This window comes from Phoca vitulina, unplaced genomic scaffold, assembly GCF_004348235.1.
Source record: "Phoca vitulina isolate PV1807 unplaced genomic scaffold, GSC_HSeal_1.0 scaffold101, whole genome shotgun sequence".
Taxonomy (NCBI): Eukaryota; Metazoa; Chordata; class Mammalia; order Carnivora; family Phocidae; genus Phoca; species Phoca vitulina.
The window spans coordinates 1-122,921 of record NW_022589804.1 but is presented as its reverse complement, the minus strand read 5'-3'; the positions used below and the strand labels follow the sequence as shown (position 1 = coordinate 122,921).

The window sequence follows — 122,921 nt, the reverse complement described above, 5'->3', positions numbered from 1 at the left end:
TCTTCTTCTTCTTCTTCTTCTTCTTCTTCTTCTTCTTCTTCTTCTTCCTTCTTCTTCTTCTCCTCCTCTTTCTTCTTTCTTCTTTCTTCTTCTTCTTTTTTAAACATATAATGTATTCTTTGCTTCAGAGGTACAGGTCTGTGATTCAAGTCCTGCACACTTCACAGCGCTCACCATAGCACATACCCTCCCCATTGTCTATCACCCAGCTGCCCCATCCCTCCCACCCCCCACCACTCCAGCAACCCTCAGTTTGTTTCCTGAGATTAAGAATTCCTCATATCAGTGAGGAATGTCTTTCTCTGATTGACTTATTTGGCTCAGCATAACACTCTCCAGTTCCATCCACGTCATTGCAAATGGCAAGATTTCATTCTTTTTGATGGCTGCATAATATTCCAGTGTGTGTGTGTGTGTGTGTGTGTGTGTGTGTGTGTGTGTGTGTGTGTATACCAATTCTTCTTTATCCATTCATCTGTCGATGGACATCTTGGCTCTTTGACAGTTTGGCTATTGTGGACATTGCTGCTATAAACATCGGGGTGCATGTACCCCTTCGGATCCCTACATTTGTATCTTTGGGGTAAATACCCAGTAGTGCAATTGCTGGGTCATAGGGTAGCTCTATTTCCAGCTTTTTGAAGAACCTCAATACTGTTTTCCAGAGTGGCTGCACCAGCTTGCATTCCCACCACCAGTGTAGGAGGGTTGCCCTTTCTCCCCATCCCCACCAACATCTGTCATTTCCTGACTTGTTAATTTTAGCCATTCTGACTGGTGTGAGGTGATATCTCATTGAGGTTTTGATTTGGATTTCCCTGATGCCGAGCGATGTTGAGCACTTTTTCATATGTCTGTTGGCCGTTTGGATGTCTTCTTTGGAAAAATGTCTGTTCACGTCTTCTGCCCATTTCTTGATTGGATCATTTGTTCTTTGGGTGTTGAGTTTCAGAAGTTCTTTATAGATTTTGGATACTAGCCCTTTATCTGATATGTCATTTGCAAATATCTTCTCCCATTCTGTCGCTTGTCTTTTGGTTTTGTTGACTGTTTCTTTTGCTGTGCAAAAGCTTTTAACTTGATGAAGTCCCAATAGTTCATTTTTGCCCTTGCTTCCCTTGCCTTTGGCAATGTTTCTAGGAAGAAGTTGCTGCAGCTGAGGTCAAAGAGGTTGCTGCCTGTGTTCTCCTTTAGGATTTTGATGGATTTCTGTCTCACACTGAGGTCTTTCAACCATTTTGAGTCTATTTTTGTGTGTGGTGTAAGGAAACGGTCCAGTTTCATTCTTCTGCATGTGGCTGTCCAATTTTCCCAACACCATTTGTTGAAGAGATTGTCTTTTTGCCATTGGACATTCTTTCCTGCTTTGTCGAAGATGAGTTGACCATAGAGTTGAGGGTCCAATTCTGGACTCTCTATTCTGTTCTATTGATCTATGTGTCTGTTTTTGTGCCAGTACCATACTGCCTTGATGATGACAGCTTTGTAATAGAGCTTGAAGTCCGGAATTGTGATGCCACCAGCTTTGCTTTTCTTTTTCAACATTCCTCTGGCTCTTCGGGGTCTTTTCTGGTTCCATACAAATTTTAGGATTATTTCTTCCATTTCTTTGAAAAAAAGTGGATGGTATTTTGATGGGGATTGCATTGAATGTGGAGATTGCTCTAGGTAGCATTGACATCTTCACAGTATTTTTTCTTCCAATCCATGAGCATGGAACGTTTTTTCCATTTCTTTGTGTCTTCCTCAATTACTTTCATGAGTATTTCCTAGTTTTCTGAGTACAGATTCTTTGCCTCTTTGGTTAGATTTTTTTCCTAGGTATCTTATGGTTTGCCTGCAATTGTAAATGGGATCGACTCCTTAATTTCTCTTTCTTCTGTCTTGTTGTTGGTATATAGGAATGCCACCGATTTCTGTGCATTCATTTTATATCCTGCCACTTTACTGAATTCCTGTATGAGTTCTAGCAGTGTTGGGGTGGAGTCTTTTGGGTTTTCCACATAAAGTATCATATCATCTGCAAAGAGTGAGAGTTTGACTTCTTCTTTGCGATTTGGATGCCTTTTATTTCTTTTTGTTGTCAAATTGCTGTGGCTAGGACTTCTAATACTATGTTGAATAGCAGTGGTGATAGTGGACATCCCTGCCGCGTTCCTGACCTTAGGGGGAAAGCTCTCAGTTTTTCCCCATTGAGAATGATATTCGCTGTGGATTTTTCATAGATGGCTTTTATGATATTGAGGTATGTACCCTCTATCCCTATACTCTGAAGAGTTTTGATCAAGAAAGGATGCTGTACTTTGTCAAATGCTGTTTCTGCATCTATTGAGAGGATCATATGGTTCTTGTTCTTTCTTTTATTAATGTATTGTATCACATTGATTTGAGGATGTTGAACCAACCTTGCAGCCCAGGGATAAATCCCACTTGGTCGTGGTGAATAATCCTTTTATTGTACTGTTGGATGCTATTGGCTAGTATTTTGGTGAGAATTTTTGCATCCATGTTCATCAGGGATATTGGTCTGTAATTCTCCTTTTTGATGGGGTCTTTGTCTGGTTTGGGGATCAAGGTAATGGTGGCCTCATAAAACGAGTTTGGAAGTTTTCCTTCCATTTCTATTTTTTGGAACGGTTTCAGAAGAATAGGTATGAATTCTTCTTGAAATGTTTGGTAGAATTCCCCTGGGAAGACATCTGGCCCTGGGCTTTTGTTTGTTGGGAGATAATTGATGACTGCTTCAATTTCCTTAGTGGTTATAGGTCTGTTCAGGTTTTCCATTTCTTCCTGGTTCAGTTTTGGTAGTTGATACATCTCTAGGAATGCATCCATTTCTTCCAGGTTATCTAATTTGCTGGCACAGAGTTGCTCATAATATGTTCTTATAATTGTTTGTATTTCTTTGGTGTTGGTTGTGATCTCTCCTCTTTCATTCATGATTTTATTGATTTGGGTCATTTCTCTTTTCTTTTTGATAAGTCTGGCCAGGGGTTTATCAATCTTGTTAATTCTTTCAAAGAACCAGCTCCTAGTTTCGTTGATCTGTTCTACTGTTCTTTTGGTTTCTATTTCATTGATTTCTGCTCTCATCTTTATTACTTTTCTTCTCCTGTTGGGTTTAGGCTTCATTTGCTGTTCTTTCTCCAGCTCCTTTAGGTGGAGGGTTAGGTTGTGTATCTGAGACCTTTCTTGTTTCTTGAGAAAGGCTTGTATTGCTATATATTTTCCTCTTAGGACTGCCTTTGCTGTATCCTAAAGATTTTGAACAGTTGTGCTTTCATCTTCATTTGTTTCCATGAATTTTTTTAATTCTTCTTTAATTTCCTGGTTGACCCATTCATTCTTTAGTAGGATGCTCTTTAGCCTCCATGTATTTGAGTTCTTTCCGACTTTCCTCTTGTGATTGAGTTCTAGTTTCAAAGCATTGTGGTCTGAAAATAGGCAGGGAATGATCCCAATCTTTTGGTACTGGTTGAGACCTGATTTGTGATGTAGGATGTGATCTATTCTGGAGAATGTTCCATGGGCACCAGAGAAAAATGTGTATTCCATTGCTTTGTGATGGAATGTTCTGAATATATCTGTGAAGTCCATTTGGTCTAGTGTGTCATTTAAAGTCCTTATATCATTGTTGATCTTTTGCTTAGATGATCTTTCCATTTCAGTGAGGGGGGTGTTAAAGTCCCCCACTATTATTGTATTGTTGTCGATGTGTTTCTTTGCTTTTGTTATTAAGTGGCTTCTATAATTGGCTGCTCCCATGTTAGGGGCATAGATATTTACAATTGTTAGATTTTCTTGTTGGATAGACCCTTTAAGTAGGATATAGTGTCCTTCCTCATCTCTTATTACAGTATTTGTTTTAAAATCTAATTTGTTTGATATAAGGATTGCCACCCCAGCTTTCTTTTGGTGTCCATTAGCATTGTAAATGGTTTTCCACCCCTTCACTTTCAATCTGGGGGTGTCTTTGGCTCTAAAATGAGTCTCTTGCAGACAGCATATTGATGGGTCTTTTTTTTTTAATCCAATCTAATAGCCTGTGTCTTTTGATTGTGGCATTTAGCCCATTTGCATTCAGGGTAACTAATCAAAGATATGAATTTAGTGCCATTGTATTGCCTGTAAGGTGACTGTTATTGTATATTGTCTGTGTTCCTTTCTGGTCTATGTTGCTTTTAGGCTCTCTCTTTGCTTAGAGGACCCCTTTCAATATTTCTTGTAGGGCTGGTTTTGTGTTTGCAAATTCCTTTAGTTTTTGTTTGTCCTGGAAGCTTTTGATCTCTCCTTCTCTTTTCAATGACAGCCTAGCTGGATATAGTATTCTTGGCTGCATATTTTTCTCATTTAGTGCTCTGAATCTATCCTGCCAGTCCTTTCTGGCCTGCCAGGTCTCTGTGGATAGGTCTGTTGCCAATCTAATGTTTCTAGCATTGTAGTGTACAGATCTCTTCTCCCGAGCTGCTTTCAGGATTTTCTCTTTGTCTCTGAGCCTCATAAGTTTTACTATTAGATGTCGTGGTGTTGACCTATTTTTATTGATTTTGAGAGGGGTTCTGTGTGCCTCCTGGATTTTGATGCCTTTTTCCTTCCCCAAATTAGGGAAGTTCTCTGCTATAATTTGCTCCGATATACCTTCTGCCCCTCTCCCTCTTTCTTCTTCTTCTGGGATCCCAATTATTCTAATGTTGTTTCGTCGTACGGTATCTCTTATCTCTCAAATTCTGCCCTCGTGATCCAGTAGTTGTTTATCTCTCTTTTTCTCAGCTTCTTTATTTTCCATCATTTGGTCTTCAATATTATTAATTCTCTCTTCTGCCTCATTTATCCTAGCAGTTAGAGCCTCCATTTTTTATTGCATCTCATTAATAGCCTTTTTTATTTCAACTTGGTTAGATTTTAATTCTTTTATTTCTCCAGAAAGCATTTCTCTAATAACTTCCATGCTTTTTTCAAGCCCAGCTAGTATCTTTAAAATCATCATTCTGAACTCTACTTCCAACATCATACTAATGTCCATATTGCTTAGGTCCCTGGCAGTCAGTACTGCCCCTTGTTCTTTTTGTTGAGGTGATTTTTTCTGTCTTGTCATTTTGTCCAGAGGATAATAGATGAATGAAAGAACAAAATGCTAACAGGGTAACAACGTCCCCAGAAAATAAACACTAAACAAATCAGAAAAGACTTGAAACTGGGGGAAAAGAAAGGGAAAGAAAGAAAAAAGAAAAAGAAAAAGAAAAAGGAAAAGATAAAAACAAACAAAAATGGAACAAAACAAAAAAAACAGAATATGATTAAATATGAACAGGCTGGTGCATAGATCAGTGCCACACACTAGATTTGGGGCATATTTTCTTCTGTTAGAAGAAAGTGCTTCCCAAAATATTAAAGAAAGAAAAACTTATATATGTACAATAAAAGGGTTAATACAATGAAAGGATGGAATATGACCATAAAGATGAAAATTATAAAAGATTTCATAAAAGGAATTGATCAGATAAGAACTTGGTTGAAAAAAGAAAGAAGAGGATTTAAAAAAAAGGGGGGTAGAGAATGTGATCAGGCAGGAGACTAGAACAAAGCCATACACTAGAGATTTAGGGTATATTTTGATTTGTTAGAAGAAACTATATCTCAAAATTTTAAAGAGAGATCAACTTATATATATATATATACCAAAAATAAGGGTAACTACTATGAAGGGATAGAATATGACTCTAAAAATGAAAAATAAAAAATATTTTTTAAAAAAGGGATTGATACGATGTTGGTTGAAAAAGGGAAAAAGAAAAATTCAAAAGAAAAAAAGAAAAAAGAAAAGACAGTTAAAAAAAATTAACTTTGAAAAAGTAAAGAATCATGGGGAAAAAGCCATGAATTCTATGTGCAGTATTCCCCTAGCACTGGAGTTCTGTCGTTCTCATTGATTGGTAAACTTGGTCTTGGCCGGCTGTTCTTGCTGATCTTCTGGGGGAGGGGCCTGTTGCCATGGTTCCCAAATGTCTTTGCTGGAGGCGGAGTTGCCCCGCCCTTGCCCGGTCCGGGCTAAGTAATCTGCTCGGGTTTGCTCTCGGGAGCTTTTCTTCCCTGCAAGCTTTCCATACAGCTTTGGAGGACAAGAGTGAAAATGGCGGCCTCCCAGTCTACACCCCGGAGGAGCGGAGAATCGGGGCCCCACTCCTCAGTGAGCCCACAGAGAAAAGCAGTCAATCACTCCCATCTCCCCGGTCTCTGGCCGCACTCCGTGCTCACCCGGCCTGTGACCGAGCATTTCTATCTCTGGCACCCGACCCCGTGTGGAGTCTCCAAACCCAGCAGATCCCTGCAGTGCACTCCCGCGCCTCTCCTCCCGGGGGAGGAAGGTGAGTCTCCCCGGATCTGCTGCTTGTTGGGTCCCTGCTGGAAGAACAGTGGCCCGACTGTGCCGCGGATCACAGTTTATGGCAACCCCGAGCTGAGTGCCCATTCCTCGTCTCTGTCTCTGCAGCCGGCTTTCCCACTCCGATACCTGGGAGCTCTGCTGCACTCAGGCACCCCTGGTCTTTCTGTGACCCCAAGGGTCCTGAGACCACACTGTCCCACGAGGGTTCCACCCCCTGCTTAGCCACTGGAGCTATGTCCCTCAGAGGAGCTGACTTCTAAAAGTTCCGATTTTGTGCTCCGCGGCTCTATCACTTGCCAGAAGTGGCCGACAGAGGCCCCCTCCCCCACCGTCTATCCTCCCGAATATCACCTCGGGTTCACTTCTCCGCACGTCATACCTTACAGAAAGTGGTCGCTTTTCTGTTCAGAGAGTTGTTGCTATTCTTTTCTTCGATCTCCTGTTGAGTTCGTAGGTGTTCAGAATGGTTTGATCCCTATCCAGCTGAATTCCTGGGACCAGATAAAATCCAGGTCTCCTATACCTCTGCCATCTTGCTCTGCCCCTGACTCCATTTCTGATACTATCTCTGCTCCTCTCTGGACACTTGCTTCCTTCCACTTTGTATTTAATCCCGCTTTCTCTGTATTGTATCCGTGTGGTAGGCAGAAGCTTATTGGCCACCTATGTAACACTTCCAGCCACTTCAAACTGCAATTCAACACCTCAGCAAAAAAAGACTTTCCTCAAAGCTGAATCAAGTGTGTATTCTTCATTTAATTAAATGTGCCCAGGGGCACGAGGTTTTCAAAGTTGATGTCCACTACAAGAATGGATTTGAGTAAGGATTTGGAAAAATGTTCAGATCTCGATGAAGAATTTAAACTTTATTTTGTAAGGGAAAAAATAAAGGCGAAGATTTTTAAACAGAAGATTGAGATGATGGTATTTATTTTTTAGGAGACACTGGGGGTCGGTAGTTGGGTAGGAGTAGAAGAGATAACAGGAACCATGTCTACTTTTTTATGACTGTGTCTGCTGCACCTGGCAGAGTTCCTAGCGCATAGGAAACACTAAACAAATATTTCATAAGTGAATAGATAAAGAATGACTTAAGATTTCATCCTGAACAGCAATGGAGAATGGCGTCTTTTACTCAGGGCAGACATGGAAGTCTAGCAGGAGGTGGGAGTGGTGTTGGGACGTGCTATTATCATTAATTTTATGTCAACATGACTGTGCTAAGGGACACTCAGATAGCTGGTAAACATTATTTCTGAGTGTGTCTGTGAGGGTGTCTCTGGAAGAGATTAGCATTTATTCAGTAGACTGAGTAAAAACGATCTTCCCTCACCAATGTGATTGGGGTCCTAAGAGAACAAAAAGATTTGAAAAAGGTAAATTCCTTTTCTTTCTTCTTGAACAGGGAGTACATCATTTCCTGCCCTCTGACTTCAGAGCAACTGATTCTTGGGCCTTCAGACTTAGGGACTTAACCCAGAGCTATCCCTCCCCACTCAACACCCCTTCTCAGGCCTTTGGACTTGGACTGAATCATACCACTGGCTTTCCTGGGTCTCTAGCTTGCAGACAGCAGATTAAGGGACTTTCTCAGCCTCCATAAGTTTCTGAGCCAATTCCTATAATAAATCTTCTCTTATATATAGTCATGTGTATCCTATTGGTTCTGCTTTTCTTTTGAGCCTCGACTAATACAGCTGGGTAGTAGACCAACTTCCATTTGATCATGTGAACTTTGAGTGGCCTAATAGACTTCTAGGTAGAGATCTCAATTCAGCAATTAGATATTTAATTCTGGATCTCAGGGGTGTGAAGCCTAGGCTGGCAATAAACATGAAAAAAAAAAAGGAGGATTCCATCAAGATCAGTAATATTTAGTGATACCAGCTATTATAACAATGAAATCCATTGGATTAAAAAAATAGAAGTTTATTTTTCACTTCTTTGAAGTCCAATTAGACATTCTTGATTACTGGTCACTCCTCCAAGAAATGATTTAGGAATGGATGTTCTTTCCATCTTGAGGCTATACCATCCCCTAGGGCCTTGATTCCTCTCTTAAGATTGTGTGCATTCAGCCAAATGGTTGATGTGGAAGATTGTATAGGAGGTTTTTAAGGGCCAGGCTTGGCAGTGCCAGACATTACTTTCTCCTGTATTTTAGTAGCCCTTACACAGGAAAGTGGCCTACCCAGTTTTAAAGGATATGGAGACTTGTAGTCTAGCCGTGTGCCTAGGAAACAGGGCAATGTTTGGTGAACCTCTAGTCAGTTTCTGCCAGAGTATAGAGGGTACTTGGAATTTGAATCACCTCAAGGGATACTATAGAAAGAAGAGAACACAGGGCCAGAGGCAGACCTTTGAGACACTGCCACATTTAAAGGACTGGCAAAGGAGGACCTGGCAAAGGAAACTAAGCATTGACAGTATGATTGAGAGTGCCATCTAGTCTAGAAGAGAAAATATTAATTGGGGAACTAGTAATTAATTTTGCTAGACACCGTGACACTTTTTTTTTTTTTAATGTTCTTGAGGGCAGGTTTTATATAGAAAAAAATATTCAGAGTTTCCCTTTGATTTTTATAACCAGTATTTGGTTGATTGAAGTTAGAAATTTTTAAAAACATTGTTCTTCCTTAGCAGCTTTTAATTTAAATGTATCTCATTCTATTTATAAATCTAATAAATTTTAACAATGAGACATTTTTTCATTTTAGTCTTACTTTACACACTTGATTAAATACTGTTAAACATTTTAAATAGCATTTAGTCATTTAATGGATTCTATTAATTTTTAGGTATTTCAATCATTTAACAAAGATTTTCAAGTTCTTAAAAGTAATTCTTATAAGTTTAATAAATTTAATTTATAATTATGGGGAATCTTAATTTCTTTTACATATTCCAGTAAAACTGCATATAAATATACTAAGTAATTTCAATTTAAAACCCAAAAGATGAACTTAATTACTTGATTATACAGCTTAAATTTAGAATTAAGTCTAATTGAATAGTCCAAATTCTCTCAAATATCACATATTACATTTTTGAAATAGTAAATATGCCTAAATTTTTTATAATTACCCATACATTTCTGTGTTTAAATATAAATATTCTGGAGGTAAAAATAAGCTTTTTCTCCAAGGAAACGTTGGTGTCATCACAGTCTTCAAGGATACTCCCTTAGATATTTGGGATGTGCATAGTTATCTGAGATACTGAACAGAGATACTCACATCTGTGCCTGTGATGCCCTATTGTAGTCCCTACATCAGCCTACTAAATGGTCATGTAGATTTCAAAATCCATGTAGATTACATGCTTGGATCTGGATTTAACCTAACTCTTCTTCTCATAAGACTCTGCAACCCCATTCAGGTGGTTATATCACTAGAACTAATTTTCTTTGGTTCTTATGTTATTTAAAATGTCTTCTTATGTAAGTCTAGATATCTGTGATCTTGATGGAAACCTACACTTTTGTCATGTTTTTCCTATTTGGTTGGAACAGATGCCTGTATGGGTCTAGATAACTCTCATAGCTCTACAGTGCCCCAAGGTTCAGTCATTCGGCTGCCAGAGAGAGGGCAGAGTGGGAGGAGGGAGAGAAAAAGATGAGATAAGCTGGGGTTGGGGTAGACAGAGAAAAAGAATTGACTACCGCCTTGGTAATTCTGAGAAGACCGAACAATTTACCTCTAATTGTGTATGTGAGTAATTGAGATAGATTTAAAATCAAGTATGTATGATTTTATTTTTTTTTAATTTTATTTATTTGACAGAGACAGTGAGAGAGAGAACAGAAGCAGGGGGAGTGGGAGAGGGAGAAGCAGGCTTCCTGCTGAGCAGGGAGCCCGATGCGGGGCTCAATCCTAGGACCCTGGGATCGTGACCTGAGCCGAAGGCAGACTCTTAACGACTGAGCCACCCAGACGGCCCAAGTATGTATGATTTTAAAGCCGTGACTTTGAGGAGATGTACTTGGCATATTTGTACGTGGGAATGTTTGTGTCTTTTCAATAATATTTATTGTTGTTGTTTATTTTTTTTATTAGGTGAATACCCTAAATAAATCTAAGATTCAGCATCTTGGAAGCCAAATCTTTATTAATTTGTTGTTTGGGTTATAATTTGGGCCTTTTAGTATCCTTTAGTTTTTAGCGTTGTCATCTAGTTTGTTTCTTAAATTGTGGTGAGAACATTTAATATGAGATCTACCCCTTTAACAGATTACTTATTTATTTATTTTGCTTTTTGTTTTTGTTTTTGTTTTATTTTTTAATTCCAGTATAATTAACATACAGTGTTATATTAACTTCTAGTCTACAATATCTGATGCAACAACTCCATACATCACCCAATACTCTTAATCTCCTTCACCTACTTCACCCATGCTCCCTACCCCTCTCCCCTCTGGTAACCACCAGTTTGTTCTCTATAGTTAGGAGTTTGGGTTTTTTTAATGTTTGTTTCTTTTTTTCTTTGTTCTTTTGTTTTTTTTCTTAAATTCCCCATGTGAGTGTGAGCATTCTCGGACTTATTTCACTTAGCATTATACCCTGTAGATCCATCCATGTTGTTGCAAATGGCAGATTTCATTCTTTTTATGGCTGAGTAGTATTCCATTATATATCTATACCACTACTTCTTTATCCAGTCATCTCTCGCTGGACATTTATATTGTCTCCATATCTTGGCTCTCTTTAAACAGATTTCTAAGTGTGTAAAACAGTATTGGTATCTATACTGCACAACGTTATCTATAGGTACAATGTTGTGCACCATGTATGTAGATCTTTTTCATCTTGCACAACTGAAATTTTATAGCCCTTGATTAGCAACTCCCTGGCAACCACTATTCTGTTCTTTGCTTCTTCGAGTTTGAGTCTTTTAGATATATAAGTGGAAGCCTGCAGTATTTTCCCTTTTGTGACTGGCTATTTCACTTAACAGAATGGCCTCAAGGTTCATTGATGTTGTTGCATATTGCAGGATTTCCTTCTTTTTCAAGGCTGAATAATATCCCACTCTATGTATATACCATATTTTTTTTAAATCCATTCATTGATTGGTGGACATTTAGGTTGTTTCCACATCCTGGCTATTGTGAATAGGGCTGCGATAAACAGGGCAGTGCTAATATCTCTTCGTGATCCTGCTTTCAATTCTTCTGGATGAGTACCCAGAACTGGGATTGCTGGTAGCTCTTTTTAAAATTTTTGAGGTATCTCCATACTGTTTTTCGTAGTGGCTGCACCATTCTGCATTCCCACCAACAGTGTTCAAGAGTTCCAATTATTTAAAACAAAACAAAAAAGAACAAAAACAGAGATTCTAGCTTTTAGTTTCTAGTTTGATATAAACAATGTAGTATCCCTTCATTCCGTGTTCCTCCCATTTCCCAATAAAATTGCATTTTAATTGAATTTCAGTTTCCTCTCACCCATATTCTTTTTTTTTTTTTTAAGATTTTATTTATTTATTGAGGGAGAGAGAGAGAACGAGCAGGAGGGAGGGGTAGAGGGAGAGGGAGAAGCAGACTCCTCGCTGAGCAGGGAGCCTGATGCCGGGTTGGATCCCAGGACCCCGACATCAGGACCTGAACCGAAGGCAGATGCTTAACGGACTAAGCCACCCAGGCACCCCATTTTTTCCTCCATATTCTGTCAAGAGTTTTGAAGGAGATCTTCTTCAGCCACATGCTAACTCAATTCCCTTTGGTTTTGGTCTTAATATATTTTTCTCAAAATTCCCATTATAGACCTTCAAAACTGTGACCTTTAGGGGTGCCTGGGTGGCTCAGTTGGTTTTGTCTGACTCTTGATTTTGGCTCAGATCATGATCTTCTGGGTCATGAGATCTAGCGCCTCGTCAGGCTCTGCCCTCAGCTGGAGTAAGCTTGAGGATTCTCTCTCTCCTCTCCCTCTGCCCCCCCCCAACTCCCCACCCCTGCAGCCCTGCTCACACATACTTTCTCTCTAGAATAAATAAATAAATCTTAAAACAAAAACAAAAACAACTGCGACCTTTGCCAATATTTATTCCCAATCAGCTTCTGGCTGCATTCTTACTTTTATATTCCAAACAAATCTCAATAAGTTTTCACTTTGCTCTGTACAAATCACACTCATCTTGCTTCTTATCACACTGAAATTGCTAACGTTCTCTGATTATTCTGCTGTGTGTGGAATATGTCTACTTCATCTGTCTGGAGAATGCCTTCTCATATTTCAAGTTCTTTAAGGGCCACTCTTTCTTTTTAAATGTTTATTCATGACAAAATTTGTGGTGTAACTTTTCAGAACAGCTTTTAGCTTTAATTCAATATATTAAATTCTTATATGAATCAGCTACACATAGAAATTTTTGTTATGCTTAGAATAAAAATTGCATTCATATCTATTCTTGAAAATATTATAAAGTTACTAAAAACAATATAGGAAATAATTTACATATTGATATGAAAATCTTCATTATTGAGTAAAAGATAAATTTAAAATTATAGGCATATATATAAGTTCTTACAAAACAAAAAGAAAAAAGCAGAATACTCAATAGAAAATAACTTCTTACTTTTGAAGAAAAACCACATTTGTCATATTTAAGTAAAATGCAGTATTTTTCTGTTATTTTTTATTACTAAGTAAAACTTGCTTATTATTTTAAGAAATATATATAGAAGTATAGGAAGTAAGAAGCTCAAGTAAATCTTTTACACCCCTCTCTCCCTGCCCTCACCATACCACCCTCCAGAGGTAAATACTGTAAACATTTCGGCTACCCAGACATTTTTCTATGCACACACACAAAATACTTTCAAGAAATACGAAATGAGATCATGCTATGCCTTTATTTTTTTAAGACACGTTTTAATTGCTGTACATCGACATACAGAAAAGTACACAAGTCACAATTGTACAGCTTCAGGATGCTGAATTACCAGCGTTTGCATTTTGTAAGAACTCCGGAAGCTGATTGGTTCAGAGTTAGCTAGAACTACTTTAGGGCGGAGAAACTAGAGTCCGGGGCGGGGGGCGCTTTCTAGCCCGCAGTAGCTGAAAAGCGCGGCGCTGGTGGGGGGAAGCGTCGGTTCCGTTGCCACGCTGCTGCGGGGCCACAGCAGAGGCGCAGGTCCCAGGAGGCCCCGCCGGCCGCGCCGAGATGTGGAATCCCCTGCACGAAGCCGACTCGACCTTTGTCGCTTGGCGCCGCCCGCGCTGGCTGTGCGTTGGGGCGCTGGTGCTGGTCGCAGGCCTCTTGATCGTCGGCTTCCTCTTCGGTAGGGGCGCGCTGGACTCGCGCACTCTGGAGGCTACCCCGCGGCCCTGCGGTTCCCGGGACTCGCGGGTCGCTGCCGAGTGCGATCCTGTTGCGTGTTTCCCCGGGGACGGTGGTTTGGGTTGCGGGAAGGTGGGGAAAGGGGCCCCGCGGGTTAGCTGGGGGTCGCTGGGGACGGGGCACAGTGGGGCTCTGGATAGACTATGGTAGGACAGTCACCCAGGGTAAGGAGTGGAACGCAGAGACCCTGAAACTGGACTTCCGCAGGTGCCACACGCTCGAGCCCTTTGAGAAACTGGTACGTTTTTAGGAAGAGCTGGGCAGTTGAACCAGGTTGTCCAGGGAGCTTTGCAGGGAAGGACTCTCACCTGTTTGGGGTCTTTAGTTGTCTTGTGCCTGGGCTGCCTCATGTATGCAGTAGGTAGACGTCAAGGCATTGTTGCACAGGGCCTCTTTTCTCTCCTCATTCTTTCGTCCTTGGGAGTTAAATAATTAGAGGAACATTTGGAAACTGGCTATTGTCAGCGCTCTGAACAGATCTTTACCAGTTGCTCTTTGTACTGATTCGCACACTTAACCCAACTTCCTAAAAAACCAGGGGCAGCACAGACAAACTCAGACTCTAAATTTTAATTTTGACTCTGCTACTTCTTTGTGGCTTTGAACAATTTACTGAGACTCTCCTGGCCTCAGTTTTTCAGTCTTTATGATGAGGAGAATATCTGTAATTTATTAGGAATGGTAAATGAAATAGCACCTAAAGCTCCTAGCACAGTGTTTGGGTGTTGGCACTTTTCTTTATTCCTTTTTGATGAGGAGATGCTTCTAACTGGATGTTGGTGCACAGGACTAGTTTAAGGTAGTTCACTCCTGCTCTGAATTCACCACCCAGTGGATGACACGGAATAAGTTCTTTATTAATTGTTAATTTTTTCCTAGGATTCTCTGCTCTCCTCTCCCGCACAGGCCTCCCACCTCTTCATTTTGTTCATTTTTCAGCTCTCAGTTCAGTGTGTCCTTCCCTGATCCCAGTTGAATCCAAGTCCTTTTGTTTTATGTACCAATGGAATTGTATTTCCATTTGCTGCCACCCATTTATTTCAATATGCGTGTGTGTATGCATGTATATGATTAATAACTGGAAAGTTCCATGAAAGCTGGATGGGCAGTTTTGGTAACTATTTTATGCCCAGATTGTATCATTTCTCTAAATAAAGCCTGTAAAGATGCTTCATTTCCCCCAGATTAAAAGCCAGCTACAAGAGCTAACTGCTCCACATGATCTGGCTACCCATTCCCTCTGGTCTCTGTGTGCACTGGGCATCTTGCAGAGCCACTGGGTAAATTGTAGTTTCTTGTAGCTTTCTAAAGTTCAAAGTCTCAAGCCTGCTTCAACTGGAAACACAGAATCTCAGCACATTTTGTTTTAGTTTCTGAAACAGAACAAATTACAAGTCTGAGATTCCTTCAACTCTGAAATAATTTATGTACTTGAAATAGATTCATCATTAATTCATTATAAACATTTACTAAATGCTTATTCTGAGTCAGCAGAGGAGAAGTCGCTGTGGATAGAAGCTTTCAGGAGAAAATAGGTATATCTCCTTTTTGCCTTAACCTTTAAGAGATCTTGTTTATCCGCATTAGTTGAAGCATTTTTAATTTTAGTGGTCCTTTTCTTATAAAACATTTTGTTTTTTTAGAATAACAGCAACACCTGTCATTGAAATTGAATTAAAAAATATGTTGTGACTAATCTGTATTTAAAAAGTGTTTCCATGATTTTTTTTTTCCAGTGGAAGTGGGCAAGAGAAATTAAATGGAAGAGAATCTCAGTTAATACTGGAGGTCATTGATACTTTGTGTTTCATGCATGAATAGATACAAAAATAAGGAAAAATAGGTCCTGTTTGTGAGCTCATGTCTCATTCCTATCTTTGTATATATTTTACAGGATGGTTTATAAAATCCTCCAATGAACCTACTAACATTGTTCCACAGCATAATGTGAAGAAGGCATTTTTGGATGAATTGAAAGCTGAGAACATCAAGAGGTTCTTATAGTAAGCATATACTGATGGCTTATATGGGTAATTTGTTATTCTGTTCAGAAAGTTTTGATTCAATATTTCGTATACAGGAACTGACTTTTTTAAAAAGTCTTATTTGTTGAAAACTTTGTATCATATTTCATCTAGACAGGATTATACTTTAAGCTAAACTGTATCACTAGAGACAATTCTGGGCAGGAGTCAGCAAACTGTCTGTATAGGACCAGCCCCTGTAGGCCAGCTGATCTCTGTCACAACTACTCAGCTCTGCTATTGTAGCACAGAAGAGGCCGGAGAAAGTACATAAGCACATGAGAGTGGCAGTTTCAGTAAAACTTTATTTATGGGTACTGAAATTTGAATGTCATATATGTCACAAAATATTCTTTTTTTTTAAGCTATTTAAAATGTAATAACCATTTTCAGCTTGTGGACTGTACAAAAAGAAGGAAGTGGGTGGACTCCTGTTTTAGAAGACAACATTGTATTTTAGTCAAAAGAATAAACTTGGACTTTGGACTCAGATATACTTGAATTTAAATTCCATCTTTGCCCATTGACAGTAAAATCACTTGGAGTGAAAACCTTCCTGAGCTCTCATTTCCACATCTATAAAATGGTGACCATGATATCATTGTGACAAGGATGAATTAGCGTATATGTGACATGGTGTGAAAACTAGCTCCCTGTTTCCTGAAATAGCTATCTGTAGTGTAGAGCAAAATATATAAATGAGTAAATTTAAAGAGTATTTGCAAAGCAGCTAAAAGTAAAACACTTGTGTAGAATGATTGTATGTAACTGATTAGAATACTAGCTTTTTCATTTTTTTTTAAAGATTTTATTTATTTATTTGACAGAGAGACAAGCGAGAGAGGGAACACAAGCAGGGGGAGTGGGAGAGGGAGAAGCAGGCTTCCTGCGGAGCAGGGAGCCCGATGCAGGGCTCGATCCCAGGAGCTGGGATCATGACCTGAGCCGAAGGGAGACGCTTAATGATTGAGCCACCCAGGCGCCCCTAGAATACTAGCTTTTTCAAAGCAAAATACTTGGAGTTCCTGATAGTGATTGAAGGATTTCTTTGTGAATACAAATTATAATTTTATATAAAAGATAGTTATATATATATATATATATACACACACACACTCACACATATGCATAGATGTACACACACATGATCATACAAACACATATGTCTGATTTATTTAATTATTTATTTATTTTAAAGATTTTATTTATTTATTTGTCAGAGAGAGAGAGCACAGGCAGGGGAAGCGGCAGGCAGGAGAGGGAGAAGCAGGCTCCCCGGTAAGCAGGGAGCCCAATGTGGGGCTCGATCCCAGGATCATGACCTAAGCCAATGGCAGACGCTTAACCGACTGAGCCACCCAAGTGCTTCCTATTTAAATTACAATAGAATTAAAACTATGAATAAAAATTTGCTAGGCACCTTCCAGGTCTTTGGAAGGGCCATTTCCCAAGTGAGAGACCCGGAAGCTTAAATTTTGTGGAAACCCCTCCTCTGCCTCTTGGACTTCTTTCGCTTTAATTATGTATAATAGATAAAATAATAGTGGAGTTCTGGCAAGATATAATGTTCACTCCTAGACAGAGCTGCTGTCCCTGCTTCCTTTCCTAACCTGTGACATGGACTGACTGACTGGCAAAGAAGAAAAATGAATGCCTTCATTTCTCTTTTTAGACCCTGAATGAAATGGAAGCAGTCAGTTTCTTGCTTATTCTCCATGACCCCGACCAAGCTCCTCTAACTGTTTAGAACTCAAGGATTTTCACCATTAGCACAAAAGAAAGAAATTATGAGAACCCAACTCATCCCTCTAAGGACCACAGAATCACCAGAAACCTCCTGGACTCTCCAGATTTCCCATTTGCCATTCGGCCATCAAAGAGCTTTCAATCTAATTCTGCCCATAGGCCAGGGGTCGGTTAAGCCTCAGATCTTCCATCTTACCCTCCTTCGCTCTGCTACAAAAAATCCTCTCTACTTCCAAGTTGTCTGCCTCTCCATAGTGGCTGGCTGGAAGGATCAAAGTAGGGTCTGTTTTTTCTGCCTCCCTTGGGATACAGGGTTGTCCTGTTTCCCTTCTGTTTTGTCAACACCTGGTTGAATTCTCAGCTCTGTTCACTACTTTGCATCTCTTTAGGGAAACTTTCCTTCTCTTCCTGGTTCGGAAAGACAAGATTATTTTAGAAAACTCTTAGACCTCTGGGCTCAGAATTTCCCTGATATGCCTTTGAGTACCACTTCTGCTTCGACTAGCTGTCTTCCAGGCATCTAGCTCCTGGAAGCACTGTTCCATCATTTGTAAATCAGATGCAATGTATTAAAACAGGAGTACTAACAGCTCTCTTTATTAATTGAGATGATGTAATGATATGTGGAACTTTTCTAGCCCGACAGAAATATGTGAGCCCATTTTTGAATACAAGTTGTTGGCTATTGGGGATGATCTGTAAATTATTACTTTTTAAGAAAACTTGATATTTTAGTAGGATTGACAAATTACTTGCAACACACTTCGTAATTGATTAAAACAAGAAAAATTAAGAGCTGCAGTTTGAGTTACCGAATTGAGCTACAGATCTTTGGAAAATAGTGAGGTAGCAATATTCTCTGTGGGTGCAGATGAGAAACTGAAGATTTAGCCAGGGTTATACAGGTTAGTGGCAAAACTTCTACTATATCACTTATAGGATTTTATCCAGTTAATTTATTTATCATTGGAAATGGGTTTTTTTCCTACTCTTCATTAGGATCAGCTTTGCTCCAAATGAGTGGGTTCCAGCCCTGATTGTAGCACAGTGTTATATCCTCATTGGTAATGACAACACTGTTACAAGGAATTTCACTTATAATAGCCAGGTCTGATAATAATCAGTTCCTTCCTTCCTTCCTTCCTTCCTTCCTTCCTTCCTTCCTTCCTTCCTTCCTTCCTTCCTTCCTTCCTTTTGTGGTGGGGAGAGCAGGTTCAGGACTCCCTATTGGCAATTGTTCTTTTTTTAATTTTTTTCTTTAATTTTTCAAAAATTTTTAAACTTTTTAATTTTAAATCTTTAATTTAATTTTTTTTCTTTAAGATACTCTACCCCGTAACATGGGGCTCCAACTCATGACCCCAAGATCAAGAGGCACATGCTCCACCAACTGAGCCAGCCAGGTGCCCTATTTCTACATGTAGGGACAGAGTTATCACTGTGACTTAAGGAAACATGTATAATCTGCATCCACTTCGGTTATGTTACAGTTTGTGATCTGTGTAATATAGAAAAAAAGATAGCACCCTGTTGTCTCTTTTTCCGGTATCTCTGCAGGTAATATAAACACCTCAGCTGCCTCTTAAAATTGTGTTATTTTGTTACTATGTTTTGCAAATACACATTAGAAATTTTGTGTAAGTTGCTGTAAGGGAGCAAGAATGTCCTATCCCCTTCAAGGTACTTCTAGCACCCTGACACAAGACAGATTCATAGGAGAAAATCAAACTTAGTAGTGTATGTGTGGGGAATCCATATAGACATGGAAATTCCAAAGACAGGCAAAATGAGGTATATGAAAGGAACACACTTCACAAGGTGGTAAGAAAAGCAGCTGTTTGATAATTAGATATTTGCCCTGCTGTACAGGTGGATCAGTCAGATAAAATTTATCTCTGCTAATAACCCTTATTTTGAGAACAACCATCAATTTAGATTCTATGTTGTTAAGGGAGCAGCAAAAGTTTCTTTTGAGCCTGTAGAGTTTTGATTGCCTTCAGGTCAGAATAACGTTCATGCCAATGTGGCCCATCTTGGCACAGCCCACATTCAGCCCCTATAGTGTTTAGCCCTTAAACATTTTTTGAATAAGGATTTTGATACTATCTTTGTAAATACAATTTAAATTATTTTAATAGAATTATAAAAAATTATCACAAGAACTCCATTTTTTAAAAATTGAGAGTTATTCTTCTTGGCAGTTGATTTGCCAAGTCAAAAATTAAGATAAATTTACAGTAAAAGTAAACATTTGAAAATGGAATCATCATAGCCATGTTGCCTATTTGTTTTTTTAAAAAACCCTATAAGGATGAACATGTGTTGGTTTTAGAAAAACCTACATATTCAGAAGCAGAAGTTTGTGAAGATCTAGAAATAAATGTCTTTTTATGATACATAATGCTTTGGCATGTGGATTTTTTTCTTTAAGTGGGTTAGGATGAAAATACCAATGAGCTGAATCTTCAGGGAAACAAAACATTTCCAGGAGAGAAAGAGAAATTTAAACAAACAAAAGCACCAGTATCCAGACATATTAATGAGAAAGTAGTAAACTCGTGAAAGTATTTTTGGTAGCTGAAATTCTGCCCACATAGCTTATTCATTAGAGATATTACTGGTCAGGCTAATTATCATCATTGATTTTTTAGTGTATTACTATGCATGATGAATGGAGTACAAGAGATTTAGTGTGAGCTTCTCAAAATATGTTTAGATTATTCCTTAATCAAGATACTTTATAAAGGCTGCTAATCAAAAAGTTTCTTGGTTGGCCATAACTTGAAGTATTTAAAAATAAATGTAATTAACAGTTATTCTTGGCACGTCACAGCTTGGTATTTTGTATGAAAATCTTTTTACCTTCTAAATCTATTTCACACAGTGAAATAAATAATTCCACGAAAGTTCTGACGCATGAGTCTTAAGGAAAGAAGAGGACACTTCCTCATCTACTATATAGGGAAACACCCAGTGGATTGCATGTAACAATTTTCTACAAAGATCAGTTTCTCCAATTTTTCTCTTGAATGAGTACAAATTAGAGCAGGAAAACTTCAAAATATGCTTTGAAAATCTATTTGTTGCGATAATAGCACCACTTTCCTTTTTTAACGTATCACATTTCAAAGCACGTTTTAAATGTCAATCTGCCTTCCTTGGTTGTTCATTTGGGATAAAGGCTGACTAAACATTAATTTCTAACCACTTTCAATTTTTGTTCACCAGTAATTTTACACGGCTGCCACATTTAGCAGGAACAGAACAAAACTTTCAGCTTGCAAAGCAAATTCAATCCCAGTGGAAAGAATTTGGCCTGGATTCTGTTGAGTTAGCCCATTATGATGTCCTGTTGTCCTATCCAAATAAGACTCATCCCAACTACATCTCAATAATTGATGAAGACGGAAATGAGGTAAAACAAAGAGATAAGAAACTACCCTCATCTCTATTCTTTTCAAACACCTTTTATGAAAGAATGCCCTACACCATCTCTAATTATTGATGGAAATCAATATTGAAACTTGTCAATGATGTCTTTAATATCTCATTACCGGTGTCAACTCCTTTCCTATGATGTTTGAATTTAATGTGATGTTGGAAAAAGTCTGAGAAATTAATGCTTGATGACAGTTGTATGTTCTGTTTTTTAGTATTGTGTGCTAATATAAAATATGATATATTAGTAATTCCAGGCAAGTAAAGTAGACATATTTTTGATAGATTCAGACTATAAAAGATACTGTATAAGTTTGGGGGTGTGAGGAAACCCAAGACACCTGGTATGTAGTTTGAGTCCGCAGCTTTTTATTGGTGCTTAATGATATGACTCATATGATCATGTATTCAGCTCTGTGCCCAGAACTTAGATGTGGACATTTGAAGGGGGAAGAGAATTGGGAGAGAATGTCTATAGAATGATTATCTAAAGAATTTATAATCTTGTTTGCAAGTTAGGGTACATACTTGAGTAAGAAAAGTTAATACAAGTGATTGAGGTATTTCTTGTCATGATATGTATTCAATATGAAAGCTTGTAAAGTAAAACTCATTCGCTTAACCCTATTTAGCATACCTTAGTTTTAGAGCTACTGTATCTTAACTGAAATAGCCCCTTTCAATCCAGATAGTCTCCCTCAGTCCTTTTGTCAGTGGGGCCTTTTCAATTGTATATAGCTTCAAATATGTCCAGCTTGATCAGTGAACTGAAAATGTCATGTGATTTAAATATATATAAATTTAAAAATTTTTTCCTAATATGTCAATCACCTTCTATCAACTAATGAATCAGTCTTTTAATGGCAAATATGTTGTTATGTTTTGCTGTCAATGATGTAATTCCATGCTAAATTTCCTAATATGATTTGAAACTTTCCATATTAACTACTATTTTAAATTATTGTAGTTAGTTGTTTATCTTTTTAAAATATTAACCTATCTCAAAATTTAAAAAGTATTTTTTAAAAAAAGTTATGTGGAATATCCATATAGTGCATATGGTCCCATAACATTTGTTAAATAAGTGGGGGCATATCTATATAATTAAGTACTAAGCAGTCTATAAAAGTATGCTTAGGAAAGTTATTTAATGATGAAATAAGATATAGATTATGTTAAATATATATATATATTTATATATATATATATAAAACCTCTGTCTTGATCTGTCTGATTTGGGGATGATCTATATACAATGAGGAAAATAGAAAACTTGCACTTCTTTTTTCCTTCTTCTTTCACCTCCTAATTTTGACTGTGACTTTGCTTTTATTATTCCATTTCATTGTTTGTTTTGCCATTATAAGCATTTATTAAATTCTTCAAGCCTGTCACATAATATAAAAGTATCATGTAGAAACATCATTCTGGAGATTTTCTGGAATGGTGCTAGCTGTCTCTTTTGGCTTCCTAGACCAATTTCTGTTGGGATGGGGAGTGTTTTCCCCACACATCCAACAAGCAATTCTCAGACACCAGTTGGGTGTCCTATAATTCGACTCAATTCTGACACTATTTACCTGGAGATAGCATCAGATTCCAAAGGTAAGAGTTCAGTCTCATAAGACTGCCCCCTCCCCCACCCACTCAAATGCCAGTTGCAAGCCCAGGTTGTTAACCTGTTTCTGACCTACGAGCTGTAGACCGCAGGTTCCAATAACCCCCCTTCAACTCAGGACGCCCGTTGAAAGCCCAGGTTGTTAACTGTATTTCTGACAGACGGGCAGAAATCAGAGGTTCCTATGATTCCCTCCTCAGGTTTGACTAATGTGCTAGAGCAAATTAACATTTGCAAAAAACATTTTACATTCCAGATTACTGATTTATTAAAAGGATGATAAATGATATGGATCAGTAGCCAGATGAAGGATGCATAGGGAAAAGTATGTGGGAAAGAGCGGAGAGTTTCCACGCCCTCTCTAGGAGCCCCAATCCCCTCCCATTTCCATGTGTTCACCAACCCAGAAGCTCTCTGAACCCTGTCCTTTGGGTTTTTATGGAGGCTTCATTACATAGGTGTGATGATTAAATCTTGGCTATTGATGATTGATTCAACTTCCAGCTCCTCTCTCCTGGTTGAGAGGTTGGCAGTGGGACTGAAAGTTCCAACCCTCTAATCACTAAGTTGGTTCTCCTGCAACCTGCGCCCATCCTTAAGTGGGGTCCAAAAGTTACCTCGTTAACATAACAATAGACACATTTGTTGCTCTCATCAGGAAATTCCTTTTAGGAGGTTTTAGGAGCTCAGTGCCAGAAACGGGATGAATATCAAATATATATTTATTATAAATCACAATATCACACTGCCTAAATCTTCCTAATTTTTTAAAAGCTATATCATTAATTCATTTCCTTTTTTATTTTCATCCAAAGTACATCTGAACATAGTCACATACTTCTCCGAAGTGCCTTGCTTCCTCCCTATTTCTCCCTTTCCTGAAGCAAGCAATATTCAACTGTTGACACAGAATGAACAAACCTTTTAAGTTTTATTTTTTTTAAAGATTTTATTTATTTGATAGAGAGCGAGCACAAATAGGGGGAGCAGGCAGAGGGAGAGGGAGAAGCAGGCTCCTCGCTGAGCAGATCCCAGGACCCTGGGATCATGATCTGAGCCGAAGGCAGACACTTAACGACTGACACCCAGGCACCTCAAACCTTATAAATTTTATTTTATTTTATTTTATTTTTTTAAAGATTTTATTTATTTATTTGACAGAGAGAGACAGCGAGAGCAGGAACACAAGCAGGGGGAGTGGGAGAGGGAGAAGCGGGCTTCCTGCCGAGCAGGGAGCCCGATGTGGGACTCGATCCCAGGACCCTGGGATCATGACCTGAGCCGAAGGCAGACGCTTAACGACTGAGCCACCCAGGCGCCCAAACCTTATAAATTTTAAAGGAAAAGGAAAAGAGTTTTATTTGAATCCAAGTTAAGGCAGCTGCCCAGGATACACGATTTTCACAAAAGAAAAATGGAGCATTCGGGAGGAAAAGGAAGAGTAAAAATCACGTAATAGGAAAACAAAAGTGACTTAAATGCTGTGTATCAGTAATTAGAAAAAATTTAAAGGAAAAAACTGTCTGATTAAAAACAGCATATCAGACTAAGTAAAATCAGCTGTGTACTATTTTATAAGGAGTGACTTGAACACAACATCACAAGTCTGAAAGTAACAAAACTGAAAAAGAAATACCAAGTAAATATTGACTTACAAAATGGTTTTATCTTATAAAGTAAATTTTAAAGCAAAGTCAAAAACCTTATTAAGAGATAAAGAGGGTCACTACCTAAGTGTTTCTATTCACCAACAATTCTAAAATTGTTTTTATCTGTTAAAGGAAAAGTTACAACAGGCCCAAAATTGAATTATTTGTACTGAGACCCACTCAGAAAACCAAGATTTAATACCTAACCTAATGCAGTTTCAGCCTCTCCCAGGAATGTGACCTTTAACTAGTCAATCTGGAATTACCTGGTCAGCACTGATGAGGTAATCCACCCAAATGACCCCCTCTGTCCCCTAAAGGACAAAAATTAATAAGGAAAAAATACAAGGAAAGCATAAATAAATAAGGAGTTAAGAAAAAAAAAGGCATATCTATAGATGCTGCACAGATAAGAAAGATAGGAAAAGATAAAATACTAGGAAGAAGTATGCCAATAATTCACAGCTGAGATGAAATGGAAAAAACTTGAAATTTGACACAAGAATGCAAAATCCAAATAGTTCTATAATATTGAAGAAATTAAATCAGTACTTCAAAAACTCCCACAACACAGAGCATCAAGACCAACTGGTTTTCCTTTAAGTTTGAAAGATTAAAGTAAAAGATCATTTAAATATAACACAAGCTATTTCAAAGAATATTAAAAACTCAACTCATTTTTTAAGGCAAGTATAATCTAGAAACGATAACCCAACAAGCAAATTGCAAAAAGACAGGCCAAATGTGTAATGTATGTATATGGATAATATAATTATCATTATGAAAAAGAAAAATTGCATACTCATCTCAAAAAATATCCCCCCCCAAAAAAATTGAACAAATGAAACATAAATTCACGATAAAAACTCTTAGTAAACTTGGAAAGGAAATTCATTAACATCACCTGATAAAGGTCACAGCAACTATCAAAATTAATGGTGAGACATTAAAATCATTCCCCTGGAATTTGGATATCTATCACTACTTTGTGACATTGTACATGGCCCTGGTCCTGGGCAGGGGTACAAACAGTGATGGGAGACCGGGAGTGAACCTAACGTTATGTTATCCCAACTAGAGCACCAAATATCTACCTTTTCTTTTTTTTTTTTTTTTTTTTTTTAAGATTTTATTTATTTGACAGAGAGAGAGACAGTGAGAGAGGGAACACAAGCAGGGGGAGTGGGAGAGGGAGAAGCAGGCCTCCCACCAAGCAGGAGCCTGATGCGAGGCTCTATCCCAGGACCCTGGGACCACGACCCGAGCTGAAGGCAGCGTCTAACCGCCTGAGCCACCCAGGTGCCCCCAAATATCTACCTTTTCTGAGGCACACAGAACCTACCATGAAACTGTATCAATTACTACCCTTTAAAAATCCCCACATCCTCCATTTAGCCCATAATTTTTCTGTGACACACATAGGGTAGGAAACTCATCTGAATCATTGGGAAAGATTATAAAAGAAATTGTAGTAAAGTGCAGTACAAAACCATCTAGAAACAAAGTCCTTGCATCAGCACATCTTTCAGCCAAGGGAGTATTCAAGTTGATCTCACTCAATTTGCCTATATGGTAATCTTCACTTTTACAGCCTCTCTGAACAAGTGGATTTTAGAGCAAGTTTATGAGTTATTCCTACATGTGGGAGAAATTTGTAAGGTCAGGGAAACAACTATTTTGGGTGACTTTATCAAAGGTAGACTATATACCAGAGAGCATTGCTCACTTTCCAGAATTCACTAATATAGTCTCAAATTATGTATTCTCAGTATAACCAAAACAGTTTAGTTTAGAAATTTCTATTCACCTTTTGTGACATAAAAAAAGGCAGTATATAGTTCAATCTATATCATATGTTATCTCTATGTGAACAAAGATAAGATAATGTGTCTATATATATTTAAAATATTTCTGGTAGAATCTATAGAACACTAGTCATATTGGTTGCCTGTGGAAGGAGGAACTTGTGTGTGTTGTGCAGGAGAGTAAAAGTTTACAGTTTACCACAGAACGTAGGTCTGAAGAGTCACAATAATTAAATTTCACTTGGAGATGGTAATGGTACAAAACCATTAATAGGTGTGACAGAGGGACAAAAACAGTTGAACTGTCACAATGTTCATAGATAACGCCTAAATCTGAAACACTGCATGTTATTTAAAGAAATAGAGGTAAATATCCCCCAAATCAACTCCTGGTTGTGATAAAAGAAAGGGAATTTTAGGGGCACCTGGGTGGCTCAGTCATTAAGTGCCTGCCTTTGGCTCAGGTCATGATCCCAGGGTCCTGGGATCGAGCCCCACATGGGACTCTCTGCTCAGCGGGAGCCTGCTTCTCCTTCTCCCCCTGCTTATGTTCTCTCTCTCACTGACTCTCTCTCTCTCTGTCAAATAAATAAATAAATCTAAAAAAAAAAAGAAAGGGAATTTTCAACTTTTCATGTTTGTGGGCCCTGCTTCTGGGCTCCCAGAGAAGCTATACTTGAACCTTTACCAAGGTCAAAATGACTCGGCAAAACCTTAAAGTATATATGGGCTCAATCAATATCTCTACAAGGCAAACATCTTAGAATACTTTCACTTTGGTCATACCCTACCACTTTATGCCCATAATTCTAATTCAATCTTGTTCTTGTCAACTTGAATAATACTTGCTTTTCTTATTACATACAGTACATATTTATTCATTTTTTCCACGTATTCAGGATACCTTGCTTACCAGTCTTTCTTGAATCATCTTAGAGCTTCTTTTAGAGGCTTTATTTGTTTTGTTGAATGATATCCTTTAGAGATTTTCTTTAAGTGAATATCTGTTGGCTCCAAACTATTAATTTTTGGTAGAAAATGTGGCTTTCATTTAATTTCCTTTTTTAAATTTTTTTGGAGTAGGAAGCGGGGGGTGCATAAGGGTCCACACCCAGCTCGCAGCCCAACTCGGAGCTCAGTCGCACCACCCTGAGATCATGACCCGAGCTGAAATCAAGAGTCAGATGCTTAATCGACTGAGCCACCCAGGCACCCCCATTTCATTTTCAAAAGGAAGGATGTTTTTGTGGGACCTAGATTTGTAGTTTGGCAGTTACTGTCCCTTCACACATGGAGAGAATATTTGACAGCATTATGGCTTCCGTTATTGTTGTTGAGAAGTCAGCTGCCAATCTGTTATTCTGTTTGGGTTTCTTGTATAATCTCTCTTCTGTAACTTTTAACATTAAGTAGTATATTGAATATCATAATTTTACTGTGATGGGTCTGAAGGTAGATTATTTTTTCGTTAGTTTGGTCAGGATTCATTGGACGATCTGAATCTTAAGAGTTCATAATTTTTATCAGTTTGGAAAATTCTTAGTCATTATATTTTCAAATTTAGCTCCTCCACAGTCTTTTTATTCCTGTCTCTCTCTTTTTTTTAAAGATAGATTTATTTATTTATTTATTTATTTATTTATTTATTTATTTAGAGAGCGAGAGCGCAGATGTAGGGCAGAGGGAGGGCAGAGGAAGAGAGAATCCCACGTAGACTCCATGCTGAGCACGGAGCCCAACTTGGGGCCCGATCCCACAAACCTGAGACCAAGACCTGAGCTGAAACTAATAGTCAGATGCCCAACTGCGCCACCCAGGTGCCCCTCTTTTCTCTTTTACAAATCCTCATATATATATCCAATGGGTTTGTCTCTAGTGCATCCTTAACCCTGAAGGATGTTGTTCTTTGGCAACCCAGCGTTATGCATGACCATCTCAGAATTTCTTTAAACTCCTGTGCCTCTTGTTTGGGCTCTGATGGATCCAACTAAGGCAAAGGCAGACTTTAGTGCAATCTCTCAGGATTCCTGCTTTCACGCCACTTTTTTGGCTTCTGAGTATTCCTTACTTTTTTTTTTTTTCCAATTTGATGATACACTTAAAAAGATAATATTTTATATTTAGTTCAGCATCTTTAGTTCTTTTCAGTGTGAATGTTGTTCAGTGTATCTAGATACTGTTAGATATGGATCCCCCCAATGTAATTTTTTTATTGAAGTGAATTTGGTATTTAATTTGTTGCTAAATAATTATCTTAGCAATGTTATAAGGCATTGAGATTACAATACAATGATACTTTTTATTTGGGTGTTAAAATTTTCCTCCTAAATCAAAGCCTGGTGCTTTATAGATCTTCCCTGGGTCTGTGGCTTATTCTTCTAGCACAGTGCTGGGTATTTGATATGTATTTTCAAAATACAAAATACAAAACCCTCTACTGACAAAAACGATAATGTACATTTTTCCTTGTTTGCTTGTAGTTATCAAACTTTACCTAACTTAGTTTTGACTTATATTTTGCTTTTCCAGATTTTCAACTCATCGTTATTTGAACCACCTCCTCCAGGATATGAAAATGTTTCAGATGTTGTGCCACCTTTTAATGCCTTCTCTCCCCAGGGGATGCCAGAGGTAAATATGCAATGTAATAATATACAAATAACAAACAGAACCCCCTCATACATGCAGGCAACAATTGAACAGCTATAAGGAGATTTTTTATATAATCCAAATTTACCCCCTTTTCACAGTTAGGACAGTAGAATTTCTTAATAAGAAAAAGCACTATTTATTGTTTTGTTGACAGTTTTTAAAGATAAAATTTACTGCAGTGAGATGCAGAAATCCAAAATGTACATTTATTGACTTTTGACAAATGTATATACCTGTGTAATCCAAACCCCTTAACACACAAAATATTACCATCATTTCAGAAAGTACCTCTATGCCTTTTCTCAATCAGTACCACACCCCTTGCCCCCTGCCAGTCAATCATTCTAATTGTTTTTGCTACCATTGATTAGTTTTGCCTATTTTAAAAATTCATATTGATAGAATTGTACAGCATGTAATCATTTGTGTCCAGTTTCTTTCACTAAGTGTAGTCTATGAGATTCATGTGTTTTAGCTTTTAATTTGTTCTTTTTTATTGCTAAGTAATTTCCATTGTATGAAAATACAGCATTAATTACTACTGTTGCATAGCACTGATTAGTTTTCAAAGAATTTGAATAAGAGTATTGTTGCCATTTTCAAATGAAGAGCATGAATGTCCATTCTAGAAAATTTTGTGTGGTCTACTCAATAAAGCAGTGTGCATAACTATCATCTGAAATTCTATAGTCAATCCCCAGATTAGTGTGAGGTACTTTGTTTTTTATAAGAAAGCTAAATTTGAAAGAGTTGAATATAATTACTAACATCTTTTTAAAAGTTGTCTCTCCTATTATAATACTTGACAGTAAGTAAATTCAATTTTGGATGTATTGGGTTGAAGTGCCTGGGATATATTCACAAGAAGTTGCTAATTGACAGTTGGGTATATTGGATTGTCACTCAATAGAAGGCTCTTATTGGAAACATCCTAGGTAAAAAATTTGCTTAATCAATTAGGATTTATTGCAAGAACATAAGGATGATTTAATATCAGGAAGTGCCATATCTTTTAATAAGTAAGAGAGAAAATACTATTTTTATTTTCAAATGTATTGGATTTATTAACTTATAATTTAAAAACTCTTGCAAACTTAGAATGAAAGAGTATTATCCATTGGTTGTATGAAGTTCACTTCAAATGAATAGTTTACATCTTAATGGTATAATATTAGAAAAATTCTAATATTTAGCACATAAATAGAATGCCGGCAATCATAATTATTCCATAATTGATATGAGATAGGAATGAGGCATATAACAATTGGAAGTGAAGAGATAGTATATTTTAGATCTTAGGTGTACTGCGGTCACTTAGACTTAATCCAAGGTTAAGGTACCTCTCATCTTTGTTCTCAGTCTCATTCCTCTTCCCCTGCCCAATGTATTTATGTCCTTTGCAATGCATATATTCTTTTTTTTTGTTTGTTTTTCTTTAGAGAAGGAGAAAGCAGGGGAGGGGTAGAGGAAGAGGGAGAGAGAGAATCTTAGGCAAGCTCCATGCCCAGTGGGACTCAGTCTCACAACCCTGAGATCATGACCTGAGCCGAAACCAAGAGTCGGACCCTTAACCGATGGAGCCACCCTGATGCCCCAGCAATGTACATATTCTTGAAAACATATGGCTTTATTTTGTGTTTGATGTATTTTAAATTTATGTAAATAGCATTAAACTTTAGGTCTTACTTGTTCTCTTACTCTTTCCAGTCAATGGCCTTTAAAAACTCTATCCACGTTGCTTTATGTCAGGGCAGTTCGTTACTTTTTACTTGTTGCCTATCATCCCATGCTATGTGCACACCACATGTAACTTACCCATTCTCTGGGCCTCGAGCGCTGCTTTACTCCTAAATCCTCATCACCACAGTGTTGCAGCGAATGTCCTCATATGTGTCCCCATCTGGGCTTGCAAGGGTTTCTCTGTTTACAGTAAACCAAGTGTGGGATTGCTGTTTTGTAGGAATATTTAATTTCACAATGTCCAGACTGTAGCAGTTGGTTGCTTCCGCTGACACTAGATGAGCGTTCCTTTTTCCTCATATATTTTCATCAACACTTGAAATTATATAACTTTATGATTTTTGCTTTTTGTTTATATGACTTTATTATTTTATTTTAATTCACGTTTCTCTGATTACAACTGAGGTTGCTCATCTGTAAACATATTTATTTATTAGCTGTTCTGGTTTTTATTCTGTGCAATGACTAAGGATAGTCTTCTCCCTGTTGAATTTCCAGTCTTTTTCTTACTGATTTTAAGGGTTTCTTAAATATTTTAATTATTTATTCCATATTGGTTTAAATATTATAAACCTTTTTCTAATTTTTTACCCATTTGTTCATGTTATCTAAGTTCCCCTTTTCTTATTTTTTTAAGGATTTTTTTTTTTTTTTAATTTGAGAGAGAACAAGAGAGAGCACGAACAGGGGGAAGGGCAGAGGGAGAGGGAGAGGCAGACTCCTGGCTGAGCAGGGAGCTCAGACCCAGGACCCTGGGATAATGACCTGAGCCAAAGGCAGACACTTACCCGACTGAGCCACCCAGGCACCCCAAGTTGTCCTTTATTGAAAAGATATCTTTAATTTTAATATTGCTCAACTATTCTCTTTATGTTTTTATACTTTGGGTCTTCTTTATTAATTCTTTTCATTATTTACAGTGATATATCTGTATAATCAGAATATACAAAAAATACTAATATATCATTATTTAAAAATAACAATATTATCAGATTGAAGATAAGTATATATGGACATAGTGTATAATAACAGGAAATATAACAAAAAATTTAGTTTAAAATAGCCATAAAATATAAAATACAAGTCTTCAAGGAGCGTGAAGTAGTTGAAGACCACTGTGAAATTTATTGAGCAGTGAAAATATTACATATAAAGAAACTTTATGTTTCTAGATAAGAAGACAGAATGCTATAGGGAGAAAATTATTCCCACATTAGTTTGTGGGTTTAATGTATAATCAATTGACATCCCCAAGTAATTTTTGGACTTTGACAGAATTATTCTACTCATAAGAGTCATAGAGATTATTAACTCATTTCTTTCAAGTAGACCTAAACTCTTCTTGATTAATGGGAAGATAGAGTCTGTGATCCCGCATGAGATTCTTGTTTCTGTTCAAATATTAGATGAGTTTGCTGGCTGATGTGCTTCACTGGATCACCTGTAACTCAGCCAGTGCAATGCTAATTCTTTTTAAAGTTCTGTGTGTCTGTGCTTAAGATATTTCGCTGTAGGGGCGCCTGGTTGGCTCCGTCAGTGAAGCGTCTGCCTTCGGCTCAGGTCATGATCTCAGGGTCCTGGGATCAAGTTCTGCATCGGGCTCCTTGCTCAGCAGAAATCCTGCTTCTCCCTCTACCTGCTATTCCCCCTACTTGTGCTCCCTCTCTCTGATAAATAAATAAATAAAATCTTTAAAAAATAAAAATAAGATAAAATAAAAATATAATCTAATCTAGCGGTTCTCAAACGGTGGTCAACATGTACCGTGATAATCCAGAAGGCTTGTAAAACACCAGTTCTAGCTCCCACCCCCTTGAGTTTGGGTAGGTCTTCATAGTTCATTTCCAACAAGACCCTAGGTGACACTGATTCTGAGGGCTTAAGAACCATGCTTTGGGAGCCACTGGCCTTGTCTCCTGGTTCTGTTTCAATTAACAAGAGCGGGAAGATGGAAGCTTGCAAGAAATGGAAAATTCTAGGCTAACAGTGCAAGATTGTATTTATTCCCAGTCATAGAACAATGGTACAGTGTAAACTTTACAAGAAAGTCATTGTCTGAAAACAAAGCTTTTTTCTAACTGATGGTGGTGACAACTTGCATTTGTGAAGTGCCCAGAGGACATATTTATCACATTTGTTTTCATTTTCAAAGTGTACTGTCATTTTTTTTTTTACTTTTATTTATTATTATGTTATGTTAATCACCATACATTACATCATTAGTTTTTGATGTAGTGTTCCATGATTCATTGTTTGCATATAACACCCAGTGCTCCATGCAGAACGTGCCCTCTTTAATAAAAGTGTACTGTCATTTTTAAACTAATGTCTCCTTCAATCCCTCATTTGTTTTGTGCGGATTGCAGATTTATCAAAAGATAGCCACAATTTACAGACATTTAAGGAAGTAGTCTCCCCAAAGTTAGTGATATTAAATAGGGATAAATTTCAAGTAGGACACCGACACTAAGACAAAATTCACTGAAATTAAATTGATTAATAACTCTATATTCACAGAATAAGAGCGAGCTCCAGGGAGGGCTAACAATTATAAATGAGACATACAGTACGGTTATTAATAGTGCATTAATATTGCATTGTCTGAGGAAGAAGTATAAGAGCTAAAAGTAATCCCTTTACTGAAGCAAAGATTCAAATATCACTTCTCAGTCGACTTTTTTCGTTTAAATTGCATGCACCTAAGTACTAGTTTACTATTTGCCTATTCTGTTTAAACTTTGAAACAATTTTCTACAGTACTTATCACTTTTTAATATACTATGTAATTTGCTTATTAGTTATTATTTTTATTATTATCTTTCTGCATTTCACATGAATGTAAGTTCCTCCAAGGACAGGGATGTGCTGTATCCCTAGTTCGTAGAACACTGCCGGGTTCATAATGATACATTTTCAACAAATTTGTCAAATGAATCCTGGAATTAGTTTGGAAACAATTTTATTTTAGTATCTGTTGTACATTTGTTGTGCACATGCTAGGAGAAATGTAGCCTAAGAGGGAAACGATAAAAATAAAATTATAGGATATGAGAAGTTGTCCAGCCCAGGGACTTCAAACTAGGACGTGTGAAGACTTCCGAAGGCAGACATGAGATTGTTTTAAAGAAATCCATTTCCACCACCAATTTCTCAGGGTGCAGTTACGTTGGATTGAGAACTAGCCCATGGTCAGGTCCTGCTGGTACTTCCTTATTTATAATCATTTTTCTCTTATTTTTACAAATGAAAGACATCTCTCACCCATCCTAAAACAATATGAAGCATATCTCTGAGTTGTAACTATCTCTGAGGTTCTGGACAAAGAGACAATAGTGAAAGATTCTCATAACTGGGTAACAAGAGATTTGGCAAATCAGATGGTTTGCAACTGAACAAAATTAGATGAGCCTAGTTGAGCGTCTAGCTGACATCATTAGAATTAACTCAGATAATAGATCAGTGTCTGTGATTTGGGCGTTGTAACTTGGAAGGAATTTAAATAACTTAGTGAAAATTCTGCAACAAAACTTCTTTCACTCCCATCTCAAAGTTTCTCAGAAATTAGGTCTAAAAACAAGAAATGTGAATAGAACTAATGTGGAGTCCTGTCTCATTCTAGCAACAATTTATTCATCCAGTGACCTGATGTTTTAACATCTAATAGCATTAAGAAATATATTTCAAGTAAAATTTTGTGCTTGGGTATCATTTACACAAATTTGTAATATTGTTAGACTCAATCTGATACTACTAATAATTAGCTTACTCCTAAAGAATTTTCTTAGCGCATACGTCCTGTCACAAGACATTTTAAAAAATTCAATAGACACACACACACACACATACACACATATATACACACATACACACACATATATGTATAATCTTAATCAAAGGAAGTTTGGCAGTGATCAAGAAAAGACTTCCAAGCATTCCCAAATCCTAGGTGACAGACACTGAAATGGAATGTAGCATGCTAATTAATTAAGAAGTGTTCTCTTGGGATCAATAGTTGTGTCAGGGGAGGGAAGGGAAGCTGGATTGAGCAGAGGAAGCAATGACCCTCAATGGCAGCTCAGGGACAGGCTTGGCTGACCTGAAGGGCATTTCTGGAGTCAGCAGAGCTCTTCAGAACTGTCCTGGGTTGGACTAAAATGTCCAAGGCTTTATACTCTCCACTGATCAGTCATGCACTGTGTGACATCCCAGGAAGGGGCATGACTTTGAGCAGAGTGGTTGTCTGTAGCTGAGGCAATTCCTAAAGAGGCTTGAGAACTGAAGGCTGTCTGCAGAGAACCTTCCTTGCAGCTGGAACAAGAATGTCTTCAGTGAAGGGAAATCTGGACAGCACATCCCAGTGTCCAGCACAAATATATTTTACTTTAGAGTAAAATTCTTTGGTGAAGGGGGGACAAGATAGAAGTTCGAGGAGAAAATGGGTGATAAAATTCTTTTTTTTTTTTTTTTTAAATTTTATTTATTTGAGAGAGAGAGAATGAGAGACAGAGAGCATGAGAGGGAGGAGGGTCAGAGGGAGAAGCAGACTCCCTGCTGAGCAGGGAGCCTGATGTGGGACTCGATCCCGGGACTCCAGGATCATGACCTGAGCCGAAGGCAGTCGCTTAACCAACTGAGCCACCCAGGCACACTTGGGTGATAAAATTCTGACTGAAGAGTGTCTTCCTGTATTTTTTAAATGAATGATGTGGAATAGTAAATCAGTATAGTGTGTATATTCCTTTGGATGATATAAAAAGTGATGTAAAATTGCTTCTCAAAATATTAATAGTTATAATATGCTGGAAATTGCATTTTTTATAGCTACTTAAAGTTATGATAAGCAATTTTAGATGTCAAGTAAATATATGAGGGGCTGATGTTGAGGGAGTTTCAAAATTAATTTAGGGAGTAGGTGAGAAAAAAATGAAGAATCCTGGTCTCATCTAACAGGTCATTTTGCAAACGAGAATCCTGAGACTCAGAGATGTTATTAAGATTTGCACACGGTCATACTAGTAATGTGAAACCAGACCCGTAAAGCAGCTATACTACTTGACCTTTCTTCCTTACCTGGTGGTAGTGGAGACCCATTAGGCTACTAGTGTGAAGGAACTTCTAAGAATGAAGCTGTCCTCAAGGGTTTCTTAACCTAGGGTGCCTGGACCCCTTCAAACTGCATGCGGCAATATATATATTCATGTACATTTTGGGGGGAACACTTCTATAGCATTATAGCCACTCTAGAGGAGACATATATAAACAAAGCTTACTGTTAAATTCATACATCTCTAACTCAGCCAATTGTCCTAATTCAAGTTCATTTCTCCCTTGAATCTCTTATAGGAGGCTTGTGCTTTTCTGACTCTCTTGCATGCTCTTGCCTCTTCCCTCATTCAAAGATGTGAAACCGTCCTAATGCAGAGAAACCTCCTTGTATTAAATCGTGCTTGTCCTAAACCATTCCTGGTCTCAACAGGGTGATCTCGTGTATGTTAACTATGCGCAGACTGAAGACTTCCATAAACTAGAGAGGGACATGAAAATCAATTGCTCTGGGAAGATTGTGATTGCCAGATACGGGAAAATTTTCAGAGGAAATAAGGTAAAAATCATTTCTTTTTTCCTTTCCCCCAATATAAAAAAATATCTTACATGTGTAGAAACTTATCCCTAAACCTTTCTGAGGACCATGACCCTTTCATATTCTGTAACACGGCCACCTTATGGGGAGGACACATTTACTAGCTTATAGACAGGGGTTTTAAATTGGGTCATTGGAGTTTGAACCAGTGTAGAAGTTCAAGGAGAACAAAGCATATTTTTTCATACCTGTAAATTATGCCTGTGGTCTACGTAGAAGCATTCATTGGATTTGTTGTTGCCATCAGTATCTTCGTTTTTAAATATTATCTTTGAAAATACTAAATTCAATTTTAATGTGAATTGTTAATATAGGTAATCAGAGAAACCAAATTCTACATGACAGTTTTAAAAATTACTATCACTTGATCTGTTCATTTTTTTCCTCTTTTGTGAGAAATTAAATTTCAAAAATATTCCCTCCCAGTCATAAAAGATCTGGCCTATGGAGTCTGCTTACTTCTTGTACTCCTAGACCAGTGGAAGAAACAGCAAGTACTTGCTATCACTATTGTGGACATTTCCTAAAGCTACAGCTCTGAGGGATGATCCATCCCTAGAAACCCATTTTTATTTTATTATTATATTTTTTCTTAGAAGCCCATTTTTAGAACCTGAAGTAGGAAAACGCAAAAGCCAGTTCTCTGTGAGATGTCCTTTGTTGTAGGTCTAATGATAAAAGATTGAAAATAAAGTTTGGCTATTCATTTAAGTGTAATTTCAAAAAAAAATTGATATTATCAAATCTGGAACAACCAACCTGAAATAAGAGAGACATTGTTCTTTCCAGGTTAAAAACGCCCAGGTGGCAGGGGCCAAAGGAGTCATTCTGTACTCAGATCCTGCTGATTACTTTGCTCCTGGGGTGGAGTCCTATCCAGATGGTTGGAATCTTCCTGGACACGGTGTCCAGCGTGGAAATATCTTAAATCTTAATGGTGCAGGAGACCCTCTCACACCTGGTTACCCAGCAAATGGTGAGTGATAGGACCTTAATCATCATGGGAAACTAAAAAAAACCTTTTTAAGTGATTTTATTAAAGGATTTTGAGATCAAGTATGTCTTTTCAAAATTCTCTTTGCATCTAAGAAGTAAGTTAAAGAGTTTCAAACTCTGGAAATTATTAGTTTATGTCCCTTATCTCTTATTTGGAACCCTTGGGCCTGATGGGTTTTAGAACTCTGATATTTTCAGATATTTAAAAGTAATATGGGGCATATTCTGTATATTGCCTAACACTCAGGAGGCTGGGCTAGGATACAGGAAGCAGGCATATAAATATTTTTGCAACAAAATGTATGAATAATCATACTGAGCAAAGGTAAATAATAAATGATAAATAATATGAATAACCACATGTCTGCTCAAACTAGATTTTGCTGTCAAATGAGTTTGCATCAAATCAGGTTTTGATGCTAAGCAAATTCCCTCCAAATTTATGGTTTTTAAGTTTTTGGATTTCCTAGTTATGGATAAGGGATAGCAGAAAAGAAGTTCTATAAACCTCCTAAATGGCACATTTAAAATATAGAGTCCTGGGGCACCTGGGTGGCTCAGTTAAGCCTCCAACTCTTGATTTTGGCTTAGGTCATGATTTTGTGGTCGTGAGATCGAGTCCCACATTCGGCTGCACGCTCAGTGTGGAGTCTACTTGAGGATTCTCTGTCTCCCTCTCCTTTAGCCCCTCTCCCTGCCCACACTCTGTCTCTCTCAATAAATAAAATCTTTTTAAAAAACACAAAAAATAAAGTATAGAGTCCAGAAAATGCTTATTGCATCTTTGCTATATAAATACCATAGTGATAACTTTCTAGGACTGTTTCCTGAATGACAGCTGTTACACGTATTAACAGACCTATTAGCCTTGTAGTATTACTGCCTCTGCTTGACAGGAGGAAAGGGAGACAAGCGGGCTGTCTGCCCAGATCACCACCCCGCTAAGTGAGGGCTTCCAGCCGCCTGGCTCCAGATGCACATGCTTGTGTAAGGCTGAAATGCTTCCCTGTAAAAGTGTAGATCATTAACAAAGGGAGCCACTTTATTTTGAATGTCCTCAGCTATTTGATAAGGTTTACAAAAATCTGTGATCATTAAGTTTGTGTGGTTTATTTTTTTTTAAAGATTTTATTTATTTATTTGAAGGAGAGAGATAGCAAGAGAGAGCATGAGCAGGGGCAGAGGGAGAAGCAAGCTCCCCACTGAGCAGAGAACCCAAAGTGGGGCTGGATCCCAGGACCCTGGGATTATGACCGGAGCTGAAAGCAGATACTTAACCCACTGAGCCACCCAGATGCCCCTGAATTTGTGTTGTTATAAGGTGTATATCTTGGATATAATAGGTCACCAAATCAGGGAAATACAAATCAAAACCACAATGAGATACCACCTCACACCAGTCAGAATGGCTAAAATTAAAAAGTCAGGAAATGACAGATGTTGGCGAGGATGTGGAGAAAGGGGAACCCTCCTACACTGTTGGTGGGAATGCAAGCTGGTGCAGCCACTCTGGAAAACAGTATGGAGGTTCTTCAAAAAGTTGAAAATAGAGCTACCCTATGACCCAGCAATTACACTACTGGGTATTTACCCCAAAGATACAAATGTAGAGATCCAAAGGGGCACCTGCACCTCAATGTTTATCGCAACAATGTCCACAATAGCCAAACTGTGGAAAGAGCCCAGATGTCCATCAACAGATGAATGGATAAAAAAGAAATGGTACACACACACACACACACACACACACACACACGCACAAGAATATTATTCAGCCATCAAAAAGAATGAAATCTTGCCATTTGCAATGATGTGAATGAAACTAGAGGGTGTTATGCTAAGTGAAATAAGTCAATCAGAGAAAGACAATTATCATATGATCTCACTGATATGTGGAATTTAAGAAACATAGCAGAGGATCATAGGGGAAGAGAGGAAAAAATGAAACAAGATGAAACCAGAGAGGGAGACAAACCATAAGAGACTCTTAATCTTAGGAAACAAACTGAGGGTAGCTGGAGGGGAGAGGGGTGGGGGAATGAGGTAACTGGGTGATGGACAGTGGGGGAGGTATGTATTGTGGTGAGCGCTGGGTTAACACAATGTAAGACTAATGAATCACAGACCTATACCCCTAAATACCTATACCCCTGAAACAAATAATACATTATATGTTAATAATAGAATAAAATAAAATCTGTTATGCCACACAGTAAAAAATAAAAAAAATAAAAAAAATAGGTCGCCAAAGTATTTGTGGCATTTTCATATTTATTCTTCATCTGGTTTTTCTGTCAAATTGTAAACTCCTTTAAAGCTTATGTATTTTGGCTTTGTAAATCTTGGAACTGTCATGATTTTTTTTTAAACAACACATATTCTTCTATAATAAAATCAGATAAATATACCTGAACTTCACTTCTTTTTATTCCCAAGTTAAAAAATTATATATAATTTCTCTTAATCTCTGTTTTATAAAACTATGATTATGAACATAAAATGAACTTAACTGGAATATTTCTGTTGATTATCCTCAAATTTAAATGATAGTATTTGGAGGAGGAAAATGGTATCCCTGGTATCCCTATGGGACTTACATTTATTGAATTCCCTTTTGTGCCCTATTCTTTTTTTTTTTTTTCTTTTCTTTTCCTTTTAGTTTTACTTTTTATTATGGAATAGTTCTAACATACACAAAAATAGAGGTAATTATCAACATATTTTATCAATTTTGTTTCATCTCTTTATACTCCCTTTTTTGTTGTTACTTAGGAAATATTTTAAATAAAGCCCACATCGCATATCATTATGTCATTTTACCCATAAAAAGGATACACTTTTGCAATCACCTGAAGTTATTAGGTAATTTAAAATTTGAAGGAAAAGTGGAAAAATAACTCATATTTTTTAAATCTGAAGAAATGACAATATGTTTTTATTTTGAAGTAGAGTTTACATATAATAAAATACACAGACCTTAAGAATTCAGTTCAATAAAATTTTTTTTTAATTTTTAATTGCATATATCTGTGTCACTCAAAATAAGATACAGAACATTTTCATGACTCCAGAAAGTTCTCTTGTGCTCCGTTTTCTGAACAACCACCTGCTGGTATCTCTCACCATTGATTACTTTGCCTGGTTTTGAACTTCATATACATGGAATCAATGTATACTCTCTCTCTTTCTTTTTTAAATTATTATGTTATGTTAAATCACCATACATTGCATCATTAGTTTTTGATGTAGTGTTCCATGATTCATTATTTGCATATAACACCCAGTGCTCCATGCAGAACGTGCCCTCTTTAATACCCATCACCAGGCTAATGCATCCTCCCACCCCCCTCCCGACTACAACCCTCAGTTTGTTTTTCAGAGTCCATCATCTCTCATGGTTCATCTCCCCCTCCGATTTCCCCCCTTTCATTCTTCCCGTCCTGCTATCTTCTTCTTCTTCTTTTTTTTTTTTTAACATATAATGTATTATTTGTTTCAGAGGTACATATCTGTGATTCAAGTCTTGCACAGTTCACAGCACTCACCATAGCACATACCGTCCCCAATGTCTATTATCCAGCCACCCCATCCCTCCCACCCCCCACCACTCCAGCAACCTTCAGTTTGTTTCCTGAGATTAAGAATTCCTCATAGGAGTGAGGTCATATGATACATGTCTTTCTCTGATTGACTTATTTTGCTCAGCATAACACTCTCCAGTTCTATCCACGTCGTTGCAAATGGCAAGATCTCATTCCTTTTGATGGCGGCATAATGTTCCATTGTATATATATACCACTAGTTCTTTATCCATTCATCTGTCAATGGACATCTTGGCTCTTTCCACAGTTTGGCTATTGTGGACATTGCTGCTATAAACATTGGGGTGCTCGTACCCCTTCAGATCCCTACATTTGTATCTTTGGGGTAAATACCCAGTAGTGAAATTGCTGGATCATATGTAGCTCTATTTTCAACTTTTTGAAGAACCTCCATACTGTTTTCCAGAGTGGCTGCACCAGCTTGCATTCCCACCAGCACTGTAAGAGGGTTCCCTTTCTCTGCATCCCTGCCAACATCTGTCATTTCGTGACTTGTTAATTTTAGCCATTCTGACTGGTGTGAGGTGGTTATCTCATTGAGGTTTTGATTTGGATTTCCCTGATGCCAAGCGATGTTGAGCACTTTTTCATGTGTCTGTTGGCCATTTGGATGTCTTCTTTGGAAAAATGTCTGTTCACGTCTTCTGCCCATTTCTTGATTGGATCATTTGTTCTTTGGTTGTTGGGTTTGATAAGTTCTTTATAGATTTTGGATACTAGCCCTTTATCTGTTATGTCATTTGCAAATATCTTCTCCCATTCTGTCGGTTGTCTTTTGGTTTTGTTGACTGTTTCTTTTGCTGTGCAAAAGCTTTTTATCTTAATGAGGTCCCAATAGTTCATTTTTGCCCTTGCTTCCCTTGCCTTTGGCGATGTTTCCAGGAAGAAGTTGCTGTGGTTGAGGTCGAAGAGGTTGCTGCCTGTGTTCTCCTTTAGGATTTTGATGGATTTCTGTCTCACACTGAGGTCTTTCAACCATTTTGAGTCTATTTTTGTGTGTGGTGTAAGGAAATGGTCCAGTTTCATTCTTCTGCATGTGGCTGTCCCAGTTTTCCCAAAACCATTTGTTGAAGAGACTGTCTTTTTTGCACAGGACATTCTTTCCTGCTTTGTCGAAGATGAGTTGACCATAGAGTTGAGGGTCCATTTCTGGGCTCTCTATTCTGTTCCATTGATGTAGGTGTCTGTTTTTGTGCCAGTACCATACTGTCTTGATGATGACAGCTTTGTAATAGAGCTTGAAGTCCGGAATTGTGATGCCACCAGCTTTGCTTTTCTTTTTCCACATTCCTCTGGCTCTTTGGGGACTTTTCTGGTTTCATACAAATCTTAGGATTATTTGTTCCATTTCTTTGAAAAAAGTGGATGGTATTTTGATGGGGATTGCATTGAATGTGTAGATTGCTCTAGGTAGCATTGACATCTTCACAGTATTTGTTCTTCCAATCCATGAGCATGGAACGTTTTTCCATTTCTTTGTGTCTTCCTCAATTTCTTTCATGAGTATTTTATAGTTTTCTGAGTACAGGTTCTTTGCCTCTTTGGTTAGATTTATTCCTAGGTATCTTATGGTTTTGGGTGCAACTGTAAATGCGATTGACTCCTTAATTTCTCTTTCTTCTGTCTTGTTGTTGGTATATAGGAATGCCACTGATTTCTGTGCATTGATTTTATATCCTGCCACTTTACTGAATTCCTGTATGAGTTCTAGCAGTGTTGGGGTGGAGTCTTTTGGGTTTTCCACATAAAGTATCATATCATCTGCAAAGAGTGAGAGTTTGACTTCTTCTTTGCCAATTCGGATGCCTTTTATTTCTTTTTGTTGTCTGATTGCTGTCGCTAGGACTTCTAATATATGTTGAATAGCTGTGGTGATAGTGGACATCCCTGCCGTGTTCCTGACCTTAGGGGGAAAGCTCTCAGTTTTTCCCCATTTAGAATGATATTGGCTGTGGGTTTTTCATAGATGGCTTTTATGATATGGAGGTATGTACCCTCTCTCCCTATACTCTGAAGAGTTTTGATCAAGAAGGATGCTGTACTTTGTCAAATGCTTTTTCTGCATCTATTGAGAGGATCATATGGTTCTTGTTCTTTCTTTTATTAATCTATGGTATCACATTGTTTGATTTGCGGATGTTGAACCAACCTTGCAGCCCAAGGATAAATCCCACTTGGTCGTGGTGAATAATCCTTTTAATGTACTGTTGGATCCTATTGGCTAGTATTTTGGTGAGAATTTTTGCATCCATGTTCATCAAGGATATTGGTCTGTAATTCTCCTTTTTGATGAGGTCTTTGTCTGGTTTGGGGATCAAGGTAATGGAGGCCTCATAAAACGAGTTTGGAAATTTTCCTTCCACTTCTATTTTTTGGAACAGTTTCAGAAGAATAGGTATGAATTCTTCTTTAAATGTTTGGTAGAATTCCCCTGGGAAGACATCTGGCCCTGGGCTTTTGTTTGTTGGGAGATAATTGATGACTGCTTCAATTTCCTTAGTGGTTATAGGTCTGTTCAGGTTTTCCATTTCTTCCTGGTTCAGTTTTGGTAGTTGATACATCTCTAAGAATGCATCCATTTCTTCCAGGTTATCTAATCTGCTGGCACAGAGTTGCTCATAATATGTTCTTATAATTGTTTGTATTTCTTTGGTGTTGGTTGTGATCTCTCCTCTTTCATTCATGATTTTGTTGATTTGGGTCATTTCTCTTTTCTTTTTGATAAGTCTGGCCAGGGGTTTATCAATCTTGTTAATTCTTTCAAAGAACCAGCTCCTGGTTTCGTTGATCTGTTCTACTGTTCTTTTGGTTTCTATTTCATTGATTTCTGCTCTGATCTTTATTACTTCTCTTCTCCTGTTGGGTTTAGGCTTCATTTGCTGTTCTTTCTCCAGCTCCTTTAGGTATAGGGTTAGGTTGTGTATTTGAGACCTTTCTTGTTTCTTGAGAAAGGCTTGTATTGCTATATACTTTCCTCTTAGGACTGCCTTTGCTGTATCCTAAAGATTTTGAACAGTTGTGTTTTCATTTTCATTTGTTTCCATGAATTTTTTAAATTCTTCTTCAATTTCCTGGTTGACCCATTCATTCTTTAGTAGGATACTCTTTAGCCTCCATGTATTTGAGTTCTTTCTGACTTTCCTCCTGTGATTGAGTTCTAGTTTCAAAGCATTGTGGTCTGAAAATATGCAGGGAATGATCCCAATCTTTTGGTATCGTTTGAGAACTGATTTTTGACCTAGGATGTGATCTATTCTGGAGAATGTTCGATGGGCACTAGAGAAGAATGTGTATTCTGTTGCTTTGGGATGGAATGTTCTGAATATATCTGTGAAGTCCATTTGGTCCAGTGTGTCATTTAAAGTCCTTATTTCCTTGTTGATCTTTTGCTTAGATGATCTGTCCATTTCAGTGAGGGGAGGTGTTAAAATCCCCCACTATTATTGTATTGTTGTCGATGTGTTTCTTTGCTTTTGTTATTAAGTGGCTTCTATAATTGGCTGCTCCCATGTTAGGGGCATAGATATTTACAATTGTTAGATATTCCTGTTGGATAGACCCTTTAAGTAGTGTATAGTGTCCTTCGTCATCTCTAATTACAGTCTGGTTTACAATCTAATTTGTCTGATATAAGGATTGCCACCCCAGCTTTCTTTTGGTGTCCATTAGCATGGTAAATGGTTTTCCACCCCTTCACTTTCAATCTGGGGGTGTCTTTGGGTCTAAAATGAGTCTCTTGCAGACAGCATATCAATGGGTCTTGTTTTTTTATCCAATCTGATAGCCTGTGTCTTTTGATTGGGGCATTTAGCCCATTTACATTCAGGGTAACTAATCAAAGATATGAATTTAGTGCCATTTTATTGCCTGTAAAGTGACTGTTACTGTATATTGTCTGTGTTCCTTTCTGGTCCAGGTTGCTTTTAGGCTCTCTCTTTACTTAGAGGACCCCTTTCAATATTTCTTGTAGGGCTAGTTTCGTGTTTGCAAATTCCTTTAGTTTTTGTTTGTCCTGGAAGCTTTTGATCTCTCCTTCAATTTTCAATGACAGCCTAGCTGGATATAGTATTCTTGGCTGCATATTTTTCTTATTTAGTGCTCTGAGGATATCGTGCCAGTCCTTTCTTGCCTGCCAGGTCTCTGTGGATAGGTCTGTTGCCAATCTAATGTTTCTACCATTGTAGGTTACAGATCTCTTCTCCCGAGCTGCTCTCAGGATTTTCTCTTTGTCTCTGAGACTGGTAAGTTTTACTCTTAGATATCAGGGTGTTGACATATTTTTATTGATTTTGAGAGGGGTTCTCTGTGCTTCCTGAATTTTGATGCCTGTTTCCTTCTCCAAATTAGGGAAATTCTCTGCTATAATTTGCTCCAATATACCTTCTGCCTCTCTCCCTCTTTCTTCTTCTTCTGGGATCCCAATTATTCTAATGTTGTTTCGTCTTATGGTATCACTTATCTCTTGAATTCTGCCCTCGTGATCCAGTAGTTGTTTATCTCTTTTTCTCAGCTTCTTTATTTTCCATCATTTGGTCTTCTATATCTCTAATTCTCTCTTCTGCCTCATTTATCCTAGTAGTTAGGGGATCCGTTTTTGATTGCACCTCATTAATAGCCTTTTTGATTTCGACTTGGTTAGATTTTAGTCTTTTATTTCTCCAGAAAGCGTTTCTCTCATAACTTCCATGCTTTTTTCAAGCCCAGCTAGTATCTTTAAAATCATATTTCTGAACTCTAGTTCCGACATCATACTAATGTCCATATTGATTAGGTCCCTGGCAGTCGGTACTGCCTCTTGTTCTTTTTGTTGAGGTGATATTTTCCATCTTGTCATTTTGTCCAGAGGTGAATAGATGAATGAGAGAACAAAATGCTGACAGGGTAGCAACGTCCCCAGAAAATATACACTAAACAAATCAGAAAACATCTGAAACCGGGGGAAAAGAAAGGGAAAGAAAGAAAAAAGAGAAAAAGAAAAAGAAAAAGATAAAGACAAACAAAAACAGAACAAAACAAAAAAAACAGAATATGATCAAATATGATCAGGCTGGTGCATAGATCAGTGCCACACACTAGATTTTGGTCTTATTTTGGTCTGTTAGAAGAAAGTGCCTCCCAAAATTTTAAAGAAAGAAAAACTTATATATGTACAAAAAAAGGGTTAATACGATGAAGGCATGGAATATGACTATAAAGATGAAAGTTATAAAAGATTTTATAAAAGGAATTGATAAGAAGTTGGTTGAAAAAAGAAAAGAGGTTTAAAAAAAAAAAGGGAGAGAATGTGATCAGGCAGGAGACTAGAACAAAACCATACACTAGAGATTTAGGGTATATTTTGATCTGTTAGAAGAAACTGTATCTCTAATTTTAAAGAGAGAACAACTTATATATATATACCAAAAATAAGGGCAACTAATATGAAGGGATAGAATATTACTCTAAAAATGAAAAACAAAAAATGTTTTTTAAAAAAGGGATTGATACAATGTTGGTTGAAAATGGAAAAAGAAAAATTCAAAAAGAAAAAAGAAAAAAGAAAAGACAGTTAAAAAAAAATTAACTTTTAAAGAGTAAAGAATCATGGGGAAAAAGCCATGAATTCTATGTGCAGTATTCCTCTAGCACTGGAGTTCTGCCGTTCTCATTGATCGGTAAACGTGGTCTTGGCTGGCTGTTCTTGCTGATCTTCTGGGGGAGGGGCCTGTTGCCGTGGTTTCCAAATGTGTTTGCTGAGGCGGAATTGCCCCGCCCTTGCTGGTCCGGGCTAAGTAATCTGCTCGGGTTTGCTCTCGGGAGCTTTTGTTCCCTGCAAGCTTTCCGTACACCTTTGGAGGACGAGGGTGAAAATGGCGGCTTCCCAATCTCCGACATGGAGGAGCCGAGAACTCGGGGCCCCGCTCCTCAGTGTGCCCCCAGAGAAAAGCAGTCAGTCACTCCTGTTTCCCCGGTCTCTGGCCGCACTGCGTGCTCACCCGGCCTGTCACTGAGCATTTCTATCTCTGGTACCCGAACCCGTGTGGAGTCTCCAAACCCCGCAGATCCCTGTGGTGCACTCCTGTGCCGGTCCTCCCAGGGGAGGAAGGGGAGTCTCCCCGGATCTGCTGCCTGTTGGGTCCCTGCTGGAGGAGCAGTGGCCCTATTGCACCGAGGATCACGGTTTATGGCAACCCCAAGCTGAGAGCCCACTCCTCGGCTCCATCTCTGCAGCCGGCTTCCCCGCTCCGATACCTGGGAGCTCTGCCACACTCAGGCACCCCCGGTCTTTCCTCGACCCTGAGGGTCCTGAGACCACACAGTCCTGTGAGGGTTCCACCCCCCGCTTAGCCACTGGAGCGACGTCTCTCAGCGGAGCTGACTTCTAAAAGTTCCGATTTTGTGCTCTGCTGATCTTTCACTTGCAAGAAGCGGCCGACGGAGGCCCCCTCCCCTGCCGTCTATCCTCTCGAAGATTGCCTGGGATTCCCTTCTCCACACGTCCTAGCTTCCAGAAAGTGGTCGCTTTTCTGTTTAGAGAGTTGTTGCTATTCTTTTCCTTGATCTCCTGTTGAGTTCGTAGGTGTTCAGAATGGTTTGATCCCTATCCAGCTGAATTCCTGGGACCAGATGAAAGCTAGGTCTCTTACTCCTCCACTATCTTGCCAATATTTTCTAATTTTCCTTCGTCTCTCTCTTTTTTAAGATATTATTTATTTGAGAGAGAGAGAGAGCACAAGGTGGGGGAAGGGTAGAGGGGAAAGGGAGAAGCGGACTCCCTGCTGAGCAGGGAGCCCTAAGTGGGGCTCGATCCCAGGACCCTGAGAACATGACCTGAGCCAAAGGCAGATGCTTAAAGACTGAGCCACCCAGGCACCCCCAGTGTCTATTCTTTTGTACCTTGCTGCTTTTGTTCAGTATAATGATTTAAGATTTATCCGTGTTATTGTGTGTACTAATTGTTTGTTCCTTTTAATTGCTGAGTAGAATTCTACTGTGTGATTATACTACAGATTGTTTTTATTTTTTTTAATGGATCACTTCACGAATTTACATGTCATCCTTGCACAGCAGACATGCTAATCTTCTCTGTATTGTTCCAAGTTTAGTATATGTGCTGCACCAGATTGTTTATTCCTGCTCCTTTTGACAGACATCTGTACCGTGTCCTGTATTTGGCTGCCCGAATACATCTGCTATGAACAATTTTGTACAATTTTGTCTTTTTGTGTACATGTATTTTCTTCTTCATTGGGGAAATACCTAGGAGAGTAATTGCCATGTCCTCATGCATAATTCTGTATAACCTTACTTTTCAAAAGAGTTATCCAAAGTGACTGTATGTTTTTACACTCTTGCAAGGTAGGTAGGAGAGTTTCAGTTGCTCCACATACTGACATTCAGAATTGTCTTTTTATTATGACAGTTCTAGTAGATGCAATATAAGAATGTGTTTAAGGTGATTTACAGACAAACTTTTGAAAGGGACTGAATTTCTACTAACGTGTGTTCCACTTTTTTCAGAATACGCTTATAGACGTGAAATCACAGAGGCTGTTGGTCTTCCAAACATTCCTGTTCATCCAATTGGATACTATGATGCACAGAAGCTCCTGGAGTAAGTTTGTTAGCAACAAACAGATGGCTGTTTGGATATTTCTCTTTATTGGCAGTCTTCAACTCCCGGCAATATTCAACATCTGAATATTTCTTCAACATTAAGGAATGCTGAAATTCTCTTAGATGGTAGAACCTATAATTTTGTCACCATTTTAAAGAATAGTGGTTCTATTCTCGAATTTACGTTACGTAGTGGTATCCAGTGTGTGACGGTCATGAAAATGAGACTTTCAGTTCTCCACCTGTAGGGGCGTGATTGATCAGTGGCGCTAGCTACTGCACTTTGAAATCTCTCACCCTGTTTGTATCAAGGCCTTGCTTCCCACAGGCATGCCCGGTCAGTGACTGGTTGCAGCAGGGACAACTAAAACAGGCCCATCACTGGGAGGCGCAGGGCTCCTCTCATCGGAGACTTTGGCTCAGGATTCCACGGCAGGCTTGCCCAACTAGACGCCACCACCCACCACCATTTCCTTCCTTCTCTTTCTCCTGCACCCCACGTGAGACCTACATTGCAGTCTGTTGGCTTTTTCAGCCTTGCCCCCCTCCCCCCCCCGCCTTGCTATTTCTCTCACAGGCTTTTCCCCTAAGAAATCTCTTACTCATCTCATCCTCGTATTATCCATGACTTGGGTGACCTGGAATAACACAGTGTAAGAGCAATTCCATTTTATTTTCCTCTCTATTCCTCTTCCCCCTCTGCTTTCCTGACATTGCAACCCTTTCCCCTTTCCTGCCCTGCTTTCTCCCATCTGCATGTCCCTTCTTGTCCAGTGTCCTTTAGGAGGGAGAGAACATGACTTCTCTATAAGTAGAATTGTGAGAGAAGCATCTGGCCAGATAGTACCTTTTCTCAAATAAGGCATTCTTAATCATTTTATTCCAGTCTCTATAAGAAGACTTTTTATGACCTAATGCAGGGCCTTCCTTTGAGGAGGCTGACATTTGGAGAAGTGGAGGGATTCGGAGAAGTGGATTTAGGAATAGCACCTTGGTCTCTTTTGCTTTTGGGCTCTTAGCTTTGCCACATGGGTTAGAATTCAGTATTCAGGCACAACTTTTGAGGGCACCATGGTTATGTGTTTATCTAAACATATTTGTAAAGTCTAAATATTTGTGATATTTAAAAGTTGAAAGTGATCGTAACATAACTTATAATAGTGGAAAACTGTAAATAACACATATCTTTAATAATTGGTAAGTAGTCAGATACATCACTAGCTATGATGTGCATGGATCCATTAAAATATATGTTGTACAAGAATATTTAATGATATAGAAACACACTTATGCTATACTACTAAGTGGAAATGGCAGATTTATCTAGATATCTAGATATATTTAGATATATCTATATATAGATATGCAGAGACATATAGAGAGAATAATCTCATTTATGTAAAAGTTTTTTTTTAAATAAGCCTGTATTATCTTTGTAATTAGAAAAAGAGTGCATGAAAAGAAAGAAGGAAAGATCATATAGAATTGATTTGAGGTGTACTTAACTATGTCTACCATTTGACTGCTCCTTAGATTAAGTAGGTCAGTGTCAGCTATATCCTAAATGTGGGCTTAGAATTACTTGATTGGAAAAAATCACAAATGTAGTTTGTCTCTAATGTACTAGCTTCTTTAAGCCATCTTGTAAATGCAATCACCATTTATAACATAACTTCCATGGAAAAGTGCATTTTGCTTTGAAAACACCATAATTAAAAATGAACTTTGGAAGCACAATCTACTTGGAAATAGGAGATGATCTTTATATATTAAAAGCAGGAAGACAGCTCCTATTTCTTTTCTTTTTTTTTTTTTAAGGCTTTATTTTGCTTTCATTTGCCTCCCCGAGTAACTACTAGTATTATGATAGCAACACCAACAATAATGACAGTAATAATAATAGCATCTATCATGCTATTATTTGTCAATTTTGTTGATCTTGTCTCAAAGAATCAACTTTTGGTGTCATGGGTTTTCTCTATTTCTTTCCTCTATTCTCTAATTATTTTTGTTACAATCTTTATTATTTCCTTTCTCATGCTTGGTACAAGCTTAGTTTGCTCTTTATTGTCCAGTTTTTTAAGGTGGAAGTCTAGTTTATTCATTGATGTCTTTCTACTTCTTAAATATAGATGTTTACGGCTATACATTTCTCTCCAAGCACTGCTTTAGCTAAATCCCGTAAGTTTTGATATGTTGTGTCTTCATTTCCATTCATCACCAAGTATTTTCTAATTACTCTTGTGATTTTTTCTTTCAGCCATTGGGTATTTAGGAGGCAGCTGTTTGATTTCCATATATTTTCATATTTCCCAAATTCCCATCTGTTATTGATTGCTAAATTATTTCTTTTGTAGTTGGATTAATAAACAGATTATATAATTAAAGGGTTGCATGATCTCAGTCATTTAAATTTATTTAGACTCATTTCACAGCCTAATATATAGTCTATCCTGGTAATATATTCCATATGGACTTGAAAAGAACGTGTATTCAGCTGTCGTCAGATAGAGTGTTCCAGATGTGCCACCGGATATTTCTGGCTTGCCAGCTTTTTCAGCTCTAAGTCTGGGGTAGATATACCAAAAAGGAAACTGAAGGAACTCACCACCGGGTCTTTTCTTGTACTCTGAGGTCCCAAGCTAGTGTGTTTTCTTCTCTCCACCCTTCAGAGCCTAATGTTTGTTTTCTATACACTTATGGTCCAGAGAATTTAGTTGTACTTAGCGGGAAGAATAGGGTAAAGCACATCTCCATTTTTCCAGAAGCAAAGTTTTACTCCTTTTCAAGCTTCTGTCATCTTATAGCATCTTATAGTCATTTTATAGCACAGCCAAAACAATCACCATGCCTTACACTTGCTCTATACTTCTCTGCATCTGTACCTCTTTATACCATACTTTGTACCTGGAACGCTCTCTACGTCACCTTCCCATGCTGAGATCTTAACTCATCCTTTAAAATTCAAACAAGTAAAACCTCTAGAAAGTTGCTCATGATTCCATAAGCTAAATCAAGCTTTCTTTTGTCTATATTCTTTACAACTTTCTCTATCATTTGTCTTGTTTTTTTAATATTATATTTGGCTTTATATGTATCTTCTTCTGATTAACTTTTTTTTTTTTTATTTATTTGACGGAGACAGAGAGAGACACAGCGAGAGAGGGAACACAAGCAGGGGGAGTGGGAGAGGGAGAAGCAGGGTTCCCGCTGAGCAGGGAGCCCGATGCGGGACTCAATCCCAGGACCCTGGGATCATGACCTGAGCCGAAGGCAGACGCTTAACCACTGAGCCACCCAGGCGCCCCCTTCTGATTAACTTCTGACTACACTCTTGGTAGAATCACCGTGTCATGTACATATCTGTGTTCCTTAGTGAGTAGAACACATTATCTTGAACATTGTAGACAATAAATCTTTGCCAAATGGACAAATAAAAATTAATTTGCTACAGGATATAGATTTTAAATGCAATGCTGTTTATACATATATGTTGAGCATCTCCTAGCCCATCAAATCTTTTCAGAGACATTTTCAACATTTACTTATATTTCCTGAATTTTTATGGTTTGAAAGTTTAATATTCAACTTTTTAATTTTCTTGGAATTTATTATAGAGTGAAGTAAGTACCTAAAGAAGCTTATATCCTTAATTATATCAGTAACATTTATTGACAAAACTTCTATTCTCCACAGATGTATGATATTTCCTAAATTGATACATCAAATTCTTATATACAATTATTATATTCTGTTCCAGTCATCTGTTTGCTTGTCCTTGTGGGGCACTACAACTACTACAACTGTAGCTTTATATTTTATTATTTTGTGGGAATATGGACTATTCATTACCTTCCTTATGTTATAATACACAATTTACTGTTATTCTTCCTGATGATTTACCTTCTTTTGTTTTTCATATTTTTATTTTGAAAAGGAAATAACATTTCCACAGTTCAAAATTCAAAGGGGTATACGTAAAAAGTTTCCATCTTACCCATTTACACCCCAAAAGCAATTAGTATTGTTAACTTAAAATATATCATTATAGAAATATTTTATGTATAATCAGTATAGGTATATATTTCTTCACTTATGTTCTACAACATTTTTGCATACTTAATACTCTGCTGTTTTGACTGATTATGCTTTCTACCAATGTAAAATGCCTCTCTTCGTGTTACTTGATGCTCTTTATGTGAAATTTTATTATAAATAGATAAACAAATTGTATAGTATATTACTTGAAATTATGTTTATTAGCCAAACTCCTTAGTGAGATAGGAAAAAAAGTAAGCATTTACTCTCTGATAGAACATTTTAAAACAGAAATATTACTTATAATTAGTTTTCTATGAGAAGATAATCTAATCGATTGTTTTAGTATTGTGTGTGCAGTAGCGTCTAGGTCAAGTTGAACTGTTCACGTTTCCTCAGATAGGCAGGCAGGGAACAGCAGCTGTGTGTAGGCACAGAACAAAGGAGGGACTGCAGAGCGTGCTCCACGGCGAAGCCTCGGGTGCGTGGGGGTCTTTGAGGACAGATAAAGTCATAAAAGATAGATTGATCTCTTCCATGTTCTTAATTTGCCCTTGAACCACGTTCTTCTTTTTGCTGCAGTTTAGCAGGGGCACATTTGGTTTCCGTGCCGAAATCAAGAATAAGTCAATCAGTGCTCTTAAAAGAGTAAAGGCAGATATGCTGAAGTAGAACCACAAGAACCCCTTCGTTCCATAAACATGATCACATTATCTTCCTCAGTCACCCGCTGAGAAATAACCAGGGCTCGTGGCATGTACTGGCTGGTCTGCCTGAATCCTTCTACCTTTTTACATTTTTTAAAAGATTTTTATTTTTTTTTTTTATTTGACAGAGAGAGAGAGAGCACAAGCAGGGGGAGCGGCAGAGGGAGAAGGAGCCTCCCCGCTGAGCAGGGAGCCGGATGTGGGGCTTCATCCCAGGACCCTGGGACCATGACCTGAGCCACTCAGGCACCCCTCTACCTTTTTAAATTAAAAAAAAAAAAGCATGAAGCTTTTAGGGCCTGTTGACTGAAGTGAAATCCTTTCCTTTGCTCTTCTTCACTCCCTAACAGATGCGTGTGAAAGGACTTTGTAAAAGATGACCATACGCTTATTTGGGGATATATTTATCAGTGGAAGAAGTAACAAAATAGAAAATCCCAGAGTTTGACGTCAGAGCTCTTTCCCCAGTGTGTGCCCTGGAAAGCGCTTTTGTAAACTGGCTTTCTGTTAGAAACTGGGAACGCAGAGTCTGGATTCTGACCAGATGTTTGACCCTCAGCTGTACCACTTACCAGCTGCATGACCTCAAGCAGGTTACCTGTCTCTCTCAGCCTCACGCCTCTCATCTTTGAAGTGGGAGTAGCAGTAGCTCCCACCTCATAAGAGCCGTAGGAAGGGGGAAATGGCATATCCCTGACTCATAGAGACTGTTACGAGCAGGCACTCAAGAAAGTGAGCTCACTGACATTTTAACTGTTAGCTACAAAATGTTCCTTCAGCTGATAATACTTTTTGCGTTCAACAGGAAAATGGGTGGGGCGGCGCCGCCAGATAGCAACTGGAAAGGAAGTCTCCACGTGCCCTACAATGTTGGACCTGGCTTTATTGGCAACTTTTCTACAAGGTTAAGAGACTATTTCTATTGTAACTCTCTTTCGGGGAAGGAAATCTTTTTTTCAAAAGAAGAATTACAGAGGATGATTGAAAAAGTAAAATGTGTCTAGTACCGGCAGGAAACAAAACCGCAGGTTGTAGACGGGAGTACACTTACCTCGTTGGTATTAGACAACGGAACAATGGAATTCTTGCATATGTACATTTAGAAATCTTTAAAATGATGTAAGAGTTAAAAAAAACTGTGGGTGGCAAAGTGTTAACCAGTGTTTTCAGAATGTGTCCTTTATTTTTGCTTTAGAAAAGTCAAGATGCACATCCATTCTAACAACAAAGTGACAAGAATATACAATGTGATTGGAACTCTCAGAGGAGCAGTAGAACCAGGTAAATTAATCATTTGCTCAGCAAATATCGATTGAGCAATTCTTTTGGGCCAGGTACTCCTCTGAGCTCTGGGAACATAGGGTGAACAGAGCACAGCAATTCTTTGCCCTAATGGAACTTACACAAACACAGAATACATAAATATGAGGTAATTTTGTATTGTGATACATGTTGTGAAGAAAAGGAAACGTGGGGCTAGGCTGGTTAGATGCCCAAGGTTAGTTAATGTTAAGCTGTGCATGCTTCAATTAAATGATCAAGGGAGCAAGGGCAGGAAGAGGTCATTTTGAGATATTTTCTTAGGGTTTTCTGGATTAGTTTACCACATATTTTGCTTGGGGAAATATCTTCATGATAGCTACAAGCATCTATATAAAAGATAACATTCTTAGAAAATTCAGGTAACCTTGTGGTGCTTAGGTGGCTCAGTCGGTTAAGCATCCACCTCTTGATTTCAGCTCAGGTCCTGATGTCAGGGTTGTGAGATTGAGCCCCGTGTCGGGCTCCACGGCCAGCATAAGATTCTCTGCACAACCCGGCTCATGTGCGCTCACTCTCTAAAAAAAGGAAAGAAAATTAAGGTAACCTTGAATTAATGAATCCTTTACATAGTTTTATTTTCCATTGAAGTTAATAAGATATATAGACGCATGATTTCCACAGAATTTCAGATGACCTACAGATTAATACTTTTTATAAATAGTCTTACTTCATTATGTTTGAATTCCTTAGGAATTATGGTTATATATTTGTTACCAACAGTCATTATACATATTTTTTTTAGAAGCAGCCAAAGCTTTCTTTCAGTAATAAAGAATACTGGTATGCTTTCAGTGAGTACTAAATAATATATAAGGGGCAATTCATTGAATCTTCCTGAGTACCTATTTTGTGCTGGCTCTGTATTAGGCATGAGGGATGAAGGGATAAAATGAGAACAAGGAACCATACATTCAAGTGTGGTAACTGTTGGTCAGATATGATAGGATTGCTCTGAGGGCTGGATCGTGGGAGCAGTTCCCTCCCATTTGGAAGCTAGGAAGGAGTCATAGAGGAGGAAAATCACTGAGCTGTACCTTGAAAATTGACCAGAAGGATTAGGAAGTGGAGAACCTACTATGTGGCCACTGCGTTCTCTTACTCTGAAAATACTGGAAGCAAAGTGACAAGTAGGTAAGAGAGGAGTAACAGAATTATAAAGAGAGGCGGATGGAATCATTTCTATCCTTCTATACTTATCATTACCTCTATACTTATGATTACTATCATACGTTGAAGTATACCTTTGCTTATCACATTCATATTTTCTTCATACATCAAAATCAGAACAAAATAGGTATATTTACACAAGTCTTCAGGAACCTTGGTATCTTTCTTGGAGTCGCGAATGCTCTCTGGATGCTCTTGAGTCATTTGCAATTTGCTCCGTTGTTGACCTGGAATGACAAGTAATTCTGCAATGATGCTTTCTAGACAGATATGTCATTCTTGGAGGTCACCGTGACTCATGGGTGTTTGGTGGCATTGACCCTCAGAGCGGAGCAGCTGTTGTTCATGAAATTGTGAGGAGTTTTGGAACACTGAAAAAAGAAGGTAATATAAACAGAAAGTAAAAAGATCAACCTCTCTGAATCTCAGTGTAGTCCTCTGTAAAGTGTGTAAAATTACCACGTTTTCATATGATTGTGTGAAGGGTCACCTGAGAAGATGTGTGCAAAGTATACCACCTTAGTAGCATCGAGTACTTAGTAATACCTACTAGCATAGAACAGCTTTCAATAACTAGTGGCTATATTAGTCATGTGGGTTAGTTAATTATATTGTTTATTTATTTTTGCTTATTTATAGAATAATGTTTACATTATTGATATTCATAAAATTATAATCTAAAATAAAGGAATTCTGCTGTTAGGGGTTGCTCTTGACAACAAAGAAGGTGGAAATGGGTTTCTTCACAGGAGAGGACAAACCAAAATAGGTCATAGGCCAAAGTGTCCTGATCAGAGAACTGTGAGCAAAAGTTCCTTGGGCCCTTCTGGCCTCACATGTCAGGTCAAGTGTCCCAAGTAAGGAGATGGAAGCTTTCTCAGAAAAGTACTGGTCTCGCTGCCTAATAGGATTTCTCAAAAGTTTGATGTTTGCATTCCCACACCCCCAGCCTTGGTTTGTTCTCCCGAGATTTAGGTTTCTCCTCCTAGCACAATTGCTTCAATCATTTTAGAATCTTCTTATGAAAACAAAGATAAGATTGAGTTCAAATGGCTGCTTTTTAAAATAAATTACGCCTTGAGAGCAGAAAATCCGCGCTGTGTACTGACCCTGCAAATGAGGGTTTGGGGCTGGAAATGTGATCCAGGTTTTTTTTTTTTTTTTTAGCAACAATAAAAACAATGGCAAAAATATATTAAGTTTGCATGGTGCTCGTTTCCTCAGAGAACCAGTGTTTTCGAGTGCTCTCTATTTTGAACTCTTAGCAACCAGGGAGAAGTCTAGTTATTTCTGTTCTCGTTTCACCAATAAGCTAATCAAGGTTTATAGAATCCAGTTGTATAGCTAGTGTGTGGTGTACTTAGTATGTGGCAGGTCAGAGAACCAGGGTTTCAACTCAAATTTCTGGCTACCCATCCACAAAGCCATGTTTCTCTTTAAAACAAAATGGTAAAGGGCTCTTTTCTTTTTTTCTACACAGCTCTCTTGTATTTTAAGAACACAGAATTATGAGGGCTTGAATCTACATAGCTCATGAATTAGCTAGTGTTTAACAGTAGTCCAAAAAAATGCCATGATTTTGCAATAAGACTCCCTATGATGAATACAAAACATCACAGTGACAATGATAGCGTGCTAAGAGAATGCAGTGATGAGGAATAACAACTCATAGGAAATTTGAATAATATCATGAACAAACTTGACAAAAATAAAACACTGGACTCAGCTGTAGGGATACATATTCTTGTTAAGCACAATTGAACTATTTACTAAAATAATGACAAGTTTTTGGAGCACGTATGAAGTATTGTATTTGTAAACATGACTCCATTCAATCTTCCCCCAAATCAAGTAGTATCTTCATCTTTACCTTGCTACTCCTGGGGTACAGATGAAGAAAGGGAAACTGAGGAAGCTTGCATAACTTCCCCTCAGTCCTACTGCTAGTAAGTGAAAGAACTGGTAATTGAAATAAGATCTTTCTTGAACTCCAAGGTCAGTGTTTCTAAGTCCCAGCCGTATCACCTCCTTGTTGAGTGGTGCTGAGTTATTGTAGCGGCCACAGACATCGGTACTGCTAACAGAGCTTCTGTTGACGAATGCTGGCAGAGAAGGGAGTGAAATCACACAACCAGCTGACACTGAACAATTGTTTGTGCAATGCCAGAACGTGGAAGGGTTGTAAGGAATTTTCTCTCAGTTTTATCTGCTCTCAGAACACAAACCACATCTAGCACTTTCTTCTTTCTCTCCGGGCAGCTGCAGAACCAGATGGCTGCCTGTGTGTATCCAATCATTACACACCGATTCAAATATTATGACCTCACAGAATTTTTGCTGTGTCTACATTTTCCCCCTTTTCGGTGCAAATGTGCTCTTTTGTATTGACAAATCAGCTTTAAAAATCTCACGAAAGGAAATTACGTAAGTAAAAATTCTCACCAGAGTTCACCTTTCCTAAACAATCAATGAAGTTTTAGTGTTGTTTTTCTGTGGAGTTGTACAATATCTTGGTTATATTATGTATTGTCCCAGCATTAATGTGTCTACACATATATTTTAGGATGGAGACCTAGAAGAACAATTTTGTTTGCAAGCTGGGATGCAGAAGAATTTGGTCTTCTTGGTTCTACTGAGTGGGCAGAGGTTAGTTGATAATTTGCTACAATATAAATTTTCATTACAGCAAAGCAGTTAGGACTTAATTCTCAAGGATGTAAAAATAACAAGTGATTTCAATGAGAACGTATTCAGACTTATTTCCAAAATCTGAAACAACGCATCCTTGTTTAAAAATAACAATCTCTTTGTATTAAAGAACTGTTTGGTTTGAACTTTTGAAGCCACTTAATGTCACTTGTCAAAATGATTAATCTTCATTTTCTGGGAGTGTGACAGTAAATAAGTAAATTCACTAGAAACCAAACATCAAAATAAGATATCATTTTTTCTATTGTCCTTTCCAAATTAGCTCCTAAAGCTAACCACATTTAAATCCCTCCTTGAGCCTGAACATTAAGGTATACTTTTCACATTTATGTTCCTTATATGACTGACTCTAAATTAAATCATGGTAAAAATGAGGCAGGAAGTCTCACTGCAGAATATTTGATAGGCCCCTTTGGAAGTAATTTTACCTTTACACAGAAGATGTTATACACAAACCAAATAGTAACCACAGATCAGAAACCAGTAATGAATATGCAAAAAATAAAGAGACAGGAATCCAAATATATCACTAGAGAAAGCCAACTAACCGTGAGAGAAGAGAGCCAAAGAAGAAAGGAACAGAGAGGAACTATAAAAACAACCATAATACAAGTGACAAAATGGCAATAAGTTCATCCCTATCAAGAATTAGTTTGAATGTAAATGGACTAAACATTCCAATCAAAAGACAAAAAGCAGAATGGATAAAAAAGCAAGACCCATCTACATGCTGCCTACAAGAGATTCATTTTAGACTTAGAGACAAATGCCAACTGAAACTGAAGGGATGGAGAAACATTTATGCAAATGGATGTGAAAAGAAATCTGGGGTAGAAATACTTATATTGGACAAAATAGACTTTAAAACAAAGACTGTAACAAGAGACAAAGAAGGACACTGTATAATCATAAAAGAAACAATCCAACAAGGAGATAAAACAATTTTAAGTATTTAGGCACCCAACATGGGAGCACCCAAATACATAAAGCAGTTAACAACAAACATAAAGGAACTAATTGATAGTAATATAGTAATAGTAGGATACTTTGACACCCCATTTACATCAATAGATAGATTATCCAAGCAGAAAATCAATAAGGAAGTAGCGGCTTTGAATGACACTTTGGACCAGATGGATCTAACAGATACATTCAGAATGTTCCATCCTAAAATAGCAGAATACACATTCTTTTCAAGTCTACATGGAACGTTCTCCAGAATATATCATATATTAGGTCACAGAATAAGCCTCAACAAATTCACAAAGATTGAAGTCATACCATGCATCTTTTCTGACCAGAACACTATGAAACTATAAGTCAACCACAAAAAAAATCTGGAAAGAGCACAAATGCATGGAGGTTAAATAACATGCTACTAAACAATGAATGGGTCAACCAAGAAATGAAAGAGGAAATCAAAAAATACATGGAAGCAAATGAAAATGAAAACACAATGGTCCAAAATCTTTGGGCTGCAGCAAAAGCTGTTCTAAGAGGGAAGTTTATAGCAATACAGGTCTACCTTAAGAAGCAAGAAAAATCTCAGATAAAAAACCTAACCTTACATCTAAAAAAACTATAAAAAGAAGAACAAACAAAACCGCAAATCAGTAGAAGGAAGGGAACTATAAAGATTAGAGCAGAAATAAATGAAATAGAAACTAAAAAAACAAAACAAAACAAAACAAAAAAAACCAATACAACAGATCAATGAAACCGGGAGCTGCTTCTTTGAAAAGATCAATAAAATTGATAAACCTTTAGCTAAACTCATCAAAAAAAAGAGAGGACTCAAACAAAATCAGGAATGAAAGAGGAGAAATACCAACCAACACCACAGATATACAAAGGATTATAAAAGAATATTATGAAAAATATTATGAAAAATTATATGTGCCAACAAACTGGACAACCAAGAAGAAATGGATACATTCTTAGAAACATAATTTGGGGCACCTGGGTGGATCAGTCATTAAGCATCTGCCTTCAGCTCAGGTCATGATCCCAGGGTCCTGGGATTGAGCCCCGCACCGGGGTCCCTACTCGGCGGGAGGCCTGCTTCTCTCTCTCCCATTCCCCCTGCATGTGTTCCCTCTCTCACTGCCTCTCTCTCTGTCAAATAAATAAATAAAATCTTAAAAAAAAAAGAAACATATAATTTATATAATTTATCAAAACTGAATCAGGAAGAAATAGAAAATTTGAATAGACCAATTACTAGCAATGAAATTGAATCAGTAATCAAAAAATTCCCAACAAACAAAAGTCCAGGACCAGATAGCTTCACAGATGAATTCTACCAAAAATTTTAAAAAGAGTTAATACCTATTCTTTTCAAACTAATCCATAAAATAGAAGAGGAAAGAAAGCTTTCAAATTCATTCTATGAGACCAAGAGTACCCTGATACCAAGACCAGATAAGGACACTACACAAAAGGAACTACAAGCCAATATCTCTGATGAACATAGATGCAAAAATCCTCAACAAAATATTAGCTAACTGAATCCAATGATACATTTAAAAAACATTCACCACAATTAAGTGGGATTTAATCCTGGGTGGTTCAATATTTGCAAATCAACCAATGTGATACATCACATTAGCAAGAGAAAGGATAAAAACCATATAATCATTTCAGTAGTTGCAGAAAAAGCTTTTGACAAAGTACTATATCCATTTATGATGAAAACCCTCAACAAAGTAGGTTTAGAGGGAACATACCTCAACATAATAAAGACCATATATGAAAACCCACCCCTGACATCATGTTCAATAATGCCTTCCCTGAGGCAAGGGAGACAAAAACAAAAATAAACTATTGAGATTATATCAAAATAAAAACCTTCTGAACAGCAAAGGAAACAATGAACAATACTGAAAGCCTACGAAATAGGAGAAGATATTTGCAAATGACTTACCTGATAAAGGGTTAGTATCCAAAATAAATAAAGAACTGAGCAACTCAACACACAAAAACCAATCTGATTAAAAAATGAGCAGAAAACATGAACAGACATTTCCCCAAGAAGGTATACAGATGACCAATGGGCACATGAAAAAATGCTCAACATCACTCATCATCAGGGAAATGGGAATCAGAACCACAATGAGATATCACCTCAGACCTGCCAGAATGTCTAAAATCAAAAACAAAAGTGTTGGCAAGAATGTGGAGAAAAATGAACCCTCATGCACTGTTGGTGGGAATGCAAACTGGTCCACGCTGTGGAAACCAGTATGGAGGTTCCTTAAAAAATTAAAAATAGAATTACTATATGATCCAATAATTCCACCACTCAAATAATATGAAAAACACTAATGCAAAAAGATATATGCACCCCTATGTTTATAGCAGCATTATTTACAATACCCAAATTATGGAAGCAGCCCAAGTGTCCATCAATAGATGAATGGATAAAGAAGACGTGAGATATATATATCTCATTTTATATATATATACACACATACATCCACACATATATACACACAAACATATATGTATATATATATATATATATATAATGGATTATTATTCAGCCATAAAAAAGAATGAAATCTTGCTATTTGCAATAACATGGATGGATCTAGAGAGTATAATGCTAAGCAAAATAAGTCAGAGAAAGATGAATACCATATGTGGAATTTAAGAAACAACCAAAGGTGGGAGGAGAGAAACCTCTTGGTTTGTCTGTTTCAGATTCACCACCTAAAGTTGCATATTGTTTCTACTCCCTTTCTTACTGTCGGGATGCTTAGGAAATTACATGTTTTGGAGATTCAAAATCCACTTGATAGCTCAAAAACAACAACAACAACAACAACAACAAAAACCCAAAAACCCTGCTACACGTTTTGTCAGCATTTTACTATTGTGCAATGATCAGTCTTGACCAGTAGGTGGTGTCATCCTACAGAAGAACTTCATGCTTCTGAGTATAGTATGGAAACCACATATTTTTAACCCATAAATTTGAAATTTGAAATTATTGAATCAGGCGAGATTCTCCTCTTAAATAAAGAGATGTTCATGGGGGGGGCACCTGCGTGGGCCAGTTGGTTAAGCGTCCCATTCTTGAGCTCAGATCAAGTCTTGATCTCAGGGTCATAAGTTCAAGCCTAGTTGGGCTCCACGCTGGTGTTGAAGCTTACTTAAGAAAAAGAGAGAGAGAGAGAGATTGAGAGGGAGATGTTCATGGGAAGATTTCCACTGAGGGGTTTCTATCTTATGTCATTCATGTTTGAAAAGAGAATTTCTTAAAGGGTAAACCATGGCATGGTTAAAGGAATCAACTCCTTTTCTATTTACCATATTAAGAATATGGGTAGGTTCATCTTAAATTTTAGTCTTAAAAATGTTTTGCTTGTTATTTCTTAGAATAATCTTTATCGGAATTATTTCAAACAAACTCTGTTTTCAGAATCTTATATATCAATTTTGTGGTCAGCTTGTTTCAAATATCTCCACACAGCACATGTAGATGTACATTGTTTTAGGGGGAGGTTATGATATATGTTTATGGTTTTCTTTCTTTTTTATTATAGGAGAATTCCAGACTCCTTCAAGAGCGTGGTGTGGCCTATGTTAATGCTGATTCTTCTATAGAAGGTGAATAACGTTGGTCTCATAGGAAAAGATGCGATCTAGTACACGAACTAGTAGCAGCTACTTAGTTTGTAAATGATGCTCCAGTAAAGAAGGCAAATCCGGTACATGTGGTTAGAGACTCTGCTGCTGGTGGGTCCGGCTATGCGCTTGCCTCACAGCAGCTGGGAGCCCAAGAGTGCTAATTTGGGAAAGCAGCCCTCTCTGATTTGCTTCATCTGGCAGATTTTCTTGTCTGTGCTAGGGATCGTAAATACCTGTTCAGTGGATAAATAAATAATAGAACTAAAGATTTCTTTGGTTTTAGAATGGGGTAGCAAAAAGTATAATTTAAATATAATCCTAGTTTTATCATATCATGCATATAGATTTTGGAAAAAAATACTGATGTCCAAGTATTTTTTTCTTAATTTTTTTTCCAATTCAATGAATCGTTATTGAGCACTTCTCTCCATAATGTACTTTCCAGTATTTCAAAGGAATCAGAGGTTAGTAAAGAACAGTCTTGCACTCAGGAGTTTGTGGCTCAGTACAAATGATAAATTAGTCTAGGATACTAATATATGCAGGTACTACGAAAAGGCTAAATGGGCACCTGGGTGGCTCAGTTGGTTAAACGCCTGCCTGCGGCCCAGTGTCTGACTTCAGCTCAGGTCTCTCTCTCTCTCTCAAATAAATAAATAAAATCCTTAAAAAAATCATATTACTATTTTAAAAAAAGGCTATAATCAGACTGGTCTAGGAGTTCAAAGGAGAGAATAGTAGCAAGTTCAGGAAAAGCCTGAGAAATGACACCTAAGACTGGCCTTTAAGAACGTATTTGCTTTTGATAAGCAGAGATTTGAACAAAAGGACATCGTCAGGTCTATTTCCAAGATCAAGCAGTCCATTGCCACTACCCTCCGCACCCACTCATCTTTCTGTTCTTGACCATATGCTCCTTCCCGGACAGTGCACCTGCTGTTCTCAGTACCAGATGGCTGTGCAACACACTCTACCTGTTTAATTCTTATCCTTACAGCCTCCTCTGAACTGTTACTTTTTCAGGGAAGCCCTGTCTTTAGCACTCATCATTGCCATGGCTAAACAACTATTTGCTTTACAAACTACTTCTGTTACTAGGCTGTCTTCTTCAGCCAGGAACAGACAGGATCTTGATAACTCATGGCTTCCTAATGTCTTGTTAAAGAAACACGTGTTGCACAGGTGCAGCAAATGAATGAGTCAATGAACGCAGGGTGGGCTTTTAGAATCTTCCCTGTAGTGTAGGAGTAAACTTTCCGGATCAGCAGTAATTGAGACATTGCATTTTGCTGGAGACATGCTGCCATGTACATATCTTCTTGGTCCACCTGTCTGAGTTACATCGTCCTAGGAGGTAGTTCACGCAGTGCATTTCAGCCATCCTGCCCTCCTCTTCGTGGTGAAGGGCCTGGCCTTCCTCGTGGCACTGCCACTTCCTAGTTGTGTGACCTCAGGTTGTGACTTACTTATCGTGTCTCAGTTTTCTCACCTCTAAATAGAGTTACCGGGCTGCCTGGGTGGCTCAGTCAGTTAAGCATCTGCCTTTGGCTCAGGTCATGATCCCAGGATCCTGGGTTCGAGTCCTGCATCGGGCTCCCTGCTCAGCGGGGAGTCTGCTTCTCCCTCTCCCTCTGCCTGCTGCTCACCTGCTTGTGCTCTCCCTCTCTCGCTCACTCTTTCAAACAAATAAAGAAATAAAGTCTTTCAAAAAAAGGAAAAAAAGAGAAAAACACTTAAAAAAATAAAAAAGAGTTACCAAGAGTACGTATCTCCAAGGCTCTTATCAGGGCAAAAGCGGCTAATATTTGCAAAACTCCCGGACCTGTGCCTCTCACAGAGTGAAAGTTGAAAAATATTAGCTTGGAACTATTACCCTTACTTAGAAACACATAATCAGATGAAACACCTTTGCTACAGAGAATAAGAACTTAAACGTGTATTTTTCAAAAGTAGAATAATGTTGTCTTCATTGCTAGGTTTGTTTGTAAGATTTGATTTTTAATGGTTTTAATCATTGGAATTTGCTGATGATGTCACTCCCTGCCTTAAAATGCTGCATTGTCTCCCCATCATTCTCAGGATCAAGAGCACGTGACACCATGTTACTCGATGACTAGGATGCCACTTATCTTACTTTGTTTTATATTTAAAATTTTGTTAAATATTCATTTTTAAGATAAAACAATAAGTGATACATTGGCTTTCTCATGGTAAAATGCAAAATTTATAAATAAAGCAAAAACCTTTACCAATATTCCTCTCAAACTCAGCCCTCTCTCCGAAGGTGCTACTGTCCTCAATTTGAGGTGTTTCCATCACACTGACACTCGTCTATAGATGGTTAGCTCACACAAACCATCAGTGGTGTTGAAGGTGCTGTCTTAAGTGCTTTACATGTAAATATTTACTTAATCCAATAATCCTGTAAGGTAGGTACTTTTATTATTTTCCTTGTATAGAAGAGGAAACCTCCAATTCAGAGAGATTAAGTAACTTTCCCAAGGTCACACAGCTAATAAAAGATTGAGCTGAGACTCAAATCTAGCTGATCAACTTTATCCTTCTAACCACTACATTGTGTTGCCCCTCACTACCTTATACAGGTTTTCATTACATATTACATATTATGCTACACGGTTCTGCGTCTTCTCCTTTTCCACTCAACAGCATATTATGGAAAACTTTCCATGTCATTATATATAGATCTATCACTTGAAAACAAAAACTTCTACAGTGTTTTCGACAGAGCAATTTATGTCTCAATTCTCCAGCTGATGGTCAGATTGCTTCAATTTGTTGCAGTAAATATCTTGTTTATTTGCCTTTTTCTATACAAGTGGAGAGTGGAGAGCTACAATATCATGGCTTGGTCATGGTACACATGCATTTTGTGGTAATTCATGCTGCCAGACTACCTCTCTGACTCTCTGGTTTGCACTCCTACTAGCTCTTTATCGCTTTTAAAAATGTCAGTGGTTAAAATTTGTGCATATTTATTCTCCCAGTTGAATTTTAGAACCAGCCTTTCAAGTTCCATGAACAGTTCTGCTGGGGTGTCTACTTATTTTTAAAGCCTCAACTTTTGCTGTCCCCAGACATGGATCTGAAGCTTTGTGATAAGAGTTGCTGGCCATTCTTTGAGTACATCGTGTACTTTTATATTTCTGGGCATTTGTACAGGCTAATCCTTGATGAAGTTGTCTTAACTTTCCCTTCCGCAGGCCCCCATCATGCTTTAGCCTTCCCTCCCTGTACTCCCACAACTTCTTGAGGTCACCTCTCCTGTCTGGTTCTCATGACTCTCAAACTCATCAGACAGAATTCCTGAGGAATGGGAACGCCATCTCTGTTCTCTATTCAGAACTAGCTGGAGAGCATCTGCCTTATAAATGCATTTTTTAAAAGATTTTATTTCTTTTATTTGAGAGAGAGAGTGTGTGTGCGCATGCACACATACAAGCGGGGGGAGGGGGAGCAGAAGGAGAGAGAGAGAGGGAGAGAGAGAATCTCAAGCAGACTCCAAGCTGAGCATGGAGCCTGATGCAGGGCTCAATCCCAGGAAACTGAGACCACGACCTGAGCCAAAATCAAGGGTTGGACCTTAACTGACTGAGCCACCTAGGTGCCCCCATAAATGCATTTTTACAACAAACGTTTATTGGGTAAATGCTAAAGGCCAGGACTGTGCTAACCCCTGGCAACAAATAAGAGAACACCTGTTCCCATGGAACTTCTAGTCTGGTAGGAGGATGGAAAATAAAAAGGCAAATATTTAACATGTTTGAGAGATAACCAGTGAGAAAAATAAGCAAGGTCAAAAGAGAAAGAGCGGCTAGGATAATAGGAAGAGAGGGTGCTCCTCTAGGTAGGAAGTTCAGGGGAAAACTCTCAGAAAACATGACATTAGACTAGAGGGGGAGTTTTAAGTCATGCAGATATAATGCGTAACACTGTTCCAGGCTGAGGGAACTGTATATGCAAAGCCCCTGAGCAGGAGTCTGCTTGGGCAGAGTGGGAGGTGAAGATTTGGAGCAGTGATGGGGGTTGTTTCATGCCTGGAACTGAGGACCATGGTGAGCAGTGATGCCTTTATTGAATAGTAAGCTGGAGAGTTTTTATTGGACTTAGGTTTTTTTTTTATTATTTAATTTTATTATGTTATGTTAGTCACCATACATTACATCATTAGTTTGTTTTCTTTTTATTTTTTTTTTTATTATTATGTTATGTTAAGGATCCTTCTGGGTAAAGACCTAGGATTCATCTTTGAATGAAGGAATGAAGTAAATGAAATAAAAAACCACTCTCTCTTTATCTTCAAGGAAACTATACTCTGAGAGTCGATTGCTCCCCACTAATGTACAGCTTGGTGTACAACCTAACGAAGGAGGTAAAATAATTATGTATAATTTTAGAAAGTTTGAGTTCTACAAATGATGTTCTCTTGAGGAACCATTATTATGTTAAGCAGCTGCATTGTTTTATAACTTGTCTTTCTCTCATATAGCAAATATTACGTCTAATAAACTCCAGAGAACATTACATCTAATAACCTGTTTACATATGCTACCCCACTTCTCCCAACTACTGAAGCAGCCCTGGGGTAGCATTGTGTCTACCATCCCCATTTGAAATCGAGAAAACTGAGATCAAAAAGCATTAGCCCCCAGAGTCATACAACTCGTGCAATAGCTGAACCGGGACTTGGTCCTGTGATTTCACTCCTTAATTTTAAAACTGATTTATACTCCTTCAAGTAATGATATCAGTTAGCCCAGGACGCAGGAAGAGTTGAAGTTTCTAAGTGATTGAGAAGGAGTATGTCGTAAAAACAGCAAGCGCTGACTCCAGGGTCCAGTCGTTTTGGGGCAGAGGCTAGGGGAGACCATGTACCCCCCCTTCCTGACTTCTGGCCTTGAGCTGCACTCCACTGAGCCCCACTGAACTGGCTGACAGCTGAAGTTCTCTTATTTCTGACAGCAGCACAGGATCCCGAACCTGCCAGAGAGATTGTGCCTGAGTTCCTCCAGGACTGACAGGCAGCTCTTCACTTTCCTTGTCCTGATCCTCAGTCTACTGGGCCTAGCGTTCATCATCATGAAGAACTTGTTGCTTGGCGGATTTTGTTGTTACTGCTACTTATCTGATTTGAACTGGAAAGGAAAAAAAGACTTGCCTGTTTAATAGAATTACCAATTGAAGTATAATTACCAAGGAAAACACAATCATTCCCCTTCAGATAGGGGTTTTCAGTAAGACTTACATGTCACTAACCTTTGGTTTCAAAAGCATGGAATGTAATCTTATGACTTAGCTTCTCCTCTAGGAATAGAAAAAAAAAAAATTCATGTCGTTACTCAAGAGCTGCATCATTTGCCTGCAGTTTTATTGATTTCCATGAAGTGTGTAAAAATTTAAATATCTGCGACAGGGTGTTTCTGAGAATGTTCACTGTTCATGTAATTTAAGGCAAATGCTAAGGAAGCTTGGCAGTTATATTTGTTTTCTGGCTGGTTTGGTGGCATCCGGAGACAATTGCAAAAATACTACCCTCTAGGTCAGATTTGGAATTATGTGATGCTTGACAGTTTGGGGGTTTGTTTTATTCTGTTTTATTTGGGGAGAGTGATTTATAGCATTTTACGTTTGAGTGATAAACTGAGCATTTAGTACTGTATTTCTACACTGTTTAAATGTGCATTTCTTAGAATAAATGCAGCAGTGCTGTTCCTTATATCAAAATTTTGTGTCAATTTATAAGCTTGAGTGAAATTCTTTTGTTGCCTATTTATTCATATTTTACAAATTAATAACATAATTTCTGTTAACCTAAGTTCTGACTCTCTCCTCATGCTTATGCGAATTTATTTGTGTTCCCATAGACCTTTCCACCTAGCACATTGCATTCCACATTTTTACCTGTAGTTCTCACTCGTAGAGAGTATGTAATGTAGTCTTATTGAGCTTCGTATCCCTGGCATTCACAAAAAGTCTTAAACAACATAGGTACTCTATAAACTTTTAAAAATTAAATTTGTTGAAAAACAGAACATAGGGGCACCTGGGTGGCTCAGTTGGTTAAGCGACTGCCTTGGGCTCAGGTAATGATCCCGGGGTCCTGGGATTGAGTCCCACGTCAGGCTCCCGGCTCAGCGGGGAGCCTGCTTCTCCTTCTGACCCTCTCCCCTCTCATGCTGTTTCTCTCTTGCTCGCTCTCTAATAAATAAATAAATAAAATCTTTAAAAAAAATAGAACATAGGACTTTTATTAAATATAATATAAAAACGTTGTATACCATATAATGTGTAATAAATAACCCGTGAATAGTGATGGAAAATTTATAATTAAAGTTTAGTTTGTGAAATGTTTTCGGCATAACATCTAATGCGCTAGATTTCAAGAATAGGTCTAGAACTCAATATTAGGTCATATTTTTTTTCCTTAGTTTTCTCATCTGTAAAACCAGAAAATGTATTTAAAGCCCAATATTTAACACAATTATAATAAATAATTAAATAAAATATTATTGCATTTGTTTTTATTGTGTATTATTTAATGACTTTAGCAACCTTACTGACAAGAAGCAATATTAAAAGAAATACCTTCTCTTAATCACCTTGCTTCCTTTCATTTTCTTTTTTTTTTAAGATTTTATTTATTTATTTGACAGAGACAGAGATAGCGAGAGCAGGAACACAAGCAGGGGGAGTGGGAGAGGGAGAAGCAGGCTTCCCGCGGAGCAGGGAGCCCGACGTGGGGCTCAATCCCAGGACCCTGGGATCATGACCTGAGCCGAAGGCAGGCGCCTAACGACTGAGCCACCCAGGCGCCCCCATTTTCTTTTTTATAAGAGGAGAGAAATGTGTGTTTTTGAGAGCAGCCTCCCTCAATTCAGAAAAAATAGCCCAAAAAATCTTACAATATGACCATTCATTTGCATACAGTAGCTTGGTAATAATTTGGCCTTCTTTTCCATACACGTCATGTATTTTTTATAATAGTCACACATATATAATAGCATGAACATTTTCCCCTATTGTCAGAAACTCATTGTTATAATTCTTAATGACTGCTAATGTATGAATTGTATCACGTGTTTTGCTGAATATAGTTTAGTTATTCATTCCCTGGTTAATGGACATTTAAATTTTAAAATATCTGATTTATAAGTATTTTCTTTTTTTTCCCTTTTAATCTGTGTAGCTCCAAAGCCCCGATGAAGGTTTTGAAGGCAAATCTCTTTATGAGAGCTGGAATGGAAAAAGTCCTTCACCGGAGTTCAGTGGCATGCCCAGGTAAGCAAACAAGACTTTCTACTGGATAGAGCGTAGGATTGGGTTGAAAATGAAAGTGTATTTTCTTTCAGTGATAAAGGGAAGGCAGTGCTTTGTTTCTCAAATAAAATATTACTGTGTGTTTTGAAGTTAAATCTATAGGCCATCTAAAAGTGGTTCTTTTTTGAGCAGGCAGTGTATAAGTCGAAAGTTATAATGGTGGAAAGTAGTTCCCCTCACATTTCTGTCCCTTAGTTACTTGATACATTTTCTTTTTTCTGAATATCATACAGTTAAAAAATAGTTACTCTAAGAAAAATATAGGCATCATTTCAATATGGTTATGTCTTCACAAGCAAGGTTAGAGGAATAAATATCTCAGAGATATAGATTGATTATAGGTAAGATTATACCTATCAAGAGTATGAATAACTAAAAATTTTTAAGGTAGGATTTACATCTGAATTATCTAAAAAAAATTCTTTTAACTTTATCATGAACAACAAATACAGACGATAAAATAAGTTGAGGGAAAATATTTTCCAACTTAATGAATCTTTAAAAAAAAAGTAACTTATGCAGTTGTGATACTATGATTTATAATAGGAAGTATATATTAGATCTTTGGCCCCTTTCGTGGCACAGAGAGCTCCCAAAATCTTTAGAATGTTCTAAGTGATGAAAGAGACAAGGGTGTCTCTTTTTGCGTTAGCAGGGTGACCTTTGGACCCCACCTAAGGATGCGGGCTGATGGCCAGGAGAACCAACTATATAATTAGAGAATTGGGACTTTCAGTCCCAGCCCATGAGCAGAGGTTGAATCACTTTGCAATGGCCAATGATTTAATCAATTGTGCCTTTGTAATGAAGATACAAACCCAAGAAGACAGGGTTCAGAGAACTCCCACGTTGGTAGATACATGGAACTTAGAGCAGAGTGGCATACCTGGGGAGGGCGTGACAGCTCAGCACCCTTTCCCCACACCTTGCCCTCTGCACCTCCTCCATCTGGCTGTTCCTGAGTTACATCCTTTTATAATAAACCAGTGATCTAGTAAATAAAATGGTTCTCTGGGTTCTGGGAACAGCTCTAGCAAATTAATCGAAAGCAAGGAAGGGAACTTGGGAATCTCCAATCTGTAGCCCGTTGGTCAGAAACACAGATAACAATCTGGGTTTGTGGTTGGCTTCTGAAATCAGTGGAGGGGCAGTCTTGTGGGACTGAGCCATTCACCTGTGGAATCTGGTGCTACCTTCAGTGTCAGAACTGAGTTGAGTTGGAGGACACCCAAGCATTGCTTGTCGCTGATATGGGAAACACCACACATCCCCCTCCACATGTTGGAATTGGGTCCAGGAACCCAAAAGAACAATGGTCCCTACTACCCAAAACAGTCTTATGGAAGTAGATACTTTATGATCAGGACTGATATTCCTCTCAATTACTTTTTGTTGTTGCTTGTCTGACGTGATTTTTATAAAGAAAAATGATATTTATAAGAGCAAGAATGGAGTTTAATTAATCTTTAATTTGTACTCACTGAAGAAACTACTCAAATAACCTCCTATTTTATCCCTAAAAGGATTAGTAAGTTGGGATCTGGTAATGACTTTGAGGTGTTCTTCCAAAGACTTGGAATTGCTTCAGGCAGAGCACGGTACACTAAAAATTGGGTAAGTCTGTCAGTACTTTTTTCAAGATTACTTATGAATATATTTTAGCTACACAAATAATTCTGGAATAGAAAAAATGTGACATAAGCCCTAGAGAAATAGAGGAATTTAAAGCAGAAGTGGTTGAGGTCGTGCTACTATCACATGGGGTAATGCCTGAATCGGGTATCCTAAGCCTTAGAACTTGAACTTGCATGTTCTCCCTTAAATATATTTTCTGTTTCATTAGGTGGCATTGCTTTCACCCAGTTACTTACACTAGAAATGTAGAAATTGTCTTTGACTCCTCCCTACCTGTTATTCCAAAGATGAATTAGTATCCAGACCAGCAGATGTTTGGATTTTTATCCCATTCTATCTCTAGTCAGTAAACATGAAAATTATGCTCTATGGCACAAGAAGCAATGAACACATATACAGGTCATGATTTTTTTTCCTACTGTTGTTGCCACTGATGGTAATGACAATTTTATAGTTTCTATGTTTACCAAAGTAACATAGGAACATAGTTCACAAAATGTCATACAGTTCTGTAACGGTGCATGATGAAAAACACTGGTCCCTTATTCCACTTGCAGGCTTGTCCCATCTCTAATTCTGTTCAACAGATTCACATTTTTTCAACTTTTTTGTTGGTTTCATCTGACATCTATCTGCATGCTTATACATGCTATGCTCCTGCTATTTATTTATTTTTCAGTTTGATGTATCATCCATTTACTTCTCATGAGGAAAGATAGGCATTTAGCGTTTATCACTTTTTCTCCCAACTCCCAAATACTTTCCCTCATTGCATTTTCTCAGTCTATCATTTTACCATACTTGTGGATTAGAATATCTTTTTTTTTCGCCCTCCATGTATCCATAACTAATTCACCACAAAGTTTCAGGGTATTCAAACCCATAGGGTGATCTGGCAGATTTCTTTTTCCCCCTTGGGTTCTTCTTCTCCTGCTCCTCTGGATTCTCTGGTGGTTTTCTTTGCCTGTGACACAGCTCTTGCCTGTGAAATTTTCTTTCATTGAGAAGTCTGAGAGACCTTCACTTCTCTCCTGTTTTGCATCTTCTCTTTCCTGGATTTTGTCTCTTCCTTTTTCTTGTTTACTCTTTAGTATGTTTGGAGCACATCCTTCAGGAACTTCTTGAAAAGGGTGTATCAAAGCAAAAGCCCTTGTGTGTCTGAAATACATTTATACCACACACAATTTTTGGATAGTTTCTGTGGGCACAAAGTTTTGGTTGAAAATCCTATGTCTTCAGAATTCTGAACTCATCCCTCAGTATCTTCCAGGCTTCAGGATTGCTGTTGAGAAATTTGGTGCTATTTGACCCCTGATCCCTTGGCTCTGATTTTTTCCTTTTATTGAAGTATAATTGGCATTCAATATCTTATTAGTTTCAGGTGTGTATCATAGTGATTCAGGATTTTTAAGCATTACAAAATGATCCCCACAATATCTAGTTACCATCTAACGATATACAAAGTTATTACAATATTACTGACTATATTCCCTGTGCTGTACATTAACATCTCTAGGACTTAGTTATTTTATCACTGAAAGTTTGTACCCCTTAAAGCCCTTTACCTATTTTCCCTGCCCTCTAACCCTTCCCCTCTCTGGTAACCAACAGCAGTTTGTTTTTTGTATCTGTGAGTCTGTTTTTGTTTTGTGTGTTCATTTGTTTTGTTTTTTAGATTCCACATATAAGGAATCGTGTGGTATTCTGTCTTTCTCTGACTTATTTCACTTAGCATAATACCCTCTAGGTCCATCCATATTGCAAATGGCAAGATTTCATTCTTTTTTATGGCTGAGTAATATTCCTGTGTGTGTGTGTGTGTGTGTGTGTGTGTGTGTGTGTGTGTATGATGGACAATTAGGCTACTTCCATATCTTGGCTGTTGTAAATAATGCAGTGAACATAGAGAGTGCATGTATATCTTTGAATTAATGTTTTCATTGGCTTCTTATAAATACCCAGCAGTGGAACTTCTGGATTGTATGGTAGATCTATTTTTAAATTTTTGAGGAATCTCCTTACTATTTTCCACAGTGACTGCACCAGTTTGCATTCCCACCAACAGTGTATGAAGGTTCATTTTCTCTACAACCTCGCCAACACTTATTATATTTTGCCTTTTAGATAATAGCCAATCTGACAGGTATGAGGTGATATTGTGATTTTGATTTGCATTTCTCTGAAGATTAGTGATGTTGAACATTTTTTTATGTACGTGTTGGACATCTGTGTGTCTTCTTTGTAAAAATGTCTATTCAAGTCATCGGCCCTGTTTTTTTCCTCCTTTGCCCAGTTTTTAATCATGTTGTTTGTGTTTTTGATACTGAGTTGTGCAAGTTCTTTAAATATTTTGGAGAGTAAATCCTTAATGGATGTATGATTTTCAAATATCTTCCCCTGCTCAGTAGGTTGCCCTTTCCTTTGGTTGATTGTTTCCTTTGCTGTGCAGAATCTTTTTATTCTGATGTAGTCCCATGTGTATATTTTAGCTTTGCTGCCCTTGCTGGAGGAGACTGGTCCAAGGGAATATTGTTAAGGCTGTGTCAGAGAGCCTACTGCTCATGTTTTCTTCTAAGAGTTTTAATGTTACAGGTCTTCAGTTCAAGTCTTTCATCCATTTTGAATTTATTTTTGTATATGGGGTAAGAAAGTGGTCCAGTTTCATTCTTCTGCATGTAGCGGTCCAGTTTTCCCAGCACTATTTATTCAAGAGACTGTCCTTTCCCCACTGTGTCATTCTTGCCACCTTTGTCATTGATTAAATGACCACATATGTATGGATTTATTTCTGGGTTCTTTATTCTATTTCATTCATTGATCCATGTGTCTGTTTTCACACCGATTTTTTTTAAAGGAAGGTGTTAGTATCTTCCATGTTGTCCTTGGTGTGCATGTGTGCCTTGGTTATGCCATTTTTCCTCACACTGGGCTGGGCACAGAGTGGGCCCTTTGGTCTGGAAACCCACGTCTTGCAGTTGGAGGGAATGCATTTCCCTTTGATCACTTCTTCCCTCTTTTGTCTTTTTTGAACTATTACTAGTTGTTTAACATCTAGGGATTATTTTCTGGTGTGTTCATTTTTTATCTTTTGTTTCTATCTGTGTCTTTTTTTTACTATCAGGAATATTTTTCTCAACTCTGTCATTCATTTTTTTTATTGAAATCTTTATTACTATTGTTGTTATTATTAAGTTTCCCTTCATTCTATGCAGTACCTCCTTACTCTTGAGTTGATTTATTTTTTTAAACTTTTTTTAAAGATTTTATTTATTTATTTATTTATTTTTTATTTGAGATTTTTTATTTATTTGAGAGAGAGAAACAGCATGAGAGGGGAGAGGGTCAGAGGGAGAAGCAGGCTCCCCGCTCGATCCCAGGATTCCGGGATCATGACCTGAGCCGAAGGCAGTCGCTTAACCAACTGAGCCACCCAGGCACCCGAGTTGATTTTATTTTAGTATGTGTGTTTGGTCTGTATCTTTGAAGTCAAAGGCTGTTTTCAAATACCTGGGCATCTTTGGCAACCTGTCTTATTTAGGAGTGAGTCTATAAAAAGCTGACCAAAGCCCTGTATGCAAGGGTGGCAATTGTCAAATGGGAAGTTTCAGAGAAGAGTGATCAAGAATGCCTCTTCTAGATGCTTTAGGGGAGGCAACAACTATAGGTCTACAGAATCTATAGATCTTTTCTCTTGGACTAGTTATTCTCTCCAGACAGGAAATCTTTAATCCTACCATTGGGATAGGAAGTTAGGCAGGGCTAGATGGCGGTGGGGTGAGGGTAGATGTTAATATTATCTACATTTTACTCATGAGAATACTACAGTAAAGAAAAGCTAATAATCTTTGGGTTAGTAACCACCCAAAGTTATTTGGTAATAAATCCTAAAGCCTGGATTCAAACTCCAGCTGTCTAATTTTGGAATCCTAGCCTCTTCAACACACTGCTATATAAAGTGTTCTTCTATATCAATAAAAACATAAACAGCTAAATAAGGCAGGCAAAAGGCATAAATCAGCAATTCAAAGTTTGGAAAGTCCTTGCTGCTTGCGTTTTGTGTATGTTCTTGGTGTCTTATGTATGTCTGAGCATTCCTTCTCTCTCCTTCGTGAGACTCTGGATCCACTCCTGAACCCCTCACTGTGCAGATTCTTCATGCTTCTGAACGCTGCTTGTCAGAGAATCATCCATTTGTGGAATTTCAGTCATTAACAACTTGCAGCATTATCCTATATAATATTGTATAATGCTCATTTACAATCACCTCCAACAATTCCCTGTTTTCTTAAATTATTTGTACTGAAATGCAACATTATCTTGTCTTTGTTTCAGGAACATTTTCACATCTCCTGTATCCTTGAAGGCAAGACTTTAGGCCCTTTCAGATAATTTTTATACTATCATTTATGTTGTATACACATATTTTTTAATTCCACATCTGGGGTATCTTTTAACATTATAATATTAACCCTTTAGTAAGTGGCTTATTGAGGTTCTTAAATACATTCCTTTATTCATTACTGACCAAAACAGTTTTACTAGTATTAATAGTAAATATGGTACTATGCATTTTATTATAAGCTATTTTATGAGATATATTTTGTGTGTGTGCGTTTTTGTGTTGTTGTTGTTGTTTTCTTTCTGTAGGCAACAAGCAAATCCAGGAGCTATCCTTTGTATCACAGTGTCTCTGAAACATATGAATTGGTGGAAAAATTTTATGATCCAACTTTTAAGTATCACCTCGCTGTGGCCCAGGTTCGAGGAGGGATGGTATTTGAACTAGCCAATTCCATAGTGCTCCCATTTGACTGTCGAGATTATGCTATAGTTTTGAGAAAGTATGCTGACAAAATCTACAATATTTCAATGAAACATCCACAAGAAATGAAAACATACAGTGTGTCATTTGGTATGCTACACCTCCTCTTTCAAAATTCATTATCTCTGTGCTTCAATTAATCTCCAAAATGTTATTATCTACTTTAGTCCATTTATTATTTATTGCCAGTCCCTGTGATCAGACACTTTGTTTACATCTATAAATGTATTTGTCATTTCACTGATGCTCCTCTTGTAATATATAAAATATAAATACCTTGTAAAATGCAGAAGAGAACAAACAGCTTCCTATACTGTTCCCTTTGCATAAGCCATAGGACAACGCCATTAGGCCCCGATTTCTATTTCAGATTCACTTTTCTCTGCTGTGATGAACTTTACTGAAATTGCTTCTAAGTTCAGTGAGAGACTTCAAGACTTGGACAAAAACAAGTATGTTCTACATTTTTAAGTTATGCCTATAATAGATACAATGAAAAAGAGATACTAATTGACGTCTTTGTTGCTGAAATGTCTTTGGAAAGTGTTTTGCTCCTGTCTGTCCACCTTAAGGCATGCTGTACAGGGCTGCCCTATCTCTGCAAGACCCACCTCTAACTTTCTGAGTGGCCGCCCTGTGCTGAGAAAAGCCAGCACCTCCTTAACTACCAGCTGATTAGTGACAAAATTCCCACCTTAGCACTGAGGGGCCTCCACTGCATGACCCTAGCTTTTACTAGCTTTGTCTCTTGTTCTTTCAGTGTCTGTCCATCATACTTCAACCAACTTCTCCTATTTCCAGAGCACACTTTCTTTTCTTCTCTTCTTAATGTCATTACCTCCAGAGTTTCTCATTTCTACTTCCACCTGATAAAATTCTTTCTCCAGAACAACAAATATTGGGAAGCCAGTTTTCTTCTAATATTAAGCATTTAGGATTCATTCTGTGTGAAATCACCAAAGTAAATGTAATTGGAATAGAACTTTAAGATGGGAGAAAAATCATGAGAGGATATTAAGGAAATTTTTTTGAAGTAGAATTTTGAAAGTGAACTTCTACTGTTTATTAAGCCTATTTTGATGATATGGATATCAAATCCTTAGGGACTGATGCAAAAATACATTGAAAGATAAGAGCAGGCAGTCCAAAAATAGATGAGTGACATACAGGAATGTATTTGGGTAAAAAAAATGTGTTTGCAATGAAGGACACATCAACAATAAATGGAGGAAGAAAGACATATTTAACAATAATGTTGTTTAAGCTCTTTTAGCAACTGATAAGAAAGTTCAGAATCTCACTTCACATCACATGCAATCATAAGCAATGGTTGTAGAAAAATTCTTTATTAAAAGTTGAGATTTCTTGGAAGTGAAATTCCAAGTTTAGAAGCAACAGGGAAATGACAAAGCAATCAGGTTTGAGAACACTGAAATGGTTCATAATATGAAAGTCAATCATCAAAAGCAAAGATAGAAAATTGGGAAAGCTCTTCTCCAGCAAATATGGAAAGGGAGTAATATAAACATTATAAAAATATTTTTTTGAAAATTGGTAAGAAAATCCTAAAGAACAAAGCTGAAAATGTTGGCAATGGGCAAGACAATTCAAAAAGAAGAAACTACCTGTGCAGAAACAGATTAAAAAAACATTCAAATTAACTACTGATTAAAAAATATAGATGAAAATAACATCATACTACTTTTGAAATAACGTTATACTGTTTTTGTATCAACTTAGTAATGATTTAAAACTTGGTTGTACACATTGCACTAGATGGTGCCCTGGAACAGATGCTCTCTCACTTTTCTGATAGCATTGTGAATTGTTTTAAAAACCTTTTTGAAAAAATAAATAAATAAAAATAAAAAATAGAAACCTGAAAGCATAAATACATACTATTAAAGTTTCAAGAGCCATTTACAGAGTTATTAGACTTTGCCATAGTATTTCCATTTCTTGGACCTTTTCTTCAGGAAAGAATTTCAAGTTTGGAAAGAAAAAAGGGCTTCTCAGAAAAAGATATGAATTGTAATACCAAACAATTCAAAGGGCTCCCGGGTGGCTCAGTTGGTTAAACATCCAACTCTTGATTTCAGCTCAGGTCATGATCTCAGGGTCATGAGACAGAGACCCACATCAGGCTCCGTGCTGGGCGTGGAGCCTGCTTAAGATTCTCTCTCCCCTCTCCCCCACCTACCCCTCCCCCCGCTCATGCTCTTTCAATAAATAAATAAATAAATAAATAAATAAATAAAAAAATAGGGGCTCCTGGGTGGCTCAGTCGGTTAAACATCTGCCTTTGGCTCGGGGTCCTGGGATTGAGCCCCATATGGGGCTCCCTGCTCAGTGGGGAGCCTATTTCTCCCTCTCCCTCTGCCTCTCCTCCTGCTTGTATGCTTTCTCTCTCTGTGTCAAATAAAAAAATAAAATATTTTTAAAATAATAATAATAAAATAGAAATAGTTTATTAAAAAATATCAAATCATTCAAAACAATCAATACCTAAGAGGTACTGATCTATCTAAAAGTTAGATGTCCTCCAATTTGAACATTTCATAAACATTGAAATAGGTGATTATAAAGGAAATGTAAGATATTTACAATAAAATGTGAAGCAAACCAAAAATGTTTAAAATTGTAAACAGTTTGATTACTTTTTATTGAACAAATATAGAGAAAAATTCAAAGTAAACCAATTAGTATAATAACTGTGTCATCCTGGGGTGAGTATGGGATTTTTTTTTTTCCTTATACTTTACAGATCCTTCCAAATTTGTGTTTGGGTTAAAAAAAAAAAATCAACAATGAAAAATAAATCTTAAGGGGATTCCAAACACCATATATTCTATGAAGTTGATTTTCTGTCTTTAAAACTATGATCTTTCCTCCCTTTGGCAAAGTGCCTTATAGAAATGGATTATGATTTTCTAGGACATTTGGCTTTAATAATAATAAAATAATAATAAAACATTGCCTATGGTTTGGTAAATATGCATAATTTTCCAGGAACCCTACTAACCATTAATAGACTATCCCATTCAATATTGAAATGACTTCTTTGAGTAGATTATTAGGATACCTAAGATGAAAAACATCTTGCCTATATTTAAATACCTAGGTTTGCCAATTGATTATTATTTCAAAATTAATACAAATTACTGTTGTCTTTTTCAACTGGCACATACAACTTTATGTGGTTTTATAAGCCTCAGCAGAATAGTATTTTATAGGATTTTAAAAATGTATCCATGGAGTGGTGGGGGGTGGGAGGGATGGGGTGCCTGGGTGATAGACATCGGGGAGGGTATGTGCTATGGTGAGTGCTGTGAATTGTGTAAGACTGTTGAATCACAGACCTGTACCTCTGAAACAAATAATACATTATATGTTAAAAAAAAAAAAAAAAAAAAAGAAGATAACAGGAGGGGAAGAATGAAGGGGGGGAAATCGGAGGGGGAGACGAACCATGAGAGACTATGGACTCTGAAAAACAAACTGAGGGTTCTAGAGGGGAGGGGGTGGGGATGGGTTAGCCTGGTGATGGGTATTAAAGAGGGCACATATTGAATGGAGCACTGGGTGTTATACGCAAACAATGAATCATGGAACACTACATCAAAAACTAATGATGTAATGTATGGTGATTAACATAACATAATAAAAAAATGTAACCATGTATACTATTGTTCTTAATTTACATATCATAGACATTTAAGATATATTAGTTATATTTAATTTTGTTGTGAATTTTTAGTTTGCTGTGCAGTGCATGCTTTCTCACGAAGTGACAACTGTATTTGTTTTGTTGTTTAGCCCAATATTATTGAGAATTATGAATGATCAATTGATGTTTTTGGAACGAGCATTTATTGATCCTTTAGGATTACCAGACAGGCCTTTCTATAGGTAAGGATAAAATATGACTCCTGATTATATCTTTATTTTTTCTTTTTTGTGCTGTGGAAAAAATATAGTTGATTTCTTATAAGCAAATAGAAATTTCAAAATATATGTGGCAAATGATATATTATTTCTTCATATAATGTAATGTGATTGCTGCATTTTTTCTTTTTAATATCTTTTTTACTTCTGATTATAAAAGAATATATGTTCATTGTAGGAAATTTAAAAGATCAACAAAGTCACAAGTAGAAAATAAAATCACCCCAATTCTGTCGGATATAAAATCATGCTTATATTTGGTTTATATAATTTTAGCCCCCTCTCATTTTACATATATTTTTCTTTATGTATGTATACACATAAGACATAATAAATATATGTAAAATATATAAAGTATGTATTTATATACTCATTCTTCTAATGTTCACTTTTTTTCTAATTTTTAACAATTGTAAATATTTCTGATAAACATCAGTGATGAACATTAGATTGATCTTACTAGGAATTGCAGAACAAATTAGATCAGTGACTAGTGAGAAATGGACCTGTCTTTCTGTTTATGGATTATCAGAGGATTAGAATTAGGAGTAAGGGCATCATCCAGACATGTGACTGGTTTCCCAATGGCAGCACAATTGTGCTTCTTTCCTTCTTTACCTCTTTGCTTGGGAACTTATCCGTCCCTTCATGGGTTATGACATGAACTGACATAGGTCTTTCAATAAAATATCACCTTCTACCTAGGTCATGTTATGCTTTCAAAATTGTTTTTAATAATTATTCATGCTTTAAGCTGGGCATTCTAACATGTTAGTATATCTCCTTTTTTAAAGAGAGAAAACACAATAGTAGGTTGGCAGGTCACAAATAGGACTTTAATAATCACAACTGTGCTACATTTCAGGAGGTAAAGTGGGATAGTGAAAAGTCAGTACTTTTTTGCAATGTAGCTTGAGACTCATCACTTAATGTCTCAGATCTCAATTTCCTCCTTTTTGAAATGCTAGTATCAATTTTGTAGAGTTTTTTTTTAAGATTTATTTATGTATTTTAGAGAGAGAGGATGCACATGCATGTGCAAGCAGGAGGAGAGGGAGAGAGAGGCAGAGAAGCAGACTTCCCACTGAGCGTAGAGCCCGATGTGGGACTGTATCCCAAGACCCTGAGATCACGACCTGAGCTGAAACGAAGAGTCGGAGGCTTAACCAACTCAGCCACCTAGGCACCCCTGTAGTGTTTATTTTTAAGGAATAGAAAAATTATAGGCAAATCATTTAATCGCAAGCACGATCCATAGTAGGTGACAAGCTACTGGGGCTATTATTGTTATTTTTGTTGCTCTGAACCATGTTAAGTCCTCTGTTTAAAGTCAAAACATATATTTCATAGACTGGACTTTGGAGATGATTAAACTTGGAAGTTTAGCTGACAAGGGGCTTCTTCAAATCATAAGATTAGAATTCTGCAGTCCAGAACTTGTAGAGTGCTCCTGTTTTTCTCTTGTATGTATCATTTGGACAACTGATAGACCGCAAACTGTTTTTATCAACAGGCACATCATCTATGCTCCCAGCAGCCACAACAAGTATGCAGGGGAGTCATTCCCAGGAATTTATGATGCTCTGTTTGATATTGAAAGCAAAGTGGATCCTTCCAAAGCCTGGGGAGAAGTGAAGCGACAGATCTCCATTGCAGCCTTTACCGTGCAGGCTGCAGCCGGGACTCTGAGAGAAGTAGCCTGAGGTGGTTCTTCAGAGAACCCGTATTGAATAGGTATGGTCTATCACTCAGAAAGAATCATGAAAGGCATATTCTAAAAAATAAACTAAAAAATATAGTTAATACACGCACACACATAGACACACACACATACACATATTAACATTCTTCTCCCTATGAATCAAAAAAGAAAGATGGACAATTTTTATTCTATAATTATAAAAGGTTATTCTGAATTTGAACTAAGGGTTAAAATTAAGGCAAACGCCTACTATATTAAAACTCCTATGTGGCATTATAGGGAATCGAGTCTAATTCAGCACTGGCATCAGCCCTACTGGCCACCCAGGGCTGAGAGATCACTATCTTAGCAAACTAGTTGAGCTACTCTGGTCTAATCATGCTGCTGGTAAATATAGTCACTCTATACTGTAAAGGATAATTACATTTATTAAATTAGCAAATATCCTATTTATATCAAAGGGTATATGTAACATTATGTACAGTAAAAAATAATAAATAAATTAACATTTGTAGAACTGTCCCCCCAAATAACCAGTTTGAGAAAGAAACGTTACCAATATCTTTGAATCCCCTATCTATCACTAACCAGTGTGCCTTCATCTTCTGCCAGAGATACTCACTTTCTTGAATCTTACGTGAATCTTTTCTGTTATTTATCGTTATTCCACACATTGCTATATTCCTTTTTTTGGGGGGGTATTTTTTTAACTGTTTATAAATAAAATCATACTGTGTATCTATTTTCTAAGACTTGATTTTTTCACTCACCTTTGAAGGTGCATCCATGTGTCATTGGGGCTGGAGTTCACTCGAGTTCACTGATGTGGAGCAATTCACTTGCATGAATATAACAGTTATAAGTCAGGGTCCAGTTAAGACAGAGAAATCACACAACATACTCAGGGAAAGTTAATATAAAGAATGATTAGTTATAGTAGCATTGCCGTAATGAGACACTATCTAGTTAAAGGTAAGGAGAACTCTAAAGAATTTAAGTACGTCAGGTACAAGGAGCGGTCACTATCCCTAGGGCTGAGATGGAGCAGCCAGGGAAGAAATCCCCCCACGCCTAGGGCCTTACTAAACAGCAGGAAGGCACGGTGGTGCTGTGCTAGCAGAACTTGCAAAACTCCCCAGAAACCTGTGCTCTGGGCCACTGTGGGAAGCTGATTCGGGGAAATTGCCTTGCCAGAGGCTCTCTACCACCAAACCAAACAAGGGCCGTGTTAGAAGACGCTCCTGACTACTGAGTTCTGGCCACCATGAACTGCAAGAAGCAAGTGCTACAGCAGCAGCCTACACTACAAGACAGGAGCACTGCAGGACGGGGGCGCTGCAAGACGGGGGCGCTGCAGGACGGGGGAACACTGCAGGATGGGAGCACTGCAGGACGGGGGAGCACTACAGGATGGGGGAGTACTGCAGGACGGGGGGCACTGCAGGACGGGGGCGCTGCAGGACAGGGGAGCACTACAGGATGGGGGAATACTGCAGGATGGGAGCAATGCAGGATGGGGGCGCTGCAGGATGGGGGCGCTGCAGGATGGGGACACAGCAGGATGGGGGCACTGCAGGATGGGGGTACCCCAGAATCAGGGTACTACAGGATGGGGGTACTCCAGGATGGGTGCACTGTAGGACAGGGACACGGCAGGATGGGAGTGATGGTGAAGTCATGTATGCATATGAGCCAGATGCTGAAATCATTTGCATGCAGAGGCCTGCCAGGTGAGCACATGGGAACCAGGAAGGAAAAGCCCTTCCTGCAATGTGTCTACAATGCCTTCTACTCACAAAGTTTAACATCATACCTCTTGGCAAAGAAGTTTTTAAAGGACCCAGATATATTTACAAAGAGTAGGCAATAAGAGTAAGTCTGGAGCAGAGAAGCAATAAATTGGATAGCTGACACATAACAATGCATTCATTCATTTTTCTGCTGGTAGGAGTTTGGAATGTTTTCTGTCTTTTGCTCCTAACAACACATCTCCCAATACAAATGTTCAAGTTATTCCCTTTCCTGGCATCTACCCATAAATGAAATGTCTGGGTTGTAAAACGTGTACATCTTTAATTTTACTGGCAATGAGAAACTGTTACAAAGTGATTTTATTCACTTATATTCCCAATGCAAAGTAATCATCTTATACAAAAGAATAGAAATAAGAAAAAATTGGCAGATTAGAGAAATACAAACAATTTAGTGTTCCTAGAATTCAAGGAGAATGTGGGAGAACAATCTATATGTTTAGCATCAGATCATGTAAGGCTTGGAAGATACACTAAGGAGGGTGATTCTTTTCCTATATAAAAAGCCATGTAGTAACAGTTAAACAGGGTAGACAAATGTTGAGATTTACCTTTTAGGAAGCACTCTGGCCTAGGCAGAGATGGCTTGGAAAGGCATTAACCCAGCAAGAGATCACAACCTGAATTTTTTCTCATAAACCCTGTGTCACACAGACCTTCACCCTTAGAAAAGATAGGACTTCCCTCTCCTTCACATTTCAGCTCTTCTGCAAAGACCTCCAGGACATATGCCCATTCCCTGTATCTTAACCCATACCAATCCTTAGGGACAAGTCTGGATCATAACTGTGTCTCCAGTGTCTACCAGGATGCAGAGTCCGTGCGACTGCTTATTTGTGAAGAGCCGGTAGTGTGAGTATGGAACTGTGTTTGGCAAATGGTATGTCTGGGAAGTGATGTGCTCAGCACTAGGATTTCAGCAATGCCTTATAATGGGATTTGATTGAGCATGCTAATAGGCTTTTATTGATGTCGGTGGTAGACATTTGGACAGTACTGTAGGTGATGCATAAGACTGGGGAAAGGTGAACATTACCATTCTAAAAAGTGCATAAAAACCCACACAATACTGGAAAGTTTTGTGAACTTTCAGTCAAACTGTAAACATGCAATAAGCATCCCCCCCAAAACATTTTGTATAATTGCATGGCTTAATAACATATTTTGGCAATACATTTATTGTAACTGTTATTCACAAGAGATCTTACGGTGGCAGGGCACCTGGGTGGCTCACTTGGTTAAGCGTCTGCCTTCAGCTCAGGTCATGATCCCAGGGTCCTGGGATTGAGTCCCCCCCATCGGGCTCCCTGCTCAGTGGGGAGTCTGCTTCTCTCTCTCCCTCTGCCTCTACCCACCCCTCCCCCCCACTTGCGCAAGCGCGCTCTCTGTCTCAAATAAATAAAGCATTAAAACAAGCAAAACATTGTGTACAAGAGATTGTACAATGACGGTCAGAACCACGGCTTTGGGAGATAGACTGCCAGTTCAAACCCTGCTCTTTCACTTGGAATATGACTATGGGCAAATTATTAAGGCTCTCTTAAGTTTTTTGATCTATAAAAATGGGTGTTAAACAGTATTTCATAGGGTTTCTGTAATGATTAAAAGAGCTAATACATGCAAAGCACTTAGAAGAGTGCCCAGCATATAAATACTAATCAATACATATTTAATATTGTCATTTGAGTGGTAGGGTATTTCTTAATATGGTAGTAAGTGTCATTTTTTTCTCTTCTGCATGATGATATAGTTGAATTAGATACCTACTATAGCTTCCAGCCCTACAATTCTGAATTATTGTTTATTCTTTTATATGCATCTTTTAATTGCTTATTTTTTTTTCTATCTCATGTAGTTGCAAGATGTGTTTCAACAAATTGCAGTTACATATTTGTTGTCCCGAGTGTGGCTTAAAAATGAGGTTAATTAACTAATTTTGTGCACAGGAAATATACCAAGTAAATTTTACATTGATCTGGATATTTAATAATGATTAAGTAAAATCACTTACCAAATTGTAATGGCAAGAAAATGATAAAGATGCTGCATACATTTTGGACAGCAATTTCATGATTATACTAAGGCCAAGTTTAACTGGTTTATGAAATTGGAAAGACAATGCATGAACTTTAAAGATGAACTGCGTTCTATTGGACTTCCTGTAGATTTTTGTTTCTCATTAATCTCTTGGGACAATCTCGGAACCGTAATGTGTTCCATATTGCTGAAGGCTGAACTTTATAGGTTGTCTGCTGTGCAGTTAGAGGAGAAAGATGTATGGGTAAGTAGGCATAGAGTGGTTTTATAGCTCAAAAGTAGAATATCAAATTGGAATAGTAAATAGAAAAATAAGTCAACATGTATACTAACATTACTTTTCTAGTCTCAGGGACAGTACTATATATCTCTATCTTATTCTATGGGCTACATTGATCCACAGGTTTAATGCCTTATATGTTCATCTGATATGAAAGTTTATAAAACATACATTGCTTTGGAAAACTGAAAAGATTATAAAGTCCAATAGAGATGGAATTTCATCTCTGATTATTAGGGCCTATTATTATGATTTCTCGTATTTCAATTCATACACTCTCCACTGCATTTACTTGAGTAAATCAAATCCTTCAGTGAGATTTGGTGCTATTAATAAAGAAATCAAATTCAATGCCACATAGTGAAATTTTCAAATAATTTAAATTCAACTTGTATTCCATCAAAAAAATTATATTTTAATCAAATAATTTAAATTCAGTTCAATTTATATTCAATCCAAAATATATTCAAATGCCAAAATAAATTCAGATGAAATAAGCAATTAAATATGAAGAATACAACCATAAAATCAGAATGAAATGAAACATCAGGTTTAATGTCTAGATGGATAGGATCTACTAAACCTAAAACTTGGGGGGAAATAAAGCAAATGATCTATAAACAAAATGAAAACACCATATTGGGAAAAATATTTGCAATAAATATAACAAAGTGTTAGCATAACTAACTTACAGGCTCTTTTAAATCAGTAAGTTTAATATTAATAGTTAATCTCCACTTTTCTCCCGGAGGACTGTGTGTGTGTGTGCACATGTGCTCAGGTTAAGAGAAAAAGAAAATAAAAGCCTCAGGATAAGGACAGAAAACCAAGGCACAAAGTAGTATGACTATGGGTACCTAAACAGCAGGGTTCTTAACCTCTACCCTTCCTGAAGGTCATCCACAACCTTAACATAAACATAAATCTATTGCTCAGGAGAAGCAAACGAGGAGGGCAATAAAATGGCAAGCTGAAATGCAGAGTTAAAGGGATTACTGAACAAGAATAAATTAAGAGAACGTGAGGAGGGGGTCACAGAAAAAATTAATCTGTATAATGTACTGAGCCAAAGTTGAAAGGACCTCTAAACCAGTAGACATAGCTCTCAATGGACCTATTTCATCAAAAATGTTTTGAGTCTCTCTTGTTTTTCATAGTAATAGGAGTTGTAGATAATGCTTCAGAGAAGTTCGTTAGCCCACTACAAACTTTTGATCTATAAATTCATTTTGCTCAGTGATTTGGGAATTTATCTAAGACACTACAACTAATTTCTTCAGAATACTGATCCAGTAATCTACAGCCTTTTTTACAGTTTCATACTTATAACTCAGTCCCCATAGGTGGTTCTGCTGTGGGGTAGCAAATTTCTCTTCAAAGTCATTCAAACTGTTCTTTGGTTTGTAAAATATTTTTAACTTTAAAAAAGCTCACAAACAGAAAAAAATTAGTTCTTTATAATAAAATATACATACCAAATGCTTATAAACCTCTCCAATCTAAAGGACACATTTCTTTTTTTTTTTTTTTTAAGATTTTATTTATTTATTCGACAGAGAGAGAGTCAGAGAGCACAAGCAGGGGGATGGGCAGAAGGAGAGGGAGAAGCAGGCTCCCCACCGAGCAGGGAGTCCGAAGGGATCCAGGGTTCCATCCCAGGACCCTGGGATCATGACCTGAACAGAAGGCCTAACTGACTGAGCCACCCAGGAACCCCTAAAGGACACATTTCAGATAGAACTCACAGCGTTTTTTTGTATCAGAGAATATTTATTTTTAATTGTCTTTTCAGAAAAACATCCTCCATTTAAAAAAAAATTCATGATCAGCTTAGAGGATTCTGGTGGAGCACAGAGGATGTTTAAGGCAAGGAGACTACTTTGTGTGATACTATAATGAATGCATTTTATTACAAATGATCCAAACCCATAGAATGTACAATACCAAGAGTGAGTAAACTATGGACTCTGGCTGACAAAAATATATCATTGGTTCATCAATTGTAACAAATGCACCACTCTGGTGAGGGATGTTGATAACAGGGGAGGTTATACATGTGTAGGGGCAAAGAGTATATGGAAAATCTATGTGCCTTCCCCTCAATTTTGCTATGAACTTAAAATTGCTCTAAAAAGGGCGCCTGGGTGGCTCAGTTGGTTGAGCGGCTGCCTTCGGCTCGGGTCGTGATCCTGGAGTCCCTGGATCGAGTCCCGCATCGGGCTCCCTGCTCGGCGGGGAGTCTGCTTCTCCCTCTGACCCTCCCCCCTCTCATGTGCTTGCTCTCTCATTCTCTCTCTCTCAAATAAATAAATAAAAAAATCTTTAAAAAAAAAAAAAAAAGAATTGTTAAAAAAAAAAAAATTGCTCTAAAAAGTAGTTTATGTTTTAATAAGATTCTTGCAAGAGTCCTATTGTTGTTAATATATTTTAGGTTTAGAAAGGTCACTGAAAAGCATATGTGAAGTCACCTTATATGGGCTTGAAAATGTAAAATCAAATAATGACATCAGACACACTAATGTAATTATCCACCACCAGCAGGTGGATTATCTACCACCAGCAGGTAGATCTATTGATGTTTCAGAATGACTTGAACTTATGTTTACAGCTACAATAATCTAATCTTCTATTAAGAATGTAATACATTTATTGAAAGAGAGAGAGAGAGACTGTGGGGTGGAGGGGTGCTGGGAGGGGCAGAAGAAGAGGGAAAGAACCTCAGGCAGGCTCCATGCTCAAATCATGACCTGAGCTGAAACTAAGAGTTGGTTTTTCAACTGATTGAGCCACCCAGGTGCCCCAAAACTGATTTATTTTAAGTCAGTTAGCAGTACTAGTTAGCAGTCCTTGCATCCCAGATGTATTAGGAAATGCACTATAATACACTGTGTTCTGAAGGTAGCTATGCTATAAAATACTTTCAAATGTTCATTTGAGGTCCAGTTCTAATGGTGCTTGTAGCTGCTGCATTTGGGTTCTTGCTATGCAGCATTACTGATCATGCTGGGCTGAGACCTGGCTTTACGGTCTGGGTTTGCCCTAAATTTTCTGGCCAAAAGTTGTTCATATTGGTTGAAAAGCAGATGACCAGGTTAGCCTAATTTGGGCTGTTTTTCCTATTAAAGTGTTCCCATCTATTTCTAATTGCCCAAGGAATACTGACAACAGTTTTATAACTTCTTGATTACCGTCTGGTAAAAAGACTCACCAACTCTTCCCACCAACGACACTAATGTCAATGTTGGAATTCATGAGTGTTTGCCAGTAGCAAAGTTGGGCGGCATCACCCAGATTTCCAGGTGTCAAAATTTAACCTTTTTAACCTTCCCAGTGCGAACTATTTTTCATGGGAATCTCTAAGAATCATAAATTTTTAATGTTCTTTTGAAATTATTATTTGGTCTGTCTTCTATCTCGCCAGGGCTTGATATTTGTGATACTAGCATTCCCTTAGGCTAACAAAAGATACCTTTTTTCAACTATTCATTTTTAGATTTATGTCCGTGTTAGGTTTTTACCAAGCTAAGCCCATAAACCTTGGTGAATCCACATCTGGCAAATGTTCAAGAATTAGTCCATGTCAAGGAGTAGATATTTTCTACCTTTTGGCAGGCTCAGTGTTGGCCACAGCGGGGAACTCGAGGCTTTTTAATCAATGTTTTTCAGGGGGCTCTTCCTACAGAAAGATGAGGGGAAAAGAGTGTCACATTCAGTCAGCTGTTCTTTGTTTTCTTTTCCAGTTGTACACAGCGGATTTCTCTTTCTTATTTGAGATGTTATGGATTTCTTATTTCTCTACGTATGCATTCACATTCCCTACTAATTTATAGTCTCCAGATTCCAGGAATTTCGTCTAATTTACCTTTGAAAACTGGGTTTGGGGGGAGGGAATTAAGAAGATGCTATGGTACTCAGTAAAACTTAGTAAGGATAGCAACTAATTACTGTATTTATTATTTGAGGTTGGGATGAAATCACAGAGCATGGTTTATAGGACTTTTATATAAAGAAATCACAAATCCAGGAAATAATGGTGCAAGCAAATGTTGGACAAATCTCTGTAAATTGAACAGCACTATAGGGGGGTATCCTGCACACATAACCAGTTAATTTTTTAAAAGATTTTATTTATTTATTTGACAGAGAGAAAGAGAAAGAAAGAGAGAAAACAGTAGGCAGAGTGGAAGGCAGAGGGAGAGGGAGAAGCAGGCTCCCCACTGAGCAGAGAGCCCAATGAGGGGGCTCAATCCCAGGACCCCGGGATCATGACCTGAGCCAAAGGCAGACCCTTAACCAACTGAGCCATCCAGGTGCCCCATAACCATTTAATTTTTACTGAAAAATGAGAATACTAAAATCTCCTTCCTCTATATGCTTATGTAGATGATATGCAACCTGTTAAGAAATGTTTGAGGCATTTTCCCAGAATTAAAATTTCTGGAAAAGTCCTCATATACCCTATATATACCTTACTAATATATACCCTAATAGGATATACAAAGTATATACTTAATCTCCTTGAATACATTTTGAAGCATAATCGCTAGTCAAATGATGCTTCTGAAGCTTATATTAATTTATAGTCCAATGCATTTGGTAAGAGGACAACTACTTTACCTCTTTCTAGGATATACTAGCTTTTATGGCTTTTATCTTTCTTTTTTCAATTTGATAATTTTTAAAAGGTAACTTTTGTAGATTTTTACTTTTTAAATTTCTAGCAAGATTAGATTATTTTTATACGTTTATAAAAATAGAACCAAAATTCCCAAGCATTAAATAATTTAGAGAGACAACCTATATGTAAGCAGTGGTGACTTGTTGAATTGTGATAGGAGTCAACAAAACACAGGTAGTATTGCACTTCTGCTAAAAATAATTTTCTACAACATGCACAGCATGGTGACTGTAGTTAATAATACTGTATTGTGTAGTTGAAATAAGTCAAGCAGAGAACAATTATATGGTTTCACTCATACGTGGAATATAAGGAATAACGCAGAGGACCACAGGGGAAGGGAGGGAAAACTGAGTTGGAAGAAATCAGAGAGGAAGACAAACCATGAGAAACTCTCAACTGCGGGGAAACAAACTGAGGGTTACAGAAGGGAGGTGGGTGGGAGTATGGGGTAACGGGGTGATGGGTATTAAGGAGGGCACGTGATGTGATGTCACTTGGTGTTATATGCAACTAATGAATCATTGAACATTACATCAAAAACTAATGAAGTACTATATGTTGGCTAACTGAACATAATAAAAAAAAAGAAAGAAAGAAAAGAAAGCTGGTAAGAGAGATCTTAAAAGTAATCATCATGAAATGGATAAAGAAGATGTGCTATAAATATACAATGGGACACTACTCGGCCATTAAAAAGAATGAAAGCTTTCCATTTGCAGTGTCATGGACGCAGCTAGAGGGTATTATGGTAAGCGAAATAAGTCAGTCAGAAAAAGACAAATACTATATGATCTTACTCATAGGTGGAATTTAAGAAACAAAACAGATGAACATATGGGAAGGAAAAAAGAGACAGGGAAGCAAACCATAAGAGATTGTTAACTATAGAGAATAAACTGAAGGTTGCTGGAGGGAGGTGGGTGGGGGATGGGCTAGATGGCGATGAGTATTAAGGAGGGCACTTGTGATGAGCACTGGGTATTATATGTAAGTGATGAATCACTAAATTCTACTCCTGAAACCAGTATTATAGTATATATTAACCAACTAGAATTTAAATAAAAATTTGAAACAAACAAAAAAGTTGTCATCATGAGAAAAAAATTTTGTAACTATGTATGGTGATGGATATTAGCTAGACTTACGGTGGCATTCATTTTGTAATATATATAAATATCAAATCATGTTGTAACACTTGAAACTAATATAATGTTATATGTCAAATATACCTCAATTAAAAAATAATTTTCTGTATGCATTTTATTAAAGATAATTGTGCACATAATTTTTGTATAAATAAGTATTGTCACATTATATAATATTTTTAATACAAGTACATACATTGAGATATATCATATATATGTATGTGTGTGTGCATATATATATATATATATATATATATATATATGTAAAGTATTTGGTTTAAAATTATTTGCCAAGGTATAAGAGTCTGCAAAAGAGATTTTATTTTTACATGAACCAGTCATTACAAAATAGTCATCAAATGTTGAAGGTAAGAAAAAAACTAGCAAATTTATATATACAATTATATAAAACTAACAGATTTATATATACAATTATTTAAAACCCAATTGATGCCTAGGTACACTGTTTATTTTTATTTCTTATTTTATTTTTTTAAAGATGTTATTTATTTATTTTAGAGAGGGGGTGCGTGTGAGTGGGGGGAGAAGCAGAGGGAGAGGGAGAGAGAGAGAATCCCAAGCAGACTCGGTGCTGAGTGTGGAGCCCTGAGGGGCCTGATCCCATGACCCTGAGATCATGACTTGAGCTGAAATTAAGAGTAAGACACTTAACTGACTGAGCCACCCAGGCACCCCACACTTTTTATTTTTTATGAGAAATTTGCACAGTGCAGATTTGTTTGTTTTCCATTTAATGTTTTATTGTTTTGACATAATCAGATAAACAATAGCTAGAGATTAATTAGCAATTTAAAAGGTAGAGTAACAGGGTGCTTGGGTGGCTCAGTCAGTTAAGTGTCTGCCTTTGGCTCAGGTCATGATCCCGGGGTCCTGGGATTGAGTCCTGTGTCAGGCTCCCTGCTCAGTGTGGAGCCTTCTCTCTCTCCCCACCCTCTCACTCAAGCTCTCTCTTGCTGTCTCTTTCACTCTCTCAAATAAGTAAATAAAATTTTTAAAAAAATAAAATAAATAAAATAAAAAGTAGAGTAAGAAGACAAATTTTAAAAATTGTGAAGTCAAAGCTTGTAAAATAAAAAGTCATTTAATGAAGTAATTGCTTCAGTTAAAATGTCTTTTTGAGCAACTTGTGTGAGGTCAACTTCTTCCATCATACCCCAAAACAAATCCAGATTATTAGAGCATTAGCCCTCAAATGTTTTTCTCTATATGCTATAAACTCTTAAGTAGCCATTTTTAAACCTTTCTATATAACCTAATCAGCCATTTCCACTTCTTTTTGAAGACAACAGCCAATCTCAAGAAGTAGGTGTGATCTTAGGTGAGCTTAATCATATAAAAAGCACATTTGTCCAGAGAGGACTTCTTCTCTGGGGTAGATTGGCTGAATTTGCAGCTGCCAGGCTTTGGAGAGTGAAGAGTCCCTGCTGACCCTGCTATCAACAGCCCTTCCAGACCTTCGAGAGCTTTCACAGGTGAGGTTATTCAGTAGACTCTGTGAGTATGGAATTTACAGTAAATATCTTCATGCCTACTTTTTCTTATACAATTTAGCTGTTGTCCTGATTGGGTCTTGTCCAAGCAAACAAATAGCTTTCTTAGTTATTTAAAATGCATCAATATTTAAAATATCTGTAACTAGAGCATTTTTAATATACTAATATTTGTTATATTAAGTTGATTATTTTTTTATTCTATTACCTTATGTGTTACTAAATATTTTTAGGTCCTAGAGATTTTGGCAGGTTTTTTTTTAAAGATTTTATTTATTTATTTATTTATTTGAAAGAGAAAGAGAGAGGGAGCAGGGGGAGAAGCAGAGAGAAAGGAACAAGCAGACCCCGTGCTGAGCTTGGAGCCTAACTGCAGAGCTTGATCCCACAACCCTGAGATCATGACCTGAGCCAAAATCAGGAGTTGGAAGCTTAACCAACTAAGCCACCCAGGCGCCCTGAGATTTCTGCAGTTTTTATGCAATTATGGAACCCATAAAGCACCTGAAATATTCAACAAGGTGTATGCATGTAATAGTCTTTATACCCAACAACCTAAAAGTTTAGTGTGCTGAATTAATTAGAAAAACTTTGTTGTAAAAGTCCTATTTGCTGTCCCTCTAAAACCTTCAGTTTGCAGACTAGATTTGAAAAGTGTCCAATATAGATCCAACCAACTGGTAAGGACTCCCAAGAAGTGGCATTAGTCACCATGGGGAAATACCAAAAATAAAGATGAATCGATCATGCTTCCTTTAACTATATAGCTCTGTATTTTCTAGTGCAGAAAGGAAATCCCAGTGCTTATTCTCTTTTTTGTTTGTTAAAAAAAAAAGATTAATTGTTGCTGATTAGCACTGTAGCTTGAACATTCTCCAGTTCAAGATGTGAAGATGTTCCGATGATCTCAACTGACTCTGGGAAAAATTATTTTCTGAACTAGAAACAAAAGATAATTTTTATACTTTATTTCCTGAAAGGTAGAGTTTTGTTATTAAAGTTAGAAACATAAATTCAACTAATTGTAGTTTCAGGAGTCAAAGTTGAAGTCAACACTGATTAAATAACAAGCTTAAATTAAACGTAATCAATTTTATTTGTCTTTAGAAAGATACACCTGTCAGTTTGGAGACAGGATGCATGGAGGCTGTTAGCATAGCGGTGAAGTGTGTGTGTGTGTGTGTTACGGTGGTGGAGTCATGGAGAGAGAGACAGAGAGAGAGAGAGAATGGGAGAGATTGAGATTCTATATGTGCTTCTGGACCAATCAGCTAAGAAATGTTACTATGGAATCATCCTAACTTTTACTCCCTGCCCCAATCTTTAAGCTTGTCCACGTAGTTTAATTCTGATTGAGAACACTGTCTATTTGAAACAAAAACGATGGCGAGAACGCTTTGTCCCATTTTCTTATTTGTTTCATAGTATAAACACAACCTGTTTATACTTACCATGCCTACGTTTGTACTGGGACTAAATTAATAGGTAAATTAGATAGAATTCAAGCAGACAAGCTTTTGTCTAAAAGCTCTTTTTTTTTCCTTATCGGCACAGAAAAGTGACTTTTCTTTCTCTTTTGTCTTTTTTAAAAGTTTATAGAAACATGGATCTGGACACCTTGCAAGCCTTTCAGAATGAACTCATCTGCTCCATCTGTATGAACCACTACTTAGCCCTGTCACCACTGACTGTGGGCACAGCTTTTGCAGTCCCTGCCTACGCCCAAACCCCAATGTGCTGCCCTGAATGCAGGGGAGTTTCAGAGAAGTCAGACTTCAAAACAAATATTGCACTCAAGAAGCTGGCTTCCCTTGCCAGACAGGCGCAAGCTTACCGTGTCAGCAGCTCCGAGGAGCAGATCTGTGTGCTGCACAAAGAAGCGAAGGGGCTTTTCTGTGAAGTTGACAAGAACCTGCTCTGCACGCCCTGCTCTGAATCAGCAGAGCACATAGCTCACAGCCACAGTCTGGTATAGTGGGCTGCTGAGGAATACAGGGTAAGTGATGCCTCTAAACCCATTTGGAATCTTACAGTCTTCTAATCGGAGAGCAAGATGAGGAAAATGATAAGGAAGTTGACTTGAGTGGAGATAGCAGAGGTGGTGATTTTTCAATAGAAATACCAAGATGTACATGCATCCTTTCAATGCTGCTGACCAATGTTGACACTATAATCATAGCTATGTTGAGCCTCTAAGAAGGGAAATGTCCTTAGAAACATTGTCCAAATATGTGCAGTTGATCCCCTTGTGGGGCAGGTGGCTAGTACTGGGATCCCTGGCTTCTGATGCAAGCTTGATGTCTTCACAGTCAAATTATATAAAAATCTGAGTGCCAATTTCTAAGGAAATGGATTATATTATCTACAGAGTACCCTCAAATCTCTGTTTGTCACCTCTGACATCCCAAATATTAGAATCAAATTAGATTCATGGGGAGAAATCTGATCTCTCCATGCTAACTCAAGATTGCAGTTTTCTCAGCCACTGACTTTTCCCATAGATAAGGGGATAAAATCTATAATATCATCTTCTGTCTTGCTAAACCTCATGGTTATTTTGCAGGAGAAACTTCTGAAGAGAATGGGCTCTTTATGGAACATGACTCAAGAAATGCAAAACAGGGCGCCTGGGTGGCTCAGTCGTTAAGCGTCTGCCTTCGGCTCAGGTCATGATCCCACGGTCCTGGGATCGAGGCCCGCATCAGGCTCCTTGCTCGGCGGAGAGCCTGCTTCTCCCTCTCCCACTCCCCCTGCTTGTGTTCCCTCTCTCGCTGTGTCTCTGTCAAATAAATAAAATCTTTAAAAAAAAAAAAAAAGAAATGCAAAACAATCTGAATTAAGAAGTTAGCAAAATCCAGTCATTTGAGGTAAGAATGAAAATGTTCTGTTTTTATGCAGATTGACATAATGCTGGTTGAGACTTGTAGCTAAATTTAAGTTACCACCTAAAGGATCATTTTTTTTCCAAGAAAAAGTAGTTGTTTCAAATGATATATCAGTAATCACAAATATACAGGCCAATTAAAGCTAGTGCAAAAATGCTAGTATATGGGATAACTAAGGCATGAAAGGTATTCCTAGTACAACCTTGAAGGTTTGGATGAACCTTCTCAGACACTGAGTTTAAGAAAACATCGCAATAAATTTGAGGTGAAAGAGAGGAGAACAATAGTGTAGCTCCTGGAGGAAAACTAGAGAATTTAATTTAAAAATCTATAAAATATGATGTATACATAAATATTTTTAAATATTTAGGAAAATCGGGCAAAAGAACAAGAGAAAAAAAGAGCTTCCAGTAAGAAAGGAAATAATTGATGGAGTATCACAGCTAGAGAGCCTGGGACCCTTAGAGGGCTTGATTCAAACAAGGAAGGAGTCTTAAGAACCTAGAGAAAGGGTGAACAGAAAGGACCAGCAAATATCCAAGACACGTGGAGATGTAGGGCACAAAGTTTGTCAAGTACTTTCTTGATGACACTAAGGAAATAGAACTCTCTGTTGAGAGGGAGGATATGTAACCCTTTGCATCTACTATCTCTTCAGGACTATGTGGCCTTAAGGAAGGTGATGATCAAAGCACAGTATCAGAAGATGCATCTATTTCTCCATGAAGAGGAGCAACTCCATCTGGAGACACTGGAGAAAGAAGAAAAGGAGATTGTCCAACAACTCAAGGAAAGTGAACTCAGAATGACCCAACAGAAAGAAAGCCTGAAAGAAATGTATAGAGAGCTGACTGAGGTGTGCCGTAAGCCTGACGTGGATCTACTCCAGGTGAGAAGGGAGGGTCCATCCTCACAGACAAGAATCCTTTTTTGGGCAATGTTGCCTTGACATGGAAATGTTACCCACATATACCGTTACTCTCAGCTAAGTGATACTGCTCATTGATTCCCATCATTATGTCTGTCCAACTATTTATTTCCTCATATCCTGGTAATTCTTGGGAGATTTTTGCCCTCTTAGTAGCTCACCTAGGACAAAATTATCACTGTGTAATCAGGAGTACTAACCACACAGATAAATTATCCAAAATCAGAAAAAACCTGTAACCAGAGAAAGATTAACTTTGTTGAGGTAATTCTCAATTTATGTTGCCTTAATCCATTGTCACTCTCTGTCTCCAAACACCAACCCCCCACCCCCGACCCCAGAAGTAACTTGCTGAAGATACTAAGGTTTTGCCCTTTGCTTAGGCAAGAATTGTAGAATTTGATAATCAATTTCAATGCACTCCATAATTTTTTTATATCTAAGTTCACTGTTTTGCTTTAATTGTTATTGTAAATGGTCAGATCTCTTCTTGGGAATGAGACTGGGTGCTGAGTGACAGTGGAAACCTAAATCATAATGCATCACTACACAGCCCCTTCCTGACTTCCTTCCTTCCTTAATACACCCCAAAGAAGCCTATCATGCTTTAGTGTAGGTTCTATTATGAAGGTAGTTTCTGATTGTTCCTTAGAGGGGAATAAGAGAAAAAATACATTATTTAAACAAACAAGAATACTAGAGAAGATGTAAAAGAACAAAACTCTTATGATTAACATTACTGTTTTTCCTTGCAGGACTTGGGAAATGTATTGCAAAGGTGAGTTTGAACTAATGATTTCTGATTACTGAGCAAGTCTCTTGTTCTTGGGGAGAAAGTGGATGTACATGTTTTGAGCTCTTAACCTCATCCTCTGTGGCTACTTTCTATTTTTTTTAATAAGATTTATTTAATTATTTTAGAGAGAGCAGGGGAGAGGGGCAGAGGGAGAGAGAGAGAATCTTAAGCAGACTCCCTGCTGAGCACAAGTCTGACATGGGGCTGGATCCCAGGACCTTGAGATCGTGACCTGAGCCAAAATCAAGATTCGAACACTTAACCAACTGTGGCACCCAGGCACCCCTACTTTCTATTTGTTTTAAAAGAAGCCTGAAGTCTTTCTGCTCCTTGGTCTCAGGAGGTTTCTTCTTATGTGGCTGAATTCAAATATACTTAAAAACCATGTGACCTTCCACCCACTCTCCACCCAACCTCTCCAGCCTCACCATAATAAACCTTACTAAAGAAATTTTTCTAAGGTGTCACAGAAGAGGTCCCTACTCTAGAGCCTTGGATGTGAAAAGACGGGAAAGAGGGAGATTTCCTAAGAATGGGAAGGGGGGTATATTTTGTTCCCAGCAGTAAGAATAGCACATCCTGTTGTAGGCAAGGCCTCAGAGGGAATGGCTCCCTGGTGCCCACGGGGGGTCAGACCCTCAGGACCAGGGCTGCTAGGCTAGAATTAGATTCTCTTGCTGGATAGAAAAGAGCAAAGCTTTCTGTTTCAGTGGGCTTTCCCCTTGTAGACACTGAATGTATCATTAGTGACTACTTGCAGACTGAAATCCCAAAGGCTTTGCCTGAACTTTCTGTTCTCTGTAAGACCCCTAGGATCTTTGCTTTACCTGAGGTGGAGCAGAGGGAGAGATTGATCCTCAGTAATTTTAGAAATGGAATAATATCTGAGAAGAATGGGGAAGTTAGAATTTGATATAATTTAAATTTAGAAAAAAGGTAAGGCAACATAGACTATAACATATACCCAATTAACCAAAGTGGGAAAATTCTGATGAAAACTCTTTGATTAAAAACTGCTACTTTTATAACAGTTGTGTGATTGACCTTTGGCCCAGAAGTATAACTGACATCATTCTTTACAGGACTGAATTGGCGCAGATGCACAAGCCTCAGCCGGTGAACCCAGAGCTCACTTCACAGAACATCACGGGAATCCTAGATATACTGAACAACTTCAGAGGTAAGAGCCAGCCCTTTGGCAATCAGTCCTCGATCTCTTTAGTGGTTCTTGGGAATGAGCCTTCTTCCTTTTTAATTTTATTTATTTTTTGACATGAAGGTAGTATATGACTTTCCAAAGTTATTATCCCTTTTCTCTTTGAATAGTCGTATTACAATGATCAAGACTAAATTTTCCAACTTACACTTTACTGCAAATGCAAAGCAAGATACATATTTTTAGTTACATCTGACACACAAACAGAGCAAGAGAAGACAAGCATCAGGCTGGTCACGTGGTTAGGAAAAGCGAGACTATTTAGTTCTCAGAATAGCAAAAAATATTGTATGTTTATTCAGTTTACTCCACTCCTAAAAGTTTAAATATGGCAGTGGTAGTTTTTAATTTGTTCTATATTCGAGTGCATTTATCATGCATTGTACGAAGAATATTTATTACTTATAAACTCAGAAGGTTTTGACAGAGAAAGACCAAAATTGTCATTGGCAGGATAATTGTAATGTTATTAGATCAATCTCAAAACTCTGAAAGGTGAGGGATGTGTATATGAGCAGGGCTCAACCATAGCAGGCCCACAGTAGAGAGCCTGTCTAGACAGCAGAGGGCTGAAATTGGGATTTGACTGAATTTGGGGTCTGAATAGATAATGTAAAGCCAGAACATTCTTTTCAGAAGTTTCTAAACTATGCATATGTGGATTTCTATCAAATTTTTGACATTTGAAAAATGTAACAAGTACCAGTTATATCCCAGTAAACACCCACATAATAGCTAAGTGCTATCTACTTATTAAATAGTAATAAAGACAAACAACACAAGAAAAGTTTTCTAAAGTAAAGAAAAAAAATAGGTGTGTCCTGAAATAACTTATCCATACTGACATTAAATGACTGCTTCCCAGTTCACGATATGTCTGGATGTTTTTCCTTTTTCTGTATGATTGAAGGGTTTCTGTGTGTATAGAGGCAGCAACAACTCTTGGTCTTCATAGATAAGCCAGTCTGAACTCTCTGTACTGTTTTTCATTGCCTCTGAGGGGAAATGAAGAAGGTAGTTGGTGGGTAGAGAGCAATGTCCCTCAGGACATGGAAATCCCATTCGCTGACCTCCTTTTTGCCTCTCTCTACAGTAGATAACGTTCTGAGTCAGGAAGGCACTGGGAGCTACAGGTGCCTTTCTAAGGATGCTGGAAGTGTGACACTTGGAGTCGCCCATCAAGGCATATCCAGAGAGTCCCAGGGTGCCAAGAGCTTTGCAGCTCTGAGACCTCAGGTCTTTACCTCTGGTCAGCATTATTGGGAGGTGGATGTCACATGCTCCCCAAATTGGATTCTGGGAGTCTGTAAAGATTCCTTGACCAGTGATAATGATGGCATTATTCATCCTGTGGAAGCATTTCTTCTGTTTTCTTTGAAGATAAACAATCATTATGGTCTCTCCACCAACTGCCCACCCCTAATTCAGTATGTGAAAAGGCCTCTGGGTCAGATTGGAGTGTTTCTGGATTATAACAATGCAACTGTGAGCTTCTATGATGTTTACAAAGGTTCCCTCATATATAGTTTCCCTCCTCTCTCCTTCTCTTTCCCTCTGAAGCTTTTCCTTTGCTTTGGTGCCCCCTGAAAAATCAAGTTTCATGAGCATTTATTTGACGAATTCCCTTGTCTGAGGGAATTCCTGTCCTGAAACCTTTTCATGTGAGGCCACAGGATAATAGTGGTCTTTGAGAACACTGTGACTTAGGACAACAGAATTATTGTATGTTTATAAAATGGTATAACCACGTTGAATTATAAATTTGTTTATTAAGTTTTCTTTTAATAAAAATTGTTTATTTTGGAGCATTTTCTGGAATATAATCAATGCCTTTTCCTCTTTTTTAATAACAGTTTAGTGAGATAAAATTTGCATACCATTAAAGTCATTCCTTTAAAGTACATAATTCAGTGGTTTTTGGTAATATCCAAAGAGTTGTGCAACTATCATAACTATTTAATCCCAGGACATTTCCATCACCCCCCCAAAAAAACAAAAACCCATTAATATTTACTCCCTGATCACCTTCCCTTCCCTCCTCAACCCTAACACTACCTTGAGTCTTTATGGATTTTTTCTATTATGTACACGTCATTCAAATTGGTCACATAATGTGTGTGTGGTTTTTTTTGTATTTGGTTTCTCTCACTTAGCACAGTGTTTCCAAGGCTCCTCTGCATTCTGAGCAATGTGTTTTACTTGCAGATTTGAACCAGGCTGTGGTAGAAGAAATGCAGTGGTATATGTCTCAGTTTAATAAGTCAAAGGAGAGGTGCTTAGGCTTCTCTTCAAGTCTGACCTAGTTGGCTAGATGCAAGTATCTGACAGACATTATCATTTCTCTAAACTCTAGTCACTCATCACATCTTGGCTGAAACAAGAGCTTGTTAATATCATCCTCTGCTCAAAGTGCAGTATCTGAAACACTCAGACCCTTGTTTTTCCTCATAAACTACAACAAGGGCCAACTTTCAGTATCATGGCAATGTTTCAAGAAAACTTTTTCAGAACTAGCATAGAAAATGAATAGTTAACTCACAGGGACTCATATAAAGAGGAAAATGTTCATTTAGCATGTTGTACCGCTTCCTGTAAATTCTGTCTATAAGGGATCCCACATTTGAACCTGTGATAAGGAGAACATGAGCAACTATTTGCATATTTCTCATGTCAATGGAATACAGCTTGGTATTTGTTTCTCCTCAGTAAAGTTAGTCTTGAACATGGGACTATAAATCTATAACCCTTTTGCCAAAATTCCTTCCTTCTCAGGAATCATTTTTATGGACACTTCTAAAATTTGCAATTTTCTGTATGTTTTGTAAAATACAAGCCTTCATGAACAAAGCAAAAACTTTACCAAAGTAGTGGGCAAATAACAGTAGGTAGAAAATAATATAATGCAAATCAATAGATAAATACTAATTACCTATTAGAAAGAAACAGGCAAATATGATGAACAAATTCATAAGTGAAGTATCCCGTGTAAATCCATACCACACATGTTAAGGGAAAAATCATTATTAGGCACTTATGGCATTTCCATATTCCCCTGTTAGTTTGGAAAATAAAATGTTTAGGTATTAAATTTAAAAAATAAAAAATGTTGATAATATTTAGGGTTAACTAGAGTGTAAAATAAAGAGCATTTCCACAAACTAGTATGATATTTTAGCACAGAAGTTAGTACCTGTCCTGTGAAGCAACTCTCAATTCCTTTTCAACTACTTTTGATAAGCACCAAACAACACAAGGAAATGTAAGAGATATTCACTAAAGCATTATAATTCTAATGATTGGAAAGTCTATGAAAGTCTGCTCTGGATTTGGGGACTTAATTATAAAGAACAAAGTAGGAAAGGAGAGTATTAGTAACTTTACAGGAAGGAATCTGGCAAGCAGTACCTTAACTAAATGATCGAATTTAATATCACTACTGATGTCATGTGGATACCATGACTTGTGATGAGTTTGGCACTTCATCTCTGTGGTCTTCCTAGCTAACAATGGATCCATAATCTACAAGGAAAAGACTAATGCACAAAGAAATAGTTTTCCCCAAGAAGTAGAGGTAGTGACAGAAGGAAAATATACTTCTAGGGAATATAAGACAGACTTTGTACCAAAGAATTTCCATCAAAATGACTAAGTCAGAAAGTATTTCCAAGATGATGAAATACTTATTTCTTCCAAGGGGAAAAGATAGTGGAGGAGTAGGGGACCCTATTCCAACTGGTCCCCAGAATTGAGCTGGATATCTACCAGACCACTCTGAACACCCATGAAATCAACCTGAGATGTAAGAAGATATATCTGGATCTCTACAAACAGAATATCACAGGTGGTGGGTTTCAAGGTATGAAGCTGGGAGCCTTGATTCCACAGGCAGATACCGGAAGATAAATGGAAGCAAGAGGGAGCTGTGGGGATCCTGCACCGCCAGTGAGCAAAAGCCTCCTGAGCTGGGGACAGGGCACAGACTCGCAGATTGGTAGCAGCAGGGAAAGGACTTTAGGGCAGCCCCCCAGACTGAAACCTGAAGCAGTGGGGCTGCGCGTGGGAACTGGGGGTGGCTGGTGGTTTTAGAAGCACAAAGGGCAGAGACGTGCCCACATGCCCCCATGCCCCGACCTGGAGGCAAGGACTGGGAGCCCTGCTGAGGGGCGCACAACCCAGGATGCTGCAGTTTAGAGCAGCACAGATAGAAATGGAGATAGTGTGGCCTGGAGAGCCCACTGAAGAACAGACTTCGATCTCTCTGATCTGAGGTAGAGGGTTGGAAACAATTTCTTCTGCTCTGACTCTTGAAAGAGATGTGGAAAACCACCAGGGAAAGCTGCCAGAGAACAAAAGCCCCCCAAAACCGGTTTTCACTGAGCCCATCACCTGCCCCCCCACAGGGGGCAGGGCAATTCTGTCCAAACAGGTTTGCCTGAGTAACAGCATGGCAGGCCCCTCCCCCAGAAGACAGGCTGGGGGAACAAGATACTGACAACTCTAAGGTCCCTATAAAACAGGTGCATCTTGCTTGGGTTGTGGTCAATAATTTGGACTCTGTACATTCCCTCAACCACCCCTCAACAGAATGACTAAGAGGAGGAACCCCCAAAATAGGAAAGACTCAGAGACTGTGACTTCTGCCACAGATTTACAAATGGATACAGATATAACCTAGATGTTAGAAATGGACTTCAGGGAAAAAGTTATGAAGATGATAGCTAGAATGGAGAAATCGATTAATGGCAACATAGAGTCTCTAAGAGCAGAAATGAAAGCTGAACTGGCAGAACTTAAAAATGCTATCAATGAGATCCAATATAATCTAGATACACCAACAGCTAGGGTAAACAAAGCAGAAGAATAAATTAGTGATCTAAAATACCATTTGATAGAAAAGAAAGAAAAAGAGGAGGCTTGGGAGAAACAGCTCAAAATCCATGAAAACAGAATTAGACAAATAGTGACACCATGAAATGTTCCAATGTCAGAATTATTGGAATCCCTGAAGGGGCGGAGAGAGAGGACTAGAAGATGTATTTGAGCAAATTGTAGCTGAGAACTTCCCTAATCTGGGGAATGAAACAAACATTCGTGGCCTAGAGGCAGAGAGGACCCCTCCCAAGATCAAGGAGAACAGACCAATGCCCCGGCATGTCATAGTAAAACTCGCATATCTTAGAACCAAGGAAACCATCTTAAGGGCAGTTAGGGGGAAGAGATTCCTTACATACAGAGGCAGGAACATCAGAATAACGTCAGACTTATCCACAGAGACCTGGCAAGCCAGAAAGGGCTAGCAAGACATATTCAGGGTACTAAACGAGAAGAACATGCAGCCAAGAATACTTTATCCAGCAAGGCTGTCATTTAGAATGGATGGAGAGATGCAGAGCTTCCAAGACCGACAGAAACTGAAAGAATATGTGACCACTAAGCCGGCCCTGCAAGAAATATTAAGGGGGGTTCTATAAAAGGAGAAAGACCCCAAGAGTGATATACAACAGAAATTTACAGGGACAGTCTATAGAAACAAGGACTTCACAGGCAACATGATGACAATAAATTCATATCTTTCAATAATCACTCTCAATGTGAATGGCCTAAATGCTCCCATAAAATGGCACAGGGTTGCAGATTGGATAAAAAGACAGGACCCATCCATATGCTGTCTACAAGAGACCCATTTTGAACCTAAAGATACATCCAGACTGAAAGTGAAGGAATGGAGATCCACCTTCCATGCCAACGGACTTCAAAAGAAAGCTGGGGTAGCAATTCTTATATCAGACAAATTAGATTTTAAGCTAAACACTGTAGTTAGAGACACAGAAGGACACTATATCATTCTTAACGGGTCTATCCAACAAGAAGATCTAACACTTGTAAATATCTATGCCCCCAACATGGGAGCAGCCATCTACACAAGCCAACTGTTAACCAAAATAAAGACTCATATTGATAACAATATGTTCATTGTGGGAGACCTCAATACTCCACTCTCAGCAATAGACAGATCATCTAAGCAGAAAATCAACAAAGAAACAAGAGCTTTGAATGACACACTGGACCAGATGGACCTCATAGATATATACAGAACATTCCACCCTAAAACAACAGAATACTCATTCTTCTCGAGTGCACATGGAACTTTCTCCAGAATAGACCACATACTGGTCACAAATCCGGTCTCATCCGATACCAAAAGATTGAGATTATTCCCTGCATATTCTCAGACCATAATGCTTTAAAGCTGGAACTCAATCACAAGAAAAAATTTGGAAGAAAGTCAAACACTTGGAAGCTAAAGACTACTCTGCTCAAGAATGTTTGGGTCAACCAGGAAATCAAAGAAGAACTTAAGCAATACATGGAAACCAATGAGAATGAAAACACATCGGTCCAAAACCTATGGGATACTGCAAAGGCAGTCCTAAGGGGGAAATACATAGCCATCCAAGCCTCACTCAAAAAAATAGAAAAATCCCAAATTCAACAACTAACTTTACACCTTAAAGAACTAGAGAAAAAGCAACAAATGATGCCTAAGCCACACATTAGAAGAGAAATAATCAATATTAGAGCAGAGATCAATGAATTAGAAACCAGAAACACAGTAGATCAGATCAATGAAACTAGAAGCTGGTTCTTTGAAAGAATTAATAAGATTGATAAACCACTGGCCAGACTTATCCAAAAGAAAAGAGAAAGGACCCAAATTAATAAAATTATGAATGAAAGGGGAGAGATCATGACTAACACCAAGGAAATAGAAACAATTATTAGAAATTATTATCAACAACTATATGCCAATAAATTGAGCAACCTGGAAGAAATGGATGCTTTCCTGGAAACCTAAAAACTACCAAGACCAAAACAGGAAGAAATTGACAACTTGAATAGGCCAACCAGTAACGAGATTGACGCAGTGATCAAAAACCTCCCAAGAAACAAGAGTCCAGGGCCTGATGGATTCCCTGGGGAATTCTACCAAACATTCAAAGAAGAAATAATACCTATTCTCCTGAAGCTGTTTCAAAAAATAGAAACAGAAGAAAAGCTTCCAGACTCATTCTATGAGGCCAGCATTACCTTAATCCCTAAACCAGGCAAAGACCCCATCAAAAAGGAGAATTTTGGACCAATATCCCTGATGATCATGGATTTCAAAATTCTCAACAAAATCCTAGCTAATAAGATCCAACAATACTTTAAAAGGATCATCCACCATGACCAAGTGGGATTTATCCCCGGGATGCAAGGGTGGTTCAACATTCACAAATCAATCAATGTGATAGATCACATTCATAAGAGGAGAGAGAAGAACCATATGGTCCTCTCAATTGACGCAGAAAAAACATTTGACAAAATACAGCATTCTTTCTTGATTAAAACTCTTCAGAGTATAGGGATAGAGGGAATATTCCTCAAGTTCATAAAATCCATCTATGAAAAACCCACAGCGAATATCATCCTCAATGGGGAAAAGCTGAGAGCCTTTCCCTTAAGATCAGGAATACGACAAGGATGCCCACTATTGTTCAACATAGTACTAGAAGTCTTAGCAACAGCAATCAGACCACAAAAAGGAATAAAAGTATTCAAATTGGCAAAGAAGAAGTCAAACTCTCTCTCTTCGCAGATGACATGATACTTTATGTGGAAAATCCAAAAGACTCCACCCCAAAATTACTAGAACTCATACAGCAATTCAGTAATGTGGCAGGATACAAAATCAATGCACAGAAATCAGTTGCTTTCTTATACACTAACAATGCAACTGTAGAAAGAGAAATTAGAGAAATGATTCCATTTACAGTAGCACCAAAAACCATAAGATACCTTGGAATAAACCTAACCAAAGAGGTAAAGGATCTATCCTCTAGGAACTATAGAACACTCATGAAAGAAATTGAAGACACAAAAAGATGGAAAAACATTCCATGCTCATGGATCAGAAGAATACACATTGTTAAAATGTCTATGCTGCCCAGAGAAATCTATACCTTCAATGCCATCCCAATCAAAGTTCCAATGACATTTTTCAGAGTGCTGGAACAAACAATCCTAAATTTTGTATGGAATCAGAAAAGACCCTGAATCACCAAGGAAATGTTGAAAAACAAAAACAAAGCTGGGGGCATCACGCTGCCTGATTTCAAGCTATATTACAAAGCCATGATCACCAAGACAGCATGGTCCTGACACAAAAACAGACACATAGACCAATGGAACAACTTAATGGTCTAGTGTAGGAACAGAGTTTGCTCATCACAGACGGACTCGGCTATCTACAATGCCCATGTCAAACTGAAACCTTCTTCTCCCACCTCTTCATCTAGTGTATCCTACCCATCAATTCACCCTCAGAAGAAAAAATATCTGTTTTTCAGGTAAATCTCCACTGACTCTCAGGACCAAGATAGGCCTTTTTTTATATGAACTCTAAATATTTGGCCATTTCTTTTACAATAGTGTAAGTTGAGAGAAAGAAAGTGTTCACTGACGTATCGCCAGCAGGTAACAGAGTGTCTAAGAGAGAACATGCACTTAACAAATATTTGATAGGTGATTCATTTAATAAATGAGTGAGATGGTTGCCTTATTGGTGGTAGGGTTTGATTACAGTATGCTACTCAATAATATTTGCTACAGTTTACATAATATATATTCTGTTTGCCATATTCCATTTCTGAAAGGGAGATAGTTTTGAAATACATGTGATTCCACACATTTGTGTTTAATAATCAAGAATAACCATTAGAAGAAATGCTATCAACCACTGAAAATGACACAGATGAACCAATGGGGATAGGAAATTTTGAGGATAATAGAGGATGAAGAAGGGACTTATCCCATGCTTTTCAAAGTTTCATTCAGTTTCCCCAGCATCATAATCACCTGAGCTTTGTGTGAAATGCCAATTCTTGGCCCACACCCAAGACTTATGGAATCAAGAATGCTGCATGTGGGGTGCCCGAGCGGCTCAGGAGGTTAAGCATGTGCCTTCAGCTCAGGTCATTGTCCTGGAGTCCAGGGATCAAGTTCCATGACAGGTCCCCTTCTCCATGGGGAGTCTGCTTCTCTGTCCCTCCCCTGGCTCGTGTGCTCTCTCTCAAATAAATAAATAAAATCTTAAAAAAATGTTGCATGTGGGGGGCTGAAATCTGTGGTTTATCAGTCATTCCAGGTAATTCAGATGAATTCTTAGGTTTGAGAAACACTGAATGCGGCTGGTTTACAGATACAAAGCCTGAGTAAATTTCTTACACCTAAGAGCTAGGATATCACTAGACACAATTTGATTCAGTAGCATTGATTAAATATTCTTCAATTAATAAAGTATAATAGAGGAGATTAAGATCTTAAAGAGAATGTTCATGATTTCAAAAATAAAATGGGTAATAGATTATTTTCATGGAAGATACACAGTCATATTTCTTGAATTGTGGACTGCTTAAACAGAGGGAAAAAATTCCCCTCTATATCTTGAAAAATACAGGAAACAGACAATACTGAAAAAAACCACTCCATAGATAGGTATGTGAAAAAGTAAAAGTTTAATTTACTTTCTTGAAGATTATTCAGAAAAGGCATTGCAATCAGATTTTTAGGTGTTATTTTTGGGTGTATTTCAAATTCTGGAAATAGGATGAGAAAATTTCAACTTGTTACTTGCAAATATGTGCTAGATATTTAGCCATATAAATTTTTCATACATATAAATTTTGTACTAGATATGAATGTTGGTAATATTCGAGGAGTATCCTTTTATGGCTTAAAACATCATTAGGCATTCTGAGATATCAGTGGCAGATGTTATGGTCTCATGACCCTAGCAATTAAGAAGTGGGACATTGGTATGGGGAAAGACAAAAAACACACAGAAACCAAACAGAAAGCCTAAGACTCACTTAACGTATGGATCCCTGTTGTTGACTGAATGGGCAGGCATTGTCAATGGATTAAAAAAGAGAAACTCTCCAGTGAATATGCTGTGATAGTTCACAAAAATTAATTCCAGGTACGTTCAAGATGAAAAAGCAAATTCATCATTTTAAAAGAAGCGAATATAAGAAAATCTTTTTGATTCTGTGTTAAAAATGGATTTTCTCATGAAGAAACTACAAGCACAATTCAAATAGGGTAAATGCTGATCAATTTAACTGCAAAAATTTTAAGGATTTCTGTTCTCAAAAGACACTCTACTGGAAGTAAAATACTGAGAGAAAAATACTGTAAGGGATAAAGCTAGTAAAGGATGAGTATCCAATATATGTAAAGAATGCTTCCAATCTGGAAGAAAAATAGAGACAGGGCTTTTCCCCTAAGAAAAACATCTGAAAACATTACTTCACAGAAAAAATAAGCAATAAATATGAAAATATTCTCAACCTCATTCATAGTTAGAGACATAAAATTAAAATGACAATCACTGCCATCGGATGAGCATTTAAAATATTAATATATTAAGTTTTGGTAATGAGGTGGAGCAATTCTCCTGGCTGAGCAGAGAGAAATTTGCAGGAGGTTGGGGGGGCAATGGTATGAGAGGCTCTATGTGAGTTCGGGTCAGGGCAGTGTCTAGGCAGGTTTGGGTGCCCTGGCTCCAATCTTCCCCCAAGTTCACCTGGAGGCTGAAGGGTGAGCAGGAGGCCAGAGGTAGCAGTGCCAGAGCCTGGAGACCAGGGATGCCTGTTGTGCCAGCGCTTGCATCAGGGGGAGCCACGTGCCCCCCACAGGGATCAAGGGCGCTGCAGTTGAGTGGGTCATGCAAGGAGGCTCTTGGCAGCTCTACTGTGGCTCTCCAACAGTTCTGGAAGCTACAGCTGGGAGACTGGAAGAAATCTCTTGCAGCTCCCACCACACCTTGCTACTGTGTATTTTAAAAGTTCAAAGTTCCTTTTTCCTCCTGTTCTGGCCTCAGTGGCTCTAAATCCTGCATCTTCTAGACACACGCGGGACCATGGAGAGCACCTTTCTGGAGCCCAGGCTGCCGGCTTTAGCCAAGCGCTGGGCCAAAACCGGGGTCCCTACTCTGCCACGTGCCTGGTAGTGACAGTGGAGACAGAAGGTGGCTGGTGCTTTGACAGTTTTGAAGGCTTAGGTCACATTTGTTTCCAGAATGAATTCTTAGGGGATCTGGTCCCAGGCACTTGGGGTGCAGTGTGGGATGCTCCTACCTTGGACAGCATCCCGGAATCCCTAGGAATGGACAGCACTCAAAGGAATCAGAGATCTCTTATCCAAAGGTACCGGGCAGTTCCTGCCTGACAGGTCTGATTTGGAAGTTCCTCATGCACTGGACAAGTGAGAGGGAGGCTGACTTTGCACCAGGGTTCAGCATCCCCTTCATGGGAGGATCTCACACCTGGGGGACACTAGATGAGACAGGGTAGTGATGGACCTTTGTGGCCAAGATCTTGGAGCTTCCTGACCTCCTCTTCTTGAAATGCCTGACATTTGACCCTTTTACCCTCAAAAGGCCACAACTTCCTGCTTCTTCCTCCCCCGTGTAGAATCTGGTGTTTGGTGATGACTCAGAAGGGGCTTCTCTTCCCAGCAGGTACTTCCTGATAAAGGGATCTACGGGGGGTACTCATCACACACACACACACACACACACACACACACACCCCTTGTAGTGGGACCCACTGCTCACAACACTACAAGTGCCTAGAACCTGGTCTCCAGAAACTCAGGCAAGACCCCAGACCTATTCCACCACCACTGCCAATACCTTGGCTTGCATAATTCACTCAGGAAAATAAATACACAGTAAAAATCAAAAGGAGTTATTGTTTCTCAAGCCTAGCTGCTCTGAGTGCACATGCACACACACACGGGGCGGGGGGGAGAAGAGAGAGAGAGGACACTACATAACTATATCAAAAGAAGGGGACATCAATAGACATTTTAATGAAAATAAGATAATATTAGAAGCACATTTGTGCCAACTAACTCAATAGTTTAGATGAAATGGACAAATCTATGAAAGAGACACAATACCAAATCTCACTGAAGATAAAAATTGATACATTTTCATAAATCTTTTATAGAAATAAATCTTTTATAAAAATAAATCTTCCATATCCATTAAAGAAATAGAAATTTTAGTATATAAGCCTTTCCACAGACTTCTTTTTGAGCAAAAGGGAGTAGTGGGGACCTACTTTACTCTATTTTATACCAATTAGTAACCAAAAAAGATATTAGAATGGTATAGATAAAAAAAAGATATAGCTTTCAGACCTTAGACAATAGGCAACACAGGACAGTGAATCCTGAGAGAGAAGAAACAAATGAGGGCAACCCAATGTAGACCCAGCCTACTGCCTTAAGATTGCTGGCCTCAACACTGGGATAGGAAATCCTGAGTAGAGTTGTGAGTTCAGGGAGTTCAAGGAGGTTGGAGTTCCAAGGACTAAGGACTGGTGGCGGGTTGAGCTACACAAAGACAGAGAAAGAGAAAGAGAAAGAGAAAGAGAAAGAGAAAGAGAAAGAGAAAGAGAAAGAGAAAGACATCTGAGGAGGGCCCCACAGGTGGAGGCTATAGCTGAGTGCAGAGCAGTTAAGGCATATGAGGAAAATACCTGATCAAGAAAAGATGACAAAACCCACAAAGCAATATTTGCAGCTCACACAGGGCTAGGAGTAGTTGATATTCCCCTCAGCCACAGTGGATGGAAGGTCCTTACACCTCACAGAATATGGGATAGAGTAGTCAGAAGGGTATTGTCTCTCTGCGTGGGGGAGGGGGGGAGACATTCTGCCCAGATTAAAACTTCTCTGGTCCCTCTTTATGCTGTTTAAAAGCAAGCCTTGAAAGCAGGGTTTCTCCCAGAGTTAACCCCCCTCCACACTCCCAGGCTGTGGAACGGTGGCAACAGAAAGATTTTCACATCCTGCTGTGGACCTGGTGATATGTTGGCCAATATCATTACAACGGTTGATCATTCATGATCTTTCCCTCAAGAAACTTACATCTAAGTAAAAAACATTCATTATACTGCTGGATGTGCAGGAGTAGACAAGAGAAAGGAGGGGTGTTGAGGGTAAACTTGTTGGTTTTTTTCAATCCACATTTCCAAGAGAAGATAATATTAAAGATAAAAATTTTGGAATCTGAAGAATGTAGTTCATTTTTTTAGCCATGGTTTTACATTAGAAGAGCAGATGATGATGACCAATCATTTGATGTAGTGGAAACTGTTTTAAGTTTTCCTTTCTAGGATCCTTCCTTGGGTGAAGCACTATGACCCATCATTGACTAAATATGAAAATGTTTTTATGAGACAGAGCAGGATGCAAGCCTCACCAAGATGAAGAATACTTTAAGAGATAGTTGCCCTAAACTTAACAGAAAATATAATATTTATTTTACAGAAATGTTTATGATGCCTTCTAGGAGTTAGTCAGGTAGTTTACATCCATCATGTAATCATTAAATCCACAAAATATCACAAATCTTTCAATTATGTGTATGTGTTGAATAATAAAAGGAGAAGGAGTGAGAGAATATATGGGGTAATGAGAAAAGGGGCAGAGCCTTAGGGAAAGACCAGCAAGCTATTGTGTGTGCGGCTTTAGACCAAAAGAGAAAAGTAGTAGTATGTTTTCCAAAAGAAAAGAAGAGAAAAAGTAAAAGGGAAGAATTTTGTGGAGGACTCACTGAAAAATATAACATTTCAGGGAATTTTAGTTCAGTTAAGATTGACAAGATCCATAAAACAGTAGAAGGATAGCTCTGCCAGAGGAGTAGGAGGCATTTTCGGGTAGGGGCTTGATTACACTGGGCTGATAAACAAAATGTGGGTAACTTTCAGTCTGAAGAAATATCAAGAAACGAATGCATACAGAAGTGCCTGGGTGGCTCAGTCAGTTAAGCCTCCAACTCTTGATTTCAGCTCAGGTCATGATCTCAGTATCATGAGATTAAGCCCCACAACAGGCTCCTTGGTCAGCGGGGAGTCCTCTCTCTCCAACTGCCCCACCCCCCCAGCTCACACACACATGCTCTCTCTCTCTCCTCCCCTAAAATAAATAAATCTTTTTTAAAAAAAGAAAGGAATGAATGAGGATCCAGACAGATAACCAAATATAGTACGTAGTAATGGGTTGATGGAATTAGGGTTGTAATTTAGTTAATTAAAAGCAGATAAAAAGTTTATATTTGGGAGCGCTCATTTTATTTATTTATTTGGGGGGTCATTTATTTTAAAAACAACAGGTCTGTGGATCACATAGGTTAGCTCAAGGCACGGCTTCTCACTAGAGCTTGGATGTGGCAGTTTGATTAAGTAGGTTAAGAAGGTTTCCAATCAGTCTTCTGCATCAGGGTCTGTCTCCCACTCTGCAAAAATCTAATCATGTACCCAACACCTTTCCCAAGGTTTGATAACTTAATCACTTTGGGAAAATGGGTGTGGTCTTCAGGGAATATAAAACATCAGGCAAAGAGCCAAGTTCATTCCTCTCCACATTCCTTGTGTTTGGAGTTGACTGGGCTGGGAAGACTAGAAATTTACTGCTATTGAAAGGTGAGCACCCACTCCTTGAACTGACTTTAATAGAATCACTTTACTGATAAAGAATGGAAAACTCCATTAATAGCATCCACAGGTGAGTACTCCATATTCATGAAAGCAACTCCTGCTATTTTCTCTTAAAAATAGGAAAGTTAATCCATATGTATTTAAGTTGTTCCCAAAGAATTTAATAGTAGAAATGATTTCATTGCTTTAAATTCACTCCAATATATAGACGCAATCTTTCTTTGTATTTGTTTTATGAATTAATATGATTATTTTTTTCTGTTATTTTTGTGTACTTTGATCATATGAAACTGTGAGTTACAGAAAACAATTGTCACCAGAGAGCTTGCAGTTCTGTAGATAATGCAATAAATAGATGCTAATTGTATTAGTTTTCCACAGACAGTAATTAATCTACCCATGCCTAACAAGCTACTCATGTTATGCTATCTGTATGTACATATTTAAGTACATGTTTGTATAACAAATCATATAGAATGCCAGTCTATTCACTATGCTCAATTATTCCAGAAACTCTCATTGTTAGGTTGAGTATTTAAAATGTCTCCTCAGTTTTCAGTTTCAGGCTTAGATTTCAGTTTTCAGAGATAGATTGTCAAGTGTTTAGAAAGACCTATGGAAAACTGATAATTTTCCATATGAGGAAGTTTAGATAGAAGAAGGCTCTCTGTATCCATGGAACATGAAAATAAGGACCCTTTTCAGTTCGGTGAAATCAATTTATGGATAGTCCCCAACTTAAGGTGGTGGGACTTAATGATTTTTTGACTTTACAATGATGAGAAAGCAATTCACATCCAGTAGAAACTAAACCTTGAATTTTGTGTTTTGGTTTTTTTCATGGGCTGCCAATATGCCCTAAGACACGCTGGTGATGCTGGGCAGCAGCAGAAGTAGCCACAGCTCCCAGTCAGCCAGCAACCATGGCAGTCCCACTGATGCACTTACAACCATCTGCACCCATGCAAGCATTCTGTTTCTCACCTTCACTACAATATTCAATACATTACATGAGATATTCAACACTTTATTTTTATTTTATTTATTTGAGAGAGAGAGAGTGTGTGAGAGAGAGAGAGAGATCACGAGCAGCGGGGAGGAATAGAGGGGGAAGCAGACTTCCTGTTGAGCAGGGAGCCTGATGCGGGACTCAATCCCAGGACCCTGGGATCATGACCTGAGCTGAAGGCAGACGCTTAACGGACTGATCCACCCAGGTGGCCCTATTCAACACTTCATTATACAATGGCCTTTGTGTTAGATGATTTGGCCCAGTTGTAGATATAAGTGTTCTGAGCACTTTTAAGGTAGGAGAGGCTAAGCTATGATGTTCAGTAGGTTAGTTGTATTAAATGTGTTTTTCAACTTATGATATTTTCAAATTATAATGGATTTATTCAGCTGTAGCCATATCGCAAGTCAAGAAAAAATATGTATTTTAAAACAAAACCGTCATTTACTGCTGACAACCATTTTGACTTGAGGTATATATCATTTCATAGAGAACTGGAATTCTAGATAATGAGTCTGATTGAATTATGAGTATATTACTAGTCTCTTTTTTATCATTAATTTCTTGAATGCATCAGGGTTGATCGAAGAAATAAATTGAATTGCTTTAAAATTTTCAAAATGAAGGTAGTAGATAAGCTCTGAAAAACTATGAAACATTTAGTTTAAAGTAGGTCAACTTTTGTTTTAAAAAAAAAGGTAGATTGTGAGGAGGGGATCTTCTTAAAGTAATATGCGAGGCATTAAGATAAGTAAATTTGGCTGTGTGCATTGAGCATGTATACATGTAGCATGGTTGTGTAACCAAAGGTAAACTATCAAATGGTTCTCTCTTTGGGGCACCCGGGTGGCTCAGTTGGTTAAGCGTCTGCCTTAGGCTCAGGTCATGACCCTGGAGTCCCAGGATCCAGCCCCTAGTTGGGCTCCTTGTTCAGCAGGGAGTCTGCTTCTCCCTCTCCCTCTGTCCCTCCCCTCCCCTGCTCGTGCTCTCTCTCTCAAATAAATAAAATCATTTAAAAAATAAACAAATTTATAAAAAAAATGGTTCTCTCTTCTCTTTCGACATTACACATTGTCACATCACACATTTTTCATTATAACAATTTCCTTTTTTAGAAAAACTTGTTTTATATCATCCTTCAAACTCTGATCTAGTGAGTACCAAAATATGGTCTTTTTTTACCAGGAAATCTTATAAATAGATTATTCTCAATACAGCTCAGAGATCCCTCAATGTTGCTTCATTTAATGTTAAACTTGGACACTAAAACTTAGTTTTTCTTTCTTTTTTTTTTTTCTTTCATTTTCTGTCAGTAAGATCTATATTTGAATAAGGGATCAATTGTTTTATTCAATATGTGACTTTTAGTTAGATAAGTAACTTATTTTACTCACACTATGTCAAGCTTCCTTGCTATAAAGTGTTGGTAAAAATAGAAAAAAAAATTACTACCATTGTTGAGAAGACTAAAACAGATAATCCAGATAAGAGGAGTCAGTCCATGCTTAGAGTTAGAAAACAGTATTAGCTTCTACTATTATCATTTTAATGGTATTATTCTCATTAATGTTATCAACCTAGAAATGATTATATTCATGCTGAATTCTTGACCAGGTTCTAGCCCATTCAGGGCTAATGTAAACTTTCTCCCTGTCCCTCAAACTACCTCCTCATGATGGACAGGTTTGAATAGAAGGCTTTATGTTCCATGACACTGAAAAAGGTGTGTTCATCACACAGAACGCCATAAATCCCCTCTCACAAACTGTTACTCATAAATCTATCTGTAGGTATCATCACCTCCTTGTTACCCATTTTTCAAAGAGTTATCTTAAAGATTGATTTTATAACCATTCAGTAAAGCAATTTTTACTTCATAGGTATTTTGAACCCAAGATAAGTTTTAAGCCTTGCCAATATGCAACATCTCCCATTCAATTTCTCGAAGATGGGAAAGATAACAGCAACCATCTAATTAAAAAATATTTAGTCACAATTTGGGGAGGAGCTAGATGGTGGAGTAGTAGGAGATCTAAATTTCATCTGGTCCCAGAACTCAGCTAGATAGGGATCAAACCATTCTGAACACCTATGAACTCAACAGGAGATTGAAGAAAAGAATAGCAGCAACTCTCTGAACAGAAAAGCAACCACTTTCTGGAAGGTAGGACGTGCAGAGAAGTGAATCTGAGGTGATATTTGGGAAGATAGACTGTGGGGGAGGGGGCCTCCATCATCTGCTACCGGCAAGTGATAGAGCAGCGGAGCCCAAAATCGGAACTTTTAGAAGTCAGCTCCAATGAGGGACGTAGCTCTAGTGGCTAAGTGGGGGGTGGAACCCTCGCTGGGACAGTGTGGTCTCAGGACCCTCGGGGTCACAGAAAGACCAGGGGTGCCTGAGTGCGGCAGAGCTCCCAGGTATCAGAGCCAGTAAGCCGGCTGCAGAGACAGAGCCGAGGAGCGGGCTCTCAGGTCGGGGTTGCCATAAACCGTGAACCATGGCACAGTTGCGCCACTGCTCTTCCAGCAGGGACCCAACAAGCGACAGATACAGGGAGACTCTCCTTCCTCCCCCGGGAGGAGCGGTGTGGGAGCGCACCGCAGGGATCTGCTGGGTTTGGAGACTCCACACAGGGTCCTGTGTCAGAAATAGAAACACTCAGTCACAGGCCAGGTGAGCACAGAGTGTGGCCAGAGACTGGGGAGACAGGAGCGATTGACTGCTTTTCTCTGGGGGCTCACTGAGGACTGGGGCCCCGAGTTCTCAGCTCCTCCAGGGTGGAGATTGGGAGGGCGCCATTTTACTCTTCTCCTCCAAAGCTGTACAGAAAGCTTGCAGGGAACAAAAGCTCCCGAGAGTAAACCTGAGCAGATTACTTAGCCCACCCTGGCAAGGGCAGGGCAATTCCACCTCTGGCAAAGACATTTGAGAACCACAGCAACAGACCCCTCCCACAGAAGATCAGCGAGAACAGCCAGCTAAGACCAAGTTTACTGATCAATGAGAACGGCAGAACGCCAGCAATAGGGGAATACTGCACATAGAATTCATGTCTTTTTTCCCACGATTCTTTACTTTTTCAAAGTTATTTTTTTTAACTTTTTCTTATCTTTTTTTAATTTTTCTTTTTCCCCTTTTTAACCAACATCTTATCAATCCCTTTTTTAAAAATCTTTTTTATTTTTCATTTTTAGAGTCATATTCTATCCCTTCATAGTAGTTAACCTTATTTTTGGTATATATATATGTTGTTCTCTCTTTAAAATTTTAGGATATACTTCATTCTAACAGACCAAAATATACCCTAAATCTCTAGTGTATGGCTTTATTCTAGTCTCCTGCCTGATCACATTCTCTGCCTTTTTTTTTTAAAACCTCTTCTTTCTTTTTTCAATCAACATCTTATCTGATTAATTCCTTTTATAAAATCTTTTATAATTTTCATCTTTATAGTCATATTCCATCCCTTCATCGTATTAACCCTTATTTTTGTACATATATAAGTTTTTCATCCTTTAAAATTTTGGGAGTCACTTTCTTCTAACAGACCAAAATATGTCCCAAATCTAGGGTGCGGCACTGATCTATGCACCAGCCTGATCATATTTGATCATATTCTGTTTTTTTGTTTGTTTGTTTGTTGTTTTCTTTTTCTTTTTTTCTCTCTTTTTTCTTTCCTTTCTGTTCTTTTCCTCCAGTTTGAGGTCCCCTCTGATTTGTTTAGTGTATATTTTTCTGGGGTCATTGTTACCCTGTTAGCATTTGTTCTCTCATTCATCTATTCTCCTCTGGACAAAATGACAAGATGGAAAAAATCACCTCAACAAAAAGAACAAGGGGCAGTACTGACTGCCAGGGAACTAATCAATACAGACATTACTAAGATGTTGGAACTAGAGTTCAGAATGATGATTTTAAAGATACTAGCTAGGCTTGAAAAAAGCATGGAAGGTATTAGAAAAACCCTTTCTGGAGAAATACAAGAACTAAAATCTAACCAAGTTGAAATCAGAAAGGCTGTTAATGAAGTGCAATCAAAAATGGAGGTGCTAACTGCTAGGATAAATGAGGCAGAAGAAAGAATTAGTGATAGAGAAGACCAAATGATGGAAAATAAAGAAGATGAGAAAAAGAGAGATAAACAACTACTGGATCACAAGGGCAGATGTCAAGAGATAAGTGATATCATAAGATGAAACAACATTAGAATAATTGGGATCCCAGAAGAAGAAGAAAGAGGGAGGGGGGCAGAAGGTATATTGGAGCAAATTATAGCAGAGAATTTCCCTAATTTGGGGAAGGAAACAGGCATCAAAATCCAGGAGGCACAGAGACCCCCCTCAAAATCAATAAAAATAGGTCAACAGCCCGACATCTAATAGTAAAACTTATGAGTCTCAGAGACAAAGAGAAAATCCTGAAAGCAGCTCGGGAGAGGAGATCTGTAACCTACAATGGTAGAAACATTAGATTGGCAACAAATCTATCCTCAGAGACCTGGCAGGTCAGAAAAGACTGGCATGGTATCTTCAGAGCCCTAAATGAGAAAAATATGCAGCCAAGAATACTATATCCAGCTAGGCTGTCTTTGAAAATAGAAGGAGAGATAAAAAGCTTCCAGGACAAACAAAAACTAAAGGAATTTGCAAACACGAAACCAGCCCTACAAGAAATATCGAAAGGGGTCCTCTAAACAAAGAGAGAGCCTAAAAGTTACATAGACCAGAAAAGAACACAGACAATATACAGTAACAGTCACCTTACAGGCAATACAATGGCACTAAATTCATATCTTTCAATAGTTACCGTGAATGTAAATGGGCTAAATGCTCCAATCAAAAGACACAGGCTATCAGACTGGATAAGAAAAAAAGACCCATCGATGTGATGTCTGCAAGAGACACATTTTAGACCCAAAGACACCCCCAGATTGAAAGTGAGGGTGTTGAAAACCATTTACCATGCTAATGGACACCAAAAGAAAGCTGGGGTGGCAATCCTTATATCAGACAAAGTAGATTTTAACCAAAGACTATACTAAGAGATGGGGAAGGACACTATATCATACTTAAAAGGTCTATCCAACAAGAAGATCTAACAATTGTAAATATCCATGCCCCTAACATGGGAGCAGCCAATTATAGAAGCCAATTAATAACAAAAGCAAAGAAACACATCGACAACAATACAATAATAATGGGGGACTTTAACACCCCCTCACTGAAATGGACAGATCATCTAAGCAAAAGATCAACAAAGAAATAAAGACTTTAAATGACACAGTGGGCCAAATGGACTTCACAGACATATTCAGAACATTCCATCCCAGAGCAACAGAATACACCTTCTTCTCTAGTGCCCATGGAACATTCTCCAGAATAGATCACATCCTAGGTCACAAATCAGTTCTCAAACGATACCAAAAGATTGGGATCATTCCCTGCATATTTTCAGACCACAATGCTTTGAAAATAGAACTCAAACACAAGAGGATAGTTGGAAAGAACACAAATACATGGAGGCTAAAGAGCATCCTACTAAAGAATGAATGGGTCAACCAGGAAATTAAAGAAGAATTTAAAAAATTCATGAAACAAATGAAAATGAAAACACAACTGTTCAAAATCTTTGGGATGCAGCAAAGGCAGTCCTAAGAGGAAAGTATATAGCAGTACAAGCCTTACTCAAGAAACAAGAAAGGTCTCAAGTACACAACCTAACCCTACACCTAAAGGAGCTGGAGAAAGAACAGCAAATAAAGTCTAAGCCCAGAAGGAGAAAAGAAATAATGAAGATCAGAGCAGAAATCAATGAAATAGAAACCAAAACAACAGTAGAACAGATCAATGAAACTAGGAGCTGGTTCTTTGAAAGAATTAACAAGATTGATAAACCCCTGGCCAGACTTACCAAAGAGAAAAGAGAAATGACCCAAATAAATAAAATCATGAATGAAAGAGGAGAGATCACAACCAACACCAAATAAATACAAACAATTATAAGAACATATTATGAGCAACTCTATGCCAGCAAATTAGATAATCTGGAAGAAATGGATGCATTCCTAGAGATGTATCAACTACCAAAACTGAACCAGGAAGAAATAGAAAACCTGAACAGACCTATAACCACTAAGGAAATTGAAGCAGTCATCAAAAATCTCCCAACAAACAAAAGCCCAGGGCCAGAAGGCTTCCCAGGGGAATTCTACCAAACATTTAAAGAAGAATTAAAACCTATTTTGAAACTGTTCCAAAATTGGAAATGGAAGGAAAACGTCCAAACTCGTTTTATGAGGCCACCTTTACCTTGACCAAAACCAGACAAAGACCCCATCAAAAAGGAGAATTACAGACCACTATCCTTGATGAACACGGATGAAAAAATTGTCACCAAAATCCTAGCCAATAGGATCCAACAGTACATTAAAAGGATTATTCACCACGACCAAGTGGGATTTATCCTTGGGCTACAAGTTTGGTTCAACATCCGCAAATCAATATGATACAATACATTAATAAAAGAAAGAACAAGAACCATATGATCCTCTCAATAGATGCAGAAAAAGCATTTGACAAAGTACAGCATCCTTCTTGATCAAAACTCTTCAGAGTATAGGGATAGAGGGTACATACCTCAATATCATAAAAGCCATCTATGGAAAACCCACAGCCAATATCATTCTCAATGGGGAAAAACTGAGAGCTTTCCCCCAAAGGTCACGAACACGGCAGGGATGTCCACTATCACCACTGCTATTCAACATAGTTCTAGAAGTCCTAGCCACAGCAATCAGACAAGAAAAATAATAAAATGCAACCGAATCAGCAAAGAAGAAGTCAAACTCTCACTCTTTGCAGATGATATGATACTTTATGTGGAAAACCCAAAAGACTCCACCCCAAAACTGCTAGAACTCATACAAGAATTCAGTAAAGTGGCAGGATATAAAATCAATGCACAGAAATCAGTGGCATTCCTATACACCAAGACAGAAGAAAGAGAAATTAAGGAGTCGATCCCATTACAATTGCACCCAAAACCATAAGATACCTAGGAATAAATCTAACCAAAGAGGCAAAGAATCTCTACTCAGAAAACTATAAAATACTCATGATAGAAATTGAGGAAGACACAAAGAAATGGAAAAACGTTCCATGCTCATGGATTGGAAGAACAAATATTGTGAAGATGTCAATGCTACCTAGAGCGATCTCCACATTTAATGCAATCCCTATCAAAAGCCCATCCACCTTTTTCAAAGAGATGGAAGAAATAATCCTCAAATTTTTATGGAACCTGAAAAGACCCCGAATAGCCAGAGGAATGTTGAAAAAGAAAAGCAAAGCTGTTGGCATCACAATTCCAGACTTCCAGCTCTATTACAAAGCTGTCATCATCAAGACAGTATGGTACTGGCACAAAAAAAGACACATAGATCAACGGAACAGAATAGAGAGCCCAGAATGGACCCTCAACTCTATGGTCAACTCATCTTCAACAAAGCTGGAAAGAATGTCCATGGAAAAAAGATCGTCTCTTCAAAAAATGGTGCTGGGAAAATTGGACAGCCACATGCAGAAGAATGAAACTGGACCATTTTCTTACACCACACACAAAAACGGACTCAAAATGGTTGAAAGACCTCAATGTGAGACAGGAGTCCATCAAAATCCTACAGGAGAACACAGGCAGCAACCTCTTTGACCTCAGCTGCAGCAACTTCTTCCTAGAAACATCGCCAAAGGCAAGGATAGTAAGAGCAAAAATGAACTATTGGGACTTCATCAAGATAAAAAGTTTTTGCACGGCAAAAGAAAC

General features: G+C 38.0%; 2 protein-coding genes and 1 pseudogene across 2 annotated transcripts; 2 read left to right on the top strand and 1 right to left on the bottom strand.

The window, feature by feature from the left end:
* The first annotated feature begins 13,408 nt into the window (after positions 1–13,408).
* FOLH1B (folate hydrolase 1B) lies at positions 13,409–83,000 on the top strand. The gene is made up of 19 exons (XM_032397651.1): positions 13,409–13,664; positions 15,618–15,726; positions 20,722–20,908; positions 28,533–28,634; positions 35,872–35,997; positions 36,826–37,012; positions 48,135–48,228; positions 53,781–53,879; positions 54,171–54,256; positions 55,730–55,849; positions 58,029–58,111; positions 62,722–62,785; positions 67,129–67,196; positions 70,011–70,102; positions 71,665–71,755; positions 76,424–76,688; positions 76,969–77,050; positions 80,415–80,507; positions 82,057–83,000. The coding sequence occupies exons 1-19, from the start codon at positions 13,547–13,549 to the stop codon at positions 82,244–82,246; spliced, it is 2,256 nt and encodes a 751-aa protein (XP_032253542.1). The 5' UTR covers positions 13,409–13,546; the 3' UTR covers positions 82,247–83,000.
* Positions 47,637–47,733, bottom strand: LOC116627772 (annotated as a pseudogene).
* A 12,313-nt stretch (positions 83,001–95,313) lies between the features above and the next one.
* Positions 95,314–101,122, top strand: LOC116627759 (tripartite motif-containing protein 64C-like). The gene is given in 9 exon segments (XM_032397650.1): positions 95,314–95,380; positions 95,383–95,428; positions 95,430–95,706; positions 96,274–96,333; positions 97,254–97,484; positions 98,279–98,290; positions 98,781–98,794; positions 99,402–99,499; positions 100,629–101,122. Coding segments are annotated over 9 exon segments (1,299 nt in total).
* Positions 101,123–122,921: the final 21,799 nt, after the last annotated feature.

Bases quoted from the DNA above. Each gene is read 5' to 3' on its own strand.
- FOLH1B (XM_032397651.1), top strand. From the start codon at position 13,547: ATGTGGAATCCCCTGCACGAAGCCGACTCGACCTTTGTCGCTTGGCGC. The intron at 13,665-15,617 runs GTAGGGGCGCGC...TATATTTTACAG, and splicing joins GATCGTCGGCTTCCTCTTCG to GATGGTTTATAAAATCCTCC. The intron at 53,880-54,170 runs GTTAAGAGACTA...TTTTTGCTTTAG, and splicing joins ATTGGCAACTTTTCTACAAG to AAAAGTCAAGATGCACATCC.